The 144,179-nt window shown below is 43.0% G+C and overlaps 5 protein-coding genes and 1 pseudogene across 8 annotated transcripts; 1 reads left to right on the top strand and 5 right to left on the bottom strand.

Annotated features, from left to right (window-relative positions):
* Window positions 1-17,139: 17,139 nt before the first annotated feature.
* On the top strand, window positions 17,140-20,536 carry LOC147458584 (uncharacterized). Its single transcript, XM_086511868.1, has 9 exons — window positions 17,140-18,419; window positions 18,548-18,721; window positions 18,845-19,050; window positions 19,137-19,265; window positions 19,346-19,525; window positions 19,615-19,752; window positions 19,857-19,950; window positions 20,025-20,123; window positions 20,231-20,536. The coding sequence occupies exons 1-9, from the start codon at window positions 17,508-17,510 to the stop codon at window positions 20,318-20,320; spliced, it is 2,022 nt and encodes a 673-aa protein (XP_086367994.1). The 5' UTR covers window positions 17,140-17,507; the 3' UTR covers window positions 20,321-20,536.
* A 2,804-nt stretch (window positions 20,537-23,340) lies between these two features.
* LOC147458585 (uncharacterized) lies at window positions 23,341-24,096 on the bottom strand. Its single transcript, XM_086511869.1, has one exon. It carries the CDS (start codon window positions 24,094-24,096, stop codon window positions 23,341-23,343), a length of 756 nt encoding a protein of 251 aa, XP_086367995.1.
* Window positions 24,097-25,324: 1,228 nt separating this feature from the next.
* LOC147458586 (uncharacterized) lies at window positions 25,325-25,957 on the bottom strand. The gene has a single exon (XM_086511870.1). It carries the CDS (start codon window positions 25,955-25,957, stop codon window positions 25,325-25,327), a length of 633 nt encoding a protein of 210 aa, XP_086367996.1.
* A 2,184-nt stretch (window positions 25,958-28,141) lies between these two features.
* Window positions 28,142-29,538, bottom strand: LOC147458587 (putative pentatricopeptide repeat-containing protein At3g15130). Its single transcript, XM_086513441.1, has 5 exons — window positions 29,437-29,538; window positions 29,052-29,291; window positions 28,839-28,917; window positions 28,334-28,697; window positions 28,142-28,256 (listed from the first exon to the last, which is right to left on the bottom strand). Exons 1-5 carry the CDS (start codon window positions 29,536-29,538, stop codon window positions 28,142-28,144), a joined length of 900 nt encoding a protein of 299 aa, XP_086369567.1.
* Window positions 29,539-31,630: 2,092 nt separating this feature from the next.
* On the bottom strand, window positions 31,631-88,537 carry LOC147458588 (uncharacterized). Of its 3 annotated transcripts, XM_086513246.1 has the most exons (11): window positions 88,248-88,537; window positions 87,509-87,696; window positions 69,972-70,056; window positions 68,968-69,027; window positions 68,294-68,617; window positions 67,798-68,156; window positions 67,247-67,687; window positions 66,927-66,997; window positions 65,431-65,506; window positions 65,287-65,344; window positions 64,870-65,083 (listed from the first exon to the last, which is right to left on the bottom strand). In XM_086513246.1, exons 5-11 carry the CDS (start codon window positions 68,606-68,608, stop codon window positions 65,012-65,014), a joined length of 1,392 nt encoding a protein of 463 aa, XP_086369372.1. In that variant the 5' UTR covers window positions 68,609-68,617; window positions 68,968-69,027; window positions 69,972-70,056; window positions 87,509-87,696; window positions 88,248-88,537; the 3' UTR covers window positions 64,870-65,011. The 3 variants fall into 3 exon arrangements, with proteins under 3 accessions (XP_086369370.1, XP_086369371.1, XP_086369372.1); XM_086513244.1 differs by lacking the exons at window positions 64,870-65,083; window positions 65,287-65,344; window positions 65,431-65,506; ... (4 more) ...; window positions 87,509-87,696; window positions 88,248-88,537 and adding exons at window positions 31,631-31,876; window positions 31,978-32,079; window positions 32,173-33,143 and having other exon boundaries at window positions 66,955-66,997; window positions 67,247-67,384; XM_086513245.1 differs by lacking the exons at window positions 64,870-65,083; window positions 66,927-66,997; window positions 67,247-67,687; ... (4 more) ...; window positions 87,509-87,696; window positions 88,248-88,537 and adding exons at window positions 31,631-31,876; window positions 31,978-32,079; window positions 32,173-33,143 and having other exon boundaries at window positions 65,431-65,510.
* On the bottom strand, window positions 85,519-87,172 carry LOC147458589 (uncharacterized; annotated as a pseudogene). Its single transcript, XR_015188250.1, has 3 exons — window positions 86,348-87,172; window positions 86,060-86,102; window positions 85,519-85,968 (listed from the first exon to the last, which is right to left on the bottom strand). The product of XR_015188250.1 is annotated as an uncharacterized LOC147458589 (transcript).
* Window positions 88,538-144,179: the final 55,642 nt, after the last annotated feature.

The raw sequence follows: 144,179 nt of genomic DNA on the forward strand, positions 1-144,179 counted from the left end.
ACATAGGTTTGTAGATCATGTCAGAGAAGGTGGCTACAAAAATGTTCTTGGTGAACACCCTTGTTCTCTTCTTTTCATTGAATCTCGTAGAGACCCCTTTTGTTGGAAGTTTTAGAGCTCCTGCCACTATCCTCTTTTCGTGAAATTCGCCTTGGTGGCTTGTTGTGTGGATTTGGTGGGCGTAGTAATACCATCTTCTTGAATGGTGCTCAAGAATTTGTAGGATTTTTACAAGTCCACCATGCATGGGTCCATCTCATAGAATGGTACCAGGCCTAGCCTATGGTTTTCTTTTCTTGTATCAGATGCTTTGGCTACGTCATAGATTTCTTTAGGCATGAGCTATAGCTCTACTGTTTGATTTTCTACACTCTTAAATCTTCCATGGAAGATGGCCACATGGTTCTCTTCCAACTGGGCTTCTCCTACAGAAGTCTTCTTTGCCACTCTAATCGATTTCTCTTCTATCATATATGATTAAAATTGCTATAGGTTTTGCTTCATGGTCCTCTTATTTTTTGCATAATTTGGTGTGATTTCATTAAGTTTCCCAATTTGGTGTGATTTTAACTCTCAAAGGGGCCCTATAAGGAGGTTTGACATTGCCTCTCTTGTCCAAATTGGGAAACTCGGTGAAGGACATAAATGCTTTGTCAAATTAACCATTTCAACCAACATATCATTGGAGAGATCTTAGAAAGTAGGTTCTAAATCACCAAACTACAACAAGTTTGGAGTTGATTTGTAAAAGTTGAGGCCTTCCCACTGAAGCTACAATGTGCGAAGACATTCCATTTATAAGATGGAGTTGTCACATCATAAAAGTGGGATCTTCTAGAATATAAATAATTTGATGGCATGTTATACATCAATGAATATATCTCGATGTGTACATTCTAAATCCAAATGGTTTGATAAGTTTTGATTTCATTTGTAAAAGTTTTATCGTGTGCCCGTTTTGGACAAGAGGGAGAAAGTCAAATTGGTCTACATGATTATTATCTCTTACATTTACAAGCTTGTAGACCACGATGTAATGAAACTCTGAATGTGGTTTTGGTAAAGTTTAGAAACTCAAAGTGCCCCATAGATCATATTTTGGTATTTTGAAGCCTTCATCGTATGTTTTTTGGTAGAGAGACCAAGTAAAAATGGAAATTTGCACTTTTTCTTGATATATGGGGTCAATACAATATATACAAGCATGATGTGAAGGAGTTTGGCAAAATGATGCATTTTTGGGTAAAAATATAATAAGTGCGATTATTATCTAGGCTTGATTTTTTTTCAAAACTAAAATTCAAGGTTTCATGCATGCTAACTAGGTTAAGTACATAAACTTTAGCTCTTTTGAACTTGAATTTAAGGTTTCAGACATCCTAACGAGGTTTACATAAACTTTAGCCATTTGAGCTTGAAATTGATGACTTGAGGTGGATTCTCCCTCTTTTCTCTTTGATCTCTTGGTTTTGTCCCGAAATATTGATGGTGGTGACCATTTCACTTTGGAGTGCATGTGCTTGTTCCATAGCTCGTATAGGTTTGTGCAGTCAAATTTGGATAATTTTGGAGTCAGTATGTGACCTAGGTCAAATGAATACTTTCACACCTCCAAGACATTTTCTAATGCCATAGGCATCACTTGATGTTTTCCCAGGCTTCAAACAAGGTACATCGTCTATACACTCCATGTAGAAGCCCCTTGTGAAGTTAGAATCCAGCCTTCATATTTTACAAAAATTGAAATTATTATCTATAGACCCCCCTAGAATAAGATCAAATGGTCATATGAGCTTATAGGAGTGTCTGATAGGTCTATTATATGGTCACTTTCAAGTTTGGCTCACTTGGATGTACCAAAAGAGTTACTATGTTAATTTTTGCATCTTTCTATCCCAAGATACCCTTTTGACCTAGGGTTTTTTTGTACTACCCACTTAATGCACCCACAATAAAACAAGTCCACTAGTAGGCTAGAAACTTACCCCTCATGTTTTGTGTGAGATTGTCCATTGGAAGCTTGTACATGTGCATGGGAAAAGGTCTCCACCAAGAGTTCTATCCAAAGATGAAAATTGAAAATGAAGCTATTGTTGGTCTACCTAGTATATACATACGTGGACCTTCTGTCATAATAATCAATATCTAATTCTCCTAAATGATTTTCTCATATTAAACTGATCATTTAATGTGGGGAAGGCCAGGGGAGAAAAAGCTAGAATATTGGTTAAGCTAGCAGACCGGCCACAGTAGGGATCCAAAGGAGGGAAAATAGGGATCCAAAGGGGGGGCCATCTGCAAAAGAGCCACGTGCAACAATGGGCTAAAAAGACCCTAAGGTTCAGCCCATTAAGACTTCCAAAATGCTAAGGTTCCAAAATTCAAAGGTTGTGTCCAAAGGTCAACCCTAGGGAAAATTGGATGCTTTGTGTGTGCCCTAAAAGTCTTTGCACATCCCTACATGGGAGGGGGCGAGCCCTAAAGGTAGGGGATGAGAGAGAAAGCCACACACACACACACACACACATGCTCCCTTTACACAAAGGGAATGAGGGACACATGTCTGCTCCCTAGGCCAGATGCCCACAAGGTGTGCCCAATTTCTATTGGATGAACCTTGAAGTGTACCAATGAGAATTAAGCTAGAGTAAATCTAGTTTAATTAATTTAAAAACATTTAATAAAAGAAACCAATGAGAATTAAGTCTCCTAGAAGACTATTGGGCAGTCTCCCAAGGGGTCCAATGAGCATTCAGGAGCCCCATGGCTTGCCTGATTCCTATTGGCCAGAAGGCAAAGGGGTCCAATGAGATTTTAGTTTAATTATTTAATTACTTAAAGCTCTCACAAAAGGGGAAAGGGGGACACATGTCAGAAGGCTATCACTTATGCTGCTTAATTGTAATTGGCTTGACTTGGGGAGGGCCAATGAGACTTCAGCAAGAGCAATTAGCAAGAGGGCTCGCCCAAGAGAGAGAGAGAGGGGGCTGATTTTTGCAAGGCATTATCACACACACACACTCACACAAGCTCATGTGTGAAGAAAGAGAAGACTATCTCTTCCCAAGCTTTAATGGAGAACTCATCACCTACTCCAAGCTTGTGAGATAGAAGCCTACATCAACACTCTCTTGGCATGTGGATGCAAATCCAACCAAGATCCAAGCTTCAATGCATGATCATCTCCTCTACCAAGCTAATTACTAAGCTAAGCTATGCTACATATGAGTGATTATGTGAGGAGATGTACATCTTTCTCGTAAGATACTCCTTCTTCCTCTTAATCTACTCTCATACCCTGCTAGCTCTCACCATCTTCGAAGGTGTGTGAGGTCTTGGGTCTGAGAACGGGGATAATTCAAGTTGTGTTTGTTAAGTGTTTTGCTTAGTGCATCAAGTTTCCATCTTCATTGCACTAGCTAGTCTTGAAGGAACACAAAGAATTGTATTGTACAATGTCTCTCTTGATGGGAGAAACCATAATACAAAGCCTTTTGGAGGGGGGACCGGCTCCATGAAAATCCGGTCCTCAACTGTTGTCAATAGCTTAATTTCTCTCTCTTTTGAAAGTATTGTCGATGCTATCTAACTAGGTGTTATGCTTTTTGTTGCTCTCTCCACCCAAGCACTCTTGTAATTCTCATTAGGAATCTATTCTAATGAAATGCCCACTATGTCCATGCTAATTTCCGCTACACATAAGTTATTAGTCCATTAAATGTTACACCTTCTAACTCAATTTCTCTCATACCTCCTCCCAACTAGTCCTAGTAAGTGTGAATCATACTTTTCTGTTGAAAAAATCTTCACTTGAACTCCTTTTGCTCAATTTCTCAAAAAAAAAAAGCACAATGAGCTTAATTTGGGCTTTGCATCAACATCGTTAGAATTGACCAATATTTGGCATGCTTCTCTATCATCTCTTCTTGATCACCATCATACCTTTTGTTCCTCAATTTGAGCCAATTTTCTATTTGTTTATCACTTTTATATTTTTATAAGAAAAACTAGAAGAAAATTACAATCCAAACTAAAAAATGAAAATCCAAGCCAATAACTGAAAACACACTTAAATACCATGCTTGGCCATATTTCTAAAAATTCCTTCATTTTTGCTTCTTTTTTGCCAAAACACACAAAATAAACAAAAAATGTAGATCTTTTGACCTTTTCAATGATATTTATACTATATATACATGCCTAGGGGTTATTATATTACATGTTCCAAGGCCTCTATTTTTAAAAGGGAATTTTATGTGGGTTTTGTAACAAAGCACATGTTAATATGTAAACACTTGGATGAACCTTCAAACATTGCCCTTTTAATCAACCTCTACAAGATAATCACCACCTCAATGATCAAAAAATCTATCTATGTACAATCTCACCACTTTCATTTATCACGTGTTTTCAGACTAAATAGACTCGGATCGCCATGAAACATTAGGAGAAGCTATACTAGCTCTTAGGGGACAATCCTACACAATTCGAGAGAATTCTAACAATGCACAAAAACATGAATCAGGTCATAAAAAGTGAAACAAAGGGATTCATACAGATCATCCTAAGGTCTAGTATCACTCTCCTATCATCAAAACAACATAAAATGGAGTTTTAAATACTCAAAGCTGAAGATAGAGGCAAGAAACACTTCACAAGAAACTTCAACACAATTGACAATGTTTATAGTCAAATGAAAGTATAAGAGACAAGAAACACAATGCAAGTTTTGGAATCAAAATAGGATTACCCAACTTCTAGAAAAGTTTATTACAAGCTAGAGTTGCTTGGCCGCTTGAGTGCACATACACAAATTTCCTTTTGTTCTCCAAAAGTAAGCTTCCTTTTATACTAGGGTTATTATCGTTCATACCTAGGGCTTTTCAAATGGCCAGTGACCATGCTCACATGGTCCTTTACAAATATCATGAAAGAATTGCAGCTCATAGAATAGATCTGCTACTCTAGAATCAGCACTTACACATAGTATAGCTACACTAGCTCCAAAAAGAAATAGAATAAAGATATATAAATATCTGGTGTCTAGCTAGGTGGGTGCCCATATACTGAAATGGCCAAACACATGCCTATTTGATGAGGGTACATCTTATTGCAAGCACTGAGATGTGGATGCACATGCAATGTAGATGTGGTGTTTTGACATGAGTTTGTTGATTTAGAAGCTTGTAATTTAGCTTTTCACTCCTCTTTATTGTAGGAAAATAGTACTACACATGTGATGTAGATGTGGTGCTTTGACATGAGCTTGCCAATTTAGAAGCTCTTAGTTCAGTTTTCCACTCCTCTTTACTGCAGGCAAACAATACTTTTAGTTGTCTATCCATAAGAGAGAGTTCTAAGACCTTAGTGTCCCAATCATAAGCTTCTTTGTATGTGCTCATCTAAGGAACTCTTAATACTATATCTTCATACATACGTTGTCATGCCATGGCATGTTCATAATGTGAAATTAAAATATCTACCTCACTCTTAATGTTTATGATGTGTGGGACCAAATGCTATAATGTACATAGTGTGATATATGCAAAAATGAATGCCACGGTTGCAGCCGTGTACATACCTTGCCAGGCAGACATGGCACTATGGAATGTTTTTTCACATGAATATATGCCTAATTTGCTTTAGGAATGTACAAATTTCCATAGTAGATCCACTCATTTTCTAAAATCCTTTCATGAGGTTAAAGTTCAAGGCCTACTACACATGGAAAAAATAAGAAACTTGTAAAATTTCTCATCTTTTGGTCACACCAAGCCTCTAAAGTTGATGGACCAGTACATTTTCATCAAAACAGCCATTTCTTACGTTTTGTTGCATAAAAATAAGATTGTGGATTTTTCTAGGACTTGAGATAAATTCCCTAGTTAACTTCAATGGGTTGGTGATCAGAACATATGATTGCTTCTCACTCACTATTTTTTGTTTTGCCAAAAGAAATAGGTACAAAAAAGGTTGAATTTTTACCATTCTGCAAACCTATCATCAAAGTTTCTATAGCCACGCTCAATACAAATAATATATGCATGTTTTCTTAGTTTCCTATTGTCCTTTAGGTTCATAAGGAGCCATGGAGCATGTCAAAAGAATAATACATATCTTACCAAGGGCAATCTTGGGGACAAAGATGAAGTGCTAAATACAGCAAACATGAAAAAACTAGGTTCAACATTATGAGTTGTAGAATCCCATAGAAACTATTCAATATCTAGCCAAATTTGATCCTTATGACTAGATATGGTTACTACCTACAAAATGCATGTAGTTGTCACAACAAACTAACAATATTGAAAAAGCTATACTTGATATACTAGAATGTTTCGTTTTCTTCTATAATTGAAAAAATCAACCATCCTTGTCTACTATGCAAAATAGGGTATTAGGTGTCCCAAAACTCAAGGAATATTAGCTTTATGTTACAATATGCGACATAGAAAATCAAAACTGCATTTGGATATCATGAAAGCCACCAAAAAAATCATAGAAAAGCTAAAATTGGCTAAAAAACAGGATTTGACAATTTTTATAATTTGGTCATAACTTACAACTTTAACATTTATTTCTCCCTAGAAGCATCATGACATGTTGAGGACTACTAAAGATAGTTCTCTAGCATTATAGACCTCACAAACATGAATTCTACAATGGTATAGTTGCAAAAAGTTGAAAAAAGCCAAAAACAGGACCCGTTTTTTCACACAGTTTAGGTTGTGAAATGTTGTGCAAGGACAAGGTTAAAGATGAAATTGATATTCCAAAAAAAATTTGAGTTTTTTTCAGCTCATGAGACAACTTTCTAGACAGATAGCACCTCACAATCCATTTTGAAACTCTTGCCATAATTCAAGGAAAATGGTCACTTAACAGGACATAAAAGTGTCCCAGGACATAAAAGTGTCCCATTACCAACCTAGTGTTAACAAAGATGGATGAGACAGATTTTTGTATAGCCGAATATCCTCTTTTTCTTACACCGAGTGAATCAAGTGTGCCTTGTATCTCTTTTGCAGGCACTCAGTTCTCTGAAATAAAGCGGTCCACTACATTTCGTTGTAGGACCTTAAACTTCTTGTCATGTACTATATCTCCTACCAAGCTTCTACTTATAAGTGGCTTCAATCTCTTTTCTATATTGGCTTTGGGGTCAATGTTTTCCTTGTCACGATAGATTGAATCTCTACATGAAGACAATGAATAAGTAAATAACAGAAAATTTACCTCACTAACACTATTTAGGCACATGAAAACAATGCATAACAAGAAAAAAAATAAAATTTACTTAACTAAGACAATTTAGCCAACCAAGAAGCATCACCTTAATGCTCTGATTCTTTTCTTGAGACCTCCGGATGCAACCTACAATGTTTCAAGATTGCGCAATTTCTTCTTTTGGATACGCCCACCCAAGATGGTGTCCTTCATTTGACAACTTCGTACCTTTCCTTTCAGTTCCTGTATCTCTGTTTTGTGTTGGCAAATGGTAACCTGATCTGTAGAATGTAAATGTGAAAGACGAACAATCTCAAATCCCCAGCAAAGGTCAATAAGCTTGTAGGATTGACAAACGGTGGAGACGCATTAGTCATTGGATTCTTAGGATAGAGAGAGCCTCTCGTCCAGATATCTATGTGTTTAGCTCCCTGAGCTCTAAGCGTGTCTATGGATGCGGGAGGTATATGTGTGTTTGCTTTACTACGCTTAATCAATGGTTGGTACTCATTGTCCAAATCAATGTGAAGGTGATATTTGGCTCATTTCTGCGTAACATTTGTGCCATTTGAGGAGTGCGCCATTAGCCAAATGTACAGGTTTAATGGAAAGTGAATAGGCGGCTGCGCCTTCGTCCCTCCATGTTAGCCTCATTCCCTCCATGTTGACGAGGTTCATTCAATGCAACTGAAAAGAAGATTATCCCTCAATCATTACGAACGAATGTTCAGAAGAGTAAGGAATCTACTTAAAGTACACTTTTTGAACTTTTACCATAAAAGACCCACCTCTATTATTTGCCATATTTTCTAGAGAGAGAGTGCAAAAAATACATTTTCTTAGAAGGCCCTCCAAATGACCTCCGAAATTTCCTAATGCCTCTTCACACCCTTTTATCGGTAGATCGTCAATAAAAGGCATCGTGATCCGAGGAATAAAATCTCGTAGCACTTTATTCATGATGTTCATCGTATGAGCAACAGAATTAGCTGCACCCTGAGGTAAGGTACACATCCTTACCATCCTAGAGGGGTACACATAGTAGTGATATCCCTACTGTCCAATGCTAATTGAAATTGATCATAACCGGAATATAAGTCACCCATAGAATAAATAGCTTTCCCTACAAAAGCTTCAACAAATCATCAACAATGGGATCAATTCCAACATTTCATATGGCTACCTTGTTTACGGGTTGCATGTCGTGAATGAATCGCAAAGCTCCATTTTTCTTTGGCACTATAAACCACCTATTTGAATAAGGTGCACTCGATGGCTCTAAAATTCCCATGTGGATCTTTTCAGTAAGCAGCTCCATAAGCTTTGGAAGATGTGCCTTAGGAACTGGAATAGGCCGTAAATTCCAAGGCATATGTGGTACAATAAAAATAACCGTCGGTGCTACAATAGTAGGATCCACACATCCAATCTCACCGGGCTAGAAAGCAAAAGCCTTTCCATGTCTAGTCAACATCTCTTGAAAGCTTTGAATCTCCGCATGTGTAAGGAAGCCATCCTCTCCAATCTTCAGTTCATTGATTGTCTCTGTTGTAAACTTGTACCCAATATTCTTCGTATTTCTGAGTGTTGGCTCTTGCGACACTTTCTCACTTTCTTCATCACTTGATCACTCCCTTCAGGAAGAGGAGTAGCTACTAACTTCACTTTCTTCTCAATTGTCTTATACTTTGTGTTGATGTGAGCTTCAGCTACTTCATCCAAATCCTCTCTCGCATGTGCAAGAAAGTCGTACATATCAAGAGACTTTACCTTCACAAACTCCACTGAACTTTGGATCGTAGATTGCATGATGTCTTCAAGATCTTCCATTGTATCTACATAGGAAACTTCTTCAAAAACTTCGGAGATTGCTTCCTCAGGTTCAAGCACTTCACAACCCTGTAAATCACGTTGAACATTGCAAATATATTGTTTTTCCCACTTACGTAAGTCATCAAATTTCCTGTAAGAAATTGAACCTTCTGATATTAAGCCCAAAAACCCTGAAGAAAAAGTTGCTTGGCTAGAAAATCCTGACGACAACTTTTCCTTCCTTGTACCATCATAGTCCTGCTTTATAATGGCACCCTGAAAAAATATTGCATGTCTCTGTATTCATTGAATTCTTTAGTTGCCCTTGGAAGTGGACGGTTTGTGAAGTTGTCTCTATTTCTAAAGCAATCTACACACACAGTTAAGAATTGCACAGCTCTCTTACCATCTCTGCTTCGAATCCTTTCATAAGCAGATCGATCATCCAAAACTTTCGTCTCCATGTGCACAAAAGTGATATAGGGCTGCCTCAAAACAAGAGGATAGGAAGAATGTTCCTGCACAAAAAAGTGTTGATCATCACTTACATCGCCAATTGTGACTTTGACATTCAGGCATGCACCATATAAATTGCCTGGTAGAGCATTAGTCGCTTTGATTCCCCATCCATGATCAGTAGCAACGGTCCACTTTCCTTCTAGAAACAAGCTCTTTGACATGAGGTTGACTTCAGAGCCATGATCAACAAGTGCTAGGCAAGATTCTTCAAAGTCACCAACTTTCACGAGAGTTTCTGTCATAGCCCTTGCCCAATGTGCTCGAGAGAAATGACTACTTGGAATAATATCAGCATGCTATTCTTCGTTGCAGCACACATGCTTGACTTTGCGAGAAACTTGGTTGCAATCCATGATGCTCTTGGACTCTTCTTCTTCATCCTCCTCGTCATAGTCATCAAGAATAACCTTAATCTGCTTTTGGAGACTATGTACCATTTGGGATTTTGTAGGATCATCCTCTAGTCCACTAAGTACCTGGCGCTTTCGATTGATAATATCTATTATTTCTTCATGAAACTCTCTCTTTGCAATACCCAAAATCTCACCTAGAGTGAAGTCCACCTTGCTGTTGAGGATCCTTTGTTCCAACACTTGCTTCAAATCTATTGCTAGCTCAATGTCGGATTTCAATTTGTGACCAGGACCTCAAGGCTTTGCTTGTTTTCTATCCTTTGTGGTCTCCTCCATAACCTCTTCAGGCACTGTTCATTGATTTGTGACAGCATCATGCTTGTCACTCGATCTTGTAGCTCTCTTTGACGTGCTTGGATTGTCATTTTCTTGCTTGCGCTTCTCTTTTAGATTCACTTCATTGTTTTGCGATTTAGCAATGTATGCATAGATAGAAAGAGAATCAATAGGATCCTCCCATCTTCTGGTTTTCTTGATACACTTCCGCACTTGACAAAGGGTTTTTCATGAAACCTTACCTTTCTCTGTAGTTTGCATGGCAGATGACTAGAAAAATTTTCTATCTTGCCTGGCTTCAACTCCAAGCAAACACTCAACCTACAACCCATATGTCGTAGCTTCGCCATAAGAAGAACTAGGAAGCATCTCTTCCATCAGCTTCTTCATACCTCCCTTTCCGAAATTTGGTTTCAACGGAAAACCTAATTCTTTATAGTGGATCTTTGCATCTTTCCAAAAGATTAAATTCTTCCTCATGGCTTCATTAAAGTCATCACCATCCTTTTGGAAATGGTCGGTACTGTCACACCAGATGCAGTGGTTGACAAACCCTTCCCCATGGTTGAGGTCTTTAACCTGGACCAGGTGTCAAGTTTCTATCTTCATGATGCACAGCTTTAAGATTTAAGTTGATCTCTTGAATACCTTTGATCAATTCATCCAAAACTGGCTCCTCTAACTTCGCAATCTTGGTCAATGTCTCTTCACTAGTCTCTTTTTCACTCTAATCTCTAGTAACAGTTCCAATCACACTTAGCTTGTCCATGCATTTTTGTCTCTTCACAATCATGTTCACGGCTTCTGTAATTTCTTTCCATTTCGTCTTTAGACCGAGATCTCCCACTGGATCTTCAAGAAGATCTACCAAGCTCTTTTGTAATCTTTGATCATCAGCCTGCACAAAGAGCTCGACTTTCTCCAACTCCATCAACTATTGCTCCATGGTTGATAATTGTTCAATTTCTTATCAAATTCCCGCAACAGTCTGGTGCAGAAAGCCCTTTATTTCTTTCTGAATCCACTTCAACAAACTATGCTTGGTCAATCGCTCCTTGTCTTCCAGAAAATACTCTTCTTTAAGCGCTTGTTTGAAATCCTTCCATTAACCTCCATGCGCCATCCGGAGTTTTTTTACGAATTCTCGAAACTCTGATAGAGCAATAAACACAAAATTTTCCATTGTTTCCTGCTCACCAATCCCTTTATCCTCCATCTCTTGCTCATAAATTTTGCAAAATTTTGATACATGACGCCCTCCAAATCGGCCCAATTTATCCGTGACCATCTGTCTTGCTTTTTGAACCCGCGTTGCCAAATTTTGATTTTCTTGGTAGTCAAGCAATTGTTGTTGATGAAGGTGTTGCTTGGTGGTCAAGCAATTGTTGTTGATGATGATGTTTGTTGTTGCATGATCATCGCAAATTGTTCCAGCACTTGTTGCATGCCAACATCCGGGGCACCCTCCATCTGACCTCGCTTTCGACTCGTTACACGTCGGGTTCACCAAAGATTTCGGGAGTTAGTGCTTTGGAAGGTGAGTCGAATAAGCATCGGGCTCCTATCATGAGAGGGAGGAGGGTTGCCTTGAAGACGGTGAAGAAATTGTCTTAAAAGTGGACAATAATGCTCTTAACAGCTTGAGTCCATGTGTGCGCCCAGCTGCAACTCCACTCAGTATGCTAGTGGTGCGGCTCAAGAGATCAGAATCTCTCTCTCTCTCTCTCTCTCTCTCTCTCTCTCTCTCTCTCTCTCTCTCTCTCTCTCTCTCTCTCTCTCTCTCTCTCTCTCTCTCTCTCTCTCTCTCTCCTGAGCTTCGCGCTTGACACACCACAGGGCAAGCGAGGCGCTCTGGCCGCACTTTGAGACTAGAGGGCATGAGGGGAGGTCCGCAGGGAGGAGGAAGAGGAGGAGGAGCATATGGCGGGCTCTTCTGCAGGCTGCGATGCAGAGAGAGAGAGAGAGAGAGAGAGAGAGAGAGGGAGAGAGAGGGAGAGAAGTTTTCCTGGGGCAGTCACTTATCAAAAGATCCCTATACCATGTGCATTCAAGAGGTAATTAATAATACCCCAATATACATACTATACTTACATTGTAAGCCTATTTAAAAAACCCCCACCCCCCTCTAATGTATACATAAAGGTATACATTTTGGTCTTTTAATAATCCTCTCCGGTTAACTCACGTGATATCATACACATTCTTTAAAATGACCGCCCCGGGGAAGTTTTCTTTTAACAACATATGAAAAATCTTAAACGACAAACTTCACCTATTTGAGGAGTCATTGAGAGCCCCCCCCCCCCCCCCCCCCCCCCCCCCCCTCCCTTTCAAAACCCACCTTGGTTGCTAAAGGCAGCCTCACCGCTAGAGGCGGCGCCGTTTTCCTAGTATTACGTGAAGTTATGTTCAGTAAACCATAGCACATACAGTTTGTAGATTGGTTGGCAAGAACTATTGGACACAACATAGCATAAGATGTTATCTAGCACAATTACAAAATAGTTGAGATATGTTTGGGCCCTTTTGCTTAATGAAGATTAAACAAGGACAAATAGAAAGGGAGCAGTGTTCTACACCTAGCACCAAGGAAGAAGTAGAGTGGAAGAGTTGATCTCTCTGGTTTTTTTTGGGTCAAAATTGCTTATTGGTCTGGAGAGACCATAGAGGCTTCTCAAGTTTTGTAGTACAATTCCTCCACCATTGGATGAAACCTTTAGAGTTTATGCCAAATATAGGTTCATGCACACCATCATGCTACTTGACAAATTACTTTCGGACTCACTCTCTCTCTCTCTCTCTCTCTCTCTCTCTCTCTCTCTCTCTCGTTATCTAGCCACACCTAGTACGGAGGAAGTAGGTACTAGGGTGTAAGAGTTGATCTCCCCTTTTCCAATGGTTTTTGGGTCAAAACATCTTTTTTGAAACGCTTGCTGACTTTTGTCAAGTTTGGTGGTCAAGGTAGTGGAAAATGGATTGTTAAGGTAAATAGCATTGAAATTCAGTGGACCATGGACTATTAAGGAAATGACTACCAAACAAGCATTGAAATTTGAAGGCAACAAAGAGGGACGTGACGCGTGAGAGCAGTCTACGTAGTGCGAAATCAAAGTTGCTCACTGCTAATGACTATGAGCCATAGGCCCTACTGTGAGTCATGACTCATGACCCTTGATGGCGCTTTCCTACACCTAGCAACCCTTTGCTAGAGGCAGAACTATTGTGCCATGCTACGGTGTTATCAATCAGAAGAAAAATTTGTTTGTTGCCCCAACCTTCGTGACCCACCCACATGAAAGCCAGCATACAAATTACAATTATGCAGCAACTTTTGGTGCCTCTAGCCACACAATGGCGGCTGTTCACATGACGTTGAGGTTCTCAATATGTTACGAACTTTTTCGGTTTATGTGAAGTATTTTCGAAAAAAATAAAAACGAGTTCCCAATAAGTTGCTTTTGGGTTACTGGGGGGTGAGGAGCGCAAGAACGCAACCATGCATGAGACAAATGAGGCACGCATGCACTGAGCTTGCTAACCATAAAATTCACCCGAAAGCTCTTGGGGACCTCTAGGCTTCTATGCAAGCCATCATGAATGCTCGCTATGCGGATACGATTTGAACAGAACATCCCTGCATTAAAGTGATGGGTGAACTACAAACCGTGATGGAGATGCCAGCACTCATAAGTTGCACTAGAGACATTGTAACTTTGGTCACTTGTGGTAGAGCTGTGTCAAAAACCACTTGGTATATCGAGTTGTCGCACGGTCGTAGCACCAATGGCATACTCTCCTCAAATTTGTACAGGTGGCTAAGATCAACTTGTAAGATCCTGACAGACACACGCACACAAAGAGAGAGAGAGAGAGAGAGAGAGAGAGAGAGAGAGAGAGAGCACTTGCAAGTAGAATGAAAGTCTTTGCAAGCCTGCAAGGGGGGAAGCCAACGGGTCACACATTAGTGTCCATGGTAGCCAAGACAAAGTGAAGGGGGGAATGGGAGAAGAATAGTCAAGCCCACCAAATGAGTGGGGGAATTTTTGAAAATCTCCTCGGATCGATCTTGGAACGGGAAACTTAAGTGCCACTTTACAGCCAGGGACCTCATCCTGGGTTGTTTTCCGTAACACTTGGGTGCAGTGCGCACTATGGATGCATGGAGAGAGAGAGAGAGAGAGAGAGAGAGAGAGAGAGAGAGAGAGAGAGAGAGAGAGAGAGAGAGAGAGAGAGGATTGTTGTGCGTCGGTGTACAGGGGAGGGGGGGTGTGATGCCATTATCATAGGACCCTTATGCTGCCACGTGGGGGGAGAGGGTCGGAATCCCTTCTCCCATTCTATTATTAGTAAAGCCAGATCTCGCACACCACTTTCAAACTACTTTTGGAATGCACGTGAAGTGTATCTTCACTTTTTCTAAGAAATCGTAATATTCTTAAATTTCCTTAGTCCTCATGACTTTTTGTGAATTTTAAGCGCAATACTAGCCATACTTCCTAACTTGAGGGATGAGCTTGTCTTTAGGAGCAAGTTCCGAGCAACACCTTTTCTTTTTTAGGCGGTAAAATTCAAAAGTGTTTCCTACTTTTATGGATTTTGGAAAGCACATCACACTAATGCGGATAACATTTTCAGGTGGGACCAAAAAATCAACTAAAGATTCCTAGATTCTTTGACATATGGGTTTATTAACATTGACGACTGGTAGGAGGCTAACGAGAGTGAGTAGGATAAGTATAGTGGGTTTATTAAATAGGTTTACAACCTGTATAGTGGAGGTAATGATGTGTTGTCCGTTTGAATCAAACACGGCATCCATAAAGTATAGGGGGTTGTTCGCATGGTGTTGGGTTTGGCACCTCGTTTGCGACCATTTGCCAACCTTGGATGTTCAGTCGGAAGGTTTTGAGAAAAAATGGAATACTAGTTTGCAACAAATTGCATTCCAACCCCTCTCACCGAGTAGGAGCAAGAAACCAACCACTCAAATGACAAGATTATTGATGCATTCAGCCAATGGGGTGCTAGTAAGGTGGTGCAGGCCCGCCACTCCAAGAGGGCTCTTTTCCTTCATAGGAGAGATAGGAATGGAAGCTAGGAATTTGGCATTGAGGGAGAACCATGGAGTGCTCCTGCTTATAGCCCCACCCCCCACCCTTACATTGCAGACATCTGTCAATCTCAATTGTACCCTTTCTTGACAAGACCTGCATCGCAAACTACATCTCCCACCCCGGGGCTCTCTAACTCAAGTATAGGAGCTCCCCTCCCCCCCTCCCCATTTTTGTGTGTGCATGTGTGTGTGTGTGTGTGTGTGTGTGTGTGTGTGTGTAGATCGTGAGAATGAGATAGCTAACAAATCTTGAGAATTTGGGGCAATAGGAAAATCTTAGAGACGCAGTCAGAGGAGTAGTAGTACCAGGATGCTCATCAAAGAGAGTTCAAGACATGAATAGCAAATGAGCTTCACCACACACTCATGTTGGGGATGCGACCATGCATGGTCACACCGCCGAGGCCTAAAATGGTGCGCAAAAGATTTAGAGCTTGTCAAAATGGTCGGTCAATGGAGAGGAGAGAGACAAGCTTTCATCAAGACTAAGGCTTAACGCTTCATTTTTGGTCCAGAGAGACCATAGGGGCTTCTCAACTCCTTACGATGCAATTCCTCCACCGTTAGATGAAACCTTCAGATGTATATACCACATGTACATTCTTGCACACCATCATGGGCTAAAATGACTGAGTTTATAGAGACCGTCTTGAAGCTGATGAAGAAAGTAGGGGAAGAGCATGAAGCTGCAAAGCTAGACATCGTGGAGCAATTTTTTGGTTTGAGAAAGGGTTGGCGGAGACTGCTGCGGAGTCAGCAGCAGGGGGCAACGCTGGCCCTTTCTTCTTTAGGAATGACTGCCCCTGTTTGCCAGACATCGTGATGTCCTCTCTGGTAAGCTGGAAGGAGATGTATGAGAGCTTGGGCGCATTTACATTCCGGGGCCTTGAGCAGTGCCCACGCATGCATCGGTGGCTATCCACCATGGCGCAACTGCCCGCAGTCACACCCGCCGTCCCCGACAAAGCCCGCCTCTTGACTCATTGGATGCTCTTTCGAGAAGCTGTCATACGAGCGGCGGCGGCGGCGATGGCAAAGTCTTAAGGGTTTCGTGTCATGATTGTGTGTCGATTCTCATCTAGAATTTTTCTGTCATATATTTGTTGGTATAGTTTCTAGAATAACTTCACGGTTGATGTACCCTCACATTTCGTTATTGGTTTGTGATGAAGGTTTTGTAAATGTTTGGCACCCATAAATGATTGGGGGTTATGCTACAGGTGTTGGAAGTATTTTTCTTTCCGTCAAGGTCAGCGTCGCAAAGCAGAGGCTATGAACCGTCAAAGTACAGGGGAGGGGGGCAGCCAATCTGGGCCGTCCCTTTACTGTAAATTAAATCTCGTAATCAACGTTGGATCTTTGCCAGATCAGCGTGCGGAATAGAGTGCCATGCATCTAGTAGGAGCCTCGCACGTCAGTACACAGAAAACAATGAGCTGCCGACACCTCATCGCATGGAATTTTCCGCTCAGGTACCATTGCAGGCCCTCAGGACTATATAACACATAGCATTTAAAGAGGGGGGGTAAGGGGATCAATGGCAAGGAACTGGAATGGGGCTTATCGAGGGGATCTGGACCGTGCATACCTATAAAAACTAAACCTGGACAGCGGGGGGGGCTAAGCAGGCTGGCCAAATTCAAAACATGGTCCATGGGACGCGTGGCGACTGCTGATTGGTTGCATGGTGAGCCCGCGAGTGGGGGGATACGGGGGTTTGGCAGGGGGAGGGTCCTTACAGGATTTTGCGCTACTAGTGGATAATCCCGTCATCGCTATCCGGTCATCGCTCTAGCTCAGCATCGTTTGAGGGCCAAGCAGAGGAGCAGCAAGTGGGGTGAGGGCTCCTTTTCTCGCTGGCTGTGAAGGTTGGGATGCATGCGTTCTGTGTGGGCAGAGCATTGAAGGTGAGCACAATTTTTTTTCTCGCTGAAGGGTTGGATGCGTGGGTTCCATGCATGCTTTCTGCAAGCATCTCAGGGCTCGACCATGGGGTTATGCATGAGCTTGGCCATGTGAAGAAAGGGAGTGCGTTGTGTGGCTGACTATGTGTGTCTCTATGTGTGTGTGTGAGAGAGAGAGAGAAATAGAGGGAATTATTGTCATGCTTTTCATGAGCTAATTTGGCTTGAGGTTGTGGCTAGGGGATGGCTCGTTCACCTGCTAGAAAGGGGAAGAGAACATGGCAAAGGGGTGGTTGCTCTCGCTTCACAAGAGGAAAGGCCGATGTCTCACCAAAGGCAAAGAATGGGGAGGAGGTCCAACCTACGGAGAAGTCCGAGAAGGTGGACATAGCTAAAGAGCAAGAAGAGGGACCCTTCTGTCATGAGGAGAGCTTCACTACTCCTCCCACATCTCCTCATGTAGAAGGGGCTACTTCTCAACCAAGGAGAAGTCCACAGAAGCACACCTTGCATGAGATGGGCACACCCTCGAGACTAAACATCCGTCCGCGAAAGAAGTTGGTGGGCTCAAGGGAATGTGGAGTTGAGACAGAGGATGTAGCAAAGGGAGAAGCACAGGAGGTATTTGAGGATCTTCCAAAGCAAGAAGAGGCAGCCAGTATCCAAGAACCAAAAGTCTATTTAGAGATTGAGCTCCCTGATGGACGGCTAGCACGCCAATGCCGCGCAAGTGCTGATTGCCCAAAGCGATCGGTCTTCATCTTCAAAAGACTACGGATGATGTCTCACCTCAAGACTTTCCATGGAATCACTGTAGAGATTGAAAAGCGCCCTGGAGGTCGCCCCCTCCACAAAGAAGCTGATAGAAGAGCAAACCTCATGCCTAATCCGGAAGTGAAAGCTTGGCATAAAGCAGCTTTAAAGAGATTTGGCGACAAGGATAGGAAGTTTAGGCAAAATTGTAAAAGGTATCAGCGCATCACGCGCATATGGGCTCACCAAGTATGGAAGGACCTCGGAAATCAGTACAAGTACATGTCAGAGGCTGCTTTTATTGAGGAATTTGTGGCTGGGAAGATGCGAGACTACATGGCAGTCAAGGCTCTCTGGCTGGAAAAAATTCAAAAGCGCATTGATGAAGGTTACAACACACATGTAAGTTTCCGATTTGTCTAATTTGATTTTCTTTTGTCATCAATTTTCATAGTATGTTTGCACACCATGTTTGATTAGTTCATTCATTTCTACTAATTCTCTAACTACCATGCTATGGACATTCACAGAAGAGGATGCATGATATTCCTCCTTGGCTTGAGGCAGCCTTGGAGGACACTGACAATGAGGACCCTTTCCAGTATGCTCCCGAAGGAGAGGACGACAATGAGAATTATGAAGACAAGAGAGAAGAGGGCCCAAGACTTGCAGAGACATTAAGCAATCTTAAGCTCGATGAGGATGTATGTGTCTAGGATTTGTAACTTTTGCTTTTTTGTGCATAAATAATTTTGTTTAGGTGTTGAGAGCGGTGAAAAAAAATCCAGCATGCTGATGTGTTCTAATAGATGTGCATTCATTTCTAGCCTACATTGCTTGCAACTCCAACAAAGAAAAAGCTTCTGATTCAAAGAGGGAAGACACAAGATAAAGCTATTGAAATAGGCTCTCCTGATGATGCATCTTTGTCGGCTCTCCTATTTTATGTCGGTAATAACCAGCTGACAGTTGAAAAAATAGGCCATGAAATCAGCCCTGCCACTCCGACACGTAGTAATCGGGCCTTGTACAGGTGGCTTTTGTCAACCATCCCTATGTTCACAGTTTTCTAATTGTTTGATACTTACTATGTTCATGATTGTGGCATGTTGGATGTAGATTCTCTTCACATGTGCCTATGTCGCTCAACTCTCTTCGCTTTGGCCTACGAGTGGACATTGATGATCAGGCTCTACACTTCATCTTATCAAATAAAGCATCCACGCGCACGATGAATCTATTTGCAATGTAATCACCGCCATGTTTTTGTTATTGAGTGGTATGCATTATGGCGAGCAAACATGTGCTTAACATACTCACTTTTACAGGTGGATGGAGTACACACTAGGCTCAGATGTCCTCATGCAAGTGATGCTTGTGGACTCTATGTGGTATTCTATTGTGGATGCGACTTTGGGCAAGCAAGATTCCATGCGGGTCTTACATAACTTCTTCGGGGAGAGGGACTTTGGTGAATGCGTGCTTACATTTTTTCCAATCATTTACAGGTGGTTTGTAAGGAGAGGACAAAGTGCTGCTAGGTATGCTACATTGTGGCTTCTCATTGACATGCTGATGTTGTATCTCTTTGCAACAGGGAGCATTGGACATGTTGTGTTATGTATCTTGCCACACATGCAAAGATTGCTGGGCTACATAGGAGAAAAAACCACATTCTCTACTATGACCCACTTGGGTGGACGACCATGATGGATATTGTACCTGTTTTGCACAGGTACATGGGTTGACTTTGTTCATCATAGCTTGGGGAGGTCGGTATATGAAACAAGTTGATATGGCTATCAATGGTTTTTTATCTTGCTTGTTATGAATATGCAGTGCTATGGAGGCGATGGCCCAAGGAGTAAAAGCTCATGATGTCCAACATGCATTGCTTGAACCTGCCACCAAATTTGAGTTCAAAGTGTTGAAAGTATGTCTCCTTGTGCTCTCTCATGCTTGGAAAATTTAGGGCATGTTAGTCATGTTAATGGTTTGATGTTGTAGGGCCCAATTCAACCAAATGCGATTGACTGTGGGTTTTATGTCATGGCTGCCATTCGCTACATAATTCAGTCTTGCTTGCAGGAGAAGAGCAAAAGCTGGGTATGCTTAGAGTGTGTGTCGAGTGCTATCTTTCTACCATATGCATGTGGATATTAATCTCCTTTCTAATTTCCTTCAAACCTCTTGTGTTTGTCGATGTTGTGCAGGTGAAGAAGACATGGTTCATACACGATGATGTGTTGGCATTGAGGCAAAGCCTCCATAGTTGGTGCTTAGATATAGTAGGGGGGGAATGAGATTATTGCTGGTCACCATATGTGTTGCATTTTACGCTAGAGGAAGCCATGTCTATGGCCGTTTTGTAAAACAACCCATGACACTTTATGTATGATCGGGTTTAGGGCGAGGTTTTGTGTCAGTCTATGCACAATGGTTTTGTATCAGTCTACATGTAATGTCCAGGGTTTGTGTCGATAAAGTATGTATGGCGAGTTTTATGCTGCAATATTCGTTCAAAGAAAGCAAATCATTGGCTACTGACTATGTTTATGTGGGATTGTTTATGGCGGCTAGCCACATCCGAGATCCATATTTTGTCTATGTGCAGGTTCAGGACTATGTTTGATGTATGTGGGAAGTGGCCATGTTTATGTATACAAGCAGGTTTGTTACGGTTGGGTTTATTTATGTTTGCAGGTTTTTGGCTACGTCCGGGTTTAGTTCCATGTGGGGCTAGTGGCCATGTTTGTTTATGTTTGCATGTTTATTTCCACGTCTGGGTTTAGGTGTGGCCAGTGTTTATGGTGTAAGCGGGCTGTATCAGAGTTTTATGCTTGAGCTCGATTGAACCCTGATTCCTCATCCATTTGTGCTGACTCTACGTTTATGGCATTATGGCGAGTTTCGATGGTGTATGGTTGTTGGGCCATATTTATTTTTGTATGCAGGTTTATGGCTTCGTCCAGGTTTAGTGATCAGATGTGGTTGTTGGGCCATGTTTATTTCTGTATGCAGGTTTATGGTTTCGTCTGGGTTTAGTGATCGGATGTATGTTCAACGGCCATGCTTATTTCTGTATGCAGGTTTAGGCTTCGTCCGGGTTTAGTTATTATATGTACTCTCTGATAAGCCAATGTTTATGTGTATATTAGTGATCATGTAATACAAATGGCTCGGTCAATTTGATGTTATGGTGACTCAAGGTTTATGGAATTATGGCGAGGTTCGATTGGTGTTTCTGCCGAGCGACTCTAGGTTTATGGCATTATGGCAAGGTCCGATTGGTGTTTGTGCCGTTGCAATCCATTTCGAGTCTCCTATAACTGATCATGTAACCCTAAATCGGCTCGGTCAATTTGATGTTATGGTTTGTGCTGACTCTACATTTATGGCATTATGGCGAGATTTGTTTTTGTGTGTCTCATGTCTCATAGTATGGTGAGGTTCGAATGGTGTTTGTGCCGACCCTACATTTATGGCATTATGGCGAGGTTTGTTTTTAGTGTCATGCTGGGTGTGTGTGAGCTTTTTGCCAATCAATTTATGGTCATGTCCGAGATTATGGCGAGGTACGATTGGTGGTGTTTGTGCCGACCCTACGTTTAGGGCATTATGGCGAGGTTTTTTTTTAGTGTCATGCTGAATGTGTGTGTGTTTATGGTGAAGTCATGCTCGGTGTGTGAGCTTTTGGCAATCAGTTTATGGTCATGTCTGAGATTATGGCAAGGTCCCATTGTGTATGGATGGAAACTATAAGGACCTTCTTCTAAGGCTGATCTGGAAGATGCAAGACCTAGCAAGAGCAAGAGCAAAAATCAGAATCCCAGAATTGGTAAAAGCATATGTACATGGCTGATGTGCACGCATCCTAAACCTAGCAAAATCGCCATCAAGATCAGTTGAAGCATGACCCTTTTGGGCTCAACCTATAGCCCTATATAGAGATGCAAGACCTGGGAAAAGCCAGAGAAAACTCGGGCCATGAGCTTGTTGTCAACCACCTGGCAAAAGGCTTGTGTTGATGCATTATGGTTTCATTTTGCTGGTGATATCAAAGAGACAACACTTCATTGTTGCGACCACTTACGAGTGATAAAGAACAAACAACCAGATTAAGACAACCCAAATGAACTTTAGGATATATACAAACTAGTCTAGCTTCTTGGGGACCACATCATATCAATCTAATTGTTACAAAAACAAATATATTGCAATTGTCCAAGTCATGTTCACAAAACATACATAGCTTGCAAAGTTCCAATGAGGCATGACATATGAGGATGACCCTAAACCGCACGCAAGTCATATAAAAGTAATTCGTGTCCGCGAGGCATAGATCTTCTGATATATCCTTCCATCATCAAGCTTCACAGTGAGATGTCGTTCACAATCAATATGCGATACCTCGTGGTCACATGCTATGATAGAACCATTGGCCGGGTTCTCACCATCCCATAACTGTACAAGGTGGTTCATGAAATGGGAAGTTGAATTTGCAGACATGTGCTTCTGAGATAGAGGGAGCAAAGCATGGCATGTATGGAAACATACTATATTTGAGCCATCAACAAGAAGGGTTTTGCTACAACAATGCCGGCAATTAACACGTCGCCATTTCTCAAAACGCACTCGATTTCGCCCTCGCTGGTGCTTATATTTCAAGGAACCTGTGTTTCTGGTTTTTTTTGCTGGTTCTGGACAACCTTCAACTGCCTCACCTATGCCATCAATGATACACGATAGCCTGCCATGCCCAAGCCGTGTTTGTGTGACATTTGCCTGGATTTGTTTGATGCTACTCTTTCTTGGCAAGCTGATCTCCTCCGGCTCATGGAGATTCTCCAAGTTCTCCATAGAGATCTTTAATTTCTTTAGAGCAACCTCCTTTTGCTGCAATGTCTACTGTGGTAATACATCAGCCAATTGTCACAAGAACTCCCTAGATTTGTCGATACAATTGACTATCTCCATGTCAACCTGTTGCAAGTATGGTCTAATGCCATTCATATCAGTATCCAATGCTTTGTCATCACATCCATTCCCTGTTTCAAAGACTTGGGCACATTGTTGCATTCCATCGCTGGTTGCAAGGTCAGCCATTGCATGCACGCTATCCACAATAGGTAAAATTGCATCAAGCATTGAAAAATAGCTTTGAAGTATTAACCGAAGCCCATATAGATGCTTGCATTGGGAGGACCAGTCTGGGCAATCACAGTACGAGGATTGCATGCTCACATGGTACCAAGAGTCTGATGTCATGCTTTGAATCTTGAAGAGTAATGTAGATTCGTTCACCACTTGAAGAGTTTCAGGATTAGTCTTGTATCGTTGACATAGCTTCTCCCCAGCAACTAGTGCCTTTGTTGCACTCTTGCTTGAACCATACACAGCAAATCGTCCAGAATCCGCTGTCAATGAACATGCCATGAACTTTACTAAGAGGTAGATCGAAGAGAAAGTCCAAGGAGTGGGACAATAGCTCACCTAGCTCTTGCTTTTGCTTGAAAAACTCCAAGAGAGTTCCTCCCATCCAACTTCCACTCCTCGCATTGCCAACAAGTGCATGTAGTAGATCCAAGGCTGGCCTATTTATCCTCGCATCCAAGAGAGTATACTTGACATATTTCCATAGTCTTTCCACCAAATTCTTTGTGTCCACATTGCCATGGGGAAAAAGACATCCAAACTTCGGCCAGCGTTCACGCCATACGCATGACTTCGAGCACCATCCATTGGAGACATAACGCTGAATATTTTCATGATTGGAGTAGTCCAGCAAGAGGCGCTGAAAGCGAGCTTCAAAGTCGTCCTCGGAGCTGGAGTGCATCAAGTTACACATTGAAGAATAAACATGGTCTTGCATGTGTCTTGGCACTTGCGGCAAAAGGTTCTCCACCCAAGCCTTTTTGACATGAAACCAACAAACCAGGACATGACATGCTACTTGGACTCGTTGTCCTTCACTGTGTTCAGCCCAACAAGCAGGATCATCTTTGACGGCACTCAAGATGGCATTCAATTCTTGGGGACATTTGTCTATCACAATTGCATTCGGTCGTATGCTACCCATTCTCGAGAATATTATCCGGATGGTCAATTCAAGGGCAACGCTCTCCTGAATGTCCCAGGGTCACTTGTGCACATCATCAACCACAAAGTAATCCCTGTACCATTTTGATTTGGCAAAACAGCTGCATACAATGGCAACCCATAAACGTTTGTCTTGAATGTGTTGTCCACGGCCCATGCATTATGTTGTGAGAATCGAATACACATCTGAAGCATCCAATCATCTTGAATGATGACGACAAATGGCTTGTTGACGTCTTGCAAAGAATTTGGGTTGTATGGTTGCACATATGCGACCTTTCAAAAGCAATAAGCAACTAAATAAGGACATAAGAAAAAGGAAAACATAAAAATGAAGATAGGGCACTCCAAAGTACCTTCCCTGCGGCTTGTAACTTTAGACCCTCCATGTACATTGCAGACCAATCATTCCCAGATGCACGACCTAGAGAAAACAAAATGGTTAAATAATTAAAGGGGTGACAGGAAAAGAAAATTATCTTGCTACCTTCATGCCATAGGCTATATGCCAACTGTTGGACCTCCTTTGAGATCATGAAGAATCGAAAAGTTGTGCGATCTAACAAGGATGCTCGTTGCTTGTGGAAGTTTTCTTTTGAAACTGACATTTTGGCAACATGGCGACATGTTCCAACATCAAAATAATCCTCCATGCAACATTGAAGCACACTTGGATGAACAGGTAGATGATATAAGTCAGCCCGAGAGCCAAGAACATGGCCCTCATGCGTAGCAGGAAGCAAAATAGTGACCTCATGAACTCCCTCACTGAATTGAACCTGTGCCTTGAAAGGACAACCGCACTTCTTCGTTTTCCTCTCTCTACGCTTGTTTTCTCCATGATGCCTTCTTGAACCACCACGATGACAGACATAGTAGTCCTCTACCTTTCCTTCGCCTACCTTGGCTGATCTTATCTTAACAAGCCTGACTTTATGGTTTATCATAATACTCTCCAGCACATCACACACATGAAATCTATCTGTAATAATTTTTTCACTTGGAGTTTTCTCACTGGCATTGCCCTTCCCTCCAACCTTCTGAAACATAAGCGATTCAGATTGGAGGATAGGATCCTTCTTACATACCTGAAAATTTCTGACCGCATCTCTAATGAATGAAGTAGGTATGCCATGCCTTTTGATATCTGTGCACCATGCAGTTTTCATCTGATTCATAGTTTCCAACATGCTCAAATGAGACCCTTGCTAGTCGACATGATATTGTTCTGTAATGGTTGTCCACTCCTCCTTTGGTGCAATGGCTCTGGGAGGGAGACCCTTCAAGAAGATCCTAACTGATCCATGCCGAGGGGATCCTCGGATCACAAGATTGTCCTTCATCTTGTTCCACCGTTTTACATCATGCATGCCGACATTGTGCAGCATACCCAATGTTGGCTTACAAATCCCTTGAAGATCTAATAGCATAAGGTCATAGCTCTCCTGAGAAAAGCTAAAGAAATGGTGAGAAGCATGCAACTCTGGGTCAAAAGATTGGGTCATGGGTTTCCTCCTATGGATTGAATCTGCAAGGAAGGTTGAAGGGAATTTGGTAAACTCCTTTACTTGGTCACCACCACTAGAATGGGATCCTGATTCCATGGAAGCACTACTTGAGCTTGTTGATGACGAGTTGCCTTCCTCCAACTCCTCATTCAAATCAAATATACGATATTGCTTTTGTTTCTCCCCATCCTTGAAAGCATCCAATCGTGCCTCCATCCTGTCCGGCATCCCTCGATCTCCCTCTGCCTTCCAGGTTACGTTTAAGTCAATGGACTGCATAACTTGTTTTGCCTCCCAAGGTACATTGAGGTCCAGCATTTGTCTGCTCTCCATACCTGTTGTGGCTTCTTCCCTCTACCCTCCTGCCTCTCAGAGATAATGCGTGGCCTCTCTGCCCAAACCCCAACAGCGTGGCCTCCCCGCCTGTCGACCCCCCTGAAAAGCGTCCCAAATTCAAATTTCCACCCTGATGACATGGCACTTCCCTCAGCCTTATCCCGCTTGAATTTGGCCAGCCTGCCCAGCCCCCCCCCCCCCCCCCCCCCCCCCCCCGTTGTCCAGGTTTAGTTTTTACAGGTATGCACGGTCCAGATCCCCTCGATAAGCCCCATTCCAGTTCCCTGCCATTGATCCCCTTACTCCCCCTCTTTAAATGCTATGTGTTATATAGTCCTGAGGATTGCCGGCCCCCCTTCGCCCTGGACTGTCATGCACTGAATAACCCGACTGTCATGCGCTCAGGACTCAATGCTGACCCCGCTTTCCCTGTACTTTGACGGCCGGGAATGGTCCCCTACTGACCATTCCCTCTTTTCAGGGCTCCCCCATGGCTCCTAGCTCCCCTTCCATCACCAAAAGGGGTCGCCCAGAAAAGAGGGAATGGTCAGCACCATAAATCTACTCAACATTCCACATCAAAATCTTGCCCTGCAGAGCAATCGTTGGATCTACGCCACCCGAATAGGCAGAATGAAACGGTACGAGCTGATGTGTGACGACCAATCACATGCTGCCACCTTACTGCGTGTGCACTCTGATCGCACCTGTCAACACTATAGAATCTGGCACCAAGGTGATTACTGGCTGCAGGGGGTTGCCCGCCCCTCCCCCTGACCTTGACGGCCTATCCTTTCCCCACAATACCCCGGCTGCCGTCGGTCACCATGCGGTCAAGGTATTATGGGGAAAGGACACTATGTGTCCTTTCCGTACCCCTTGAAAGGCTGCCCTGCTCACGGCTGAGAGCCATTTTCCAAGCAAAGCATAGGACACCGTTGGATGGGTGGGGGCGGGAGGTGGGTGGTTGTTGTTTACTTAGGTTTGCAATTTTTCCTAGGGAGATCACGGTGTACAAATTGTACAATGGGAGTGGGTTGGTGGAAATCAGTGTGGGTTCAAATGGGTAGCAATTTTTTTCCAATGTTAAATGCTCTCGAGATGCCCACCACGCACTCCTCATCAAGCGCACTACCCTGCGACAATCTCGGCCACGTGCCCTATAGCGCCCCCCCCCCCCCCCCCCCCCCCCCCCCCCCCCCCCCCCCCCCCCCTCAAGTTTGGGTTTTAACTTTAACAGGTATGATCCAGGAATAGGTTGTCACCGGGTATATATGATTATAGAGGAAGTTAATGGTATAGAGCCATACCTAGGAGAGTTTTAATGCTTAATGTCACTTCGTTCAACAATGGGTCCTCGATAGTAGTATGTGTCCCTAGTTTTGGTTTATTCCTTGAAGAGAAGGAATCTCAGACAGATGCGGCGATGCCTCTTTGCCTTTCTCTCAGTGACACTTGTATTTGGGGACACAAAATTTTATAGCTGGGAAGGCGTCACACAAGCCCATCTGTCAATTGTCATGAGTGCTCTTGGAAACAAAGCTCTACCAATTTCTACATAAGCCCTTCTTTCATCCAACTCTTTTTGAGTCCCCTCTCTTTTTTCTATTGAAACGGTAATCTACTAGATTCTCTATCTCTCGTCTCCTACTTTGGGAGGATTTATCATAGACTCTTAGAGAGAGAACCTCTTTTTACCTTTCATAATGTGCCATTTACATACATGTACGTATGCTCAACGGAGGTACAAGAGTCATGTGGGCGACTTGGAACTACATAAGGAGTTGATTTACCACCATAAAATTGATTGTTGAGCATGATATGCGTGCATGTGCACGCATGAGAGAGAGAGAGAGAGAGAAGAAGAAGAAGAAGAGAGTTTTAACATTGTAGGAAACTATCCAGAGAGAGAGAGAGAGAGAGAGAGAGCTCCATGCATTGGATTCTTGGTCCTCGGTTTTGATAGATATGTAAGAACATTGCTATGCTATAATGCCCGAGTATTTAAACTATTGAAGTCTTTCACAAGTTGACAAGAGTGAAATTTTCTTTCATTTAATTAGATTTAGTGTGTGTAAATTGATTTTGGAATGTTCTTTTTTTTTTGTCAATATACTTGTCCTCATCATTTTTAGGGTTTTTGGAGGGAAGCAAGCCCACCAATAACTTTGTCCCGGAATCTTATGTGCATGATTTCTCCATCGCACTCAATCTTGTTGGAATCTTTGAGCATGCCTGCAGCTGAATAAATATTCTTGCATAATACATTTCACCTAATTCAACAAAACCAGAATGACTATATGCATTAAGCACACATGAAAAAGTGACTGAATTTGGGGATGGCCTACACACCTTTGCATCCGCTCAAAATACCTCAATGTTTCCTCACCCCATCCTTGCTGAGCATATCGTGCAATTAGTGCATTCCAAGAGAAAAAATCTTGAATAGGAAGCTTGTCTAGTGCTTCTTCTGCTTTTGCAAGTTCCCCACATTTTACATACATATCCACTAAAGCAGTACTAAGCACACGTGTATTGCCAAGCAGCCCCTGATTGATAATCTCATCATGGATTTGTTTGGCCTTGTCAATTGCTCCTGTGCTGGCACACGCCTTCGACACACAAGAAAAGTGAGTGTCAAGGATGAATCCCTCACGCTGCATCATCTCAAAATGCCTAAGAGCTTCCTCACCCTGCCCCTGTTTTGCATATCTTACAATCATTGCTGACCAAGAAACTACATCCCGACAAGGAATATTATCAAGCCTTTCCTTTACTAGAGTATCACATTTTGCATACATGTAGACCAAAGAATTTCCAAGAACGAAATCCTTCTGTAGCTAACCCAAACTCATGATCTTTCCATGAATTTGCTTACCCCTGTCAAGGTCTCCTATGCTGCCACAAGCCTTCAAAATGCATGTGTACGAACCGGCACTTGGAGAGAGCACCTCGTGCTGCATTTGGTCAAAGCATTTCAGAGCTTCTTTGCCCTACCTCTCTTGGGCTTATCCTGCCATCAGTGCACTCCAAGATACGACATTGCAATGGGGAAGCTCAATCAGCACTTTGTGCGTTTTCACAATCTCACCACACTTAACATACACGTCCACCAAAGCACTGTGACATACATGTCCACCAAAGCACTGCCAAGCACAATGTCTTTCTTTAGCAATCCTAACCTCGCAAGTGCATCATGAATCTCCTTGTCTTTGTCTACTGCTTTGATGCTTTCACAAGCCTTCAAGAGGGAAATAAAGGTAACAGCATTTGGATAGAAACCCTCGCGTTTGATAGTGTCAAACAAGGTCAGAGACTCATCACCTTGGCCCTGTAGTGCTTACCTAGCAATTAATGCAGACCAAGCCATTGCATCCCTATCTGTACTTTTTTTTTTTGAGTGCTCCGCACTTGGTATACATGTCCATGAGGGCAATCCCGGGTACACTATCTTTTCCCCAAAAACCTTGTCGTACACTCTCATCATGAATCCGCTCACCCTTTTGAAGGGCTTTCAAGATACCACATGCTTTCAATATGCAAATATAGGTGATTGCATCTAGAGAGATGTCCCTCATATTGCATCTCTTCAAAAAAACTCCTTGGATTGACCACTATGAGCGTATCTTGTAATCAATGCGAACCAGGACACTAACATTTTGGACAAGAAGCTTGTCAGCCACTTCTTGTGCTTTTCAATTGCACCACATTTGGCATACATACTCACTAAGCTGCTTGTAACATAAGGGTTTGTTTCGAGCCAGCCTGTTTCCAAAATATCATAATGCATAGTACAACAAGCTTGTGACGGGCATCGCGGGTGTGATGAGCCTGGCTCTGAAGCAGGATGGATTTACGTCTGCTGCCAACGCGAGTGGCGAGTACGCATTGGCACAATGCATGGGCTACTTGAACGAGTCGAAGTGCTCGGACTGCTTGACCAACACATCCCAGCAAGCTTTTTGCAATGGGGCGCTGAGCAAGCAGGTGCATCTCGACCGCTACTATTATGACTACGAGCTTTACAGATTCTTCGAGGCGCCGCCCTCCCCTGATCCTCCCGCACTAGCTTCGCTCACCCTTCCGCCGCCCACCAAATCTTCTGATTTTACTTTGCTGCTTAGTTCGCTGGCTTTTGGTTGCACCACTGCTGTAGTTTTTTGTTTATGGCACCAATGAGCGCTTGCCAAGTGGCACCCTTGAGAGTTCAAGAAACTTTTTGGGCCTATTGAGCAACTAGAGTGCTCCATTAGCTGTTTTCGCATCGAATTGAGATCGAGAAAAGTATTGAAAAAACTATATATACTATTTCAACACTTCTCAAGTGAAAAAAAATCGACAAGTTCTATTATTTGATGCTATTTATTATGTATAAGATATTTATTAACTAGGAGGGAAGACATTAAAATGAAGCACACATACGTGTAGAGAGAGAGTTTTCATCAAAGCGTGTTATATTTTTTACCTGAGAGTGTGTTTGGATACCGATCCTAGTGTTTCATAAGTGTACCTCGTAAAAAACCACAAGGAGGGTTAGAGTTTTGTCAAGCTCAATGTTGGTAATCATACAAGATGTCAATGTTTGTAATCATACAAGATGTCAATGTTATTAATTGTTTGTTATTTATTTTGTTATGTTTCAAAAAAAGAAAAACATGCAAGTCTCCTTGCATGGGGGAGTTTGCACAGTCCTCCCCAATTCTTATAATACGAGGGAATGTGTCATTCCCACGGCAGCGTGCAAACTTCAATGTGTTCCTTTCATTGCATTCTCGGCTGTCAAGGGTAGAATGTGGTAGTTATTACTCACCTCTCACTCAAATATCTCGTGTTTGTAAATGTGTACGAGTTGTATCCAGGCTTCTTTATACATTGACTACAATGAAACATAATAACATTATAAAGGTATAAAAATTAAGTAGAGCACATGAAACATTTTTCTAACTGTGAACATTTGACAATTAGAATAAAAATTAGAACAATTTGCGAGTATTTGCACCAATCTAAGTACAATGCTATTTCATTACAAAGGTTTGTCGTCTTTCATAATGACAGGAATGAACGTATGCAGTTATCAATCTTATCATGATTTCTCGCTGTCTGACTTTGAGTCCAGCACTAGTAATTTGCAGCAGTTGTGGGATATTGAGTGGCCATTTGGGATGTATGAGGTTCATCCTTCTCAACTATGCAAACCACTTGTTTAGTAAAATGAAAAAATGAGCCAATGATGTGTCAAGCTAGAGAGCTCTTGTTTAAGCAAAGTATCACTACAAGAGGTTGTGTGCTCTTGTGACGCTGTTAGCGACGGAAATACACTGGGTTTTTATAACCCCCGACGTCGCTAAAACCGTCGCTACGAGCGTCGCTACGAGAGCGTCGCTATAGGCGTCGCTATATAGAGACGTTCATAGCGACGGTTATAGCGACGTTTACATAGAAGACTATAGCGACGCTATAGAGCCATAAATAGCGACGGTTATAGCGACGCCCGAGAGAATTTTTTTTTCGGTGACAGGGCATTGAATGCCCTGCCACCCATCAACCATATTGTACTTGATTCACTTTTTGAAAAAGTGCAAGGGTAGATAATAGACCCAAAATAGTCACCCACAAGACGCATTGTTTGCAAAATTGACAAGCGTAAAATTGACAATTGTACACATCATAGGCAAAATGAATTGATTGGCAAATGTAATAATGACAATTGTACAACATCATAGGCATAAAGAATTAATTGGCAAAAGGAACTGCGGTGACAAATGTAATAATATACATGGTTCAAAAAGACGTATAAAATCCGTCTCATGATACATAAGCTATGAGAAACCCTAAACTAATGCTATCTAGCTACGGCTAAACTAACGTCGTCTAGTCGGACGTCTCATCGCGTCCAAGCGGCGTATCTGTCGGATTCTGCAAAAAAAGACAATAAGACAGCTTTCAGTAAGTATAAACATATAACGACATTTATAAAACAATACAAAAAATAGAAAAGAGTAAACCCTAATACTAACCATGCCTCTGTGAGAACTGAGAATGTCCATCAGCGCGTTTAAGCCCTTCCTGCCTGCGTACTCGCGCTCGTACGGTGTGGGATCACGTCCTGTCATCCACCACTGTCAAAACATACAAAGATTTCATTATGTTAGAATTAAAAAACTCATAAACCCTAAACTATCGAACATAAAGAGCAATGCGAAAACACTTACAAAATCGGCCTCAAATGATGCCCATCCACCGCTCCCCAAGTGGTGCGAGCTCCCTGCCTCTACTCGTGCTCTGGCTGCATCCTTTTGTTGCTTCCACTTGTCGGGATTCTCGCGCGCTGCTTTCTTCGCATTCTTCCAATCTTCTTTGGCCAGCCAATCTGGCCTGTTCCACCCATTCTTGATTGCTTTTTGCACTTCGGAACGCTTGTGTTTGCAGTATTCGCGCATTCGAATCTTCATAAGGTCTTCATTGAAGCGCTGATCCCGTGTTGGAACGGGAAACTCATCATGAAGTATGCTAATGACTCTGTTTTTTAAATCACTTGGTACTTCACTCCATTTGTTTAGTATGTAGTGTCTAAACAGCTGAGAGCAAAGACCACGCATGCGCGAGATCACCTTCTTGCCATCATCATCCATGATGATGCCGCCGCTGAAGTCGACGGAGTAAGGCAAGCCCTCTGGCCAGTGACGCGTGAACCTGGGTGTCCCGGCAGGGGTCTCTAGCGGCGTGTCAATGGGGGTACGGACGTCAGGTGTCTCCACCGGCGTCTGGGCCCCGAAGCGAGGAGTGTCGAGTGGGGTGGCTCCTGGCGGAGTAGGTAGATGTGTGTAGCTGCTAGGAACAGTCAGCCGCGCAAAACCTGGCGTAGATGGCGATGCTGTGGCTGGTGTGGGGGCGGGCAAAGAAGGGGAGGGTAAAGAGCCTCGTCGAACATGAGGCGGTGTGGAGGCATCGGCGGCGGAATCCCCACAACAACCGCCACCGCCACCACTAGAGCGCCGGTGTCTAGACGAGTGTGAAGATCGTCTCGTCGACGCTGAAGCTTCGGAGCGCGCCGAATGCTCCGAAAGAGAGGGAGATGCGGATGGAGTAGGAACGCGCGATGATGCGCCAGAGCGATGACGCTCCACGTACCACTGTCTCTGCTGCGGTGACAAAGAAGAAAGAAACTCCTTATCATCCATACCTGCATTAAACACACGAATATTTAAACTTAATATTGAATGAATAGAGTAGACAATGACGCAAAGACCATTAAATACAATGACGTAATGACGCATATAAATACAATGACGCAATGAATTGAGTGATAGAAGAGACAAGTCTAAAACTTAGAATTTTCAATCAAAAGATGTGAGCGCGAGTAGAAAAGAGCGTTATACACCATGGAAGGTACTTAGAGAGCCAGAGCTTTTACAACACGGAGCAAAATTATTCAAATACAATATTTGTGGCTTTAAGAGATCTCTCTCTCATCCTCGCATAACTCAGCATAACTTCCTATATCTATATAGAGCTCTCCGTTTAAACACATATCCTCTGTTTCATTTTGTAGCTCCTCTGCATGCACCCCATATAGAGTAGTAGCATCTTGATGCTCGTCTGGCACCACCGCAGCGGCTTCTGATTGAGCATCTTCTCTGATCTCCTCCATTGATGCCGTTGTGATTGGCACATGGTAGCCTTCATACGTCCTTGCACTACGAGGGGCTACCTCTATGACGTACCACCAGTTTGATGTAGACTTTGTAGGATGAAATATTACCTGCCAGAGCCACATAACTTACATGAGAGCTTTCAAGCACATAACTTGTAAAAGGGGGATGTTAACTATTTACATACTTACTTGTTCACAATGCTCTGGTAGTACGAAAGTGTCTCTTAGCTCAGTCCATTTCTTAGTAGAATCCACCTCAAGAAAACCAGACCCTCCTCTACGCACAGTAGCGTTGCGACCCTCCATGATTATCTTGAACCATTGCACGTCGAACAAGTCGACAAAAAATCCTCTGTAATCGATCCTCAAAATCTCTTGCAGCGTGCGGAAGTAAGTGAGTTCCACCACCACAGGATCTGCATCAGAGGAACGTCGTCGACTAAACTGTTCAAATTTTGCCATGATTCCACAATCTTGAGTAAAACGCTTTTTGTCGATCCGTTCCACCCTAAAATGTCGACCTTTATACCATGCTGCTGTGTATGACTTATACTACAACGAACAAAGATTATGAGTGGCCGTTCAAACGTTTAGAAATAAAGTCACTAGCATGTCGTACATTGCAAACTTACCTTGGTCGCGCAACCCCGAGAGTACTCCCACTCTTCCTCAGTCACTTCGTCACCGCATTGTTGTGCTCTTTTCAATTGGTTGTGCAACCATCTTAAGCTCATGAAGGTTGGTAGGCTCTCCAGACCCGTCGGATAGTGCATCGGTGGTCGTCTTCCCCGTCTCCGCTCGATTCGTGCCCTTTGTCGCTCTTGATTTGCATCCTCATATTGTGAAATCCACTTTTGCATCACTGGATTGTGAAGCATGCAAAATCGGTTGATTTTAGCCTCTAGATCTTCCGTCATCTTCTTCTCAACACCGAGATTGCACATGACAATCCCAGATATGCGCTCATCATCTATGGTTCGCCATAGCGTGTCCCGGGCTTTATCAAATCCGTCTAGCCACTCTCCAATGTACACTAGGGACTCTGATACCAACCAACCTTCTGCCATGCTACCCTCCGGACGTGCCTTTTGACGCACATATCCCTTAAGCGTTTTCATGAAACGTTCTAAGAAGAACATCCATCTGGAATGAACTGTGCCAGCTATTTTCACCTCATCAACTATGTGAACTCTCTAGCTGTAGCACTTCACAGCATCTTAACATCTTTTCACAGTAGATCTTTTCACTGTTCGTCTAACTCTAAACCCTAAACCGTAAGTAATTCTTGCATGGACTCGATCTAACGTAAATAAGCGTAAATCTAAATAAACGTAAATCTAACTAAAAATAAACCTAAATCTAATTTAACGTAAGTCTACATCTAACCTAATCTTTAACGTCTTTTGGGATAGTTTCCTATGACGTTAAAACTCTCTTCTTCTTGTGTGTGTGTGTGGGTAAACCTATATAAACCTAAGTCTAATCTAATATAACATAAATCTAAATCTAACGTAAATTATGTTATATTAAAAACAGAGAACTAAACTAACAAGGATTATAAGAACCTTAAAACTGATTTAACACATAATTTTTCACATAACTCGGCAAGAGTTGGCATTCTCATCACTAAAGATGTGAGAGTTAACTTCCGGCGGTGACGCTGCCTCATCTCCATCCACATCTGACGACAGCAATTGGCCCTTTAGACCATTCTTGCTCTTGTTACTAACTTTGAAGTTGCTGTTGAATGACTAGAGGTTGTCTAGATGGTCATTGTGTCGGGGATGTAGTGACTCTTGCCGCCGTGAAGATCCACCTTCTTCCCTATCTTCTGAAGACATTTCACCAGTACTTTTGGATCGACGGAGCCCACCATGAGTGAAGGCAGCAATACCCTATATTCCATTGAGGGCTTTCTTCACCCGCTTCATGCAGGCATCGCAGTCTATGGAAACCTAAATCTAATCTAATATAACGTAAATCTAAATCTAGCATAAATAAACGTAAATCTAATTAAAAATAAACCTAAATCTAATCTAATTTAACGTAAGTCTACATCTAACCTAATCTTTAACGTCTTTTAGGATAGTTTCCTACGACGTTATGACTCTCTTCTTCTTGTGTGTGTGCACGTGTGTGGATGTGTGTGCCAATAAAAAGAGATAAATGGTATAACCTTTCTATCACCCATGCCAAGTATGATAGATTGGTTATGCCATTTCCCTCTTGAATAATAGGTCTTGAGTTCAACTCCTCGTCAGCTAGATCTTTAGGTCTTTTAATTTTAATTAGTTTCCTACGACGTTAAATTAGTTTCTCTCTCTTTCTCTCTCAATGTGTGTGCGTTTTTTTGGATCGTATGCATGTTTTCTCTCTCTTTTCCTCTCTCAATGTGTGCGTTTTTTGTTTATGCATGTTCTCTCTCTCTTTTCCTCTCTCAATGCGTGCGTTTTTTGTTTATGCATGCTCTCTCTCTCTTTTTCCATCTCAATGTGTGTGTGCATTCTTTGTTTATGTATGTGTGTGTGCGTTTTTGTTTATGTTTGTACTCTCTCTCTCTCTCTCTCTCAAAAACACTATGTGAGTGTGTGTGTATGTGTGTGTGTGAGAGAGAGAGAGAGAGGGAGAGAGAAAGAGGGGAAGGGAACATGAGAGTGAGGAGAGGGAAGGAGCATACCTGGCTCTCCTTCCTCTCCTCGTGTGTGTGTGTGTTTGTGTGTGTGTGTGTGTGTGGAGAAGAAAGAGAGAGAGAGAGAGAGAGAGAGAGAGAGAGAGAGAGAGGGAGGGAGAGCGTTACCTGCTCCTTGCTTGAGGGCGCCGAAAAACTCAGATCTGAGATCTGAGTTTTTGGGCGCGCTCTGTTATTTTTTTAGCCCAGTCGGCGTTGCTATGAGCGTTGCAAATTTCCAAAGAAATTTGCAACGCTCATAGCGACGCCGGGATTTTTTTTTTGAGCGTCGCTGTGTGAGCGTCGCTAATATGAATAGCCTCTTGTAGTGTATCACATGCCTTCGAGATGCAAGCATAGGTAATTACATCTAGTGAGAAATGCCATTGCTTAGCATTTGCTGGAAACAACCCAGAGCTTTTTTTGTGGAGTGTTTCAAGAGATGATAGTCCGAACGAAAAGCTACTCAAGCACCTTTTGAGCTTTCTCAATAACACTTCTTCTCGCATATGTGATCGTTGCTCCTACGTATTGCCATACGTTTTCAAGATGCAAGCATAGGTGATTACATTAGGAGAAATATGCTTGTTTTGCATGTTGGAAATAGCCAAGTAGAGCTTCTTTGCTCTGCCACTGTTGGGCATATCCCGCAATCAATGCACTTGCAGAGATATGTGCTCACTTTGCTTTAGCTGAAAATATTCTAGAGCTTGCTTGATCGCCTGATGTCCGTCTCATATCCCGCAATCGGTGCATTCCAAGAGGCAACATTCCAGACACGAAGCTCCTCCAGCGCTTTTTGTGCTTTCTCAATCGCACCACATTTGGCATACATATCGATGAAGACAATGTCAAGCACGAAATCTTTTTTCAACAGTCTCTGACTAGCAATATGACTGCAAATTTTTGTACCCATATCAACATCTTGTGTAGAGCCACGTGCCTTCAAGATGTATGTGTAAGTGATTGCATCTGGAGAGAGGCCCTCGCTACTACTAAAAATAGACTAGAGCTTTCTCCTTTGGGGAAAATCATGCAATCAGTGAATTCCAAGAGTCCACACCTAGAAAGGAAGTTGGAAATACCCTAGAGCTCTCTGGCCCTACTCATGTGGTGCATATTCCGCGACTAGTGTATTCCAAGAGTCTACACTCCAAACAGGTAGCTCCTCAAGCACTTGCATAGAGCCACATGCCTTGAAGTTGTAAGCATAGCATTCACAATGAAAGGATGGGTGACTAAATTTGAAGAGATACACTCGCTCTTGTTGCACACATCCCACAATCAGTGCATTCCAACAGGCGTCATTCCGGACAGAAAGTTGCTCAAGCACTTTTTGTTCTTTCTCAAGGGCGTCACATTTGGCATACATATCGACCAAAATAGTGTCCAACTAGTGGAGAGACAGCCTCACTTTGCATCTATTCAAAACATACCAGCCTCTTTGCCCATCTCTGCATCTTCCAAATTGCGACATGCCTTCAAGATGCAAGCATAGGTAATTGCATCTAGAGAGATGCACTTGTTTCATATAGAGAGATATGCTTGCTTTGCATTTGCTAAAAATTTTATAGAGCTTTCTTGCTTCCTTGATGTTTGGCACATCCCGCAACCAGTGCATGCAAGAGTGACCACTCCTCATAGGATGCTGAAAACAACTTAAATATTTTTGGCCTTGCTTTCGCGGTGCGTATCCGGCGAGCAGTGCATTTCAAGAGATGCCATTCCCATCATTCAATGCATCTGACAAGCAACATTTCGGACAAAATGATCATGAAGAACATACCCAGATCATATCACATCTAAGAAAAACATCTCAAAGCTTACTCACCTACCCTTACTTGGCATATCCAAATATAAAGCACTTTGAGAGACTTAGTCTGGTTAAAATAGCTTAGAGCTGCCTTGCCACAACCATGTCTCTCCTATCAAGTAATCAATGTCTCACTTTTCATGTGGCTAAAATAGCTTAGAGATGCCTTGCCACAACCATGTCTCTCCTATCAAGTAATCAATGTTCTCTAAGAGGAGACAATTGGTAGAAAAAGCTCATCCAAAAGTTTTTGCAGTTCCGTGAGGGCACCACATTCGGCATACATATTGATCAAAACACCCGATAAGCATGACATTTTCCTCCAACGGCCCGTGACTAGAAATTTCATCATCATGAATTCTCAAACCCATGTGAAGGTCTTGCAGAAGGCGGCCAACTTTCAAGGTGCAAGGATGGGTGAATCCATTTGGAAAAAGGACTTCCCTTTGCATCTAGTTAAAATAGCCTAGAGCTCTCTGGCCCTGCTCTTGTTGGAGACATGCCGCAATCAATGCATTCCAAGATGCAGCATTCCAGACAGGAAGCTCATCATCCATTATTTGGACTGCAATCCCTAGACAATTATAATTGGTCTTGCCAAAATGGCCAAGTAGATTGAGGGTGATAGCTACTGGCCGAATGGGATTTGAGTGAGCAATTTCCAATGTTATCAGAGTGTTTTTGAGAAGCTGCCTGCTCAAAACACAGGTTTCTCTTGAAACCCGGTTATGTACCTTGGCCGCTTGAAAGCTTGCTGCAGCATTGAAGCCATGGATAGGGGTAAACAACTCCATGCTTATACTATTGAGAAAAGATTTGAAGTTGATTGTTCAATCAACAATGCTTTGATGGTGCTATATTCTAGTTGTGGCCAATTAACTGACGCCCAACATGCCTTGGATGAGATATCAAGAAGGGATGTTGTAGGATGGATAAGCTACCTTCTAGACCGCTTACCAGAAATATGGGCAAGTATAGGCTTCTAGAGAAGCTTTCAAGATCGTTTTGAATTTGAAGAATCCTGATGCTTCAACTTTTACCTTGATGTCTAACATTTATGCGATCAGTGGTCATGAAAACTATAACTCTAGGTGAAGAGAGGTTTTCCAATAATTTGACCTACACAGGGACAAGTATTGCTTTCCAATGAATTGGCTCTTATATGATGCTTCATGATATAGAGATATTGATCTCTTAAATCCACATGAAAATCCTGAGTCAGCCTGCTTAGATAGATATGGATCAATCCAAAGAAGAAGAAACAACATTGATGATGACTCTCACTTTATGCGACTAATTACTTCAGGTGTCTGCATAGTGTTACAAGGATTCAAGAGAGAGTAGATAGTCAAGTCTGCCATCATACTTCTCTAAGGTGCAATCAAGACCCATCTAAATAGATACTGTATATGTATAATGGTTATTTTACCAAACAGAAAAGAGAGAGAGAGAGAGAGAGAGAGAGAGAGAGAGACGGAGGTTACGAACCTTGTTGCTGATTGCGACAATCTGTGTGGAGAAGGTTTGGCAATCCCCACCATGCTGGAGATGCTGAAGAAGACTACTCGTAGAGATAGCTGATGGGAGATTTGTTATGTAAAGCAAGATGCGGAGATTCACTTCATAAAGTTGTTGCGCAAACTAAAAATGTTGTTGCATGCGTAGAGCCACATGCCTTCAAGATGCTTGTGTAGGTAATTGGATTTGGAGGGTTCTGGCCTTGCTCTTGTTGCACGATCCCGCAAGTAGTCATTCCATGGAAGAGGTGACATTCCACATAGGAAGCTCCTGCTGCACTTTTTGTGCTTTCTGAAGCACACCACATTTGGCATACATATCAGCCGAGACAAAGCCAATCAAGGCATATTTTTTCAACATCCTCTGACTAACAATATAATCCCGCAATCAATGCATTCCAAGAGGAAACATTCCGGACAACAAGCTCCTCAAACACTTTTGGTGCTTTCTCAAGCGCACCACATTTGGCATGTATATCTAGCAAGACAGTGCCAAGCACAATAGCCTTTCTCAAAAGTCTCTAGTTAACTATTAAGTTTTGTGCCCATATCACCATCTTGCATAGAGCCACATGCCTTCAAGATTCATGCGTAGATAATTGCATCTGGAGAGAGGCCCTCACTTCGCATCTTCTAAAAATAGCCTAGAGCTTTCTAGCCCTGCTTTCGTTGCACACATCCCGCAATCAATGCCAACATTCTAGACGGGAAGCTCCTCAGACAATTTTTGTGCTTTCTAAAGCGCATATCAGCATCTTGTGCCCCTATCAGCATCTTGCATAGAGCCGCATGCCTTCAAGATGCATGCGTAGGTGGTTGCATCAAGAGAGAGGCCCTCGCTTCACATTTGTTGTTGAAAACAGCCTAGAGCTTTCTAGCCCTGCTCTCATTGCGCACTTCCCACAGTCAGTGCCGACATTCCAGATAAGAAGCTCCTGTCTTTGTGCTTTCTCAAGCGCACCACATTTGACATACATATCGATCAGGACACTGCCAAGCACGACATCTTTTTCAACAATGTAATTTTTGTTCCCATATCATCATCTTGCATAGAGCCACACATGCCTTCAAGATGCCTGTGTAGGTGATTGCATCTAGAGAGTTCTGGCCTTGCTCTTGTTGTGCAGTCCAACAATCATTTCTTCCTTGCCACACGATCTTCATCAACCACTAAAACTGATGTGAAGTTTTGTGCTTTCTCAAGCACACCATATTTGGCATGCATATCAAGCAAGATAATGCCAAGCACGACAACTTTTTTCAACAATCTTTGACTAAGTATGAAGTTTTGTGTGCATATCACCATCTTACATAGAGCCACATGTCTTCAAGATGCATGCATAGGTGATTGCTTCTGGAGAGAGACCCTCCCTTGGCATCTGTTGAAAATAGTCTAGAGCTTTCTAGCCCTACTCTCATTGCACACATCCCGCAATCCATGCTGACATTCCAGACGGGAAACTCCTCAGGAAATCTTTGTGCTTCTCAAGCGCATATTAGCCTCTTGTGCCTATATCAGCATCTTGCATAGAGCCACATGCCTTCAAGATGCATGCGTAGGTGGATGCATCCAGAGAGAGGCCCTCACTTCACATCCACTGAAAACAGCCTAGAGCTTTCTAGCCCTACTCTTGTTGCGCAATTCCCACAATCAGTGCTGACATTCCAGAGAAGCAATTTTTGTACTTTCTCAAGCGCACCACATTTGACATACATATCAACCAAGACACTACCAAGCACGACATCTTTTTCAACAGTCTTTGACTGACTGTGAAGTTTTGTGCCCATATTAGCATCTTGCGTAGAGCCACATGCCTTCAAGATGCATGCATAGGTTATTGCATTTGGAGAGAGGCCCCTTCTCTGCATCTACTAAAAACAGCCTAGAGCTTTCTAGCCTTGCTCTCATTGCACACATATCGCAATCAGTGCCAACATTGCAGACGAGAAGCTTCTGAGGCAATTTTTGTGCTTTCTCAAGCGCATATTAGCATCTTGTGCCCATATCAGCATCTTGCATAGAGCCACATGCCTTCAAGATGCATCCAAAGAGAGGCCCTTGTTTCACATCTGCTCAAAACAGCCTAGAGCTTTCTAGCCCTGCTCTCGTTGTGCACTTCCCACAATCAATGCCGACATTCCAAACAGGAAATTCCTGAAGCAACTTTTGTGCTTTCTCAAGCGCATCACATCTGGTATACATATCAACCAAGACACTGTCAAGCACGACATCTTTTTTTTCAACAATGTAATTTTTGTGCCCATATTAGCATCTTGCGTAGAGCCACATGCCTTCAAGATGTTTGTGTAGGTGATATCATGATTTCATTTGGAGAGTTTTGGCCTTGCTCTTGTTGCGCAATCCGCAATCAGTGATGTGAAGCGAGCAAGCAAAAGCTGAGCGTGCAGAGCTGATAAACGATAAAGATAGGCGAGCTCGGAGTGCCTTCAAGATGCCTGTGTAGGTGATTGCATTTGGAGAGTTCTGGCCTTGCTCTTGTTGCGCAATCCAACAATCAGTGATTCCTTGCCACACGATCTTCCACGAAACTTGATGTGAAGCGAGCAAGCAAAAGCTAAGCGCTTAGAGCTGATAAACGGCAAAGATGCGAGCTTGGCGAAAATAAAACGTTTGAAAAGTCATGCCATGTGGGTTAACGAGAGGGCAGCATTGGGATTTTTCCTTCTACGCTAATGAAGTAATCAAGGTAAAAACAAAGCATGGAGACAATACATACTGGAGCTAAGTGCATGGATTTGATTGATTGTGTTTGAATGAGTGTGTCAAAACTTAAGATTATGCTTGTGATGCATTTAGTTTGAGGTGTTTACGTTCCAAGACGGGCCCACTACATCAAACTGCATGTTGGTAGCTCTCTATGAGTCTATTGTGCAAGTTGCATCTTACCCTCCATGAGCCAAAACAGTGTGCAAGTGCTTCAATGCTTGTAGAATCCATTCTTCACATTAAGCAAATTGGAATACCGGTGGACATGTGTCGCAAGCTCTATCATCTGACCAGTTTTCCACTCTAACATGAGAGAGAGAGAGAGAGAGAGAGAGAGAGAGAGAGAGAGAGAGAGAGAGAGAGACAATGCAGGCTACAACACCATTGATCACTAAACACTGGTCTTGCTGCATAACTACAACTCGCCTGGGTCCTGCCGGTTCCTTATAACTTCTTCTTTCCTCTAGCTATATCTCGAGATAATTACACAATGAGCAATATCGTTCATATATTGCAAATATGGCCACAACAAAGCATTGAGGCAAGCTGCTCATGCAACACCCACGACACTAAGTGGACATGCTCTCTCTCTCTCTCTCTCTCTCTCTCTCTCTCTCTCTCTCTCTCTCTCTCTCTCTCTCTCTCTCCCCCCCCCCCCCCACACACACACACACACACTTATCAAATGCCAAATGAAATGAATCGATATTAAGTTTTTGATATATATATATATATATATATATATATATATAGAGAGAGAGAGAGAGAGAGAGAGTACAATGGAATGTGACATTTTTGGTAATTCTAGAAGTGATAAACATGTTGGGCTCCTGTCGAAGGGGGGAGAGAGAGAGAGAGAGAGAGAGAGAGAGAGAGAGAGAAGGAGAGAATATATCTTCTCTTACATCTTCTCTTCGCGTCCGAAGGATGGGTTACATACTAGTAATAGTAAAGGGCATTCAATTTCATCATTTGCTTTATTATTTTTCAAGAATTTTCTCCCACATTTTTCCTATCTTCCTTTACCTTTATTTTGTATAAAAGTGGCCATTTTTTCACCATCTTCCTTTCTCTCCTTGTTCTTCATATTTTTATGCAAATATATAATAAACACACGTCTACCTTTCCATTAGACCCCCTTTCCACACATCCACAAATATCCCACTTTGCTATGTCCAACGACACCATCTTATTGAGGTGTATGAGCGGTGGTAAGTTGTTCCCTAATCGCATGCTCCATGCACTAGTTGTTGATTCCAATGATAAAAATTCACCTCCTCAAGTGGTGCAAAATCACGTCACTTTGTTTCCAATCTTATTTCCTACGAACTAATGCCACATTTTCAAATTTTCAAAAGCTTTAACCTGCTCCCAAAGGAAATGCAACCATGTGGCAACACTATCAACATATGGAGCAATGTAGCATGGAAGGATGATACAATTGGTAAGGGGGAGGTCATTTATATACCCCCACACATAGGGGGGTCAGCCCAAATCGTCCAAATTATCTTTGTTGAGAAGTTGTGGCAGCTCTTAGAGGAAGCTACAGAGTCACTTGGAATGTCAAGGGCCACCTAGCACCCACTTGATGAGTGAAACAGACACTTCTGTCTCATTGTTAAAAAAAGGCACAAGATTGCCCACATACACATGTGGAGAGCAATGAGATTCTCTACCTTCAATACCTTCTTTGGAGCTCTCAAAGGACACATGTGAGAAATTATGTGATGTAGATCAAGCCATGGACACCTCAACATTTGCAACTACTAAGTACATCGTTGAAATTTACCTCCATCATTGGATACTTCAACATGAACGACAGAAACCAATAATCCCTAAAACAATATGACATGTAGATAGCTCAACTATCATAGTCCCACCATATTGAACTAGATAGCTTTCATGTCAAATTTGTATTTAAGAGCATAAGATAAAAGAATAACTTCTTTCTCATCTTGTTGAATGTGCACATAGGTCATCCATGTATACTTTGATGAAATCCCAATGATACTCCTAAAGGCATGATTCATCAGCCTTTTAAACGTGGTTGGTGCATTTGTTAAGCTAAAAGGCATTACCATGTAAGCATAGATCCCAAATTCTATAGCAAAAGCAATTTTATGTTAATCATTCGGATGGATTGACGCTTGGTTGTAACCCAAAAATCCATCTAAGAAACTATAACCTATAGAATTTGGGATCGTTCCAATACATAGTCATTTATAGGCAAGCTTTCCCTTTTTCTTGGGCATCACTATGATAGGATGAATTTGACTTCTTTCAACCTATCAATTTTTGCTTTGATCTGCTTAGCAAATGTATCATTGTACGTGTAAGGGTGCAATTTTGCTTGGCTTTACATCATCTGTTCATAGTGATTGTGTGTTGGAAAATCTGCGAATCCACTCCCTTCAGATCATGTAATGACCACACAAAAATATTGTGGTATCATTTGAGTGTTTTTACCAATAGTTCTCTTCTTCTGGTGTTAGGTCATTAGCGATGAAGATTGGTTTTGGTTCTTCTCTAGGGTCAGCCAAATCCATGGACTTGGAATGTTTTGGGAGGTCATATGATGTTCGCTCCTTAGGCTTCACTTGCAGGTGGTTATTGTACTACGATTTTTATTAAAGTCTACATGATTAATTAAGGGTATGGTGTCCCCTTTCTTCTGAGTACGAATAATAGCATTTTTACCTTTATGAGAGAAAGTGATAAGTCTTTCAGGGTAGATAAGCCTAGCAGATTTCCTATGAAACCATGGAGCACCTAGAATAACATCTTGATTCAAGAGGAGCGACATAAAATTCCTCTAGCTCTACATAACTTTGTATATGAACTCGGAGTTTACCAATCAATGGTGTGACTGACACTTTTTGTTCTTTGAATGCACCTTTAGCTTCTTCAAGAGGTCCCATCTCTCCTGTCTTTATTCCCAGCTTCAGTGCTAACTCCTTTGAAATTATGTTGTGTCTTGATCCTGGATCCATTAAAATCAAAGAATTTTGATCACGGATCTTATCCTACACATAACATAATTGATAGGCATCTCGAGGATCATCATGAGGAGTAGTTATAACATTGCTTACCTTGAGAGGCTCGCGCTTTGCATTGCATTGTGAACATTTGCGATAGGATTGATCCGTCCCTCCACATCTAAAGCAGCGATTCTCTTTTCGATAATGCGCCATCTCTTCAGGTGAGAGATGGCTATTCCCTTGATAGGTCTTCGGGGTAGCTTGCTTCTTTGCAATTGGCTTTGCATTCGAGCTACCGTTACCTTTGTCTCCCTTTGGAGGAGTCTTCGACTTGAAAATCTTGTGAGCCACTCTTGTATAGTGGATCACTATAGCAATAGTCTTAGGCCAGAGTGCTTGCACATACGTGCACATATCCTCCGGTAAACTGGCACAAAATTGTTGCTTCTTCTCAGTAAAATTGATGTTTCTATAGACTGTAGCTTTGAGATATGTGTCCCAAAACTTCTCTATGTAGCTCTGGAGGGACTCACCTTCATGAAATGTAAGGCTACACCAAGCCGTGAGTACATTATCCTCCGCATCATCATCAAGAAATTGTTTCATGATGGCGCTTCTACATGCCTTCCAAGTCTTTGAAGCTTCTCTCTGGGCATGCAGTGTAGACCACCAATGTCGAGATGACTTTGTGAGATGCATCGCGATGTTACGTAGCTTGGAAGCTTTCGTAAAGTCTTCACTCCAAAAGCCGCATCGAATTGTTGTATGAAAGTGAGAACTTTGTCTATGTTCCCATATGTACCATCATAGGTTTGGAAAGTGATGCTCTTGCCACCTTCCTTGAACTTGCGAAGCTTCTTCGATCTCTTCCAGGTATGTTTCTTTCGCCTTGGGTGCCTGTCTTTGCGAGATGAAGTAGCATCACTTGAAGAGCGTTTATCGTCCATCGATGTTGAAGACGGACTAGAAGAGGGAGAGGATGATTTTCTCCCCTTCTTAGGAAACCGACCATGAGAACTATGACCACTTGTGGAAGACGAAGACTCCTAACTAGAGCCTCTTCTTCGCCTCCTCATGCGTCGCTCTTTGGTACAATCTTTCTTTCTACCTTGAGAGGGAGGTGGTTCATCAACCTTTGGTATTTCGCCCTCCTCGAGATCTTTGTCTTTACGGTTCTTATGAACTTGTGGATGTCGTTGCTAGCACCATCATCAGGCATTGGTCTGTGCTCCATCAGAATTCCTTCCACTGCTTCTCTGTGTAGAGGTTCCACATGGGAAGGAGGTCTTCAAGCACTTGTCAACACTAAGTCCTCCATAATCAATAGGTTGCTGATAGACGATTTAAGATGAGGATTAGCTTGTGCTTCTTGTAACTTTGCAAGCAACAGCCTTATTGCTTGCATGCCTTGTGCGCTTCCCTCATCATCATGGAAATTGAAGGTTTGCCAAGATGATGATGGCTCTCCCATGTTTCTTATCCCACCAACACACTTGTGGCCTTGCCTTGTGTGGTAGACGCCCTCTTCTTCAGAAAGAAGAGAGAACCTTGAGCTCTGATACCAATGAAACTAAATTGGAGATAAACTCGGCAATTATGTGGAATTTAATTGCCAAGCTAGCAACATAAATAACAGATGGATAGAATAAGCATGGACAGAGACAATCGACACAGTGTTGAGGGCAGGATATATGATTCGGATCCCCCCCTTTAAAGGAACTTGTATTGATAATCAAGATTACAAACCCTCTTCGCAAGGCTTTGGAAGATTTTTCCACTTAGAATTAGCACATAGATTGCTTGGTTGCATGAGAAAAAGAGGAGAGAAGAAGACTAGTTCGCCTCCCAAGCCCTGTTGTTACACATAGGTGATAGAGATACTGCGGGGAGAGTCGAGAGACCTAGAGAGAGAAGAGCGGCTACGTCAAGCCCTTAGGGATATCTTGAGAGCCCTATAGAATGCCTAGGTGCAACCCTGAGAGTCCTTGTGCACTCTCACTTCATGGCTCATAAGGGAGGCGGGCATGGATCTCGGCAACAAACTGGGTACTTGCAACAACTGCACATACTGAGAGTGGGGCCTGGCATGTGTTTATATAGGCTCTGGGAGCAGGGAGGGCGCCTTGGGGATCACACCAGCAAGAATAGGGGGAGAGAGAGAGAGCTTGATTTCCCTTCAGGAGGCCAAGAATAGGTCCATAGGGCAAGCCTTGGCTCTATTCCTACTTGGGAGTGTGGATGAGAGAGGGGGGAACCCTATATTTAGAGAGATAAAGGGGGGCTTGGGCTCCAAGTTACCCCTAGCCCCTCTGCCCATGCTCCAAGAGCCTTGCTCCCCAAGTCATGCCATGTCCCCACCTTCCCAGGCCATGTTCCCTTGTTCCGAACCACCGCCCAAGAGCTTTTGAGTGCTTTTGGGTGCTTTTTGACCTTTGTCAAGCCATTACGGGCACTTATGAACTCCGACCGAGATTCCGTAAATTATCCCTTAGTCCCGGAGTTATTTCCTAGGCTCTTGTAGAGTCATGGCTTCCATCATGGCAGAACAACACTTTGAAACCGTGAATCAAGCCTCATTGAATCTTCCATCATAATAGCTTTCTGGTAGACAAATATTACTAGAGTGATCAATTCCAAGAATATTTGTCCGTGGTAAAGCTAAGTATTTCATCAAAATACAATTTTGATGACATCATTGGTGCATACATCTAGCATAGCTAGGATGTGACTTTATTCTAAAGGTTCAAATTCGTCTTCTCGAAAAGGTTCAAGCGTATAAGCATCATCACTAGGATTGCGCCCTAACTTACAGTCCTCCTTTTCTAAACTACCATGTTCCGAAGCTCCACAAATCCAAAGATGTGCTTTAGCTTGTTCCCATGTAGGTAGGTAAGAGTTTCTTGTAATCAAGGAATCGTACTCTTTGACAGGAGTTTTAGCTACATCCTTGAAAGAGTGATTTGTCATGTTGATGCATGTAATGGTCTCATCATGCCTCAAACAAATGTGGTTGCAACCCCATTCTTGGATCATTTTTAGTTATCTCATGAATGATCATCCTAAGATCACATCATAAGTGGGTTTCTTCCCAATATCCACAACTGCAAAGGTGCACAAATTTTATTCAACGAGATGATACAGTGACTTGCTCGAGCAATCCTAGGGGCTTCTCAAGGTGTCCATCTGCAATTATAACGTCATTTGAGTTTTTCTAATGGCAAATTTCCTCCAATGCTTCCAATATACTCTTTGTGGCTATGGCTATACCTGCACTGCTATAGATTATAGGCAACGTTTTCATGTTGTTATACTCTACGAGTAAGGTGATATTTCCATTCTCTCCTTTACAATAGTCTCCACCTTTGTTTATAGGTACTGGTTGAACCATTCTAGGCTATTGGGTTCCCTTTTTTATCCCTTTCAATTGGGTTTTGTTTAATCCTTTGATCCCCATCTTTACTAGCGTGCAAAGAAATGTTCTCCCCGGGGTCTAATGGAGTGCCAATAGGTCTATATTGTTCCATTCTCTGTCTGTCCAAGATGTCCTTGGCATAGTTTCGGTGAGAGAAGAAGATGTCGTGTGGGGTCTAGTATATCTCATGTGTGTGTGTGCGTGTGTGTGTGTGTGTGTGTGTGTGTGTGTGTGTGTGTGTGTGTGTGTGTGTGTGTGTGTGTGTGTGTGTGTGTGTGTGTGTGTGTGTGTGTGTGTGTGTGTGCGCGTGTGTGTAGGACAATGAATTTTTTATAAGGTTCTAATTTAGAGCTTTTCGTGAGATATTTTGGGCTTTTTGTGGGGTTATGCCATTCATTTTAAATTTGAGCCACTATGACTAACTTCCTATCTTCTGAATCTTCACCTATTTTGCCTCCAAGTTCTAGTAGTCTTTGTGAAGATTTGTTTTCTCGTTGCTTTGTTTCATCTTGCATTTTACCTTCTTTTTGTTTGACTCTCATTGGTTGATTTAGGTCATCTTCAAGTTCTAATTGATTTGTTTTTTCTTGTTGTTTCATTAGAGCTTGTGTGACTTCAATTAATTTTTGGCAAATGTCAAATCTTCCTTCTCTAGGATTGGATTAGTGTATTCTTCCCATTGTTTCTCAAGAGTTTGCCCTAATTTTTATTTGGGATTCATAAGCCTGTAAGATTGAATCTAATGGCTCAAAAAAAGTACACATCCACCCTCATCGGGAGATGTGCTTGAATTTCATATTTCTTGAGTCTACTTCTTGATCCCATTCTTTTTTGCTTCTTCCTTTTGTTTCTTTACCGAAACTTTGGCTTTTCTTTCTCTCCAAGATTTTTGTTTATGTTTCTCGGTTCTTCAGGTTCTACTCTTGTGACAGCATGCCAATTTCTATTTTTCCCTCATGCTTATGAGTGTTGCATGGGGTTTTTGAGGGAGGATTTAAGTGTTTTCCTTACAATATTTTATATTAATGAACATGATCAAATTCTAGCTCTCTTAAGTAAAATAAGTTTAGTGTCAAGTTTGTGTACCTAAACTTACCAAAATTGGGTCCAAAAGGTTTGGTTTTAGCTTGATTGTGAAACCTCCTAATTTTCCAAAGAGTATCTCTAGGGCCTTGTTAAAGATAGAAAGCAACCCACATGTGATATAACCAACTATAACCACAACCTTTTGTTAAGTGTTCTTCTTACGTCATCCATTTTTGGATTTGTGATCGTTACAAGCTCAGATAGTTTCCATGTATTAGCCATATCACTTCCCCAGTGTTAACATGTTAAGATGATTTGTTGCAATAAGATAAGGTAACTAGCCAAAATTTGGGAGGGTACTATAAGAAAGCAATTAATTTCTTCATTTATTTTCTTCTGGCCCTCCTCCTAAATTTGGTTCATGAGAGAGAGAGAGAGAGAGAGAGAGAGAGAGAGAGAGATTTTTTGTTGTCTCCTCCTCATTGTGCACCCTCTACAACTCCAAGCATCCATAAGCGGCTCTCATGTGGCGTTCCTTGCCATAAGCTCTATCTAGTTGTAATCTCCATTGCGGGTGTTTTGAAGAAGCTTCTTCATCGTCTTTCTTCTCTTCTTCGGCTGCTTCACCACCACAAGCGCCTTTTCTAGAGCTTTTGTTCTCTTGTTAAGCCTTTGGTCAGTGATTTACTTGCTTGAAATTTGTATTTATGATAGCCAACGAAATTCTTGCTTGACATGCACATACAATCCTCTTTGTCTCACCTTCCCTACACACGTCTACATAGTCAATGCACATGTAGCCTACAAAGAATGCATGTGCACAAACATAGATACATGCATGGATGGAGTTACTTTATAATTTGTGAATAATATCACTTAATTCTCTTGTAAGCTAATAAAAAGGATTAAAACGAGTGAGCTGGTTTGTCATTTTTTAAGGCTCTTTTGGGCTAGGTGTGGCACAATTTTAGATTTGTAACCAATCTATAAATAATTAATATCCCAAGTTTGTCACAAGGACACCTAAAATAGCATTCGAGTCTAAGCTTTTGCATCTCACATGTGTAGGCTAATTCTGCACCGTTTAGGAGTTATCTAAATATTACAAATCCTATACTACCTTCCCGATCGCACTTGATAGATATTGGACCTTATGAAAACTACCCACAATGCTCATTCAACCATCTATTCTAGATTGCAAATTATGGTTTTGGGTTTATGTGCCCATTTAATTTATTTATTATTTATTTTTTCCAAAAACTAATTTTTTTCAAGGGCACAGACCCTAAGGTTAAACTACATCAGAGTAATACAAAGAATAAACCATAAATGGTACCACCAAAGATAAAAAATCCTAGGGCAATCTAGTATACAAGATTCCCTCAAATCAAGGCTAAGAATGAAGATTAAGTCTAGAAGACCTCCTAGGCTTAGAAGTCTTTAGAGACTTCTCCTCACCAGACTTCTTAGCAATTTCTACCAAAGAAAGAAAATGCCGCTCATAAGATGAATTTATGCCTTTGGAACTGTTGCTGATACCCAAATCAGTGCCCTAAGAATCAGGTGGCCGATCATGAAGCGGTGGCAAAGAAGTATCCAAAGATGGACGAGAAGTAGGAACTCTGTGGCTATATACAAGCTTTAGAGCCTCTGTCCCTCGAGCTCGTCATCTTCTTTTCTTCACTTCCTTTCTCCTAGCTATCTCTACGTCGCGTCTTTTCCTTAACACTACCATCTTCCAATCTCCCATTTGCATGAAGTGCCTCTTGTTCTGATTCATGTTGCCTCTGATTAGGAGATATCTTGTGATGGGTACAAGATACAACAACATGGCCTTTCTTGCCACAAACAAAGCAGTGACCAAGAACACCAATGAAGAAAACTCTTTGCAAAATTTCTCCCCTGGGGATGGTCGGGAGAAATGAATTGCGAGGGTTCTTTACCAAGGATGGGTAGAGCACCATCCTAATAGAGATTGTGTGATGCTCATCTTTGGGAATCACAACATCTCCAACCACAAAGGCCATACATCTCCCACTTTCAATAACGTGTAGAGCATATTTTGGAAGAAGTCCTGGGAATCTAGTTGTCATTGTAGTTCCACCCTCAAGTCCATTGAAATGCATTCCCTGTGTCCATCTGGTGAGAAAACCTATAGCAAAATAATAGTCCACAAGGCTTTGTGCTAAGACTCCATGGCTTAATCTGTAGACTCAAATTGCACCTTGAAGAAGCCTCTCCTAAGAGGGGAGACATTCACAATCTTGAAACTGAAATGTCGGAGAAAATCTTGAAAATAATCCTTCAATAACCTAGTTGAACATGTAGTTCCCACCACTTTACAAGCCACTTTAGGCTCACAATAGATTCGTGAATGGCACATAAGGTGTATGAATGGAGTGTATGAATGATACATGCTTATCCAATGCATGTGTGTGTCATACGTAAGTATGATAGACTAGGGTAAAGCATGTATAAGTGAGTGAATTTTCCATGGTATGTGTGTGTATGAAGAAGGATGACATGAAGATAAGGAATGACTTATGGGAGCAAGTGTAAATTGTATGTGATGTTTATTCAAATGTGGGGGTCTATGCCAATTTCTAGTGTATCATGCATGATAGGTGAATGACTAGTACCATAGAACACTATGAGCCAAATTGAAAATACAGTTTTTATGGTTGATCTACTGCTTAGGTACGACCTTTATATTGCCAATGTTTTTAGGTTCTATATTTGCATCTATAAAGCCATTATGCAGTCAAATGTACTATAGAATATTATGTCTATGTGTGCCATACCACTCTTATGATGAGAAGATTAGGCATTAAAGAGGGATCTTGTATCATCTCTAGGTGTGTACATTCATAGGCATGATATGGCTCAAGTGATTATGACTAAAGGGGATTAAGTAAGTGATTGTATAGATTATTGTGGGAGAAGGCTTAGAAAGGGCTAAGATGGGAAGATAGATACTGCACCATGACTAATGACCAATGCTTATTATTTGAAAAAGAATGTTTACCATTGTCTTGAGATGCATTGAATAGTTGAGGTGTTATGTTTCCCTGGTAAATGATCAACGACACTCCTACATCACTAAGTGTATGTAGGGGATGGACTATGACATAAGTTTATCTAGACTAATCTTGCCCTCACTCACTTAGTATGGGGAGGTCTAGTGCAAGGTAATGTGACAATCCTTACCCACATGCCCGTGTTATGACCAATCCGTTGGTTAGGCGTAATTCATACCATTGGCAATAGGGTGAATCCGTTTTTGGCTTGGAACCATGGAGGTAATCAAAGTGATTGGTTGAGCATTGCGTCAGCCAAGGGTGTCTAGCTCGCTTCCTTAAATGTGGGTCTCTTAGTCTGTAGTGTGGGTGGGTGTGATCAGTTCATTTTACGCCTGGGTACGGTCATTATACTACTAACGTTTTGCCATGATATGGGCCATGATTAGACCAATGAAACTATGGTTTTTTATTTCATATGTAAAGCCATTATGCAGTCAAATTGTTGTAGAATGTTATGTGTATGTGTGCCATACCGCACTTATGATGATAATAGTATGCATTGAAGAGGGATAGTATAGATGTTTTATGTGTGTTCATTCATATGCATGATGATTGACTAAGATTAAGTAAGTGATTTTATACATGACTGTAGGTCAAGGCTTATGAAGACTCAAGATGGGAGGATAGAGATGTCACCATGACCAAATGACCAAGGCTTTCTATCTGGAAAAGAATGTTTACCATTGTCTTGAGATGCCCTGAAAAGTTTTTATGTTATGTCTTCTTGCAGCTTCAATTTGGCTAGAGGTGAATGATCAACCTACAATACTTAATGGATGTTTGGGGCCATGGGCCAATGTTGCCGATTGTACATAGGGGATGGACCATTGAACAAGTTTGAGCTAGACCGATCCCAAATTTACTCACTTGGTATGGCAAGGTCTAGTACAAGAAGTTGTCGCAATCATTCATACCCACAAGTGTTGCACATCAAAGGAAGCATTGCACCCAAATTTGTTGGTTGAGAGTGATTTATATCATTGGTAGATAGCTTGGGAGCATGGATGAAGGCAAAGCAATTGGTTGAGCATTCCACAGACCAAGGATGTCTAGCTCACTTCCTTAGAAGTTGGATTTTGTTTTTCCATAGTGTGAGTTAGCGGTTGGGTGGACCAGTCAATCTCGCATGCACAATTTACATAAGTAGAATCTAGTTTTATTTTGCAGTGATATTAAGTTGTGTTAGAGATGTTAGCTTTATTTGTCATTGAAAGAACTTTTCATAGATAGAAAATCCTCATTTCTTATATGATATAAAAGAGGAGTCAAGGGGTGTGAGTGTGCGCTTATTGATGTTCTATATCAATTTATCACAACCATTTGGGAGTAACAATTTACACTAGGCATTCTTGAAGGCAGCCGGATCATGGCCTCAACACTAGCCATGCTATGTTGGGGGCGCAAGGATCACCTCCCTTTAGTTGTGTGCACTCTTGTTTGTTCATCAAACGTTATTATTGTCAAATGTTGTATTTATAAAATAGAACCCAGGGAGAGGGATCTCTTAGCTAGTAGGAGAGTGAGATTCCATGGAAGACCTTATGCTTAGAAATGCATTATTGCATGCATCAACGCATGCTAGTTTTGAAAGAACGTATTTTTGTTTGATTAAGAGAGTTAAAAGAGGAGAATTGTCCTCATATGAGAACTTGTATTGCAAGCCTTATCTGAAAGCTTGGGGTGGTCACCTATAGAGATTGTGCCAATCACACGAGTTCAACTGAAGGACTTTAAAATTCCCTAAAATATATAGAAAAGATTTATAGAAGATTTCTTTTTTCCAAATCTTAATAAAAATATAAATTTGATCACAAAGGGTTCATATTCAAAAATTCATAGATAAGGGTTTTTTAAAAATGTCACAAATAGACCCGATATAGTAGTTTTACAAACCCCCCCCCCCCCCCCAAGATTGAAAGAATGCATGTAGTTTTAGGCCCTTAGAGTAGCGTCTATGGTTTTTAACAATAGATTTTAACCTTAGACATGAAGCACTAGATGTGGTTCACACCACAAATGCGAAGACTTTTATGAGAAGATATGTGAAACGGTCTTTCTTGATGACTTGCAATCTCAACGTTGAATAGTGAAAGGAGCCTTCACATTGAAGAAGGAAGGCACTTATCAAACGTGACATTCACATCAAAATAGTCAAGCAAGTTGGTCTTAAAAACTACCACTTATGAAGTTGTGCTAAGCTTCAATCTATAATAACCATAATAAGAAAGGACCAATTAAATTATTTGGCTTATCCACTCGTAGGAGGCCTAAAACAATGAGAGGTTTTCTTAAGAGAAGAGCCTTACTCTTGGGTATTATAACCAGCCAAATGGAGGCAATGGGAGTACAATAAGAGAATAAAAAACCTAGAATTATGATGGGGAATATGGGAGCTTGATGTTATAAGACGTCCTATCTAAAAGTAGTGAAGTTGTAAATAGATTATTTTATATATTTGCATTTTTATGGATTGATTTCAAGTTACAATGGTTTATGTATTTCTTTTTTTTTTGAGGTTGTGCTCACCCTAACTTGTAATTTTCACTGATGTTTATGTCTAAATTTTGTTGTGCCCCCATTCATAGAACATAGGCATACCTTTTTCAAGCACTCAGCCTTGTCATGCTTTTTTGCTTCTCAAATCTCCTCTTTCTATCCCTAGATGGGAGTAGAGACGCCTCCCGTTATTTCTCTTTATATTGTCTTTTTATTAAAAAACCCTTTAGTGAGACCTCCAAGGTTAATCCATGGGCGTAGACAATCGGCTCCATAGAGCTAGCTTCTCTTACGGTTCTCTTCAGGTGTCTGACTCCTCCGCACATACTATGCTAGCAGTGCTCTTATCAAGGAAAAGTAAGTAATATGACTTTTGGCCAACTCTTGAAAATTTAACCTCAAAGTGTCCTTGAGCTTATCGACTGGTTCATACAACTTTTAAGGTTACTCTCCAAACATGAAACTATCAGGGCAGAAACGTGCCTAACATGAAACTTTGGTTGAAGCAACCAAAGTTTTTGAAGGGAGTGAGTATTAGAATTATAACAAAGATCCTTGAAGTGGCCACAAGAGATGATAGCTACAAGGTGATACATGGTCTACATCAACTCTACAAGTTTATTTTAAAACCCCTTGAGTTGAAAATGTGAGACAAACAAAAGCTCTCATGCTAAATCAGCAGTTTGGATTTTGCCCATTAGTCAAAGATAGACAAAGACTAGAGTCTAGATGACTTTATTAGCATAGAACAAAAACAATTCTTAAGACATTTGGTTATATCGCAAAACACAATGTTCCAGGTAATGAGGTTACCTACGACGCTTTTCAAAAACCAAGATAGTGTGCAAACACTATGGAGTCCTAGATTGCTGCATACCGAAGCATCTCCATATACAAGGAGCAAGAAGTCATGAGGTACCAATACTAAGATACCTACAATTACATGAATCTTGATGCCTCATGGGACATCATATGACAAAGAGGTTCTTGTGCTTCTGTCCTCTTGATATTGCATGCCTCAAAGGGGGGAAGCCGATCAAGGGATGCAAGGAGTACCAAAAACATCTAGCAAACATTTTAGTTCCAAATAGGGAATTTTTCATAAGTACACCCAACTCAAACTAGAAGAGTAGGTAGAATAAACTTGACACAAACTTTTTGGGTTTTATACATTAGGAAATGTAGAATTGAACTTTCAACAATATGTCCATCTCTCCTCCTTATGTAAAGTTGTAACATCTCTCCATATGTGAAGTTGTTGTGATGCATTAGGGAAAATTTGGACTCACAAAGGGGCCTTATAAGGAGTTTGACTTCCTCTCTCATGTCCAAAACGAGCGTGCAGTAAATTTTTTGCAAATCAACTCTAAACTTGACGGAGATTTTACAGTTAGAATGTACTCTTCAAGCTCTTTCTATTGATATATAGCACACCACGAGATTCCTCATATTTTGAAAGATTCTATTTTTTATTCTCTTGTGATGTGACAACTCCGTTTAGAATCTAGAGAATAAAAAATAGAATCTTTCAATATGAGCAATCTCGTGGCGTGCTATATATCAATAAAAAGAGCTTGAAGGGTAGATTCTAACTGCCAAATCTCTGCCAATTTTAGAGTTGATTTGCAAAAATTTTACTGCACGCCCGTTTTGGACATGAGAGAGGAAGTCAAACTCCTTATAAGGCCCCTTTGTGAGTCCAAATTTTGCCTAATGCAAATCCGCTCTCCCCAATTGCACTATGATATATTATGTTGCTCCAAAATTGTACAAACCTTGGTAAGATTTTGCATTGACAACCAAAAATCAAGAGGAGGTATGGCTTAGATGACGAGGCTAACCGCATACAGAATTAGATAAAAGAAGAGAATGCACATCCACTTTGTGTACACAACCACTCTACTAAGGAACCAACCCATCCACGGAGACAATTCTTGGCTCTATCAAAGAAAGTTCTTAAGCTAAAATCAACCAATGTTCTATGGCTTTTGCAAGATTGTAGTCTTTTTAAGTTTTCACAAGTACCACGATAAATTTGGGGCGTTTTACTACTTCAATACTAATGCATTTTTTCATCAAGTTGGGTGGATTGTACACCACAATTCAATCACAATAATTACTTTAAATGAGTATAACAAGCCCACAAGGCCAATTGATTTCTCTTGCATGTATCAAGCTACATCAAGGACACAAAGAGTACTTCTCTTCAGTCACCATTTAGAGACTTGAGCAAACGTCAACTTTAGGATAGATAAAGAGGATGACATCATTGACAGAGAATTCTATGAAGAATATGATTTTTTAGGCACAAGTCCAGTGAAAAGATGTTGACCTACTCAAAGGCCTATTGTCGGTTATAAGAATTACAAGATGAGGATGATCAACATCTTTGTGCTGCTACATGTAGTGGCTATAAAATATGCCCAAACCTCAACTTCTTAGTCACTAGGGGCCTTTAGCAAAACGGCAAGTTGGCTTATGAAGGCAACATTATCAGTAAAAAGTCGCTATTATGACCTTACTAGAGTCAAAGCCACGCTTTACAAGAAGCAAGATTAATGTCGTGGGAAGGAGCTCGCTGCTGCTGTTGCGCTACCCACTCGCCATTGCAACCTCCCCCTGCCCTTGCGCGCCACCGCTGGCCATTCCCCCCCTGCCCTCGCCGCCCGCACCTGCTGCGCGTATGCCAGCGCGCTACCCAGCCTGCCCGCAGTCCTATGCCCGCCCTGCCCACCTGCTCGCCAGCTTTCCCCCACTCCCACCTGCCGCCCCGTTTTCTGCCTCAGCCCCCCAGCCCCGCCTCCCAATCCTTCCTCACGACGGCCATCCTGCTCGTCGGGCCTCGCCAGTACCAGTGACGGGTTCGGTCCTGCAAAAGCTTCGTTTTTCGACTACGTTTCTCCGCCCCTCCCCTACAGCAGCAGACACAAATGGAGGCTCCAGCTTTGCCACAGAGGGACTCTGATGAAGCCCCCTCGCTCGACCCCGTTGAGCCCACCATTCGACTTGCTCTCTCACCTACAGAGCAAGCGAGCCTTGCCGCAGAGGTAGAGAGATTGCAGGCGACTTCGGTCATCTGCAAGGTTCTCGGCACTCGACCTAGCAGAGGAGGGCTGCGAGACCTTCTCCAGGCCCGCCTTCTCTCAGAGGTGGGCAAGATCTTGGATGTCCAGATTCTCGGACGGGGGTACTACCAGATTGAGTTCGAGACTTCCGAGATGGCTTCCAAGGTCATTGCTATGAGTCCACTGGCCATCCGAGCATCACGCGCCCACTTTCGACAGTGGCGACATGGTTTTGACCCGACTTCGGATGTGCTAGTAGAGGAGGCAGACATCCCCATCTCAGTCTGCTTTCCGGGTTTACGGAGGGAGTACCTTCCACTTCTCTCCAGGATTGGCTCCGCCATCGGGACAGTCCTGGAGACACCTCGTACGGCAGCATCAGTAGCTGCCAAGGCGGCTGGCATCCCTTCAGTTCGAGTTTTGGTCAGAGATACCCACACGCTCCCGAAGGTCATCCTTTTGCCTCGGGTGAGTGGGGGTTGGTTTCGACAGAGTGTGGTACTCGGGTCTCCCGAACCAGTGCTTCATTTGCAGACAGATGGGCCACCTGGCGAAGGCCTGTCCACGGAGGAGACCACGACCCGCACCCCAGCCTCAGCCCCAACCTGCCAAGGCTGGGCCGCAGCCACAGCCAGCGACACAGAGCACAGATTCAGCGCCACCCTCCGAGCCTGGGGCTCCAGCGGAGGAGGGGTGGCAACAGGCCCGTGGCCGTCGACGCCAGGGGCCACAGCGTCAGCCTGGCACTCAGAGTGGCCCCCAGGTGCCTACTTTGGGCCTCTTGAGCAGGAGGATCCTCCTTCGCCAGCCTCCACCTCCGCTTCACCCTCGCTAGCCGCTCCGCCTTCCGATCTCCCCTCCTCCTCCTCATGCCCTCCCCCACCCTCTGCTACCGCTCACCCCCCACCTCGCCCCCCCCCATGTCTCTGCCGCCCCACCCCGCTTCTCCTCTCCCCCGCCCCCCCCCCCAGCCCCTTCTCCCCCTCCTCCTGCTTCAGTACCTTAGTCGGCTCAGGAGACTGGACCCTCGCCGGCGGCTAGGAGATCTCTTGGCAGCGCCTTTGCCACAAGTCGCCTAGCGAGAGAGGGTCAACCCTTCATGCGGCCCCCTCTGCAGATTCAGACATCTTCTCTTGCAGCTATCCCGCGTGGTTTGACGAGCATTGACCTCCGACGCCGCTGAGATTTCTTCGATTACGGGTTTACTCGTTTTCTTGGCGACTCCGCAGCAGTCCACGAGGCAGCCTGCTTCAGAGTCCACGCTTTGTTCCTCGCCGCTAGGGGGACAGAGGCCTTGGACTCAGCACTTGGTTTCTCCTTCCCCCTCTGTGGCACGACTGAGACAGAGTGGTCCCTCGACTCAGTGGTGGGATGGTTGCATACACAGGTTCTCGAGTTCTCTCACCACATGGGAGAACTTGGCGTTACAGATTTGCTGCAGACGTTGTGGCCACTGGCCAAGTTTGCGGTGACACCCCCAGACTCAGCAGGATGTAGACACATTGTGGTGTACTTTTTTGCTGATACGCAGTGTTTGCCTTGCTATGTATTCATTCATGAGGACTCCTGGACAGAGGAGGTTGCTTTACGCACGGCTCGCTCTGCTTGGGCTTGGACCAGGCACTCACTGCAGTCTCGCCTATCTAGAGGACGCTCGGATGCGGATTACTCCCCATCCAAGCCTGCTTCGAAGATAGCTCGTCTTGCTGCTACGGCAGCATCTGTTCTCTCTCGCTCCCCATGAGGATCGTCTCGTGGAACGTGCAGGGACTAGGTGGGCCCCAGTTTCAGCGACAGCGGGGCCGATTGCGTCAGGAGCTTCAGCGTTGCCTTGTGGGAGGAGAGATTGATCTCCTTATGCTTCAGGAGCACCATTTGTCTGAGAGCCGCATTCGGCGATGTGGTCAGATTTTGCGTGGACGCTATGATACCTTTTGGTCAGCTGCTTTTGGACCTGGAGGCATCCAGGGTGGGGTATGTATGACTATTGCGGACTCACTTCAGCAGGCCATTGTGGGCAGAGAGATTATTGTACCAGGCAGGGCTCAGTGGATTACTATGCAGGTTCAGGGTAGCCTTGTGGGTTTCCTGAACATCTATGCGCCCAATGTGGCGAGTGCTCGTGCAGAGTTTTGGTCACAGATTGTTGAGTCTTTGCCACAAGTTGACCAGTGGTGTGTAGGAGGGGACTTCAACATGTTGGAGGACCCTTCTGACAGGATCGGAGGCAGCCATGCTACTGTGCATGGAGTCGAGTTAGCAGCTTGGGAGAGGTTTTGTATGACGCTAAGGGTCTCGGATACATGGCAGCATTCTGGCTTTGTGAGGCCTCCAGAGAGTCTTGCCTTCTCTAGATCGGACCGCAGAGTGGGAGGAGTGAATCTATCGCGCATAGATCGCTTCTACACTAGTGACCACTTCAGTGACTTGGGGGGATCAGTGGGCATCCTGGCAGGGACATCCTTCTCGGACCATGCACCAGTGATTCTCACAGTGGCAGATAGGCAGAGGAGTGGGAGCACGATGCTTCGCATCCCAGAGCGGGTCTTGTTGGACTCAGCACTCAGAGAGAGGGTCGAGGCTCTATGGACAGAGGGCATGGACAGCCAGGCTCCACCTGCAGACAAAGTGGCCTCAGGCCTAGCTCAGCTTAGCCACTTCTTTCTCCAGGAGTCTCTGGCTCGACAGGCTGCAGCGAGAGAGGAGGTGCAGCGTCTCAGACGAGGCATTGCTTCACTACAGAGGATGCAGGAGCAGCATCCAGACAGTCCATGGTTGGAGGAGCAGTTACAGCAGGCTCGACAGGAGCTTGCTTGCACAGAGGAGAGGCGCCATGAGTTTGCCTTTCATCGACAGGCATCTCAATGGACTCAGGTGGGTGACAGGGTGACAGGTGGTTTTTTTGAGACAGTGGGACCTCGGCACTCGCATGCCAAGGTCAATCAGTTGAGGAGACCCGATGGGTCAGTTGTTTGTGAGCCTGAGGATATGCGTGCAGTCGCTACTGACTTTTACCGTGAGCTACTGTCGGCTGAGCCCGAGTCAGAGAGACAGGATGTATGCAGGGAGCAGGTTTGGGCACAGATGCCTTGTCTTGTGACTCAGGAGATGCGGCAGAGGCTTGAGTTACCTCTTCAGCTTGAGGAGCTGCACACGGCTCTTAGGGCCCTCCCTCGTGGTAGCTGTCCAGGTGAGGATGGGCTGACTCCCAGCTTCTTCTTGGAGTACTGGGACCTGCTTGGCCCAGATCTTTGTAGTGCCTTTCAGTACATTCTGCACACAGGAGTGATGCCAGATAGCATGAGTGAGGGCCTGATTTACCTCATTCCTAAGGAGGGTGGCTCCTTGGATGAGATTCGACAGTGACGCCCCATCACCATTCTCAACTCAGCCTACAAAATTCTTGCCAAGGCTCTGAGTTTGAGGATTCAGCCACTTTTGGAGAGCCTTATACATGGGACTCAAACAGGTTTTGTCAAGGAACGCAGTATCCTTGACAACATCTTCACTTTTTGGGAGGCTTCTGCCCTTGCACGGCTCCGTGGGGAGGACCTTGTGATTCTTCTTCTCGATTTTGAGAAGGCATACGACAGAGTCGACTGGGACTTTCTAGAGGGCACGCTACGCAGGATGGGCTTCTCAGAGGCTTGGATCAGAGGGGTGTCAGCTTTGTACAGACAAGCTCACAGTCGGGTGCTTTTGGCAGGAGGTAGAGGTGAGCGCTTCATGCTCACACGATCGGTCAGACAGGGTTGTCCTCTTGCCCCCTTTCTCTTTCTGTTCTATGCGGAGGCGATGAGCAGATTTTTGGTGTCACAGCAGGTTGGTTTGAGGGGCTTAGCACTCCCTCTACGGGGAGATGAGCTTCTGGACGCTGAGTTTGCCGACGACTCAGCCTTGTACTTAGAGGTCCAGGAGGCCAATTTACACAGATGTGGGCAGGCTTTGAAGACCTTCTGCTGTGCATCGGGCGCACTGATCAACTCGAGAAAGACAGTGGCTTTCTCGGTTGGTAGTGCTCCTGTGCCTGATTGGATGCCAGGAGAGGGTTTCAGGTGGATTCCTCCAGGGACTGCAGTTCGGTACTTGGGTTGTCAGGTTGGTTTGGATTTGTCCCCCGAGCAGCAGATTGCTCCTCTTCTCCTGTCCATCAGGAGAAAGCTGTTACATTGGAGCTCAGCCCGACTTTCGCTGGCTGGTAGAGTAGTAGTTGCGAACCAGGTGTTGTTGGCGACTATGTGGTACATCACTTCTTGCTAGATCTTCTCGAGTTCTTGCATCAGCCAGGTACAGAGGCTGATCAGGAACTTCCTTTGGTCAGGTCGCAACACTCAGATTGCCCGAGCCAAGGTGGCTTGGTCGGTCATCACACTTCCTTGTTCTCAGGGAGGGCTTGGGATCATTGATCCAGCACAGCAGAGCAGAGCCCTTCTTGGGAAGTTCGTCGTCAGAGGACTTCTTCCAGAGGCTTCGTGCCAGGGTGCCTCAGTCAGGAGGCCCTTGGCAACCTTCGACCAGATGGATCTTTACAGAGTTGCGTCGAGTTGGTTTGAGCAGGAGACTGGAGGACCGATTCGCTGTGAGTCTGCTTCGTTCTTGGGAGCTATTACGGCGTGGCCTAGAGCAGAGACAGCCGACGTGCACGGAGGAGCGCCTACGGCAGCCCCTCGTCTGGAACCCCATGGTTAGCACTCAGCGAGGCCACTTGGTTGGAAGTAGGCCTCATGTTTCTTGGGGTCCCATGGCAGCAGGTCCAGCGCGCTCTCTAGGTGACTGGCTAGAGTTCACAGGTTTGTCAGAGGAGGTGCAGGTTTTCCAGCTACAGGGCATGAGAGGGGTTCAGAGCATGTGTCAGGACATCTCAGAGTCAGTTCCAGTTGACTGGCTCACGCCTCTCGAGCCAGTGGCACCCCGATGGATGGGAGCCTTCACACGACTGGAGATTGCTCAGAGACTGGAGATTCTCATTTCAGTCAGGGCTTGCTCAGAGACTGTCCCAGCCCTGTTCTTCGAGCTTCAGGGTGGGGGACGACTACAGAGAGTTGCAGTAGAGGCCCCGCAGGTAGCAGAGTGTTGTTTCCAGAGGATCCGAGTTGTGGGCATCTGTGGGAGGACATGCGTCATAGACCCTGACCCAGCAGCTCTTGAGACAGGACACTGGAGGCTATGGGCTTGGGAGTGCTGTCCACTGGCACGAGTACAGTGGGATCCTGGTGAGTGGCTTTGGAGGGACCCATTCTCTTCTGCAGACCGCCCAGGAGTCCCTTTCTTTCAGTACACTGTTCGGCTTGGACGTCATATACTTGCAGCACAGAGTGAGGCCCGCCCCGCTGCAGCACGTCATTGGCAGGAGGAGGGTCTCACAGTTGAGTTCTTGGCAGCTTTTTGGCAGAGGCTGTGGGACTCCAGACAGCCGAGGCACGTCACCTTGTTCCAGTGGTTGGTTGCACACAGAGCCACAGCAGTAGGGAGCTGGCTTGTACATAGTGGTCTCTCGGCCGCATGTACAGCCTGTGACCAGTTGGTGGAGAGTCAGCGTCACTGTCTTTGGGACTGTCCCTCGGCCCAGCAGGTGTGGCTACGAGTTCTTCCGCTGATGCCTGCCCTCTCCACGGCTCGACAGTACACTTGGGGGGCAGCGGCTTGGTCCACCCTCACGGGCCCGGCACTTCAGTTTGAGCTATCTTCCACCAGCAGGATGATAGTGATACAGGGGGGTCGACCTACACTCCAGCCTGCTACAGACCTTACTCCACAGGAGTGGAGCAGTGAGAGAGCGGAGTGTTGGGAGCTCATCAGCGGCCTAGCTCTCTGGTTCATCTGGCGGGCCCGTTGTTTCCGCATCTTTGAGGCTCGCCTTGTACCACCAGCAAAGACTGTTCGTGACTTTTGGCTAGAGCTGATCCATACTCTCAGAGGACAGCTTGAGGGACTACAGGGCAGCTCCGACCGCATGCGGGAGTGCCGCGAGGCTTTCCTTCGACTCTGGCGCCCTGGGCCGTTCTACTCCATGGTCCAGGGGGTGCTCAGATGGCACTACTGTCCACCTGTGTGGCTTTTCCCTCCTCCCATCTCTTGATTTAGCCCCATTGTACATATGCTGTTTTTTCATTGGGAGAGTCTCCCCACCATGCTTGTTGTAGCCCTCTCTTGCAGAGGTGGATGTAGCCCTATGGGCAGTTTTCATTAACTAATAGAAGGATCTTTTTCTAAAATTAAAAAAAGATTAATGTCGTGAGGGGACTTCTCCCAACGGAAAGAATCTTTCCCATATTGCACCGCATATACATCGACCCACAAGACAAACCATACTACCCATCACCTTTCTGAGAATGTACAGCAGAGTACAAACCAGAAGAACTACAACCCACAGCATAGCCTCACAAAAACGAGCAACCAAAATGCACTTGAATGGCGCACTGTCCCACTTATGCGCTTCAGCCATTCTTTGATAATAGCAGGAAACACCAACTACTTAAGGAGGAGTTGCGAGCACGCTCACACGTAGACAATATGTTGACTCCGCAAAAATTGGCATCTACATGAACAGTACACAAGGGCCCAACGCATGTAGTCACGACAGGTCCCCCAGAGGCCAACAAGTGGAAGCCTGGTCAAGGAGCTATCACCCAGGACACCAGCAAGGCCTCATGAGGATATGGTAAAGTAAAGCATGCCTCTTTCGACTGCCTTCAAGGAGAAGCAAGACATCTTGCAGATGGGAACCCAATAGGGAGAGCTCCTACATGATGGAAACCATATGAGAGAGAGAGAGAGAGAGAGAGAGAGAGAGAGAGAGAGAGAGAGAGAGAGAGAGAGAGAGAATAGTGTCCTATGGCACATGGGTTGGTACAACACCATGCTTTCAAGTCAAACCCCACCAATTTACCTGAATAGTGCAACTCAGAATAGCTACCACCTGTGATTTCTCCAGCAGCATCAAGTTTCTGGCTCACACGAATGAAGCAAAAATCGTCCACATTCAGATTTCAAAAACTCAAAACAGTTCAGTTGCATCTCAAAAGAAAAGCACCTTGCTGGTGCTGTTTTTCTTCGATGCTCGCTACCTCTTGCAGCTCCTGCTCGTTTTGTATATGCTTTGATTCCACCTTTGAAACCAAAAGAAATAAAGCCTCCTCTCTCTCTCTCCCTCTCTCAAGTGTATGTGTGTGTGTGTCACACACACAGACACACATACACATGATGTTTGTACAAAGATGATAAATGAATGCACATGCATACGATATTCATAGACGCATGCACACATCGTGCATGCCTATAGAGATAAAACACGCATGCATCCATACATGCTTGTCTGTCTCTTTTGCATTGCTTTCAAAGAAAGCAGTACATCGCCATGATATCAAAGCCATGCAGCTAAAAGAGAGTAGATGAAACTATACACTGCAGTAAGGAATACGAGCTGAGAAAACACAAGTAATCAAACCTTTTGAGGGGGATCGTTCTTAGGAGCAGCCCGAACGTCAGTATCCAATGCTCCTTTTAAATCTTCACCTTTTTCAGGAAGCTCTCTAATATTCCCATGAACATAGGTGGAACCACTCAAAAGAATCATGGAGTGGAAGACGAAATAAAGGTTTTCCAGGCCTAATTTCTTGGGCAGCACCAGTCTAGAGCCACCTGAGGGCCAGAGTGTGCTCAGGAGTCAAGATTCAGTGCTGCAAAATCTGTAGATTGTACGTAATACGGAGTCATGACTCATTATTGCATAAAACACTGCACAGAGTTGCAAGTGCTGCAAATGGGCTAGCTACTGAACATTGCATACTGGACATTGGTCACTCACAAGTCACTATGCAAAGTCACAAGGTAGTAGCCTGTAGGTACAACTTGCGAGGAGTTAGGACTGAGAAGTCAGACTTTAGTCTACTAACTCTACAAAGTCTGAAACATACGCAACCGTGACTCTAGTCTCTAGATCAACCTGATGTGTGCATCGGGTTCGCCCAAAGTGTGAAGGATGCCCGCCGTCCCCAAAAATAGAATTCATTAGCGCATTTTTCAATTAAAAATGACGAGTATGAAAAGGAATTAGTATGACGAGAAAGTCTATCATTATTGTTGTTCCATCGGTTATCTTAATTTGATCCTTGCAACAAGGAGAATGAGAACACCCCATGGAGATGGAATTGGTCCTAAAAGTTCTCAACTAGGAGCTTTGTTGAATTCGGACCGATCGAGTCCCATGAGCTCTAGCGGCTTTTTGCACGTCGTGAGTCATATGACACCAGGCAAGAAGTGGCTTTGGCATAAATGTTAGTGCTCCGAGTTGACTTCTTACAAAGAAGTCGTAGTCTACGTGTGTGATCACACAAGTTGTCGTTAAAAAAGTGAAGGGTTGTGCGAAATCCTAAACTATTCTTCTCAACTGTGAGACAACAAAGAAACAACCCTTCACTTTTTAAACCAGAAACATAGAAACAAGTTGTAAACTGTTCTTCTCAACTGTTTTTGAAGAAGGGTGGATGTGTTAATGTTGCATGCATAACAAAGGACTAGGCGGCAAACAATCAATGGGAATAAAAATGTCGCTCACCTTTTCGTGCTTTTCCTTCCTGCATGCGAGAGATGACCCAAGGCTGTAACAACAGACACACAAATTTAGAATAAATTGCTCAAATTTCTCAAGCAAGAAAAACCTCTCATACTCCATGAATATCTCAATACAAGCTCTTTAGAGCACTACTACATAGGATAAAAGCTCACACAGCCATATTAGATAACTAACATTCATCTAGTTCCGCAAAAAAGTTTCAAAGCAATAATTATGATCCGCAATTACAACCCGTAATCATCGCTAAGTTCACAAGAAGAGGTGGAGAATTTACCTTTGTTTTCTAGCACACCACTCCTCCTCCGCCTCTTGCATCTCTCTCAGCATCTCTATGATTATCTCCTTGCTCCACTTGAGGACTTTGTCCCCCACGAATATGCGGCGCAACCCCTCCAGTAGCTTGATAGTCCCACTGGAGAGCGGATCCTTGCTAGAAAGCTTATACATGCTGCCATGCCATGTGTGCTCCTCGTGGTCAATGTAGTAGAAACCAACTACATAGTCCCCATCTGGGATGCCGCTAAAGTAATACCTTTTACAAATCTCATGTGCTTTAGCTAGTAGTTTCTGCAACCCTTGTCGAGTTAGCGGAGCCTTCTTGTTGACTGCTTCCGGCGCCCCCTTTTTCCTAAACCAATCAAATATGTTCTTTTGTTGGGATTCGAACCTCTTCAAGCTATCATCTGTTATGGCGTTGTCTTTGAGGGTGATGACCCTAAAGGGACCCACCATCCCCCCTCTCCATTACCTGTCAGCGACACAGAGCCGTAAAAGGGCCTCACAAAGCCCTTGTAAATATTGTCTCTCATTACTTGTACAACATACATCCCTATTTGGACGGCAAATTTTTCCAGCCACATCTTTGCCAATGTGCCATCCTTTCCATCGATGAGACAAAGAATTTTCCAGTTGAGGCTATCATGTTGTGCTATCTCCACATCATCCTCAAAGTCCACCTTTGTGCCCCATGCTTCCATCTCTTCTCGTCTCCTGATTATGTTCTTGCATGGAACCGGCTGCACAAGAAAGTCAATACTTTGATTTCCCTCTAGCACATCCCCGTACTCATGAATGGTGCGGTAAGGATATGGGGATTGAATTCTCCCTCCACTTGTGCCCGCTTCTTCATCACAACCTTCAGATTCCTCGTACTCTTCTCCCACATCCACAACTTGAGTAGCCTTCTAGAAAGCATCCAAAAGGCCTGGAACAACTGACACAAAGCAGCCCTGTATCTAAGCTCTTGGCCCATAGTGTTTGTAAACAGCTCAAGGGTTCACTTGATGGCCCTTCCAGGGCCCCATTAAAAAAAAGCCTTCACTGCCTTGACATCCATGTGGCCTCCGGAAAACTTGTCCATCGGATTCTCCTTCCTGGGGTCCTTTACAACAATTTCTATGAATGGGTTGCACAGCTGAAAGTCTTCCATCGTCGCAGTAGAAGGAGGAATCTTGCACCTCTTCTGGGGGGATTCTTGTCCCGACGAAGGGCTAGAAGCCCCTCGCTTGGGAGAGAGCGGGAAACCACTTGAACCTCCTCTTCCCAGTGAAAGTGGGGAACCACTTTGGATAGAGCCCCTCCCGACCATTTCGAGAGGGGAAGCACCTAGGCTATGGCCTCTTCCTGCTCCTGCCATTGTAGAAGACTGTAACACAAAATAACGTGAGCATGAAAAACGAAAAGAGTGCACATAAAACCATTATCTGTGTTTTGAATACTTTGATTTGTAGAGGGAGTGCCTATCTGTAGGAAAGAATTGGCGACTCGCGAGCACCACATGCTCTTTCTATCTTTAGCTCTATGTGTGTGTGTGTGTGTGTGTGTGTGTGTGTGTGTGTACAGAAAACAGAAAACAGTGCACAGAAAACCATTATATTGTTGAATGTGCATTAAGGCATGCCATGGCATGACAGCATGAGAAATGAAAACAGTGCACAGAAAACCATTATCTGTGTTTTGAATACTTTACTGTGTAGAGGGAGATAGAGAGAGTACCTGTTTGGCAGGAGAGAATTGGCAACTCGCGAGCACCAAGCGCTCTTTCTCTCTTTAGCTCTGGAGTTCACAACCAAACATCTAAAATATAAGCTACGCAGAATCAAGACAATAGAGATGAACCAACTAATGTGCCTTGATTAGATCACTTAAGTTTTTGTTTGCTGATGGATGTGGTAGAGCATGCGAGAGTTATTAGATTGTAAATAGTGATTGCATTCGCATGTGGATTAACCGGAGGCTCGTGGATGAGTCAATGCTAGGCTGGGAGTACAAAACATAAACTCAAATTAAGCAGCGGGAATAAGAAACCCTAACATGAGGCTTCTTAAAGGGGTCCGGATGCATGTAATGTTATAATTAGGCTTAAATTGTGTGACTAGTTTGTTGGCGGCCATGAATGGGTATCTATCTTGATCACGTGGGAAGAGAAGAGATGGTGCTCCTCCATCTCCTCCTCATCCACCTTTGATACTCCTCCAACATTTACAATCTTTTGCCCAAGTCCAGACTTTCCTCAACCCACTCTATGCTTGCAATCTAACCATTGCTTTACTAAACACACCCATTTGGTGTTGTTCCAATAGGTAGTTGTTAACCCCACCCAGTCCCTCAGTTTAAGCAGTCAAAGATTTGCAACACAAAAAACCAACGAGAATTTTTTTGCCAACACTACCATGTCCTATGCATGTAGCCAAATTACTACAGCTGCTTCAGAATCCAATATTGGACGTGCTTCCACTTTTACTTTACCACTCAGTAACAATGCCGACACAGTGCTTGGCTCTACTTAAAGCCACCTGATAGTAGTGTCTTGATCAGCTCTTCCATTGATGCTATAATAAGAAGGCCACAATAACCACACCTAGAGGAAAGCCTTGCACAACTTCATCATCACACAAACGAGAACATCAGCCATTGACCAAAAACAAAAGATTCACATAGCGGATCTAAAGTGTTTTAAGTTCTAAGAAGCAAATCAAAAAAGTGGAGTCTTAGTGTACCTTGAATATCATGTTGTGGCTAGTGCTCGAGTATGAGTAACATATTTCCTTGAAGTTTCTTCAAAGCCTCGATGACCTCGCCACACTATCAAAAGTAGGAGTTAGATTCTGTTTTAATGAAAAGTAATTACAAATTGTATTTGTAGATGCATAGAGATGCATTGGGTGCATGGGAAAAAAATCATGCTTGCGTATGGCGGGGAGGTGGCACCATCCTCACCCAGGTTCCATAAACCGTAGGGAGCATGCCCTTCCCCTGTATACTCGGTTAGCATGATTGGTATTGTCCTCACCCAAGTTCCATAAACCATAGGGAACGTGCCCTTCCCCCGTATACTTGGTTTACTCCTCTAGTGTTTTGGGGGGGGGGGGGGGGGGGGGGGGGGACTTATGCTTCTCGTCTAGTGTTGGAGGGACACTTTTTTGGCCTGCCCCAAAGGAGCTGAGGCCCTAGTAATGCCTTACCTTTTTGTTAATGAAAAATCGACTTTGTGGACAAGAAATTGGTTTTTGTTTTTGGAAAAAAATGTCAAAGGAGAAATTATACCATTGGTTGTGGAGATAGTGGACAGCTATGAAACATCTAGATGATGATGACATAGCACTCATGAAAGGGAGTCCTATAGTCGATGACGATCAACGCACAGTGAGGTCTACACCCATCACTTCAAAAGTAGCCTATGTTGTGGCAGAAACCCTCACAAACACACACAAACCTAAAATACAGCTTATATGCTTGGAAGCTAGAGCTGCTAGTACTGGGCAGAGCTCCTAGTACTGGGTTTACACCAGCACGCTACGGTGGCCACAAAATGTTGGGGGTTGCATAGCGAAAGCTTGAAGCTTGGGAGGGAGAGCTTCAGGATCGCATTGCCGCTTTAGCAGACGCACCTAGCACAAGGCTTGCCATCATCCTCAACGCCCTGAGGGAGGTGCCAAAGGGGGATCAATTATCTCCAAGCCAGCATTGGAGACTGTGTTTTCTTGCGCAATTCTGGAGATGGACATGGATGCTATCTCTGTGCTCAATAATGAGATCGAGCACGTGAAGGCCATCAATCGTCAGTCACGCTTGTGGTGTCAATGTGGATCTCTCGTAGAAGCCCTTACAAGGTCTGATCTGTGCTGGAGAGCCGAATCTATACTCCATGCAGCACTTTCAAGGCAGGACCCTGATAACCTTGGCACGGAAGGCAGGTATCCTTGCCTCAATGGCCGCCTCATCACCATCCAACGCTTTCAAACAAGAGACTCGGTTCTTTGCAGACCTTTTGACACATCAAGATGCCTTCACCGGGTACGATGATATCGCCTTCACGATCACGGAGCTCATGTATGGCTGAGCTTCAAGCAAACCCCTCCAAGGCAAAGTTCGAGGCGTATCTCTACTAGCAGCTCGATTACAATCACACGTACACCCTTGGTGGAGTCCTCGTCTTTCCATCAATTGTACATGCAATCCACAGTGGAGACATTTATGATAGTTTGTTGCCTCTTTCTAATGGTGGAAATTTAAATGTAAATTCGAATGAGGCACATGTACAGCCTATGGGGGTTTCTGAAAATGTTACATATCAGCCTATTACTGATGCAGATGTGCATGATGCACTTGATGAAGAAAGGGCTAAGAATTGAGAGACTAGAGGTATTCCAAAATGGATGGTGCATATTTTGAGTGATGGTAAATTGGATGCATCTGTTGAGATGTCGAGCTCTACACCTTGAGCTGGCATCCACTACGGGTCTTGGCCGCTTACGGCATTTACTCACTGGCGCGTTAGGTGACCGACACGGAGGATCTCTGCCAGTGATTCTACAACTGGACTACACTTATAGTGCCAGCCTAGTACGCTTCTATCGAGTTCACACTTAGTGACCGCATGTACATATGTGCTACTTTTCAGCTTTAGCACTTAGTCATTTTGTACTCTCTTTTCTGTGAAGAAGACGAAGAAGCTTTCCATCTCTGTGTGCTTTGTGCTTGTCTTGTGTAGCTCTCTTGCATCCTCATTCTTTACATGGTATGAGAGCCTGGTGCAGGCAAGAGAGGCTAAGAGAGCAAGAGCATCACAATCCCTTCGTTCGCAATCCACGACCAGATGCAAGTTTTTCGCACAAGTTTCTGAATAGGTCTCCAAAGTGCAGTATACAGAGATTTACTGTACAAGTACAGTGGTTGTATGTACGCTTGATTGTGGACACTCGTTGAGTGTAGAAAGCGTTATAGGTACCACGATAGCAGGTTCAGCAGATTTGCAGGTTTTTACAGATTGCAGCTATTTTGTCTTAGTGCTTCAAGATGTCTGACGGTTTCAGTCAGATTGTTACTGAGAAGCTTGAGAAAAATAACTACCCTGCATGGAAGTTTAGAATAACAAATTTCCTAAAAGGAAAAAGTTATTGGGACTATGTAGAAGGAGACAATGAAAAGGAACCCGAGATTCTCGAGGCAAATGCTACAGCAGAACAAAGGAAAGCTTTGAGGGACTGGCAACAAGGCTAGAGCAAAGTGATGTATTGGCTTTCTATGAGCATCACAGATGGCATGATGGGCTATCTACAGGATGCTGAAACCCCCGCCATTGCATGGAGAAACTTAGGCAGAGTGTTCGAGGTGAACACCAAGGCCAGGAAGCTTCAACTAAAATCGGAGCTAAATCAGGTTAAGAGGAACAACCTCTCAATCAATGATTATGCCTTGAAGATCAAAAGTATCATTGAGGCTCTTGGATCTATTAAAGTCTCACTGGAAGACGATGACATTGTCCGTGCATGCTTGGATGGTCTAGGAGATGAGTATGTACATTTTAGGTCTTCCATGAATACAAGAGACGACATCCCCATGTTCCAAGATTTGATTTCTATGCTTATTCTTGAGGAGAAGAACCTTGACACATCTTCTTCTCATGGCAGAAATAATTCTGAACAGGCCTTCTATTCTAACTCCAACAGAGGTAGAGGTAGAGGTCGTGGTCGAGGCCCAAGGGGCTGCAGGGGCCAATTTCTGGAAGGTCAATCAAATCAAAACAATACAGGTGGCAGGGGAAACCAGTCTCAAGGCAAGGGGAGTCAAAGAGGTCGTGGTGCAGGATCAAGCAGGCAGCAACATACTCCAGATAGCAGAGAATGTTGGACTTGTGGTGAAAGAGGTCACATGTCACGTGACTGTCCAAAGGGAAAAGCAAGTGGAAAGAGAGAACAGGGCAACTATGCATCTACTAGCAAAGATGCAGATGACAACAAAAACGAGCGCATGTTTGTTATGCAACATGTAATGAATACAATGACTGCAGAGAATTCCACCCAAGATGATGTTTGGTATGTGGATTCAGGTGCCTCTAATCACATGACGTCTCGTGGAGAGTGGTTTAGAGATATGCACAAACCAGATGTGTCAGGCTATGTGCAGACAGGAGATGACACAGCTCACCCCATTGCTCATGTAGGGGACATACCTCTAAATACGAAGAGTGGGAAATCAAAGTACTTAGCAGATGTACTTCATGTCCCAAACATTACAAAGAATTTTGTTTCTGTTGGACAAATGGTTGAGCAGGGTTTGCAGGTTCGCTTCAATCCAAATGGTTGTTATGTAGAAGATTTCCAGAATGGCTGTAAGCTGATCACAGAGGGCAAATGTGTGGGCAGAATGTTTACGCTGAATGTAGACATGCCTAAGGTAAAAGCTTCATTATTTGCACAGGGCACAGGTGTTGTGGCTGATGTTGACATTTGGCACAAACGCATTGGCCATGTCAATGAGCAGAGATTGCACAGCATGCAATCAAAACAGATTGTAAAAGGTTTGCCCAAATTCAAGGTGGATGGTATGCATAAAGTGTGTGCAGCATGCCAGTTTGGAAAACGGTCAAAGGGCTCATTTCCACATGAGCGCAATGTATGTAAAAATCCACTTGAGGTGGTACACACAGATGTTTGGGGTCCAACCAATACTGCAAGTATACATGGTTGCAGGTATTATGTCTCTTTCATTGATGACCATACAAGGAAAGTATGGGTCTACTTCATGCGTAACAAAAGTGAAGTGTTTGGTCACTTTCAAGACTTCAAAGTCATGATTGAGAAGGAGACAGATATGCAAATCAAGACATTGAGGTCAGATGGAGGGGGAGAGTACTTCTCCAATGATTTTTTAGATTTTTTGCGAATGCATAGTATGCGTAGGCAGTTTACATGCAGATATACTCCACAACAGAATGGGGTCGCAGAAAGGAAAAACAGGCACATTGCAGAGGTTGCACGTGCATTGATGAATGAGAAGAACATGCCTCATCAGTTCTGGGCTGAAGCCGTAAATACAGCTGCGTACATTATGAACAGGACACCTACAGCTGCGGTGCATGATGTAACACCTGAGGAAAAGTTTACAGGTACAAAGCCTGATTTGGCACACTTGAAAGTGTTTGGCTGCATAGCTTACGTGCATGTACCAGATGAGTTGCGTAGGAAATTGGATCCTAAAGCAGAGAAATGAATTCTTGTGGGATATTCCCTTGAACAAAAGGGGTACAGGTGCTACAATCCTACTACACGAGAATTATGAGTAAGCAGAGATGTAGTCTTTGATGAGATGAGCAGCTGGTACAGTAATGCACATGGCACTATTGGGGCTGATGTAAAAGATGATGTGGTTGTACAAAATGTGAGGCCATAGTCACAGGTTTTGAGTGGACCACAAGAGTCCTCTTCTCGTGGCTCTGTTGAGAAACCATGGAATGGTAGACTACGTACGCAGGTTACTCCACCAACAGGTACAGAGAATGTATCACGAAAAGGAAAGGAAAAGGTTGATGAACCTCCCTTTATGGCTGATGCATCATCAGGTTTTTCACATGTAGACATGGATTCAGATGGTTCTGAACAAAGTCTTGATGAGGAATTTGGAATTCCGGCTGTCAGGACACCTGGTGTAAGGAAAGTACAAGAAGATGCTAGAGGGCAAAGGAGTGACCCAGGACCGCGCAGATCTAATAGAGTCAGAAATCCAGTTGAGAAATTGACTTATGATGGGTATCTAGCGTATCACCAAGCCTACATGGCTAAGGTGATACAGGATGTGGAGCCCACATGTTTTGAGGATGCAGTTGGAAATGTGCATTGGGATGATGCAATGAATGAAGAGATGGCTGCATTGGAAGCAAACGACACATGGGAGTTGGTGCCATTGCCAAGTGGCAAGAAAGCTATTGGTTGTAAATGGGTGTATAAAACCAAGCATAAGGCTGATGGTAACATTGAGCGTCACAAGGCAAGGCTGGTCGCAAAGGGTTATGCACAGACGTATGGCATAGACTATGAGGAGACCTTTGCTCCAGTGGCAAAGATGACGACTGTGAGAGCTGTCATAGCAGTGGCTGCATCTAGAGGATGGATTATGCATCAAATGGATGTAAAGAATGCCTTCTTGAATGGTGAGTTGCAAGAGGAAGTGTATATGGATCAGCCACCTGGTTATGTCGATCCAGGTTACCCAGATTATGTATGCAGACTTCTCAAAGCTTTGTATGGTTTGAAGCAGGGCTCTAGAGCATGGTATGACAGGATTGCCAAGTATCTTGTCAGTATTGGTTTTAGGAGATCTCATGTTGATCATTCACTCTATGTACGTGAGAGTGATGTGGGGATTGTGGTCATTACCATATATGTAGATGACCTTATTATTGTTGGTGACAATGCTATGGAGATTGACCATGTGAAGGGTTCTCAAACAGGAGTTTGAAATGAAAGATTTAGGCGAGTTGCGCTACTTTCTTGGCATTGAGGTGATCAGGACTCCAGAGGGTGTATGGCTATCGCAGAGACAGTATGCTTTGGACATGTTGTCAAAGTATGGTATGGCTGATTGTAAGCCAATTTCTATTCCCTTGGATGTGAATGCAAAGCTGAGTGCAGAGAAGGGTGATGTTGTTGAGGATGTCAACATGTACAGGAAGATTGTGGGTAGTCTAATCTACTTGACTATCACGAGGCCAGACTTGAGCTACACAATAGGCTTGGAGAGTCAGTTCATGCAGCTTCCGAGGAAGCCACATTTGGATGGAGTACGACGCACACTTAGGTATGTGCAAGGTACTCTTGACTACGCATTGTTCTATGCATCAGATGCACCATTAGCATTGTATGGGTATACAGATGCAGATTGGGCAGGTAGCATTGTTGATAGGAGATCTACGAGTGGCTTCATGTTCTCTTTTGGGAGTGTTGCTGTTACTTGGAGCAGCAAAAAGCAGCCTACAGTTGCTTTATCGAGCATAGAGGCCGAGTACAGAGGTGCAGCAGTTGCGGCGTGCGAGGTAGCTTGGCTACGCACATTACTTGAGGACTTGGGAGTGCAGGTGGACCAGCAGATTTTCATCCATTGTGACAACCTCAGCAGCATGCAATTGGCTACGAGCCCAGTGTTCCATGCCAGGACCAAACACATAGAGGTCCATTATCACTACGTTCGAGAGCAAGTGTTGGCGGGCGACATCGACTTGGTCTACGTCAGCACACAGGAGCAGATAGCGGATATCTTTACCAAGGCCCTCGAAGCTGAGAAGCTTTGACGTTTCCGGACTATGCTTGGACTCTGCGACATGCAGAGCTCGAGGGGGAGTGTTGAGATGTCGAGCTCTACACGTTGAGCTGGCATCCACTACGGGTCTTGGCCGCTTACGGAATTTACTCACTGGCGCGTTAGGTGACCGACACGGAGGATCTCTGCCAGTGATTCTACACCTGGACTACACTTATAGTGCCAGCCTAGTACGCTTCTAGCGAGTTCACACTTGGTGACCACATGTACATATGTGCTACTTTTCAGCTTTAGCACTTAGTCATTTTGTACTCTCTTTTCTGTGAAGAAGAAGAAGAAGCTTTCCATCTCTGTGTGCTTTGTGCTTGTCTTGTGTAGCTCTCTTGCATCCTCATTCTTTACAGCATCTTCTCTAACCATACTCGTTTGGGTTCTCGCCATGCATCTTATGCGTCAGATTGCTATGCTTTGACTGTTTCTAGTCTATGTGATGTGGAGGAACCTCTATCTTTTGATGAAGCACAAAATTCAAAAAATTGTATGGCTGCCATGCAATTAGAATATGATGCACTTATTGAAAATGACACATGGACTTTATGTGATTTTCCTCCTGGCAAAAAGGCCATTGGTACAAAGTGGGTTTTTAAGTAACGTAAGTTGGATGGTGAGATTGATCATTATAAGGCTCGACTTGTTGCAAAAGGTTGTGCACAGCAAAAACGCATAGATTATTAAAAGACTTTTTCTCCCACTTGTCGTATGACTACTGTGCATTGGCAGCTCATTTTGGATGGGATGTACATCAATCAGACATTTTTACAGCTTTCTTGATTGGCAATATATTTGAGGAAGTGTATGTGGGTGAAAGCATGTTTAGGTGGTACCACTTTTTGCACCTTTTGGTGGTTCCACCAATAGCACTTAGAAGGAGGTAAATTCAACGCTTTTCAAATTTGGGAAAAGAGGGATAGGAAAATTATAAATTTTCATGCAATATAATTTATGTACCTAGAATCTAGATGCATGCGGGTCATTATGGGCTAGAGTGGGTCTCCTTTTTTTGAACTTACAGTCATCATGGCCTACACTCCCTGTCCTTTTTGTCCTCTCCTCTCACGCAACAAGCTTGTCACTCAGACACCCGCCTGTACGTGTATGCTCGCTCTGCTCCCATAGCTTGTGCTTCCCCCATTGCTCATGCTCCCCCCATTGCATGTTGTAACCGTCGCGCTCTAGCCCCCATTGCACCCATCGAGCTCTGGCCCCCATTGCATCTTCATCGCACGAAAGCATAAAGGCTGCATCAACACCATCTGCAGAGATGACTCTCAAGAAGAACACTCCCTCCAGGAAGTGCAAGAACCCGTTTCAGAGCATGGAGGTCACATAGCAGGCGGCCCCTGCAACAAACACCACAGCATAGCAGACCCCCGTAACAACCACCACACAGCAGACCCCCACAACACATACGACACAGCAGGCGTCTTCATCAACCACGACATAACAGGCCCTTGCAACCAACACGATGCTGCAGACCCTGCAACAGACACGACCATCAAAACTTCCCTCTCCGAATGCGGGTTGTCAGCTGAAAAATATGCTCAGAAAGGTGAGTTCTACATTGTGTTTTGGTCGTGTCTATGAACCTCATGGCAATGCATAGCAACAAATCCTATTTTTCAGCATTGGCTGCAAATCATTTTTCTCCATGGCTTTGCTTGAAGCATCGGTGGAGTATCCGGTACTTTCCACCACTAGGTGCATGACCACCTTTACGATGCATGCAAGCTTCTGTATCAGAAGGTCTATCAGGCTGCCCCCTCCAACGGCGAGTTAATGACAAGGTTTGCGAGGGGCTTTGCATATGAATACTGCAATGTTGCCAAAGCAGACCCCGACAGTCACAATATTGCATTTGCTTTGTTTGGGGATCAAGTATTAGAGAATGTGAAGAGCCAGAAAGGGGGTCTCAATCAAAAAATACAGAAGTTCATGTCCGAATACGGCGTGAAGGAAGCCCCCACATTTGGAGGACTGACAGAGTATGTCGTGGACGGTCCTATGACATCTAGCCTCCGTCTACAACACATGTGGACAACCTCTTAGCCCCTCTACATAGCATGGGTGGATAATCTTGCCGATGACCTTGAGAAGCAGGCAGTGAAGGCAGGAGATAATGTGAACTCTGCAAAGATAGTCTTGGCTGAAAAGCGGGACTTATGGTTGCGCAACGAGGTACCTCCTTAGCTTGTGCACCCATCCTTGTAGAGGTGGAGAGCCTCAGAGTGGAGGTGGAGAGACTGAAAGCCTCTCCAACAGAAAACGCAGCTGCGATTGCCAAAAAGGAGGCTGAAATCGGAGCCCTTACAAGGGTACTCTCCATGTCCTTTGGATTCAATGATGCTGCAAGGATGAAGGAGGAGGTGTCAGCCATGAAGGTACTCTAGCCTTTTGTCTTTAAAGTGTATAAAGTGCTAAAAAAACCCTAAAAGTGGTGGAAAGTGCTTGACCTTACAAGCACTTTCAGCCACCTATAGGCTCTTTTAAGCACATGCAAGCACTTTCAAACACACGGAAATGCCTGCAAGTGTTTGCAGGTGCTTAAAAGTGGATAAAAGTGCTTGCAAGTGCTAAAAACTTCTTGACTATTTAGCACTTACAAACACTTTTAACCACCTACAAGCAATTTCAAGCACTTTTAAACACCTACAAATGCATGCAAGTGCTAAAAAGTGCCTAACTTTTATGCACTTGCAAGCACTTTGCACTTTGAAGCACTTTCAAGCACTTGCAAACTCCTGCAAGTGCTTGAAGGTGCTTCAAAATGGTTAAAATTGTTTTAAAATGCTTTGGCTTATGTGCCAACACAAGAAAACCTTGCAAATCTTTTCACAAAGGCATTGACTCGTAAGAAGTTCAAAGCTTTCCGCAAAGCTTTGGGCTTACTCTTCTTTGTGGATTGATGTTGTCCTTAGGACATGGAACCTTCCTATAACTAAGTGCTCGTTCTCATTCACTGCATCACTCCAAGGGGGGATTTGTTTCCATGTATATCTTTTGTCTCTTCAAAAGAAGTATCATGCGATGAGATGGTGAAGCAGGAGCTACTGCAAAATAATCTAGTTACAAATGTGAATAGTGAAGGAGCATTGGCATTAATGGAGTTAGAGGCTGACTCATATAAAGAAAACGTTCACATAGAAGCTAAATTAACTCAAGAAAAACCTCTACAAGAACCAAAAGAGCAATGTGAACTGATGGCCACGGTGCACATTGCATCCCAAGAAGAGATTAGTTACTTTACTGCATCAACCATAGAAGAGCCAAAAGCAAAAGAGACACAGTTTCAAATTGAGACCCCAGCAACTGTCCCAATTGACCAAAGGATTCAACCTGAGCTTACAATAGATTCAAAGATCAATTGAAAGGAGCTAGCAAAGCCAAGTGAGGATCAGATTTTTGTTAAGTGCCAAGGATGGAATTAAGTTAAATGTCATGGCAGAGATTGATGACAATGCCATGACTAATGGCATGCCGTATGGCATGTGGTTACTTCTAAGTAAGCCAAATATTTATAAAATTCAGACAAATATTTGCCTCTCATCTAGAATAGAAGTCGTAAGTATGGGGATTGTGGTAGCCACTCTCCAACTACATTCAAAAGAGATTCAAGACAAATTCTTGGTGGTGTATTCTTGAAAAGGAACATCTACATGCATTGAGCGCCAAAATGTCCTCGTGTCAAGGCTAGACTATCTCTCTCATTCATCTGCTGCACAAAATTCAATAGAAATTAGTTCTTGCAATTAACATCCCATAACATGGTCAGCAAGAGAAGCAAAAAATTGGGCACTGGAGCAAATATCCGAGCGAGAAAGAGAAGAGAAAAATAAAAAAATTGACATTTTTTGAAATTGGGAACACTAAGCAGGGCAGGTTCACCAACGAATTCAACCTACAGCCAATAGGACCTGCAGTCGCAAGAAAGGAGAAATTTCTGTGTGGGTTACACACACACACACACACACACACACACACAATTCAGAAAATTGTAGGATGTGAGCAGTAGAGGGGGCCCAATTTTGCAGGCATAGCACCCTTTTTAGAATGACCGAGAGAGAGAGAGAGAGAGAGAGAGAGAGAGAGAGAAGATCTAGCGCTAATGAGACAGAGGGGTTCCATAGCTTCTTAACAGGCCCTCCCCTGTATGTATCGATACACACACACACAGCAGAAACGAAACATCGTTGTAGGTTGATTTTTTTTTTTTACTTTTTGGAGAAAACTAATACCCCTTGTATTATTTTCTAAAGCCTCAAGGGCTTACTCCCATAGTCGAGAGATCGCGCTCATCAAGTTTCTCCAAAAATGAGGGCAAAGACCCACAAAACGGATTCATCAAAGCGTCAAGTGCCTCGCAAGTGGACCATTGCCCACCATGTGTGGCATATCCTGTAGAAAGACACATCCGGAGCTCAGAAGGACCGGAGCGCACGTGTGCATAGTGACTCAAGGTGATTTTTTTTTTGGCAAGCCCAAAAGGCGACTCGGCAAGTGATCGGTTGGGAAAGCGGTGAAAGCGATCATTTGTCGGCCACGCACTAGACGAGCAGCTAGTGGTGCACGAGTGAGCCCAAATTTTTTCCTAGCATCATCCGCCTAGTCCTCATTGATCGCTATGAGAAAACCCTAATTTCTACTCGAAACCCTAATTTCTGCAAATCCTAATTGCTAGAAACCCTAATTTTTGCAAATCACGGAGGTGAAAACAAATTTAAAAATTTGTTCTGGTTTTTTTGAGCAACGCAAATCTTAGCTTTCTCTACGCAATGAGAAAGAGAGAGAGAATTTGCTTTTGCTTTTAGAAGCTCTCTGTGAGAGAGGGAAAAGAGCTTTTGCTTTCAAGCTTTTGGGGCTCTGCTTTTGGGCATCCCTTGTAACCTTTAAATTAGTGGTGAGGGCCTCACTTCTCAGAGCTTCTGGACGCAGAGTCTGAGAGTGAAACCCGAGCCACTCTCTTGTACTTTGAACTGATTAATACAAAAAGAAATATCGAAAGGGGCGCGAGTCTTTGGGGCCAATATCTCTAGGCACGAAACTTCGTAGGGCCAGTGAATCTATTGTGATATGTGAATTGTTTTGAAGTGGTTATTTGGTGCTGTCGCGATTGATTCTTGACTTGGAGTGTCCAAGTTTGCTACAGTGGTATCAGAGCACAGCTGATTTCTCTTCTATGGGAAATCCGATCCCCAATTTTTTTTCCGCGGCACCTATGGCTTCACGCAAGGATCAATCGACTCCCTCTGCATCTAGAGATGAGGACAGGGATCACAACAAAGATTCTAGAGTATGGCCCTCAGCCTATTCAAGCAGAGCAAAGAGAGATGAAGCATCGCCAATTGATCGGCGATGCAACAAAGATGATGCTCAATTTGGCGAAGGATCCAAAATTGGCAAAATATATGAGTGAGACTTCTTTTCATGAAATGCATGCACAGTGGCAAAAAACCACTACAACACCATGAAACCCGCTCTCAAGAAACCTTCTGATCACAAACAGTATTCAGAGAAGAGGTGGTTGATGCACGGATTGCTCAGCTTTTCGACGCGCAAAAGAAAGCCAAAAAGCATGGCAAAAAGCAGAAGAAAAGCACTGACTTCCCAGGATATTTGGGTCGTAAGTCGACTTTTGACAAGGCAAAGAAACAAAAGAAGCGTGTTCGATTTGAAGGAGTACCCAGTTCTTCTTCTTTGTCTTCTTCTTCTGACAGTTCTTCTAGCTCTTCAGATTCGAGCGAAGAAGACAGAAAAGGTAAAAAGTGAAGCAAGAAACAAAGCTTCGGAAAGGGCAAGAAAAAGGCAAAGAAGACTAAATCTTGCCCAGAGACTGATAGTTCTACTTAGGACTCGTGTACAGACAGCTCAAATTTTGATGAAGGAAACTTCTATGCGAACAAGAAGAATTTTTACGAACCCAACCAGTATGACTTTCTCAATGATAAAAGAAAGAAATTCTGAGAGTTTAAGGAAGGTGGCCACTCGATCAAGTTTGATACTTTTTCAGGATATTCAGATGCTTTGTCGTTTATACAGCAGTTTGATATTGCTTTCGTGGGAGGACACTATTCAGAGCACTCCAAGATTCGGAGAGCTACCTCTTACCTTAAGGGGAATGCTCGTACTTGGTGGTCCACGCTTCTTTTAAACAAGACTGCTCCAGTTAAATGGCTTAAATTTAAAAAGCTTTTATTTCTTCTTGGTTGATGCAAGAATATGAACCAGATATACGAGATGCTTGGAACCATCTTCAAATGACCAAGAAAGATACAATCAATGCTTATTGAGAAAGATTTTGAAGCTCTTTTCTACCCGCCTCTTCATTCAAGAAGATCTCATTCAGAGAACAGATTGAGAGGTTCATCTTGGGTCTACCTACAGAGATCCGAGATCACTTCTTGGAACAGAAGTCAGCTTCTATTCAGGAGTTGATGAGTCATGCAAAGCGGGGCTTTTCCATTCACTCTGGCAGTCTGACCTACCCCACAGATGAGGCCATGACACAACGAGCCGAACAGACTTCTGGGAATGAAAGTAGAAAGAAAAAGAGCAACCCAGAGAAAAAGTATGCATGACCTAAGCTTATCCTAAGAAGAGAGCTCGCTTATCAGAGAGGGAAGTCCTAAAAAGGCACAGAAAGAATAGAATGATAAAGACGATGACAGGCCTGAGAGTTCAAGAGCAGCTGAGGAACGTGGCAGAAAAGGCAGATAGAAAAGCAGAATTGGTACCACATGGCGTGGGACCTGCACCGAATCTAATGAATGAAAGTACAAACTTTGCCGATTTTGGGGCAAAGTGGAGGATCAGGAAGCTCTTTTGATGGAACCAAGGCCAACTTCTTTTCACTTGGAATTGGCGGCTCGATTTGGAAATTACGCCCGACAAACTGACGCCACAAGCGGAGATAGTTCGACTGGCACCCGGATGGGATGTTGCCATTACACAGAGCATTGGCAAACTTCATTTGCACTGACAGGGGTGTTTAGGGCACGCAAGTGACGTTCAACTCAGGATCCCTTTGTACCACAAGAACTACGCCATGGTTGACTACCGGGCCGAGAAAGCGACTTTGATAAATGAAGGGCTTAGACATTGTAGTTGATGAACTTCAGTTTCTTACTCATTCTTTTGGGAGAGAACTGAACGATGGATAAAAATTGAATATGTTTTGACCTGATCAAAAGAACGCCAAGATTTTTCTCCACACTCATGCCGATTGCTTTTTAGAGGGCCTGAAGATCAAACCATTGATCTGATACCTTGAAGCACACCACCGAACCAGCCACCTTACCGTGTGAGTCGAGCACAGAATGAAAAGATTATGAACCCAGTGAAAGACCTCTTGGAAAAGGGTCTTGTCCAGCATAGTACTTCACCGTATTTCTCTCCACTGTTGTTGGATTTGAAGAAAGACGGATCGTGGAGAATGTGCATTGATTATAGCACTCTCAACAAAATCACCATCAAGAACAAATTTCCGATTCCTAGGATCGATGATATACTCATCAGGTTACAAGGATCCTCGTGCTTTAGCAGGATTGACTTGAAGAGTGGATATCATCAGATCCGAATCGCGTCGGGAGACGTCTACAAGACAGCCTTTTGGACGACTTTTGGGTTATTTGAGTTTTTGGTGATGTCTTTTGGCTTAACCAATGCTCTTGCGACATTTAATCGGATGATGGACATGATTTTTCAAGAGTACAGGCTATTTGTTGGCACTTTCTTTGATGATATCATTGTTTTCTCCAAGAATGAAGCAGAACACAGAGATCGTATGCTTTAGAGATACATTTTTTTTGGGACACTTTGTCCCAGCAAACAACAGGAGTGAAACTGGATCCGGCCAAGATAGACACTATCCGTGATTGGCCCGATTTGAAGAATGTTCATGAAGTTGAAAGCTTCTTAGGACTGTGTTCGTACTACAGACAGTTCATTCTAAAGTTTGCAGAGGTTGATTCCCCTTTGGATATCTTGATACAGAAAGGAGTCCCTTTCTCATGGGGATCCACAGAGGTGACTGCCTTTCAGACATTGAAGAGAAATTGACTACAGGACCAGATTTGACTTTGCCGGACTTGCAGAAGTCATTAAGAGTATTTTGTGATGCTTATGGTCGTATTCTGGGTGCGGTCTTCACGCAAGAAGGCCATTTCATTGCTTACGAGAGCCAATTTTTCTCTAGGCCGGAGATGACAGCACATATATATGGGAAAGAGATTTTGATGGTTATCCATGCTCTTACTCAGTGGCGGAATTACCTACTTGGAGCGGATTTTACTGTCTTTACTGACCATCAGAGTTTGCACTACTTCTTGCTATAGAATCAGCTTTCGGAAAAGCAGATGCGGTGGGCGAACATCTTGTCATAGTTTCACTTCCAGATTGTCCATGTGCAGGGACAGAAGAATGTGGTGGCAGATGCTTTGTCTCGGAAGCTGTTGGTTTTGGCTATTTCCGCGATACATCATAGGAGCTTCGAGGATATGGTCGATCAGTATGCCACAGATACAGATTTTGTAGATATTTTCACACGGATACGGGATGGGGAGACAGTAGCTGGATACTCCCTTCGGGAAGGCTACTTGATGAGAAAGACTATGTTGTGCGTTACACAGCCGTTACGGGAAAAGGTTATGACTGAATGCCACTGTCCACCTTTCACGGGTCACCGCGGCATTGCTACCACCATGAAGGGGTAGAGAGATATTTCTTTTGGCTGAGACTCAAAAAGGATGTGGAAGAGTTTGTGTGCAGTATGTCAGAAGGTCAAGTTTGATAGGCATAAGGCACAGGAAGTGTTACAGCCTTTACCCATACCCACCCGCCCCTGGGAAAATATTGAAATGGATTTCATTTTTTATCTCCCAAGAACACAGAATGATCAAGATGATCTTCCAATCACATGGCACGTCTAAGATGATTGTCTCCGACAGAGACCCCAATTTATGAGTTTGTTTTGGAAGGAAATTTGGGAGAACATTGGCACGCGGTTGCATTTCTTGTCATCGTTCCACTTGCAAACTGGCGGGCAATCTGAGATTGCCAATTCAGTGGTTTTAGATTTATTGAAGTTTTGTATCTCGAATGAAGACTCAAAGGGAAAAGAACTTACCTTTGGTGGAATTTGCTTACAATAACAAGATACACTCTGCGACGGGGAAGACGCCATTTGAGATTGTTGATTGTGTTGCGAAGGTTCCATCCTTCCTGAGCACGAAAGATTAGATATCTGAAGCGGATGAATATTCGCAAGATTTGGATACGGATTTTGCCAAGGTTCGCGAGACTTTGCAGAAGTCTCAAGAACGACAGAAAAAGGCAGCAGATCGCCATCATCGCCAGTTGAAACTGAAGGAGGATGATTGGGTGATCTTACATTTTGAGAAGGCATGCCTACGAAAGAAAAAGGGAAAGGAGAGGCTTTTTTCAAAGCTTAGTATGCGATACTACGGACCTTTCCAAATCACTGAAAAGATATACAGACCTTTTCGTGCTTTTCCTTCCTGCATGCGAGAGATGACCCAAGGCTGTAACAACAGACACACAAATTAAGAATAAATTGCTCAAATTTCTCAAGCAAGAAAACCCTCTCATACTCCATGAATATCTGAATACAAGCTCTAAGACCACTACTACATAGGATAAAAGCTCACACAGCCATATTAAATAACTAATATTCTAGTTCGGCGAAAAAGTTTCAAAGCAATAATTATGATCCCCACTTACGACCCGTAATCATCGCGAAGTTCAGAAGAAGAGGTGGAGAATTTACCTTTGTTTTCTAGCACACCACTCCTCCTCCGCCTCTTGCATCTCTCAGCATCTCCATGATTATCTCCTTGCTCCACTTGAGGACTTTGTCCCCCACGAATATGCGGAGCAACCCCTCCAGTAGCTTGATAGTCCCACTAGAGAGCGGATCCTTGCTAGAAAGCTTATACATGCTGCCATCCCATGTGTGCTCCTCGTGGTCAATGTAGTAGAAACCAACTACATAGTCCCCATCCGGGACGCCGCTCAAGTAATACCTTTCATGAGCTCTAGCTAGTACTTTTTGCAACCGTTGTCGAGTTAGCGGAGCCTTCTTGTTGACTGCTTCCGGTGCCCCCTTTTTCCTAAACCAATCAAATCTATTCTTTTGTTGGGCTTCAAAACTCTTCAAGCTATCATCTGTTATGGCATTGTCTTTGAGGGTGATGACCCCAAAGGGATCCACCATCCCCCCTCTCCTTTCCCTGTCAGTGACACAAAGGCCGTAAAAGGGCCTGACAAAGCCCTTGTAAATATTGTCTCTCACTACTTGTACATCATACATCCCTATTTGGAAGGAAAATTTTTCCAACCACATCTTCGCCAATGTGCCATCCTTTCCGTCGATGAGACAAAGACTTTTCCAGTTGAGGCTATCATGCCGTGCTATCTCCACAGCATCCTCAAAGTCCACCTTTGTGCCCCACGCTTCCATTTCTTCTCGTCTCTCGATTACGTTCTTGCATGGAACCGATTGCACAAGAAAGTCAATGCTTTAATTCCCCTCTAGCACATCCCCGTACTCATGAATGTGCGGTGAAGATACGGGGATTGACTTCTCCCTCCACTTGCATCACAACCTTCAGATTCCTGGTACTCTTCTCCCACATCAACAACCTGAGTAGCCTTCTTGGAAAGCATCCAAAAGGCGGGGAACAAGTGACACAAACCAGCCCTGTACGTAAGCTCTTGGCCCATAGTGTTTTTAAATGCCTCGAGGGTTTGCTTGATGGCCCTTCCAGGGGCCCAACAAAAAAAAGCCTTCACTGCCTCAACATCCATGCGGCCTTCGGCAAACTTGTCCACCGGATTCTCCTTCCTGGGGTCCTTTACAGCAATTTCTATGAATAGGTTGCATAGCTAAAAGTCTTCCATCATCACAGCAAAAGGAGAAATCATGCACCTCTTTTGGGGGGATTGTTGTCCCGACGAAGGGCTAGAAGCCCCTTGCTTGGGAGAGAGCGGGGAACCACTTGACCCTCCTCTTCCCACTGAAAGTGGGGAACCACTTTGGCTTGAGCCCCTCCCTACCATTGCGAGAGGGGAAGCACCTAGGCTATGGCCTCTTCCTGCTCCTGCCATTGTATAAGACTGTAACACAAAATAACGTGAGCTTTTTTTTTCTGCAGAAAACAGTGCAAGGAAAACCATTATATTGTTGAATGTGCATTAAGGCATGGCATGGCAGCATGAGAAACGAAAACAGTGCACAGAGAACCACTATCTGTGTTTTGAATACTTTGCTGTGTAGAGAGAGACAGAGAGAGTATCTGTCTGCATGAAAGAATTGGCGACCCGCAAGCACCACATGCTCTTTCTATCTTTAGCTCTGTGTGTGTGTACAAAAAATAGAAAACAGTGCACAGAAAACCATTATATTGTTGAATGTGCATTAAGGCATGGCATGGCATGGCATGGCATGGCAGCATGAGAAACAAAAATAGTGCACAGAAATCCATTATCTGTGTTTTGAATACTTTGCTGTGTAGAGAGACACATAAAGAGTAGCTGTTTGCAGGAGAGAATTGGCGACTCCTGAGCACCAAGCGCTCTTTCTCCCTTTAGCTCAGGAGTTCACAACTAAACATCTAAAATATAAGCTACGCAGAATCAAGACAATAGAGATGAACCAACTAATGTACCTTGATTAGATTGCAGGAGAGAATTGGTGACTCGCCAGCACCAAGCGCTCTTTCTCCCTTCAGCCCTGGAGTTCACAACTAAACATCTAAAATATAAGCTACGCAGAATCAAGACAATAGAGATGAACCAACTAATGTGCCTTGATTAGATTGCAGGAGAGAATTGGCGACTCGCGAGCACCAAGCGCTCTTTCTCCCTTTAGCTCTGGAGTTCACAACTAAACATCTAAAATATAAGCTACGCAGAATCAAGACAATAGAGATGAACCAACTAATGTGCCTTGATTAGATCACTTAACTTTTTGTTTGTTGATGGATGTGGTAGAACGTGCGAGGGTTATTAGGTTGTAAATAGTGATTGCATTCGCATGTGGATTAACTGGAGGCTCGTGGAGGAGCCAATGCTAGGCTGGGAGTACAAAATATATAAACTCATATTAAGAAATGGGAATTAAGAAACCCTAACATGAGGCTTCTTAAAGGGGGGATGTAATGTTATAATTAGGCTTAAATTGTGCGACTAGTTCGTTGGCGGTCACGAATGGGTATCTATCTTGATCACGTGGGAAGAGAAGAGATGGTGCTCCTCCATCTCCTCCTCATCCACCTTTGATACTACTCTAGCATTTACAATCTTTTGCCCAATTCCAGACATTACTCGACCCACTCTATGCTTGCAATCTAACAATTGCTTTACTAAACAAGCCCATTTGTTGTTGTTCCGATTGGTAGTTGTTAACCCCACCCAGTCCCTCAGTTTAAGCAGTCAAAGCTTTGCATCACAAAAAACCAACGAGAATTTTTTTGCCAACACTACCATGTCCTATGCATGTAGCCAGATTACTATAGCTGCTTCAGAATCCAATATTGGATGTGCTTCCACTTTTACTTTATCACTCAGTAACAATGCCAACACAGTGCTTGGCTCTACTTAAAGCCACCTCATAGCAGTGTCTTAATCAGCGCTTCCATTGATGCTATAATAAGAAGGCCACAATAACCACACCTAGCACTGAAGCCTTGCACAACTTCATCATCACACAAACAAGAGCATCGGCCATTGACCAAAAACAAATGATTCACATAGCGGATCTAAAGGGTTTTAACATCTAAGAAGCAAATTGAAAAAGAGGAGTCTTCGTGTACCTTGAATATCATGTTGTGGCTAGTGCTCGAGTATGAGTAACATATTTCCTTGAAGTTTCTTCAAAGCCTCGATGACCTTGCCACACTATTGAAAGTAGGAGTTAAAGTATGTTTTAATCAAAAGTAATTACAAATAGTATGTGTAGATGCATAGAGATGCATTGGGTGCATGGGAAAAAATCATTCTTGCGTATGGCGGGGAGGTGGCACCATCCTCACCCAAGTTTCATAAACCGTAGGGAGCGCGCCCTTCCCCTGTATACTCGGTTAGCATGATTGGTATTGTCCTCACCCAAGTTCCATAAACCGTAGGGAACGTGCCCTTCCCCCATATAGTTGCTTTTCTCCTCTAGTGTTTGGGCGGGGGGGGGGGACTTATGCTTCTTGTCTAGTGTTGGGGGGACACTTTTTCGGCCTGGCCCCAAGGAGCTGAGGCCCTAGTAATGCCTTACCTTTCTGTTAATGAAAAATCGACTTTGTGGACAAAAATTCGGTTTTTGTTTTTGGAAAAAAACATCAAAGGAGAAACTATACCACTGGTTGTGGAGATAGTGGACAGTTAAGAAACGTCTAGATGATGATGGTGACATAGCACTCATGAAACGGAATCCTATAGTCGATGACGATCAACACACAATGAGGTCTACACCCATCACTTCAAAAGTAGCCTATGTTGTGGAAGAAACCCTCACAAACACACACAAACCTAAATTAGCTTATACGCATGGAAGCTAGAGCTGCTAGTACTGGGCAGAGCTCCTAGTACTGGGTTTACACCAGCATGCTACGGTGGTTTCAACTTTCACTATTATACTTGGGTGCCACAAAATGTTGGGGTTTGCATAGCAAAAGCTTGAATCTTGGGAGGGAGAGCTTCAGGATGGCATTGCTGCTTTAGCAGACGCACCTAGAACAAGGCTCGCCATCATCCTCAACGCCCTGAGGGAGGTGCCAAAGGGGGATCAATTATCTCCCAACCAATGTTGGAGATTGTGTTCTCTTGCGCAATTTTGGAGATGGACATGGATGCTACCTGTGCGCTCAGCAATGAGAGCAAGCACATGAAGGCCATCAGCCATCAGTCACGCTTGTGGTGTCAATGTGGAGCTCTCGCAGAAGCCCTGACAAGGTCTAATCTGTGCTAGAGAGCCGAATCTATACCCCATGCAACACTTTCAAGGCAAGCAAGGACCCTGATAACCTTGGCACAGAAGGCGGGATCCTTGTCTCAATGGCCGCCTCATCACCATCCCACGCTTTCGAACAAGAGACTGTGTTCTCTGCAGACCTTCTGACACATCAAGATGCCTTCACCGGGTACGATGATATCGCCTTCAAGATCACGGAACTCATGTATGGCCTGCTAAAGTGCCTAATGTGTAGCTCTACTCAATGTGAACGCGTGGATATGCTGAAATGCGAAAACGGATAACGTATGCTCACCGAATCACGAGATGAAGCTCGTAGGTCGAGCTCGCAGAACCGGACCGGACGCCCGCAATGTAAGTATTGATGCATAGCTCTCGTCGGGGGCAACACGCTGCACTTATCGGTGCGCACGTAGCGTCAAGATGAAACTCTCTCTCTCTCTCTCTCTCTCTCTCTCTCTCTCTCTCTCTCTCTCTCTCTCTCTCTCTCTCACACACACACACACACACACACACACACACACACACACACACTACGCTCACTCACAGACTTAACTTTTTTTAAATGGCAAAGGTTTTCCCATTAAGGTCAAAAAGTGGTATAAATACCTTAAAATCTCAAACCCTAATGTTCCAATTTTATCCATCTACTCAATCTAAATGTCAAAAATGGGATACAATCTGGAAACTTCTGTAAGCCCCAATATTTACAAAGGTGAAATGTCAAGTTTTCTCAATAAATGAATAATTACAAAAAATAATATTCCACCGAGCAGTTATTTTTCGTAGGGTGTGTCCAGCCGCTAACACTCCCCCCCTCCTTGTTCATGTCGTCCCCGACATGGCTGTTGAGCTGCTTCTTCAGTGTAGGCTTTGTCTCATCTTGAGAAGTGACTCATATCTTGCATGTTGAGCCAGTAGTGTTGGGCCGAATATATCTGTGTTGATTGTGAAGAAGCCGGTGTAGAAGGCTTCTTCAAAGGCCTGGAGGTGATAAGATGGCAAAAACATAATCCTTTCATACAATGCATGTATCACCTCATGAGAAGGCTGACCAGACAGATTGTATGCACATCTGTATGTATCTTGAGAGAAGAAGATACCGTCTATCGCCTGGCCTGGTTTGAATGTTTTGAAGAATGCCAAAAGGGTTTTACAAATCTTTCTCATCATTATGCAAGATAGGTTAGGGTTTTCACCATGTATTGCTCACTTATTCTCTCGCCTGCCTTCGAGCCTGGAAACTTCGGGTAATTTAGCCAAGTGGGTTGGATTCTCTGCAACAACTCATGGGCTTTCCATGTCCTCATCGTTGGTAGAGGGCAGAAACTGAGGTTATCTCTGATCACTTTAGGTGCCTCTACCAGATGGATTAGATACTGAGGATACTTTGTTAGCCATGCCTTTCTCCACCTGGGTTGAGAGTCTACTATCAGCTTGACTCCTTCAGGCTTGGAGATGTCTTCTTTGTACAATGGCACTATTGGCTCCTCTCTGATCCGCTTGTTGGTCGTGGAAGCTTCATATTTTAGCAAAGGATATGGGAGAGAGGGCTATAGCCATTCACGTCGAAGGTTGCTAGCATCTATCTTCTGAATAGTCATTGATTTAAAGACCCTCTGCTCCCATTCCAAGGCTTCTTTTGCTGTGTCTTTGATTGCCGCTTCTATGGCCTTTTGCAACTTCTCTCGATACTTCTTGTGTCAGATCTTGTGGCTCTTGAGAGGGTCCCACAAGGATTTCCTCTTGCATGGTTGTGTCCACTGGATCTGCCACATTCTCAATGTCTATTCCCTCCATGGTTGCTGGTCCAGTGCTAAACTACTGCTCTTCTGTTTGTTGTGGCATCTCAGCTCTTCTATCTGTTTCTGTAGTGTTTTCTTTTCTTTTTCCGCTTGCTCTCCCATGTTTACAAGGAGGTCGTTCAGATCGGCATTTATATTTTTCACCTCCTCAAGCTTTCTCTTTATGGCTTCTAGCTTATTCTTAATGGCCTAATTTTCTTCTTCTAGGCGGTTTTGCATGACCAATGACCCCTTGGCCAACATCATCCTTTGCCACTTCTCCAATGTTCTTCTTTTGGAGCTCTTTCATTTGTTCTTCATAAAAATCAATCTCTGAAGTAGTGTGAGTTGAGCTAGTAGCTCTGACTCTGGCAGGAGATGCCCTCAACCTTCAGATGGTTTGATCTTTGACTTTAATCTGATCTTTAAGCTCTATTACCTCATCCTGGCTCGCCTCCTTCTCTCTCTCTACCTTCTCTTTGGCATTCCTCAGGGCTTCCACCTCCTTGGATTCTTGAGCAAGTTGTAGGGTTAGGTTGTCCCTTTTCCTCTCTGCATCTGTCAATGACTTGCTGATTTTCTTGTATTCTTCTTCAGCTCTTTGAAGTCTTTGATCTGCTGCTTGATTTTCTTGTTCCATCTCCTGGCATCTTTGTAATGTCGTGGCCAGACTAGCTTGTAGCTCTGATTTTTTCTCTATATGCTCTTGGCTTTGTTTTTGTAGTGTGTCGACTTCAGATTTGATAAGAACTTCATTGGCTTTGAGATTATCAATCTCACTTTCCGTGGCAACTGATCTTGCCCTGAGCCCGGTTAGCTTGTGCATCACCACATCCCAGTCATTGGTAGGTGGATGTAGGTCCACTGTATCAGTGGCCATATCTTTCAGTTCCACTAACCACAGGCTTTGCATTTGTTCTTTGGTCCTTCTGCTTGCCAGCTCAAATGCCACAATGGCTACCTCTTTTCATGAATACCCCGCAGCTAGTAGATCAAGGAATGTGCTAAACTTTCTTTCCTCTAGCTCTGGCTGCTCATCTTTGGGCTTAACTTCTTCTTTTCGCTCTTGCTCTTGGCTCTTCTCTTGCTTTGAGTCTTCTTGATCATCAGATTTGTCTAGCTCCTACTTTTGTTGGGTTTGTGGAGGGCTAAGGGGAGGTGGTGATGGCGGTGGGTTGGACTCCCTGCTTGACGGTGGAGTTGTTGGTTTTCTTTTGACCATGTCCACCTTTGTCTTTCTCTCTCTCTCTCTCTCTCTCTCTCTCTCTCTCTCTCTCTCTCTCTTTCTTGGCCTTCCTGCTCTTCTAGCAGCGGCCGTCGTACTTCATCCACTTCTTCTTCTGTAAAAGGAACATTCGAAATATTTTCTGTTGTAGCATCTAAGATCTCGAAGTTTTTGATGTTATCTTCAAACCTATCTCTGTGCACCATTTGGGATGATCCCAACATGGCTGCTAGTGAGGGCTTCCACAGCTCGCTCAAATCTCCTTTCAGTGCTCTTTCGGCTCTAAAGCTTTCCATCAATCTTTCGAGCCGTGCCGCTTTCTATGACATGGTCTCTTTGATCGGCACTTGTAAACTTTCTTTCTTTCCCTTCTTCGGCTCTGGTGGCTCTTCTAGCATGGTCTCTAGCCGGCGCTTCAAATGTGTGGCTACTCTTGGTGCCTTGGACGGTTCTTCTTCTTTATCTTCTTCCAGCCTTAGCCAATCAATCAATGAAGGAGGTTCTAGCCAGTTTCCCTTGGCATGCAGTGCTCCATAAACCACTTTTGTTATTAGCTCACCTGGCACAATGTAGGTGGGATTTTTGTTTCCCATCTTCACCAGGTTGTCATGGATATAAGCAGCATAATTAATCACCTTTGGATTGCTCTTTTGCATTGCCCAGGTGAAGGTGGTAGCAATGGCTCCAGGCGGCATTCTGTACATCTGTGGCTGCTTTGTACACATGTGGAAGTACTGGTTGTAGAGTTGGCTCATGACAGCCACTTTAGGGTTTGCAATGTCTTCAAAAGTGTAGTTGCTCTTCTTTTCAGAGTACACCTTGACCATCTCTCCTTTTGGTCACACTATCTCCCTTGTTGGAGATGTCTAGTGCTTCTGCCACCACTCTCTCTGTGATTACAATCATAGTATCTGCTTGCCTTGCAGATCAGTGACTCTGGCCACTCCATCTTCCTTGATAGTAGTTACAAACTCCCACACTCTTTTGATGTCAATTCCTGCTGGCACAGCTTCAAAGTAGTTATGGAGATCTATCTTCTCTAGGTAGTCTCCCATCTTGCTTCTAACAAACTCATTGAGCTCCCGAGGTAGCATGGATAGCTCTATTGCATTTCCTTCAGTATCTTTGAACACGCCTTGGTAGATCTTCAACCATTGGACTCTAGAAAATTCTCCTGAATCCACGTGTTGTTGGCTTCAGAGTTCCATCTGGGATGACAAACTTCTCCACTTCTTCTAAATAGTCTTTTATTGTCATCCTGTTCTTCTTTGCCGGTAACTTTGCGGCTGCCATGGATTCTGTTGTAGGGTGAAAGCATGTATAGGTGACCTGGAAAGTAATGTCAAGGACATTGCTTTTTTGCGCTTAAAAGTGGGTGTTTTAAAAGTGCTTCAAATCTCAAAAAGAATATCACTCTCCTAAGGTACGTCAATTAAGTCTCCTAACGTACCACAATTATTGAGACTAAATGTAATTTACTGCTGAACGTTGGGTTATTGTCCGCCGCTTCTTTCCCACTACAACCTGTCTGAGCTTTCTTTGTCTCTAAGATCTCTCTTGGAGCTCTATCTAGCTCCTCTCTGTCTCTCTCTCACAGAGCTCTTGCCAAGCTTTCTGTATCGATCAGCCCCCCCTCTCTCTCTCTTTCTCTCTCTAAGCATGGCTCCTCTTGTGTCTGAGCTCGCGCTCATCTCTCTCTCTCTCTCTCAGCACTCTTTCTCTCTCTCTCACAAACTCTATCTCTATACGTTCCTCTTCTACTTGATGATTCTTGAGGTATGTAAACACTTATTATGCTTTGTTAGTATCTTGCTAATTAGTGCAAGAAGTGCCATGTATTAATTAAAAGTATAGTGTGTAGTTATGATTTGTATTGTATTTCTTGTAGAGAAATCCTTTGAAAGTATTACAACAATGGAGCACATTGAAGAACTGTCTATCATCTCATCGTCATTGAGTAGAGAAGCTCAACTTTAGCGCAGAAAATTAATGAGGGAATATTGGGCTACTCAGAAACGAAAGCAACGTAAGGCAACGGTCAACTTTGTGACGGAAATCAATACAGGGGAGATGGATGAAAGAAAGAAACGAAGGATATGTCAATCTATGGTACAACACTTTGATACATTAACCGTGGGAATGGATGCAAGTGGTAGGAAGGAAATGTTTGATGAACTTCTTCAACATCCTTGCTTCCTTACTATGCAGAGTAAATCCAAAGAGTTGGAAGCAATTATGCTGAGAAACATCCACAACACTTTGAATCATGTGAAGGTCCAAGATCTTCAGACGAGTTTTTTGTGAAGAAATCAGCAATGATGATGTTGGTGAATGGTGGAAGCAAGGAGCAAAACACAAAAGAAACTTATATTCAGCCATACATCACTTAATAGTGTCAAGTGAATCCGATGGTTTGTTCCCTACATGTGCGTGTCATAGAGATGATGCACGGAGAACTCACATCACTCAAACTGTTAAAGACATAGTCTTTCAATTTTGGACGGATGAGACGAGGGTGTCCCCCAACAAGAAAGATGTTTGCAGTAAGAGAATAGCTAGATGTTCATATGTAAAGCTGGAATCCAATCCACCTTCTTGAGGAGCCTCAGGTAATTGATTTATTTTTTTAGCACTTTTTATTGGTGCTACAACTCATATTCCTGCTACAACATTATGTTTCTATACCACTTTTTATTGGTGCTACAACTCATTACCGCCACAACATTATGTTTCTATACTTCTTTTTATTAGTGCTACAGCTTGTTTTGGTGTTTTGCACCACTTTCTAGTGGTGCTGCAACATTAAAAAGTGGTGAAACATTACTATACTGGTCTCTAATTGTATCTAAACCACTTCTAAAATTTGATCAATAGTTCTAAATGTTTTTGAAGCACTTTTACTTGTGTTTCCACACCACTTTTTAGTGTGTTTGAACCAGTTTTTAATGTTTTGTAGCAGGTTTTAATGTTTAAGAAACGATTTTTACTAGAAATCCACCAACGCTTCATCGTAAACCCTACAAAGTGGTGTTCACCCACTAAAAAGTCTTGTTTATCCAATGCTAACAGACGTGTTTTACAAACTCGTAGGGGTGTTACAGGTGCAAACGTTTTTGGTGGTGCAGCTCACTTTTTCCAAGTGATGTAGCAGCTTTTAGTCATGGTGCAACAGTTATAGTACTGCCATACACTTTTTACTGCTGATGCACGAATGGTTCCCACCACCTTATGATGGTAACCAAAACCATATTAGTGGAGTTTGAACACATTTTGTTAGTAAACACATATTAGTGGAGTTTGAACACATTTTGTTAGTAAACACTTACAAGTGCTGTCACACCACAATGAAGCGGTGCACACAACACTTACACGTATAAAAACCGCTTTCACGTTGTGTCTAACCGCATTCAAGTGGTGAGAAGCCACTTTCATGTGCTAAGTCACTACGTCAGTCCATCACTCCATGCAAGTGGTGAGGCACCACTCCCAAGTGGTGTGACACCACTCTCAAGTAGTAACTAAAACCTTAACACTGCAATCAAGCAGAAAGTTCCCACTTTCAAGTGGCCAGACACCACATTCAAGTGACAAGAAAACGCGTTAAAGTGGTGACTGCCCACTTTGAACTAGTTTCTCACCACTCTCAAGTGGTCATCAAGTGGTGAGACACCACTTTCATGTGCAAAGTACTACGTTAGTCATCACTCCATGCAAGTGGTGAGACACCACTTTTAAGTGGCCGAACACCGCATTCCAATGACTTGAATCCGCGTTCAAGTGGTGACTGCCCACTTTGAACTAGTTGCTCACCATTCTCAAGTGGTCATCAAGTGGTGAGATACCACTTTCAAGTGATCGATTAAACCTGGTCACTGCAATCAAGCGGAAAGCTCCCGCTTTCAAGTGGCCAGACACCGCATTCAAGTGACCAGAATCAGTGTTCAAGTGGTGACTGCCCACTTTGAAGTAGTTGCTCACTAATTTCAAGTGGTCATCAAGTGGTGAGACACCACTTTCATGTGCTAAGTCACTATATCAGTCATCACTCCATGCAAGTGATGAGGCACCACTCCCAAGTTGTAAGACACCACTTTCAAGTGGTAGCTAAAACCTTGTCACTGCAATCAAGCGGCAAGTTCCCGCTTTCAAGCGGCTAGAAACCGCATTCAAGTGACCAGAATCCGCGTTCAAGTGGTGACTGCCCACTTTGAAGTAGTTGCTCACCACTCTCAAGTGGTCATGAAGCACTTTTCACAAGAGCTCCTCCACTTCCAAGTTGTGTTGGACCACTATCTAGTTCTGATGCTGGTCTGTTGCCTAGTATTTTGTCCCTCCCAGCTACTTTTTAAGTGCTAGATTTTAATTGGTGACTGGCCACTTTGAACACTCTAAAGTGGTCATCAAACACTTTTCACAAGAGCTCCTCCACTTTCAAGTTGTGTTGGACTACTATCTAGCGCTAATGTTGGTCTGTCGCCTAGTATTTTGTCCCTCCCAGCTACTTTTTAAGTGCTAGTTCTGAACTTCCCCAGAACTTTTATGTCCTTACCCACCACTTTTTAATCGTTGCCCACCATATTCAAGCAGTGCACACCATTTTTTATTGGCGGTTCATCACCGTCAAGTGGTTTGAATTCACTTTTAAGTCGTGCCAAAGCACTTTTACGCTGAATACGGTTTCTCACCACTATTAAGTTGTCCTCACACAACCTCTTAATATTCTATCTTTTTGTATGGTTACTAGTTTCTACACTAATTAGTATTTGTGGTGCATTATTTTCATATGTAAAACAATACTACTGAATGTATCATTACTAGTTTTTAGTGGTGCACACTAGTTTTTAGTGATATAGAATCACTTTTTAATGTTTTGAAACAATTTAACCAGTTTTGAATGCTAAGTTTATTTTTAACATTTGTATACATGTATATTGCAGGTGGAGCTTTATTTAAGATTCAAGACAAAGTATGCAGATATTCAAATTTTGCAACGTTGCTTCGAGTCTATGAAACCGTTCGTTGTCCGAAAATTGAGGGATCGCTACACCTGCTGTTGCATTGTGCATGTACAAATGATTTTCCTTAAAGAGGCAGTAAACACATGCGGACTCGAAGTTTTGATCTTCATGGTTCTTGCTGCATGTGCAGCTGCCCTACATGCCTTCATCATGATGAATTTGTCAACCATGGATGTCTTGCATACAAAAATGCAAGTATGAGTACCACTTCACTGTTGGAGTCTATACTCTTCCCTATACTTGCAGAACATAGTTTCCATAGCTAACAATGCTTAATGAGAACATGCAATGCATGCGGTGTAGGTAATATTCAGATCTGTCCAAGAGAAGAAGTTGAGCAGAGTAAGCAAGTATCTGTGACATTTTTTGAAAATATAGTGGGTGCTACTGGATTAAACAATGAAGCTATAAAGAGCACTATGAAAGACATTGTCCACAAGAAAATGTTGCCTAGAGAACTTTTGCGAGTGTACCAAGAACACTTGAATAAGTATGTCACTCAAATTTTTATATTTAGGTGGCAAGCACAACAGTTCAAGGACTGCATTTCTTTGTTTCCAGATGATGTGGTTGTCTCCGCCATTGACTTTGCAGAGAACTACTCCTTCAAGGAGCAAAATGAGATCCAGTCAATGCATTGGTACACTAAGCATGTCACTATCTTTGTCCTGATTACTTATTTTTGCATCGCATCAGGTGCAATAAAGAAGACCATGCACTTTTTTGTCTCACATGATAAACAACATGACACCTTATTTGTGCAGCATGCTTTTCTCTTACATGCTCAATGGTTGAGAGATCAAGGGCTAAGCTTTAAAAAACATTGGGTTTGGTCAGATGGCGCAGCTTCACAATTTAAAGCAAAGCGACCGTTTTACTTTGTTGCTAGATATTGGAGCCTTACTGGCATGGAAATGAATTGGAATTTTTTTTGCTCAGGACATGGAAAGGGGGAACATGATGGGGCTGCGGCTGTCATTAAAAGGGCTCTAACTCATGAGCAATTGAAGCAAAATAGCATACGATTGACTTGTGCAGTTGAAGTTGTCTCTTTTTTTAGAATGCATCTCAATACTGGAGCAACTGCTATGTATGACAAGCAAAAGAGGGAGGTCAGTAGGGTGTTCTGGGAGGTCAAGCTAGGCGATGTTCAGCGATCCCATCAATGGGACTGCAAACCATTGAAGGGCTCAAGAGCAATGCACTGTGTGAATGGGTATTCTGAGAACAACACTTGTGCACTGCGATCAAAACGGTTGTCATGCTTTTGTTTTCCTTATAGGCTTGGCTATTGGAGAAAGTGTATGAACAGATCACATGTGGAGACGTGGCAATGTCACACTTTGGAGCCACTTGCTAATGATTCCGAGTCATACCGAGACTCAGACGATGAGGAGTTCCATGGTGCCACTTATGCAGGTCATTATGACTCCTTAAGCGATGCTCTCACACCTGGAGACAATTTTTTTGTCACTTCTGAAGAGAATAATGAGGAGGCTATTGACTTCTACATTTTGAAGTGTGTAGTAGCTAAGGGCCTAACAACTAACGAGCAAATTGATGCATGGGGCAACAAGATAGAGAAGCATACTTATATGGTCACGGGCCATTGGTATAAATCCCTACAAGCTAACTTGTATGAGCTGTGGGATAACAAGACAGTAGTTTTCATATATTCCCACTTGATAAGGGCAATAAAGTTCCCTATGGAGCCTGTAGTGCTCGATGGCATAGGAGAAGTGTTCGAACTTTCCAATGAAAACCATGAGGCAATATACAATAGCATGCCCTTTGAATTGTAAATCAAATCTGATTTTATATCATCTAGTGAAAGATTGAACAAGATGGAATTGGTGTAAACGTACAATGGAATTGACATGTTGGTTTTTGAGAATGCTTCACCACTCCCCCCTCCCCCCCCAAACATCACCACTAAAAAGTGTTGCAGTTTCAGAAAAACTCAATAAAAATTTACCACTTTTTAGTGGTACTAAAGTGGTTTAGCACCACTAAAAAGTGGTTTACCCCCACTAAAAAGTGGTTAAGAATGCTTCACCACTCCCCCCAAACATCACCATTAAATGGTGTTGAAGTTCCAAAAAAACTATTGCAATAACATAATAAAAATTTAACCACGTTTTAGGGGTTTAGCACCACTAAAAAGTGGTTCTGAGACATTCAGAAGTGCAGAGACATGTATAGTGAAGAGACAGTAAAGTGCCAGAACTTCTTTATATTACAAAAAGTATATTGCAACAATTATCCAGACTTTGTCTACATATCCACCAAGAATGTACAATATATAACGTTTCTGGCACTTCCAGATGTACAATCTCATTCATCTCCATTTATAACAAAGTGCTCAAAGACTAGACTCGAAAGTTCATCTTTGGGATTGTTGATGGGGTTTGCCTTTGTATACTCCAGGGTATTGGGGGTTAGTGCCCATGTGCATGGCCATGGCAACAGTGTGCGTGTGAGGTAATCAGGGTCTTGTTCTTCATCAAGAGGATCAAAGGTGGGTGGACATATACAGTTGTCCCATACATTGCCCAGATTTTTATATCTGGAATCATCTACCAGCAATGTCCGAGAGGAGTCATATTCTGGAAACTTGTTCCAGACATGGTAACAGTGTGCGCGTGAGGTAATCAGGGTCTTGTTCTTCATCAAGAGGATCAAAGGTGGGTGGACATATACAGTTGTCCCAGACATTGCCCAGATTTTTGTATCTGGAGTCATCTACCAGCAATTTTCGAGAGGAGTCATATTCTGGAAACTTGTTCCAGACATGGCAAAGGGGCTTGAAAGACACAAGTTCACCTGCAAGGTCTCTTGGAGCTCTAGCAATCTCTTCAAAATATGACCACTTTTTACATTGCCAGTTTGAGAAGAGATCCCTAAAGTAATAAGTCCTATGTTCCCATATGTCTGGCCAACGTGTACTGAGGATATGCCCAATGTTAGCAGCACTACAAGTGCTCCAAATCATTGCATCTGCTATTTGCCTCAAATCCCAAACAAATTGCTCAACATCTCTACGGTAGTAGATCCACAACTTCTCGTCCACTCTTTTTAGTTTAACTCTGTCGGAAGCTGGACGTGGAGGGTGTTTAAGTTGTCCAATCTTTGGATCATGTTTGGTTACAACTCGTTTCACGAATAGTCCATCAAGATCAAGGATGATGAGCTTTTTGATCTTGCAGAAATTCAAAACAAGATATCCCCATCCAGGGCAGTTTGACGAAATCTCCTCAATCTCGGGGCAAACTGCTGGTTCCTAGTCTTCCTCTACTTTATCTGGTGTTACATTTGCATCCTGCTCTGCATCTTGCTTAGCTGCTATGTCTTCAACCTTCTCATCTGGTTCTTGAACATCTCCAATCCAGCTAAGTTCAGCCATAGACAAGTACCATGCCTTAAAAACCTCAATCAGACTGACATATTAACCTTTTCAAAATACACTTGAAAATTATACCTTCCAGGCTATTGATTTCGATTTCATTAATTTCCTGAACTTCTATGGCAACAGTCCACTTGGCAAGAGATACTGGAGAAAAAATAAGCTCTACTTGAAGATGCTCATGATGATGTTGGAAAGAACAATACAAGTACAATAAATAGACAGTCAATGAACAATATGAGTACAATAAATATACAATCAATGAGGAATAAACAACTAGTGAATGAAAAATAAAGCCATCGTTTCATTATCATCAAAATGAGGGTACAAAGACAAAATTACAAAGAGGCTACAAAGCACAAAAGGTTAATAGGGGCTACAAAAGTTTCTTGTGGGACTTTGGTTTGGGAGGTTTAAGGTTGGGTGCTTGGAGGTTAGTCTTTTCCCGAGCAAATGAAGGCTCCTTGGATTTTTTACCTCCTGGAGTAGGCTCTAGAGGCTCGGATGCAACCTTAGCTTTTTTCTTTGGTGTGGCGCGCTCTTCAGTGTTGCTCCTCTTTTTCCTACGCCCCAACATCTCTGCACAAACATCTGAAATAAGAAGTTCCGAGTCCTCATCAGACAAGTTCACTGTTGTATCCTTTTCAATTGGCTTCTCAGATGATTTTTCAGCGTCCTTGTTCATTGCAGGTTCTGGCTTTAGAGGCACTTAGGCTAACTCTTTGGATGCGTCACCTTGAGCTCCCACTACATTTGCTCTTTTTTTAGCCCTTTTTTCTGCCTTTTGTTGGTCCGGAGTGTCTTCACCTGCTTGTTTCTAGGATGCATTCTTATACCCGCACCCACCACACGTGCTATCAATATTGAGCTTGCATGATGACCCAGCTTGGGAGTGTGCTACATAAAAGACAATGTAATAATACTCAATATTAAGTTATGTGAACATTCAAAGAGAAGAATGTTCCACAGAATATTACCAATTCCATCAATAGGATATCCAAAGATGCCTTCCATTGGATCTTTCTCTGTAATTACATGGAAAAAAGAAACAAAATGGTCAAGAAATGAATCTACAATCAGCTTCATATCATAAGGTATAAAAACATCGATTACCTATACCAACATGCTCATCCATGTTTGCCTCTCCAGGTGCTAGCAGCTTCGAAGCATCTTTTAAAGGTTCCTCACATCCATGAAATAGACACTGGCCGGCAGACTTACAGGCAGTTACAAAACAAAGTGGGTGATACGGATGTTGACACCGGAGCATGTAGACACCGGTAACAATAGTCTGCATGATAGACATCCCACAAGAAACACAATCACCTAACTGCACACAACTATTGTCCGATCCCAAATGAACAGGCGGCCTGACAAGAAGGATAGGCATTCTTGACTTGAACAAATTAATAATTGTTTCCACAAATCAAAGATGCCCTGTCGCCACTTCTACTTCCCATAACAAAGTGTCATGTTGACCCTGTAAAAAAAATAGCACTGCGTACTTTATAAAATAGTATAAGTGTTTGTGCATTACTTTCAAGAGTCTTCATCACTTTATGTGGTACCACTTAAGAGTGTTATATAAACACATTTAAGTGGTCTTTTACCATATAAAATGGTCTCTAACCATTTTTTTCTAATTAGAGTTTAACCACTTTTAAGTAATATCAACTACTACTAGGTGAATCAATCAAGCTTACATACCTGTAATAACTGTGCTGCCTCTTCACCTAGGTTATCGAGATTGTGCACTTCAATATCAAGTCCCATGTCTTTGAGAGCCTCCTTTCTGATTTGAATCAAGGTCTCAAGCTTTGTCATTGCTTCCTCGTTTGGTACAAGCCCAGCCTTATGCAACTTGAGTTCCTCCATATCCTTGTTCAGTCTCTCTACGATCTTGGCGGCGCCTCGCATCAAACCAACCTGCTCATCTCTCTTTGTCTTTGATTGATCTAAAGCAATTTTTATTGCTTCGAGACATTGCTGCTTCTCTTTTAACTTTTCAGCAGCATTAGCCTTCATGTTAGAAATAGCTGCTACATCAGCCGTTGATGCAGAAAATGTAGTCAAGGAAACATTTGACATTCCAAATGTTCCCATCGAGCCAAAGGCCTACTTCTTTAGAAATTCCTCCTTAGCCTGCCCTGAAAATTGATATCCACCTGAGTATGTTTGCTAGTCAAAGCCTGTGCCAGTACTGTCAGTGTAATTAGGCATATTTTCTGCATTAAATTTCCACTCGCTTCCAAGACATGGACCGTTTGTGGACCTCCATTTCTCTAATTTTCTATTTAAAGTTTTCTGTTTTGGCGTAACATTTTGATAAGACCTTCAGCATACACAACCCATGCAACTAAACCTTCAGAATCCTCAGCGGCCTTGCACTTCTTCCAAGTAAATCCATGTGCAAAATGCACGCCTACCTCGTTGTTTGGGGGAGCTCCCTGATATACTTTGTGGTATAGCAGGAGACATTCTTCATACATTTCAGGCCTCAGCCCCTTTAAATGCATCTTCTCCTTTTGGTGGCGCTTGTAAAGCCATACACTAAGCCACTCCTCATCTGAGAAATCATCATCGCATAGGAGCTTCGGATCCTGGCCAACCAAGCATAGCCCATATTTGGTATGAAAATCTTCCTTGGTGAAGCAAAATTTTGTTTGAGTGGGTAAGGCCACTCGTGGTACTGTCCACCTCCCTGTAAAAAAAAAAAAAAGAATGCATGTTAGTGTGTAATGAGCCATAATTAAACTTGTTTTATCAACAATAAGAAGTGGTTGAAATGATTTCTGCACCATTCTCAGTGGTACTGCAAAAGTTTTAAGTTGTGGTGTACCACTAAATGGTTCTCAACCACTTAAAACTGGTTAGGTAACACTAAAAAGTCCCGCGACGCCACTATTTTCTAGTGATACATCCCCTTTTGGTGTTTCTTCACCACTTTATAGTGGTGCTCTAGCACATAAAAGTGGGTTGAACCACTCTTCAGTTGTGCTACACCGATGTGAATTGTTGTACACAACTTAAAACTGGTGCTACACTCCTAAAAAGTGGTGCTACACCAATAGAATGTGGTATCTCCTTGTAAAGCTTCATCACTTAAAAGCACTTAACCACCACTTTTAGCAAAGATGCAGAACTAACGATTATTGCACTTTTGGAAAGCATCATTAAAAAGTGGTTCTACAGAACTGAAAGTGGTTGACCATCACGCACCACCACTTAAATGTGATTTGAACCACAAAAAGTGGTGACCACCACTTTATTGGTGTTTACCACTTTATACCAAATAACGTTCAAGTTAATAAGCACCACTTTTCAGTGATGTTCACTTTAAGGTACCGAATAACGTTCTAGTTAAGAAGCACCACTTTATAGTGATGTTCACCACTTTATAGTGGTCTTCACCACTATAAACACCACTTAAATGTGATTTGAACCACAAAAAGTGGTGAGCACCACTTTATTGGTGTTTACCACTTTAAACCAAATAACATTCAAGTTAAAAAGCACCACTTTTCAGTGGTTTTACACACTTTTAAGGTACCAAATAACGTTCTAGTTAAGAAGCACCACTTTATAGTTGTGTTCACCACTTTATAGTGATGTTGACCACGTTCTAGTGGTGAATACCACTAGAAAGTGGTGCTTCTTAACTAGAACGTTATTCTGTACCTTAAAAGTGTGTAGAACCACTGAAAAGTGGTGCACCATCGTGATGCTTCGCTTAAAAGTGATGCTTCACCACAAAATAGTTAGGGTTTTCCACTTGAAAGTGATGCACCCATTGTATCGCCAGTTTTTACTAGAACCTTACCTCTTTTTAGTGATGCCCAGCACTTTAAAGTGGTCCAGTATCACTTTTAAGAGATGGTGCACCATATCATCATAACTATGTAGTGATGCAACCATGGTTTCTGCTCAACTTTAAAGGGTGCTGCAGGTGCACCACTTCAACACAGCCTATCAGTGGTGTTGTACCCATAAAAAGTGGGGTTCACCCACTTGATATTTACTAGTGGTGTGCACACTACTTTTTCTTAATAAAGCAACACTTTAATTGAATCCATGGGGAAAATACCTGCATCTAACCTGCTGAACATTTTGCTTCTTAGGTGTACCCTTGGGGGACTCAGAAGTTATTTTTGTAGCATGCATGTGCAAAAAAATCAGAAATTTTACAAGACATAAAACCAATTTTAGAAATGCATGCATGATGCATCTAACCTGTTTTGATAGGCGACTCCTGCGTAGAGCTCTTTCCCTTCCTAGGTGTACCCTTGTCAGAGTCTGAAGGTCCTTTTGTAGCCTGGTTCTTCATCCTGAAAAAATCACAAATGCCAATAGATACAAGATCAATAGTTAAATGCATTCATGCTTGAACCTGCATGATGCATTCGTATAAGCATGCACACACAGTTGATAAAATCTGCATTCATGCTTCAAGCTGCATGATGCATTTTTATAAATCATTCACAAGGGTGATCAATTAGATGTGCACAATGCATATACATTCCAGAAATAAATTCTAAACTTACACATGCATCATTAATAGTTACGATCCATGATTATCTTGCCACACATTTTTATTTTTTTTTGCAATACCCTCCCCAACAGAGGGCAGACCATATCGCCAGGGGTTGAACCTGGGTCCTTACGCACCCACACATTCACTTTAACCACTAGGCCAAGCCCCCTTTGGTCATCTTGCCACACATTCAGAGACAAGCATACAGCGCTTCTACATCTGCATGAAGCATGTTAAAACATGGATCAATGCTACCTGGAAATGCTACCTAGGAAAACCAGCCACATTCAAATTCAACCAACATTCGAGATAGAATGATTCAAGCTACATGATGACACATACTTGTTGCTGCTGCAGGGGATTTTTACTGAAGTTGATGACCTGCCCAGCAAAAAGTACTCCTCGTGAATTTGCTTGTGATGCTATTGTTGTGATGTTGTTGCTTGTTGCTTCGGCTAGCAAAGAAACGCAAAGGAGGGAGGAAAGAGGGAATCAGAAACTTGAATGGCGCTGGCGAGACAGAGAGAGGGGGGAGGAACAAGCGAGACAGAGTGGGAAGGACGAGACTCGAGAGAATATTTGCATTAAGTGCTTGAACGTACCTTGAGGTGATCATTAATGAGTAAGCGCTTTCACTTAGTACACGTCAAATTTTAACCCTTTTTTCCATAAATTTTGAATTTAATCCCACTGTTTCAAACGCCTAAGCCATCCATTTTCTCAACCCCAAAAACCATATACTATATAGTGGCAAAAGCGGTCCACCTATACATGCTTTCACCCTGCACTCAGTATTCCGAAGTTAGCGTTTTTTCCATATCAGCTGAGAAAGTGAGTTTAACTATCCAAATGACTTGAAAATTGAAAATAAAACTTAAAAGGAACTTGGGAAACCCTGCATGTGCTCACAGTGGCTTTTTGGCTAAAATTTATCATTTAGACATCCTACGCGCAGGATGTCTATTTCATCAGTTTTTGGTGAAACTTGGCATGTTGGTGGTCCTTGGCCTGTGCAACATGGCTATGTGATTGGAATTGGGTTTGGGCATCAAAAAGTGCATTTCTGGACAGATTCAGGCTTTAGGCTCACATATTGGGTAGGATGTCCACAACAGGTGGCAAATGATATTCAAATGGGTTGAAATTTGATATATGAGCTTCTTGCACCATGGTAAAGGCTCCCATGAGGTCATTTCTTGCACAGAAAGTCAAAATGACACTTGAAACATCCTACCCGTAGGATGTCTATTTCATCAAAATGGCTTGAAATTGGTTCTTGGGGTAGCTCTTGGCATGTGGAACATGGCCCTGCTCTTGGATTTTGATTTGGACAAGAATTGGTGTTGGTAAGAGCATGTGTAGTGTTTTTGGGCTCAAAAATTGCATCTTGAAGGTGTTGGGGGCCAAAAGTGATGGGAATGGCTTGAAACTTAATATATGAGCTCATGAAAGTGTCATAAAGAGATCTGGAGTTGAAAAATACCATTTGGGGGCCAAGAATGTCATTTAGACATCCTACGCGTAGGATGTCTATTTCATCATTTTTTACATCTGACCACACAGATAGCTTGGCAATGTGCTCATGAGTGTATTGTGCAAGTTTCATGTGATTTGGACAAGTTTTGGTAGGTGTAGGACCCATTATTTCCGCTATGCTCTGACTTTGCGTTTTTTGGTGCATATGAGGTCAATTTTTGTCCAAATGTGATGAAACTTGGTGGCTAGCTTGTACAGGCTATCCAGAAGCTGTGTGTGATGAGAAATGTTAGGTTTGGTGCCCAAATTTGGCCTTGAGACATCCTACACGTAGGATGTCTCATGATGAAATTTTTATGGTGAGTGCTACTGCTGCCTGCCCTGAGCCCCCCTGAGTCACTTTTAAGCATTATTTCAACAAAAAAGTCAAATTGATAGAAGACAACTCCCTGTGTGGATTTCAGAGCCTCCAAGCCATTTTTTGACTTTTGAAGTGCTTTTCGGCGATGAAATTTCTTGATGTTGGTCTCCATAGCTTCCCGATCCCTTAGGGATCCTTGCTATATGGTTCTTGTCGACTTTGGCTTCACCGGAGCTCCGTTTGGAAATTTGTCACTCTGGAAGCACCCATGGTTGTGTTTTCATGTCTTCGATGACTTGTGGTAGTCTACCACCATAGGACTTGGTTGTTGATGGTCTAGGAAAGCCGCTCGTGAAGTTTGGTGGCAGACAGACATGCGGTTTGGCCGCGAGAGCTATTTGACGCTTTGTGTGTCTGATGCCGTTTCTGAAGTTTAGTGCCGCTTCGGGTCACCGTATGGTCATGTGGGCTATATAGACTTGTCGAGCATGTCGAGATGCTCCTACCCATGAGTTTTGGTAGCATTTGGGTGTCTTTCCGCCGATTTCCCATTTGGTGGCCTCTTGCGGGGCTCTAGAAATTAGGGTTTCTCCCGATGGTTTTCTACTGCCTTTGGGCATCCAAAAGTGGTCTTCTATGCTAGGGTAAGCCACCAATGAAGCCTCATTTCTTTTGGGTTAGCCGTTAGGTGGTCTCTTCTACCTGCAGGTCTCTACTGCTCGCTTTCTGTGTGAACCCTACGCTAGTTTTCGCGACAAAACAACAAACATGCGCGAAAAGCTCAAGGTGGTGAGCCTACCTCTCATGTCTGGAGCCTGTCGGGTGGTCGTATGCGTCCTAGAAGCTGTTGGAAGTCCCTTTCGCTCTAGGTGGCAGAAGCTCTCTCTCAAAAGTCAATAGTGAAAATAAGCTTAAAATGAAGTGAAAATTTCTTATAATGGGGTCCCCAAACCACTTTCCATGAAATTTGACATGTGCTCCCAACTTCTTGCGAGATGGGGTTTAGGCTCAAAAATTTCCTAATTTGGACTCCACCCGGATTTTTTCGTTTTATCAATATTTTTCCCAAAAAATGGCTATTTTTACCTATATACACACACCTAGGGGCTTGATTTAGCGTTTGGCCCCATATACTTGTCTATTCATGCTGTATAAGGGCATATGTACTTGGGTTAGTCCAGAAAATTTCGCAATCAAATGACAACCCTGAAAAATAGTCGAAAAACATGCCCTTTTTTGCTCTTTCTGCCATTGGGTCCGCATTTGAGAATGCCTCCCCCCCTCCTAGCCGGAGTCCTCCCGGACGACAAGGTATCGCCTCAAAGTATGTGCCGTGTATGGGTGAAAACTCGTGCTAATGTGCGGCCGTGTAATGTGGCCCTATATAATGCATACTCGGTCAATGCATGGAAAAAATTTTATTTTGTGCAAGAGGAGGGTATAAGCAATATGCTTATTGGCATTCACTGTCAAGGTTTCCTGTTTGTTGTTGATTTGGTCGACAGATTTTCTTTGCAAGAAAAGTTGTAACTCTACCGCTCTTTGTTTGATCATCTTTCGTGCAAAAGTCGCTTGGTTTGCCGATATTGTTGATATGGCCGTAGCCGTCTCCTTGGAAAGAATTTTTGTGGCGGAATTGGCCATAGACTTTGTCTCTTTTGCTTTCCATTTGTAGTTTTGCTTTGCCGGTTTTTGTAGGTTTATTGCTACTTCCTTGGTTGTCATTGTTTTGCTGCTGATTGGCACCCACATAGATCATTTGCCGGTTTTATATATAGTTGTCTGCCTTCCGATGTTGCTTGTACCTTTTGATTTGGTTTCAAGATCCAAATGCGAGTCGTATTTAAGTTGTTGCTGAGCATTTTCTTTGGGATCCATGTCTGTTTTATTCCCTTGGGTTTTTGTTGAACTGTCTGCTTCTGTTGACTTCTTTTGTTGTATTGTGGTTTTTTTGCCATGTCATCTCTATCCTTCCGCACCCATACTTGTTTTTATCGTGTTGCTAATCTTGATCTTTGCACTTTGGTAGGTGTTGTTTTATGTTTGTAGTGAACATGGTTGGCAGTTCTCTGTTTGGTCGTCGTGGGTATCTTGTTGTTCTTTAGTGGCACCCATCCTTTTGGTTCCTTATCCAGTGATTGTGTTGCTGCTATCTGGTTCTTCCGTGGTTGCCGAGCAAAGGCTATCACCTGGTGTTCTTGTGCATGCTGAATTTTGACAGCATGCGCATTCCAATCTATCTGCACATTATACTCTTTTTGCCAAGGTTGTCCCAACAACATGGGGTGTTGTGTGCTTTCATCCTTGACCACATAAAACTTGTGTGGGTAACTATATTGATGTACTTGTAAATGCAATATAGTCCAGCCCAATGTTTTCAGCGAATGTGATGTACTACTTTCTAGCACTTGTGGAGTAGGATGTAGTTAATTTTTGGGCTTGAGCTGTTTTTATAATCTGTAAGGGATTAGATTTGCTTGAGCTCCAGAATCAAGCAATGCTGTCGATTCAGCTTGATTGCTACCCAATTTGACTGGCATTTATTCGCAACGGTGATCCACATTGTTGTTGTTTTCGTAGAAGCCGTCTTTTTGTAATGCGTTCTTTTGCTTCTACTTGGGCTTCTTCCCGTACCCTCTGTTTCTCCTTCATCCGTTGTTTTTCTTGATGGATTTATTGAAGCATATCCTGTGTTAGTGGTAAATGATATTTCTTTAATCGACACCCACTAATACAATTTGGCATTTCTTCACATGTTAATGTAGCAAGCTTGACAACTCCACTTTGTGATAGGTCACTAATCACAAAGGGTCCCATCCCTCGCTTTTTAACTTTCTTTGCATGTTGCTTCAAGGTAGAAACAAGTACATAATCACCTGTTTTGAATTCTTTAGTGCGCACATGCTTGTCAACAAATTCTTTTTGTCTTCTCTTTTTAACATAGATCGAAGCTACAACTCTCAAGCGAAGTTCATCTAGATTTTCAAGATCATCTATTCTTGAAGAGAGCTCATGCCCTGTCCATTCTAAGCGTTTTGCTACTCTTAGAGTTGGAATCAAAAACTCTATGGGTAATATAACATTTAGACCAAACACCATGTTGTACGGTGTCGTTCCTATTGATGTTTTGTAAGCTACCTTGTATGCCCCTAGTGTTGAGTGTAGCTGCTGATCCCAGTATGTCCTTGACTCTGATACAATTTTAGTCAAAACCGTGCATAGTGTTTTGTTTGTGGCCTCAGCTTGTCCATTTGCCTGTGGATGATATGGAGCAGATTTTCTATGTATGACCATGAATTCCTCTAGCAGATATTCAATGACTTCATTAAGAAAATGTGTTCCTCGATCACTGACAATTTCTATAGGTAACCCGTATCATACAAAGACATTCTCATACAAAAATTGTGCAGTGGTTCGTGCATCTGCTTTTTGTGTTGCCTTAGCTTCCGCCCCTTTTGTGAGATAGTCCCTAGCCACAAGGATATATTGGGTACGGGTGCGATATGCAGGGGGTGAAATAGGCCCTACAAAATCAATGCCCCATTTTGCAAATGCCCTTGCTCCCATCATTGGCCGTAGTGGCATCTCATCTCTCTTTATCGGCACTTTGGTGCGCTGACATGCGTCACAATGCTTTACAAACTCCTCAACATCCATATGCAATGTAGGCCACCATATTCTTGCGGTTAAGACAATTTTTGCCGTCTTATCGCATGAAAAATGGCCTCCACTTATGCCTCCATGTGCGTGTTCTAGAATCATCAGGTATTCACTTTCACTTGCACAGATTCTAAGTTGATTGTCCTTTCCTCTCTTATAGAGTTGGTTCCCAATTAAATTATAGTCACGAGCCTCCAGCTTTATAGCCCTTTTTCGTGCTCTTGTTATGTTTTCAGGAAACGTCCTTGTGGTTAAGAAATCAATGATATATTGACTCCATGCAGGTGCAATGTTTACCTGAAACAATGTCGCGTGATCCACTGGTCGTTTGGCACTACATATAGTACAATCATTAACATAAGCATGTGTGTCAGCATACATAGTTGGCCAATAAATCCCTAATTGTTTCAGTCTCTGGTGTGTTTTCATTGTTGAACAATGAAACGCACAATCCTGGACGTTTGCTTCTTCAAGATAACACTCGAATTCCTCCGGATTTATACATAATTGTAGAATCTGGCCCGATCCTAGATGATACAATCGTCCTGCAATCAACTGGAAGTTTTTTGTTTGTCGAATTGTTTGTTGTTTGGATATATCTTCCTTGTTATTAAACCTACCTCCAAAGGAAAGAATGTTAACAATTTCCTGAGACCATTTGGGTATCATTTCAATATTGAAAAGATACGCATCAGGCATGTCATCATCTACTCCTTTAGGAGCTTCCCCGTTTTGTAGCCTTGAAAGATGATCCGCCCGTAGATGTGTTTTACCCTTTTTGACCACCACTGTGAAATCAAACTCTAGAAATATAATAAATCAGTGTACAATTCTCCCAGTATTACATGGTTTATTTACCAGATACAAAAGAGCTTGTGGATCTGTGAAGAACACAAATTTGTTTGCGAGCAAATAATGCCGAAATTTCTTTACATCATAAATCATTCCTAACCCCTCTCTTTCAGTGGTCGTGTAGTTCTTTTCTACACTGTTTAATTGTCGGCTTGCATAACAAACTGGGAAATCCATTGTTCCGTCTCCAGGTTGACCCAGAATATTCTCGATTGCATATGCAGATGCATCAATGTGAATGTATGGAATATCTTTTCCCAATCGGGTGCTGTAAGTACCGGTGTTGATACAAGGTTTTCCTTAAGCTTTTGGAATGAAGTTTTACACTCCTCAGTCCAGTCAAAACTGACTAGCAAATGATACAGAGGTTGTGCAATGACTACATACATATATATGAATCTTCGATAATATCCGCAGTGTCCCATGAAGGATTGTACTTGTTTTGTGTTAGTAGGCCTGAGCAGGTCTACTATGACTTTGATTTTATCTAGGTCAATGGTTATGCCATTTCTTGAGACAATGTGTCCTAAGATGCGGCCTTGCCTAACCATAAAAATGCACTTTTCCGGGTTAATACATATTCGATATGTTCTGCATTTCTCAAATACCTTTTCTAAATGGTCAATATGTTCCTCTCGTAGAAGAGAGTGCACACAAAGATTATCCATATATATTTCTAAGAATATTCTCAAGTATTCTTTGAAGGCATGTGTCATTGACCTTTGAAAGGTAGCTGGTGCATTGGTTAAGCCAAATGGCATAAATCTATACGCATATATTCTCCATTCTGTGGCAAACACTGCTTTGTGTTGATCCTCTATTGCAATTGCCAGTTGGTTATACCTTGAAACCCCATCTAGAAAGGAATAAGCCCATTTCCCGGCCACCCTCTCAAGTACATGTTCTGTGATCGGCAAGGGATAATTATCCCTTATGGTGGCCACATTTACCTTTTTGAGGTTCACACATACTCGTAGTTTTTCGTTCTTTTTGGGGACTACCACAATGGTGACACCCAATCTGTATGTTCAATTTCATAGATGAATTTGGCATCCATCAGCTTGTCAATCTCTTCTTTGATTCGTTTAGCAAATGTGTCATTATATGTATAAGGACGTTGTTTGCTAGGTTTGGCATCTGATTTCAAAGGAATTGTATGTTGGCATATCCATGGATTAACTCCTTTGAGGTCTTTGTAGGACCATGCAAACACATCTTTATACTTCTTGAGAAGCTGTGTTAGTCGTTCTTCTTCTTCAAGCTCTAAATTAGTTGCGATATAGACTGGCTGAGGCTTTTCACCTGGTTCAGCGAGGTCTATCCATTTTGCATTTTCCGGCCCATCGTAAGATTCCTGGTTTATTCTTTCCCTGACTGGTGGTGTCATTATGATTTTTCTGTCCTGAATGGTGAATTTCCGATAGTGTGATGGTACATTCATGTTTCCTTTTTCTCACTCCTCCTTACCATCACTTTCTCCCTAAGTAGTCCATATCTCTCGTAAGGACCGTTTTAGTTCTTGGTATTTCTTTCTACGCTCCAATTTGGTCCACTCTGGGTCTTTTGTTGTTTCTTGTTTTGATTTTTGAGATTTTTTTAATTTTGTTTCTGTTTTATCTTTCCGTACTTGTTTTATTTCCTCTTGCGTCCGTTCCCTTCGCACTCTCGAGAATCTTCCTGATGATCTCGTAATTTTTCTTTTTGTCAAAATCGACTATTGCAAATGTATGCTCATACTTGATTCCGCACGAGGTGACAATTACTTTTTCTAAGAGTCCTAAAGGCTTTTCCATAAACCCGTCTGCCAATTGCAATTTCATTCTGGTAGCTCTCAAATCCGATTTTCCCCATGTTTTCCAGATTTCCTTGGTGGCAATAGCGACTCCTGCTCCGCTGTCAAGAATAGCTTTGGAAACTACTCCTTGGAATTCTACTGGTAGCGTGGTGTTTTTATCTTCTCCCTCGCAATACTCTCCAACCTTGTTTGAAGGTGCAGGCCTAGTGTTTAGTTGAGGCTTGTCCAATTATCTGATCCCTTCCTGAAGCTTCAAGGTGGGGTCTTTCACTCCAAATTTTTCTAAGCATTTGCCTATTGTGGTCCACATGTTTGGTCGTAACCTCAGGAGTTCGGCTAATGTGATTGTGCATGCCACAGGGGTGGACAATAACTCAATCAACCCTTGTAAATTCATCACTCTGTTAGAAGAAAGTCTTTGAGATGGGATTGCTCTCACCTCACACTTGGCTTCATACTCTCTTAGGTAAGAGGGTAGAGTTTTTAGTGAGTCTGGTTGGTTGTGCCTTGAACTAATTGATCCATGGTCTCCCCCTTGTGAATGCATATCAAAGTTCATTTGTGGTTTTGCCTCAAATTCTTCAATAGGAGGTAAGATCTCATTTTTCTATTTTCTCGTGCTGCTCATGTGGTAACTCACCCTGTTAGCTTCATTGGCGTCACGGATTTGCTTCCATAGGTCATCTAGACCGTTACAATCCCTACCCATTTCTACCAATGTTTTAAGTTGGAACCCATCACTTGTCTCATCTGTTGTATTTGACACTATGATAGGCTCTCCCCTAGACTCAGAGGCATTTGTGAGTCTTTCCTTTGTTTCTACTTGTTTCTCTAAAGTTGGTTTGATAGGGGTTGAAGCTGGTACTTTATGCCAACTTGCAGGATTTTCAAGCGGATTTTCTATCAATGATTGAGCTGTTTCAATCATCTTTCGACACATTTCCAACCTCTATGTTTCTATTTCAACATATGGATCCATCTTTGCTCTTGGGTTTGGTTGTTTTTGAGTCTTGCTTCGTAAGCTTTCAAAAGTGCATCTAACTGCTCATTTAATTTTTTTGCTAACATTGATCCTCGTAATCCTGCACTTTTAGGTTCTACTATTTCTTTGGGTGTTATGGTTGCCGCAGTGTGTGAGCTTAGGCTAGCTAGATCCTCTAACCGCTCTAATCTATCCTTTGTGTGTTTTAACTCCTCGGATAGAGTCGTTTGCTCTCGTTCTCTCCTGGCTTTCATACGCGCTTTTCTAGCTTTCCAAGTGCTCCTCTGATTTTTCCTTTCTGAACTTGGGGCATCGGTTTTTAGCTCTTCAATTATGGGTTCGTTCGTCATTCTTTGAGCTTGGGCTCGTGTCACTGCCTGAATAGGTATTATTGTCTCGTTTTCTGACGCTCCACTGGAAGGCACTGCTTCCAGCATGTTCAAGGTAGTTTTTGCTCCTTTGTTCGGGTTCTTAGGGCAATCAGGAATCAAATAAGTAACTCCACACTCGGTGCAATATGTGTTGACTCTAATGATTTCATCATGAGGACGGTCTCTTAGCCAATGGTCTCCACTACACTTGTAGCAGGGTCCCTTAGGTTGTTGAGGTGCTCCTTGAGCTCCTCTTTGTTGGTATGCATGTCTCTGCCCTCCCATGCCTCCGTTGGCTATGAACGATAATGTTCGTTCATCCAAGCTATATCTTCCTTCTCCTGCTGCCTGTGCAGCTGTTGGTGGTCCTGCACCTCCTATCATGCTCCATGGTTCTGACGTTGAGGGTTCTTCCGGTGGATAATAGACAGGATTTGTAGCATATCCATTGGGATCTTCGTAATATGCATGCATAGGCACCAAAGCCTTCTTTTCTGGTTCGATTACTGTTGGTGTGTATCTTATGCCAACTGGTTTTAATCCTGGTAGGGGTGGTTGTTGCCCCAACACTGGTTGTGGTCTTTCTACACCTACAGGTCCTGGTAGGTTGCCTGCTTGATACCTAGGCATCGGTGGAAGTTGAGGAGATGCTACCTGAGCTTGGGGAGCATAAGGTCTCTCTCTCACATATCCCTTGTTATAATAACATTCCTCCGTCCCATGGTTTGTCCTTTTTTGTTCAATAGCACACCACTTGGGCTGTTTAGCCTAATGTAGCCTTAGGTTTGGTGTACAGGTTAATATTTTTTAGCACTTCCTCTACAAGCTGCTCTTGACTTATAGCTACTTCTCCTTTCGGTGCCGTCTTAGCGGACTTGCTTCCACTTTGTTGTGAGGATGAATCATCGTCAAGATCCTTGAATTCACCCTCTTTGTAGACCGCACAATTGTCTACAAGGTAAAGAGCCTCCTTAGTTAACTCATTTAATGTCGTGCTCCTCTTCATATGTAAGTCCTTCTGGAGATCTGCATTCCTTAGTCCTTGAATAAATATAAGCATAAGTCTGGACTGAGTTGGTAGTTCTTCCACAAGACAAAACTTAACATATCTTTTTAGTCATAGGGCTGCCTTTCGCACATATTCCCCGTCTTTCTGTTTGAATTTATGGATTTGTGAGACAGTATTATGAGCTATCCCCATTTGTGAGAATTCCTCAATAAACTCGTCAAACACCTCCTCCATAGACTCAAAGTCTCTACGCTCCACAAAGTCAAACCAAGTAGCAGCATCATCCTCTAGGGTTAGTCCAACCCTTGCAAATTGGGTAGGGAAGTCTAACACCTCTTCAGCTCTAATTACACGCACAAAGGCTGCTACATGATCTCTAGGATCTCTGTTTCCCGTGTATTTCTTGTTTACCCATTTTTGTACTTGAGAAGGTCTAATTCTACGATGGTCTGCAAAGCTCATCATTGGATCTCCTCGTCCCAATCTATATTCCTCCTCTGGCCTTCTGTAGTGGGCGGGTTCCTCTCCCAGTGGTGCTCCTAAGCCATAATTTCTAACAGTTCTTGCAAGAGATGGTTCATCTCTTCGAACTCGCTCTATGGGTGGTCTTCCAAGCTCTGTTGACCCTTGAGTTTTTGGCTTACTCTCACCTTGATACCGTGAATAGAGTGGTGGTTCTTGTAAATCCCTTAGCCCTCGTGCGGCTTGATAACCATCTCGATTTCGGTCTTGTTCTAATGTTGCACTCTATCAAATCCATGCCTGCAATGATGGTTGAGTTGCTGGTTGGTTCTGGTTGTTGAACATCTGCGGTCGAGTAGAATGTGAGGTCGCGTCATATTCTTCTGAAAATGGATTTGTCGACTTGCTAGGGGTGTAGGTGGCTCTTGGCACTTCTTCTGGGGCATATGTTGCTGCTTCCGGAACTGTTGCCTTTTCTACCTCCTCTAAGAGAATACGTTTGTATTCTCGCCCGTACCTATCAACAAAAAGGATATCCTTTCCCATAGCAATTTCATAAGAGAATAAGTAAAGAACCTTGTCTTTGCTTAATTCGTTTGGATAGGGTTCTTTGCATCAAAATTAAGAGACTATTCCCTCGCTCTCATGCTTGTAAATTCCCACATTCTCTTTATAGGTTGGGACCCTGGTTGTTTTCTTATCATACATAAAAAGCGCTCCAGGTCGATCAATGTTTGGAGGCGGTTCTTGAGTTTTTGAAACCATTTTTCCTTTCGCCACGTTATCGCCATATCTATTGTAATCCTCAGGGTTACTAACTATCAGATAGTGGTTCCCCTTTTCGTCTCGGAATCTATCTCCATCATCATAGATTAGAACTATCTCCAGTCTCTGAGCCGGCCTTTCTTCAATACAAATACATTTGCATCCTCGACAGTCAGAATAAACTAGGTCTCCCTTCGAGTTTGTTCCTTCTAAGAAGTTACAGTGAACTTAGAATCATTCAAAGGATTTAGGGAGGTGCTTCCTCCTGGCATTGGTCCTTCATAGGTAAAACCTCCTGGATGCTGACTACCCATCATGAAGAAGGATTTGTCTGATGAAGTTTCAGTATCACTACCCTCCTCAATAATCGGTGCTAGTGGATCTAGCCTTGCCTGAGTTACACTTTCTTCGGTGGACACTAAGCTACCCTAATCACCTACCACCTTTTGGTCTCTAAAAATGTGTCTTCCTGATCTTAAATTCATCAAACTTAGCAATGCACTTAACACAAATCCAACCACTCACTTGGCAAAGGATCAGTTTCCACACAACTTCTTGCTTTGCCGATGAATATACCTGTACACAAGCGTTTAATTTCGGCAATTGAATCAAAGCATTTTACCGCTAGAGGTGGTTTTAGTAATCCTTAAGTCACATGGAACATCACTGTATAACCTCAGTCAAATTTTCTCTTCACTAAGCCCCAGTAGACATCCTACGCGTAGGATGTCTTCTGCTCTGTTTTGCCTAGATTTTTGCAATATAGACTCCCCTTGATGTGCTGAGTCCACAATGTTTTTACTTTTTTGATTTGGGCATCTACAAGCTGGTCAATTGATCATAAATCTGTTCCAGCAGCCTGATGTTGGTCTGACCAGTCAAATCAACTCCAATTTGGACCAAAATTGACTGGGAGGCCTGACTTAGGCTATACAACACCCTGCTATGCCTATAGTCAGTTTTTGGCTTCTAAGTTATGCATTAGACATTCTATGCGTAGCATGTCTAATTGCTCAAAATGGCTTCAAATGCAAAGCACAGACTCCTCTTCAGGTGCTGATCACTTTGGTATGCTCAAATCTGAGTTTAAAGTGTTGATTCACACAAAACACATCCTACGCGTAGGATGTCTATTTGGCCTGTTTGACCCAAGACTTGAACCTCAGCTTCCCCTTGATGTCAGCAACCCAGTGCTATGCTTAGATTTTTGTTTGGATTTCAAAAGAACCCAATTTTAGTTGTTCTAGCTCTTTTTAGTCAAAGATGCTAAAGTCTGCTCAGAACTCAATTTTTCTCACCCAATTGAGATGAAACCCTTCTCAGGCACTCAATAAATCATGCAAATCATGCTCATGCAGCCACCCTATGGTTTTGGTCTTAACACTAGGTTGGTGATGGGACACTTTTATGTCATGGGACACTTTTATGTTCTGTTAAGTAACCAATTTCCTTGAATTATGTCAAGAGTTTCAAAATGGATTTTGAGGTGCTATCTGTCTAGAAATTTGTCTCATGAGCTGAAAAAAACTCGAAATTTTTTTGGAATATCAATTCCATCTTTAACATTGTCCTTGCACAACATTTCACAACCTAAACTGTGTGAAAAAACGGGTACTGTTTTTGGCTTTTTTCAACTTTTTGCAACTATACCACTCTAGAATTCATGTTTGTGAGGTCTATAATGCTAGAGAACTATCTTTAGTAGTCCTCCACATGTCCTGATGCTTCTAGGGAGAAATAAATATTAAAGTTGTAAGTTATGACCAAATTACAAAAATTGTCAAATCCTGTTTTTTAGCCAATTTTAGCTCTTCTATGATTTTTTTGGTGGATTTCATGATATCCAAATGCATTTTTTATTTTCTATGTCTCATGTTGTAACATAAAACTAACATTCCTTAAGTTTTGGGGCACCTAATACCCTATTTTGCATAGTACACAACGATGGTTGATTTTTTCAATTATAGAAGAAAACAAAACATTGTAGTAAATCAAGTATAACTTTTTCAATATTGTTAGTTTCTTGTGACAACTACATGCATTTTGTAGGTAGTAACCATATCTAGTCATAAGGATCAAATTTGGTTAGATATTGAATAGTTTTTATGGGATTCTACAACTCATAATATTGAACCTAGTTTTTTCATGTTTGTTGTATTTAACACTTCATCTTTGTCCCTAAGATTCCCCTTGGTAAGAGATGTATTATTCTTTTGACATGCTCCATGGCTCCTTATGAACATAAAAGACAATAGGGAACTAAGAAAACATGCATATATTATTTGTATTGAGGGTGGCTATAGAAACTTTGATGATAGGTTTGCAGAATGATAAAAATTCAACTTTTTTGTACCTATTTATTTTGGCAAAACATAAAATAATGAGTGAGAAGCAATCATATGTTCTGATCACCAACCCATTGAAGTTAACTAGGGAATTTATCTCAAGTCTTACAAAAATCCCTAATTTTATTTTTATGACAAAATGTAAGAAATGACTGTTTTGATGAAAATTCACTGGTCCATCAACTTTGGAGGCTTGGTGTGACAAAAAGATGAGAAATTTTACTAGCTTCTTATTTTTTCCATGTTTAGTAGGCCTTGAACTATAACCTCATGAAAGGATTTTACAAAATGAGTGGATCTACTATGGTTTTGGAGGTTTTTTTCAAAACCCTGAAAGGACACTTTTATGTCCTGTTAGGCTACCAACCTAGTGTTAAAATAATGCCTTGGCACTATTTGGGTAGGATGTTCGGCAATTTTTGTCTATCTGGACTTATCCTGTCAAGATATGGTCAATTTTTCACTTTCCAAGTGAAAATAGGGTAAAACCTACCTTCTGAACACATTGGTCAACTCAAAATTTCAAAATTTCCACCATATCAACCTGTAGACATCCTACGCGTAGGATGTCTCCTGGCTTAAAATTTATTTATTTTTTGACAGAAATGCTCCCGATGCTCTGCAGCTCTCTCAGAAACACTCACAGCAACTTTTGAACTTCACTTCAGCTTTCAAACACTCTTTTGCGTCTTTTAAAACCTTGAGATGAACCTAACAACCAGTATAACATGCATGAAGTGCTCTAGATCATGAATCATGATGTTCTACTTACCCTACTCCTACTCATCATGTGAAATGGTGATAATGGTGTTTTGGTTGCTTCCTGGCCCCTTTGGACTCTCAAGCTCTCCTTTCACCGCTTCTACCACTCCAACTCCTACTCATCAACTCAACTAAGACCTAAAACTACCTAAGTCTACCTAAGTCGAAGGATCTAGGTCAGACACACGCTCCCTAGACTCCCTCTAAGACCTAGAGAGTCCTCCACCCTCTGATCCTATCTAAACGTAAAATGAGACTCTGGCAAGCCAGAGAATCCCTATCCTGAAGGACTAGTCTCGGTCACCTACCTAGGGTTTTCATCCCCGACAGCGGCACCAATGTTGGCGGATACGCCGCGATGGACGTCATCACAGCGAGAACTCACGTAACAAGACTTGTCAGCTAAGGACAAAGCTCGACCCACAGGCGCGTGTAAGCAAGCATAGGGTGTAAATCTACACTCGATCGACTCTCGACTAATTCGTACAAAGGTCTCTACCCAATATCTAAGCTATAGCCTTCAGGAGTGCTTAAGAGGAGGTGTCCTATAACTCTTCCAAGAGCCGAATACCCATCAAACGATCTCGAAATGCCACAGAACTTGAAGGAGACCCTACTAACACCATAGGTCGCTCTCCCTAAGGTCTATGAACCAAAATACCAACCCAAAACACCTGGTGAAAAATCACGTAGGATGTATGCGTCAGATTGCTATGCTTTGGCTGTTTCTAGTCTTTGTGATGTGGAGGAACCTCTATCTTTTGATGAAGCACAAAATTCAAAAAATTGGATGGCTACCATGCAATCAGAATATGATGCACTTATTGAAAATGACACATGGACTTTATGTGAGTTTCCTCCTAGCAAAAAGGCCATTGGTACAAAGTGGGCTTTTAAGTAACGTAAGTTGGATGGTGAGATTGATCATTATAAGGCTCGACTTGTTGCAAAAGGTTGTGCACAGCAAAAAGGAACAGATTATTAAAAGACTTTTGCTCCCACTTGTTGTATGACTACTGTGCATTTTCTATGTGCATTGGCAGCTCATTTTGGATGGGATGTACATCAATCAGACATTGTTGCAGCTTTCTTGATTGGCGATATATTTGAGGAAGTGTATGTGGGTGAAAGCATGTTTAGGTGGTACCACTTTTTGCACCTTTTGGTGGTACCACCAATAGCACTTAGAAGGCGGGAAACTCAAAGGTTTTCCAATTTAGGAAAAGATGGATAGGAAAATTCCAAATTTGCATGCAATATAATTTATGTACCTAGAATCTAGATGCATGCAGGTCATTATGGGCTAGAGTGGGTCTCCTTTTTTTGAACATACAGTCATCATGGCCTAAACTCCCTGTCCTCTTTCTCCTCTCCTCTCATGCAACTAGATTGTCACTCAGACGCCCTCTTGTACCTGTATGTTCGCTCTGCTCCCATAGCTTCTGCTTCCCCCATTGCTCATGCTCCCCCCATTGCATGTTGTAGCCGTTGCGCTCTGGCCCCCATTGCACCCGTCGCGCTTTGCCATAGCCCTGGTGAAGCTCTGCTCCCACTGCCCCCGACACGGAAGCATAAAGGCTGCATCAACACCTTCTGTGGAGATGACTCTCAAGAAGAACACTCCTTCGAGGAAGTGCAAGAACCCGATCCAGAGCATGGAGGTGACATAGCAGGCGGCCCCTACAACAAACACCATAGCATAGCAGACCCCCATAACAACCACCACACAACAGACCCCCGCAACAACATACGAAACAGTAGACTTCTTCATCAACCACGATATAAATGCCCTTGCAACCAACACGATGCTGCAAACCCCTGCAACAAACATGACGACTGAAACTTCCCTCTCCAAATGCGGGTTGTTGGCTGAAAAATCTGCTCGGAAAGGTGAGTTCTACATTGTGTTTTGGTCGTGTCTATGCACCTCATGGCAATGCATGGCAACAAATCCTATTTTTCAGCATTTGCTGCAAATCATTTTTCTCCATGGCTTTGCTTGCAGCATCGGTGGAGTATCCTGTACTTTCCACCACTAGGTGCATGACCACCTTTACAATGCATGCAAGCTTTTGTATCAAAAGGTCTATCAGGCTGCCCCCTCCAACGGCGAGTTAATGACAAGGTTTGTGAGGGGCTTTGTATATGAATAGTGCAATGCTACCAAAGCAGACCCCGACAGCCACAAGATTGCATGGGCCTCGGGGGGTTCACCATTTAGTATCCCCCTATATAACGTGTGTTCATGGGGTATTAAAAAAACCCTTCTTTTAACATGTCTCAATGAATAAAATGACCCCTTATTTTAGGAGATTTTACCAAAATTGAATATAAAAACCCCTTATTTTAATGTATCTCTGTTAAATTGCGTAAAATTTTGGCCATATTAAAACCCCTCCTTTTGAACTCTCGTTATACATTAACATGACTACATGGTGCACCCCCCGAGGCATGGACTTTGTTTGGGGATCAAGTATTAGAGAATGTGTGTGAAGAGACAGAAAGGGGGGCTCAATCAAAAAATACAAAAGTTCATGTCCGAATATGGCATGAAGGAAGTCCCCCACATTAGGAGGACTGACAGAGTATGTTGTGGACGGTCCTACGACATCTAGCCTCCCTCTACAACACATGTGGACAACCTCTTAGCCCCTCTACACAGCATGGGTGGATATTCTTGCCGATGACCTTGAGAAGCATGTAGTGAAGGAAGAAGAGAAGGTGAACTCTGCAAAAATAGTCTTGGCTGAAAAGCGGGACTTATGGTTGCGCAAAGAAGGTACCTCCTTAGCTTGTGCACCCATCCTTGCAGAGGTGGAGAGCCTCAGAGTGGAGGTGGAGATACTGAAAGCCTCTCCAACAGAAAACGTAGCTGCGATTGCCAAAAAGGAGGCTGAAATCGGATCCCTTACAAGGGTACTCTCCAAATCCTTTGGATTCAATGATGCTGCAAGCATGAAGGAGGAGGCGTCAGCCATGAAGGTACTCTAGCCTTTTGTCTTTAAAGTGTATAAAGTGCTAAAAGTGGTTGAAAGTGCTTATCCTTACAAGCACTTTTAGCCACCTCTACAGGCTCTTTTAAGCACATGCAAGCACTTTCAAACACATGGAAATGCCTGCAAGTGTTTGCAGGTGCTTAAAAGTGGATAAAAGTGCTTACAAGTGCTAAAAACTTCTTGACTATTTAGCACTTGCAAACACTTTTTACCACCTGCAAGCAATATCAAGCACTTTTAAACACCTAAAAATGCATGCAAGTGCTAAAAAGTGCCTAACTTTTATGCATTTGCAAGCACTTTGAACGACACCTGCAGGTACTTTAAAGCACTTTCAACCACTTGCAAACTCCTGCAAGTTCTTGAAGGTGGTTCAAAATGGTTAAAATTGCTTTAAAATGCTTTGGCTTATGTGCCAACACAAGAAAACCTTGCAAATATTTTCACGAAGGCATTGACAAGTGAGAAGTTCAAAGCTTTCCGCAAAGATTTGGGCTTACTCTTCTTTGTGGATTGATCATGTCCTTACAACATGGCACTTTCCTATAACTAAGTGCCCGTTCTCATTCACTGCATCACTCCCAGGGGGGATTTGTTAGCATATATATCTTTTTGTTGGGTTCAAGCCCTTGTCAGTCAGCCCGTGAGAACAAGTCTCAAGGCATGCAGCTATAGACCATCAGTTAGTGGAGTTTGCATGAAGCAAAAGGTGTGGTTGACATCACCTTTCAAAACTATGTAAAGACTTCTTTTCTTAATAGAATTATGAGTAGCGTGTTATTTTTGCTTTTGGCTTGTGTCGACTTATTCTCTCTCTCTCTCTCTCTCTCTCTCTCTCTCTCTCTCTCTCTCTCTCTCTCTCTCTCTCTCTCTCTCTCTCTCTCTCTCTCTCTCGTCCTTCTCTGCACGCTCTGCACCACCATGGCTCCCTAGCCTCCTTCACAACAACTGGTATCAGAGCTCGTCCGACCTCGGCTCGACTCGAAGAAGCCCTGTGGGAACCCTAGCTTGCAGAAGAGTTGCAGCCTTCAACGACCTGTGTCAAACCCCGGGGTTTTGGGCTCATCTGAAGCGCCCTGGGATCATATGTCTTTTTCGTTTCTTCATCAAGCTCCAAATCCGCTCGTGCAGGCTGCTATGTGCGCATCACAGTAGCGCAGGAAGATCAAGCGTTGTTTTTGGTTTTCCATTGAATCTTGTTTTCACCCACTTTTTTAAAGTGGCCGCCTTCTTTGGTAATAGACTTGTAATCAAGAGGTCATTCACACCCTGCAGCCGCAGTCCGGCATATCGATCAAAAGAGAGTGGTCATTGGCATTCACTTCTTCAAAATTTGTGATTGCAGACAGTAGCAGTCTATAAACGAAGCTCAATGAACTCATGATATAAAGAGAGATCTTTTAGAAGAGGCCTTTTGGGTACATCAGACTCAATTGGAGAGACCATATGGTGATTGATTCGAAGTATTTTTGACCAACACATCATAAAGCTATTCTTTGCATATTGAATATGTCATCAAAAGTTGACAAGTTCAATGGATCATGCTTCCATACTTGGTAGATCAAAGTTAAAGGCTATTTGATGCGGAAAAACTTATGGAACGTGGTCAAGCCTCTTGCAGCCCGACGAATCTGGAACATCCACTGCAGTTACAAGGGCATTATCTGCTGAGCTACAAAGGAAAGACGAACAAGCTTTTGGTATCATCCTAACCTTCTTAGAAGACGATTTATTCATTATTTGGACGATGTTGATTCTTCAAGTGCTGCCTGGATAGAGTTAGAGAAGCTTTTCGGTGCCAAAGCTAAGTATTCAAAAATGAGTTTAAAAATGGAATTATATTCCATCCGCATGCGTGAATATGAAAACATTGCAGCTTTAGCCAATAGACTGAAGAGTATTAAAACTCAACTTGTTTATGTTGAAGCTTTAGTACCAAAAGAAGATCTCATAGCCATTTTGTTAAAAAGTTTGACTGCTGACAAATTTCATCATATTTTTACTATTTTAAAAGAGAAAGATCCGCTGCCCTCCTTGGATGGTATCATCAATTCATTGTAGGAAGAAGAACGTAGGGTACCTAGTACCAATTTTACTATTTTTGCCAGTGCATATACAGTCTCGAATGCCGTATCTCCCACCAGTTCTTCTGATACTTCCAGTGCACATGCAATCACTAAATGTGCTGCTACAGCAGCTTCATCTCGACCATTCAATGGAACAAGATCTTGTGCCATTTGTGGGCACAACAATCATCAGACGAAAGACTGTTTCAAGAAGAATCCTTGTGTTCACTATGGTAAAACAAATCATCCGTCAAATAGGTGCTTTCAAAAGGGTAAAACTCAAATTCATGTGGTTGAGGGAGACACTTAATCTCCAATATATTCTCTTGACGAGGAATTTTTTTAGATCAACTATTTTCATGTTGTTTAGTCAAAATAAATGTACGGGCTATAGACACTGCCAGCCATGAGTGGTAAGACCTCCCAATTTATCAGCTTTTGTTCTCAAGTCTTATTTTTGTCCTACTTCTCATGAGGTTACTGGGTACACATTAAACCCAAGGTTTGGCAGTGAACCAAAAACTCCATATTTGGTAGCTAACTTTTTTCTTGACCTACACCCTATCTGTTCAAGGGTGGGTTACTGATCTAGCACCAGGTTATGGATACACCAAAAATCTTTGGTTGTAAGAAAACCTAAAACTCACGGTTGACGAGTACACCAAAAACTTGAGGTATCATGAGAGGGCGTGTCTAATTCGGGCTTGAGGGGGGGATGGTTGGGTTCAAGCCCTTGTCGATCAGCCCGTGAGAACAAGTCTCAAGGCATGCAACTATAGACCATCAATTAGTGGAGTTTGCATGAAGCAAAAGGTGTGGTTGATATCACCTTTCAAAACTATGTCAAGACTTCTTTTCTTAATGGAATTATGAGTAGCGTGTTATTTTTGCTTTTGGCTTGTGTCGACTTCTTCTCTCTCTCTCTCTCTCTCTCGTCCTTCTCTGCACGCTCTGCACCACCATGGCTCCCTAGCCTCCTTCACAACACTTTTGTCTCTTCAAAGAAGTATCATGGGATGGGATGGTGAAGCAGGAGCTACTGCAAAAATATTTCATTACAAATGTGAGCAGTGAAGGAGCATTGGCATCAATGGAGTTAGAGGCTGACTCATATAAAGAAAATGTTCACACATACGCTAAATTAATTCAAGAAAAACCTCTACAAGAACCAAAAGAGCAATGTGAAAATATGGCCACGGTGCACATTGCATCCCAAGAAGAGATTAATTACTTTACTACATCAACCATAGAAGAGCCAAAAGCAAAAGAGACACAGTTTCAAATTGAGACCCCAGCAGCTGTCCCAATTGACCAAAGGATTCAACCTCAACTTACAATATATTCAAAGATCAATTGAAAGGATCTATCAAAGCCAAGTGAGGATCCATCCACTTTAAGTCAACCATCAAGCCAGCTTGAAGCTCCCAAAAACATTAGCAACTAGGAGACATTCAAAGATGTAGTGCTTGCACAAAGGTCAACAACACAATTGAAAAACCATAGGGAACAAACAATGTCAGAAGCCAAGGAGACAAAATCTTCACCCATTCACTCGACAAAGCCATAAATTGCTCAAGAAGCTGACAAGGAGACAAGATCAAAGACTAACCCAGTAAGTCAAGAGGACACTGGCAATCTAATACCAAAGAAGATCATATTTTTGTTAAGTGCAAGCATGTAATTAAGTTAAATGTCATGGCAGAGATTGATGACAATGGCATGTCGTATGGCATGTGGTTACTTCTAAGTAAGCCAAAGAGTTATGAAATTCAGACAAAAATTTGCCTCTCATCTAGAATAGAAGTCATAAGTATGGGGATTGCGGTTGAAGACAAATTCTTGGTGGTGTATTCTTGAAAAGTAACATCTACATGCGTTGAGCACCAAAATGTCCTCATGTCAATATCGCTCTCATTCATCTGCTGCACAAAAATCAATAGACATTAGTTCTTGCAATAAACATCCCATAACAAGGTCAGCAAGAGAAGCAAAAAATTGGGCACTGGAGCACATATCCGAGCGAGAAAGAGAAGAGCAAAACAAAAAATTGGACATTTTTAGAAATTGGGAACATTGAGTAGGGCAGGTTCACCAACGAATTCAACCTACAGCCAATCGGACCTGCAGTCGCAAGAAAGGAGAGATTTCTATGTGGGTTACACACACACACACACACACACACACACACACACAATTTGAAAAATTGTAGGACGTGAGCAGTAGAGGGGGCCCAATTTTGCAGGCATAGCACCCTTTTTAGAATGACCGAGAGAGAGAGAGAGAGAGAGAGAGAGAGAGAGAGAGAGAGAGAGAGAGAGAGAGAGAGAGAGAGAGAGAGAGAGAGAGAGAGAGAGAGAGAGAGAGAGAGAGAGAGAGAGAGAGAGAGAGAAGATCTAGCGCTAATGAGACAAAGGGGTTCCATAGCTTCTTAACAGGCCCTCCCCTGTGTGTATCGAATACACACACACACACAACAGAAACAAAAGGTCTTTGTAGGTTGATTATTGTTTTTTGTAAATTTTAAAGAAAACTAATACTACCCTTGTATTATTTTCTAAAGCCTCAAGGGCTTACTCCCATAGTCGAGAGATCGCGCTCATCAAGTTTCTCCAAAAGTGAGGGCAAAGACCCACAAAAGGGATTCATCAAAGCACCAAGTGCCTCGCAAAAGGACCATCGCCCGCCATGTTTGGCATATCCTATAGCAGAAAGACACATCCAGAGCTTGGAAAGGACCGGAGCGCACGAGTGCATAGCGACTCAAGGTGATTTTTTTTGGCAAGCGCAAAAGGCGACTCGGCAAGCGATCGGTTGCGAAAGCGGCAAAAGAGATCACTTGTCGGCCACGCACTAGACGAGCAGCTAGTGGTGCACGAGTGAGCCCAGATTTTCTCCCAGCATCATCTGCCCAGTCCTCATTGACCGCTACGACCCCTCCCTAGCACGCCAGCGGCACGATTTTCCCGACGTCACCCGCTTCCTGATTTTTTTGACCTCGACTTCGACACCGGCGACTTCCCTGCCATTTCAGTGATTCCTACAGATAGGCTTTCCCATGGACGACCACGATAGAGCATGCACGGGTGAGGTATCTCTATCAGAGGAGTGACACGTGGGCATTGACCACACCAACGACGACCTTCCGACATTTGAGACTCTCACTCATGTGCCTGACAGTGCACACACTTATCTACACATTCCATTTCACACCTACCACCGACCCCAGCATGCTCTAGTGGGAGCAAACATCAAAGAGAGCAGTCACATGCTCTCTCGCAGTCTCTTAAGAGATGCATTTTCCGAGCACTCTGCTCGGAGGTGCAGTAGTCAGCAACGACTTCACAGGTGGTGTATGCATTTTAGATCCAACCGACATTCATTTTCCAGCTAAGGCGTACATTTTGGCCATACCCATATAGGATGCATCTTCGCAGCTTTGACAGATTTTTTGCACACAGATAGTGCATACAAGATATTTTTATGTTGTTTGGTATCTTGAGAGCTTGATCCCAGTAGGGATTTTTTCACTAGCAGACTTCATGTACATTATCTTGCGGATACTGCTCTTGTACAACTTTTGTGGAGCCATTTTTGGCTAGTCTTGGCAGCTTTCCCGGCCGTTTCCGAGACTCGGTTCTGGAAGAGCCCTTTTTGAGATTGTGGGTAGTGTCTTGAGTCTACGCAGCCTTTTGGAGGGACCAGTGTGAGGTTTTCTTTGAGCTGGGGTGTGCTCAAGTTTCAGACACCTTCGGTGATACAAGTTGTTGGAGTACCCCTATCGTGTTCTTGCCATAGGCCATGTATCTTTTGGGATTTTATTATCGATGCCGTGTATAGAAGTACATTGATAGTGAAAGCATCGGATTTACATGACCAGTGGGTGCATTGAAACATTTATGCTTGTTTTGAGTTGAGTTTTGACTCCTCATACAAAGGAGACTTTGTCGGATTTATCTCGCGAGTCATACTTTACATTGTTGGCACTTTTGAGCCCTATTTCGGTTGAGATTTTGCTTCTGATACAAATGAGACTCTACCTAAATTTTTGTAGCTTCTTGCCATAGTTTGGCGCCTCTGAAACCCTCTTGTAAATGATGGCTTCTTCTTCAGAGAAAGAGGAATATTTGATCCGCAAGTTCGATGGTACCAATTTTACCATGTGGAAGGAGCGGATGAAGGGTGTTTTAACAAACAAAGGTCTATCAGAACCGCTGAAAGAGCGTGCAGAGGGTGATGGTTATACACAGGCTCAATGGGAGCTTTTGGATGCGAAAGACATGGCTACGATACGCTTACAGCTAGCCGACTCTGTGTTCTTCACTATCATAGGGAAGACCATAGCAAAGGAATTATGGGACAATTTATGCTCAGCCTCGGAGAGTAAAAGTGCCTCCAACAAAGTGTTTCTTATGAAGAAGCTTATGAAGTTCAACATGAAAAAAGGTAGCACAATTTTTGGACACTTGAATGAGTTTAACTCCTTGTTCAGTCAGTTGACATCTCAGGGTTTTAGTGAGTTTGATGACAAACTCAAGTCTATATTTCTGTTTTGCTCTCTACGTAGTTATTGGTATATCTTTTGCACAGCCATTAGCAATTCAGTTCTGAATGGCAAGTTAGTGTTCAATGATGTCACAAATGCATTGCTTACTGAAGAGATTCAACGCAAATCTCTTGATAGTGCTAGTCATGAGGATGCATATATGGCTGGTAGTTCACAGAAAAAAGAGGCCGTGACAAGTACAATAATAGAAGCAAGAGTAGCGACATCCTTGAAGTCAAAGCAGGGATAGAAAACCTAGTAGAGAGCAAAATTCGAGATATGTTGAGTGCTACCATTGCCATAAGAAGGACCATTATAAAAAGGATTTCTGTAATTTCCTAAGGGAGAAGCAAAGCATGCAAAAGGATAAGTCTAAAAAATGCAAGAGTACTTTAAATATTGAGGAGATCAACGTGGTTGAGTCTCCCAAGCCAACATTGATTCATGCAGAGGTGACTGCAGATCCCTCGGATGTTCTTATCTTCACATCTTCATATTGATGACAACCCTGTGGATGCTCTCACGAAGAGCTTAACCTCGACGCAGCTTTTACACTGCATAGAGCTAATGGGTGTAGGATGAAGCCTAGGTGATGCTTCATCAGTTTTGTATAGACTAACTATATTGACGCCACTACTGGCCACCCTGACCTTCAAGTGGGGGGTTGTTGGGGTGTTGTCTAGGTGGCCATGGGAGCCACCCCTAACCCCTGTAAAATTTTCCTTACCTAATATATAGGGAGAGAAAGTGAGAGTTGAAACTCTCTCACTTTCTGCTCCACTAACCTAAATTCTTTGTGCATCTCCTTCTGTTGGACGGCTACGCCGCGACGGACGTCAGCACAGCGAGAACTCACCTAACAAGTAATGTCAGCTAAGGAAGAAGCTCGACCCGCAGGCGCGTGGAAGCAAGCATAAGGTGTCAACCTACACTCGACCGACTCCTAACTAATTCCTACAGAGGTCCCTACCAATTGTCTAAGTTACAGTCTTCAAAAGTGCAAAAGAGGATTCTTCCTACAACGCTTGCTAGAGCCGAACACCCATCAAACACTTTTGAAACACCATAGAACTTGAAGGAGACCCTACTAATACCTATAGGCCTCTCTCCCTAAGGTCTATGAACCAAAATCACGACCCAAAACACCCAGTGCAGAAACACGTAGGATGTCTGGCCGAAATCTGCAGGTCTTCGTTTCCAAAATCTGAAGTGCCTAATGTGTAGCTCTACTCAATGTGAACGCGTGGATATGCTGCAATGCGAAATCAGGTAACATATGCTCACCCAAAAAACCGATAAAGCTCGTAGAAGGAGCAACCAAAGCCGGACCATACGCGCACAATGTTGGTATCGGCTTGTAGCTCTAGTCGGGGGCAACACGTTGCACTTCTCCGCACTCGATTCCGACCACCATAGCACACGTAGCATCAAGACGAAGCTCACACTCTCTCTCACGTACACAGCACGCTCACTCACAGACTTAAACTTGTTTAAAATGACAAAAGGTTTTCCATTAAGGTCAAAAAGTGGTATATATACCTTACAACTTCTCAAACCCTAAAGTTCCAAAATCATCCATCTACTCCATCTAACTATCAAAACTGGGATACAAGCTGGAAACTTCTGTAAGTTCCAATATTTACAAGGTGAAAAATCGGGTTTTCTTTAACGAATGAATAATTACAAAAAATAATAGTCCGCCAAGTAGTTGGATGCCGTGGGGTGTGTCCAGCTTCTAACATCCCCCCCCCCCCCCCCCCCTCCTTGTTCATGTCGTCCCCGACATGGCCTTGATCCTTTGCTTCATCTTATGGTCTTCCGCATCTTTAGCAGTGATTCGTACCATGCATGTAGATTTAGCATTGTTGGGCCGAAGATATCTGTATGCATGGTGAAGAACCCCGTGTAGAATGCTTCTTCAAATGCCTGGAGGTGATAGGATGGGAGAAACATAATTCTTTGATACAACGCATGTATCACCTCCTTGGAAGGCTGACCTGACATATCATAAGCACATCTGTATGTGTCATGCAAGAAGAATATGCTGTCAGTCACCTGTCCTGGCTTGAAGGTCTCAAACACTGCTAGGATGGTTCTGCAGATCTTTCTCATCATAATGCATGTAAGGTCAGGTGAGCCAGTGAACAACTTTATGGCGCCCGTTAGGGTTTTCACCATGTATTGTACACTTATTCTCACTTGCCTTCACGCCTGGCAGCTTTGGGTAGTTCAGCCAAGTGGGTTGGCTTCTTTGTAAGATTTCTTGTGATTTCCATGTCCTAACCCTTGGTAGAGGACAGAAGCTGAGGTTATCTCTGATGTGTTTAGGTGCCTCTACCAAGTGTATTAGGTATTGCGGGTACTTGGTAAGCCAAGCCTTCCTCCACTTTGGCTGAGAATCCACTATTAGCTTTACTCCTTCTGGCCTCGAGGTGTCTGCGTTGTAGAGAGGGACCGTTGGCTCTTCACTGATTTGCATGTTTATTGTTGCTGCCTCATACTTCAGCAATGGATATGGGAGAGAGGGTTGAAGCCATTCACGCCTGAGATTGCTGGCGTCGATTTTCTGAATTGTCATAGATTTGAAAACCCTCTGTTCCCATTCCAAGGCTTCCTTTGTGCTTTCTCTGAGCTCTGCCTCTATTGCTTTACGCAATTTTTCCTCCTCTTCTTGTGTTAGATCCTGGGGCTCTTGAGAGGACCCTGCTATGATTTCCTTTGGCATGGGTGTGTCCACAGGATCTGCCACATTGTCGAGGTCGATGCCCTCATTGGCAGCTGGCCCTGAGCTCTCTGCTTCTACTTGTTGCCGGCCTTTCAACTCCTCTATTTGCTTGAGGAGTGTCTGCTTTTCCGCTTCAGCTTCTCCGCCCATAGTCACGAGGAGGTCATTGAGTTCAGCATTTACCTTTTCAGCCTCCTTGAGCTTTATCTTTATGCTCTCCAATTCTTCTTGTAGGGCTTTTTGGCTGTCCTCCATTCTGGTTTGCATTGCGATAGAACCTTCAGCCATCATCAACCTCTCCTTCTTCTCGAGAGTCAACTTTTTCTGGAGTTCTTGCATCTGCTCCTCATATATTTGACTCTCGGAAATGATTTGAGTCGAGCTTGTAGCTCTAACTCTCGCAGATGATGCTCACAGCCTCTAGATGGTTTGATCTTTGACTTTTAACTGGTCCTTGAGCTCAAGGATTTCATCCAGGCTTGCTTCTTGTTCTATCTCTGCCTTTTCCTTGGCATTCCTCATGGCCTCTACTTCTTTAGTTTCCTCTGCTAGCTGGAGTGTCAGATTATCCCATTCTTTTTCGGCATCTCGCAATGACTTGCTGAGTTGCAGACACTCTTCTTCAGCTGCTTGCAATCTTTTTGCCGCTGCCTCAGTTGCTTCTTCCTTTGCTTGGCAGTTTTGTAGAGCCGTGGCCAAGCCGGCCTGGAGGTCAGCTTCTCTTTCTTTTTGTTCTTGGCTTTGTGCCTGCAGAATATCCCTTTCCATCTTGGTCTTTACTTCAGTGGCCTTTAGAGTTATCAATTCTTCGTCTGATGCCACAGATTGTGCTCTTATTCCAGCTAGCATTGTCATCACCACGTCCCAATCATTCGAGGGCGGGTGCAGGTCTACCGTGTCGGTAGCAATTTCCTTTAGCTCAACTAGCCGGATACCTGGCATCTGTTCTTTATGCTGTGTCCTCGCCAAGTTGAATGCGACTGTGGCGGCTTCTTCCCTTGTATAGCCTACAGCTAGCAGGTCCAAAAATGCATAATATGCCTCCTCTAGTTCTTTCTGCTCAGACGCAGCCTTGGCCTCTTCTTTGGGCTCAGGTTCTTGCCTTTGCTCTTGCTCCTCAGCTTGGTATTCTTCTTGATTGTCCCCAGCCTCCTTATCTTCTGGTGGAGGGCTGCTAGGAGGTGGTGATGGTGGTGGGCTAGGTTTAGGGCTATCTGGTAAAGCTATAGGTTTGCCCTTAAAGTCTCTATCTGCTTTCGTTTTTCTTTCCCTTTCTTGGTTCTCTTGTTCATCTAGCAATGTCTACCGTATCTGCTCCACTTCTTCCTCGGTGAAAGGGACATGGGGAATGTTTTCCACTGCAGCATCAAGAATCTCGAAATTCTTGATATAGTCTTCAAAGCGGTCCCTCTGCACTCTTCTAGATGATCCGGTCATAGACTAGAGAGATGGCTTCCATAATTCATTTAAATCACCCTTGAGGGCTCTTTCTGCTCGAAAACTCTCCATCAGCCTCTCGAGTCTAGCCTCTTTTTGTGATCGCGTCTCTTTGGTCGGCACTTGAGCAGATTCCCTTTTTCCTTTCTTCTGCTCAGGTTGCTCCTCTGCCACTGGCTCTAGTCGTCTCTTCAACCTTGTAGCCACCCTTGGTGCTCGTTGTGGCTCGTCTTCTTTGTCTTCCTTTACCCTTAGCCAGTCATTCTGAGATGGGGGGGTCATGCCACCTTCCCTTGGCGTGTAGTGTTGCATAAATTACCTTGGTTATCATTTCTCCTGGCATTATGTAGGTTGGCTTTTTGTTCCCCATTTTTACCAAGCTGTCATGTATGTATGCCGCATAGTTGATTATCTTTGGGGGGCCTTTTGTCATTGCCCAAGTAAACGTTGTGGCAATTGTACCTGGTGGCATCCTGTACTTCTGTGGCCTCTTTGTCCACATGTGGAAGTACTGGTTGTACAATTGGCTCATGATTGCCACCTTTGGGTTGGCGATGCCCTCAAAGGTGTAATTGGCCTTTTTCTCTTTGTACACCTTGACTTCATCCCTTCTCTTTGTCACACTGTCTCCCTGATTGGAGAGATCTAGTGCATGGGCTACAACCCGCTCCGTGATAATGATCTCTGTATCGGTTCTGCCGTGCAAATCTGTCACTTTGGCCACTCCATCCTCTTTGATGCTTGTTCCAAACTCCCATACTCTTTTGACGTACACTCCTACTGGTATTGCTTCGAAATAGTTATGGAGGTCAATTTTCTCCAAGTAGCCGGCCATTTTGCTTCGGACAAATTTGTTGAGCTCTCTTGGCAGCATTGGCAGCTCTATTACATTGCCGTCATCGTCTTTGAACACCCCTTGGTAGATCTTTAGGTCGTTTGACTCTAACAGATCTTCCTGTATCCAGGTGCTGGTGGGCTTTAGTGTTCCCTCTGGAATGACAAAAGGTTCCACCTCGTCCAGATAATCTTTGATTTTCATTCTCTTCTTCCTTGCTGGTGACTTCGAGGCTGCCATCGATCCTTTTGCACTCAGCAATACAAAGTTAGCGTTTTTTCCATATCATCTGCTAAACTGAGTTTTACTTATCCAAATGACTTGAAAATTGAAATTATAGCTTAAAAGGAACTTGTGAAGCTGTGTATGTGCTCACAGTGCAAATCTGGCCAAAAAACCCCATCTAGACATCCTACGCGTAGGATGTCTTTTTCTTTAGAATTGGTTCATACTTGACATGTAAGTAGTGTAAGGCTCATGGAACATGGTTATAAGCTTGGATTCGAATTTGGATGTCAAAAAGTGGATTTTTGGGCTGATTCAGGCTTTAGGTCACAATTTGGGTAGATTGTCCATCATGGGTAGCAATTGATGTCCAAATGGGTTGAAACTTGGTATATGGGCTCAATGCATCATGGTATTGGCTCCTATGATGTCATTTCTTGCACAGAAGGCTAAATTCAAGCTTAAGACATCCTACGCGTAGGATGTCTATTTTATCAAAATTGCATGAAACTTGTTCTATGGGTTGTCCTTGGCCTATGGAACATGGCCATGTTCTTGGATTTGCATTTGGATAAGATTTGATGCCTGTAGGGCTCTGTGAGGTGTTTTTGGGCTCAAAAAGTGTTTCTTGAAGGTGTTGGGGTCAAAAGTGATTAGAATGGCTTCAAACTTGACATATGGGCTCTTGCTGATGAGGTAATCAAATCTGGAATGACAAAACTTTTCTTCCATGCCAAAAAGGTCCATTAGACATCCTACGCGTAGGATGTCTAATTCATCATTTTTACTTCCTGACCACACAGATGGTTTGCTGATGTGTATGTGAATGTGTTGTGCAAGTTTCATGAGATTTGGACAAGATTTTGTAGGTCAATGGACCATTATTGCCTCTATGCCCTAACTTTGCGTTTTTCCATGCATATGAGGTCAAATTTGATCCAAATGTGATGAAACTTGGTGTAGGGCTTGTAAATGTCATTCAGAACATGTGCATGACAAGAATTGTTGGGTTTTGTGCCAAAAAATGCCCTTGAGACATCCTACGCGTAGGATGTCTCCTGATGATTTTTCCAATGTTAGTGCTCCCAGTGCTTGCCCTTTGCCCCCCTAAGTCCCTTTTGAGCCTAATTTCAACAAAAAAGTCAAATGGATAGAGTATAACTCCCTGTGTGGACTTCAGAGCCTCCGAGCTGTTTTCTAACTTTTGGAGTGCTTTTTGGCGATGAAATTCCTCGATGTTGGTCTCCATAGCTTCCCAATCCCTTGGGAATCCTTGCCGTATGGTTTTTGTCGACTTTGGGTTCACCGGAGCTCCAATTGGTAATTTTTCGCTCTAAAAGCGCCCGTGGTTGCGTTTACATACCTTTGATGATTTGTGGTGGTCTACCACCATAGGAATTGGTTGTTGATGGTTTAGGAAAGCCACTCATGAAGGTTGGTGGCAAACGGACTTGCGGTTTGGCCACAAGTGCATTTTGACGCTTTGTGTGTCTGATGCCGTTTCTGAGGTTTAGTGCCGCTTCGGGTCACTTTTTGGTCATGCGGGTCATATGGACTTGTCGAGCATGTCGAGATGCCCCTACCCATAAATTTTGGTAGCATTTGGTCATCGTTTCGCCGATTTCCCATTTGGTGGCCTCTTGCGGGTTTCTGGGAATTAGGGTTTTTCTCGATGGTTTCCCACTGCCTTTGGCTATCCAGGACTGGTCTCCTAGACTAGGGTAAGCTGCCGATGAAGTCTTGTTGCTTTCGGGTTAGCTGTTAGGCCGCCGTTTCTACTTGCGTGGTCTCCTAGACTAGGGTAAGCTGCCGATGAAGTCTTGTTGCTTTCGGGTTAGCCATTAGGCCGCCGTTTCTACTTGCAGGTCTCTACAGCTCGCTTTGTATGTGACCTCTACGCTAGTTTTCGCGACAGAATGACAAACATGCGCGAAAAGCTCAAGGTGGTGAGCCTACCTCTCATGTCTGGAGCTGGTCGGGTAGACGTGCGCGTCGTAGAAGCTGCTGGAAGGTCGATCCGCTCTAGGTGGCAGAAGCTCTCTCCACAAGGTCAATAGTGAGAATGAGCTAAAAATGGGGTGAAAATTTCTTATAATGGAAGTCCCCGAACCATTTTTCATGAAATTTGACATGTGCTCCTATCTTTCTGCAAGATGCAGTTTAGGCTCAAAAATTTCTTGATTTGGACAACATTTGCTCTGTTTACCAAAAATTTGTCTTTTCGGTCAAAACCTGGCCAAAACACGCTTTTCGCTCCAATCTCATAATTGCACCCCCACTGTACCATAGGTTGTTCTTTGGTCACTAGTCATCCCCATATTTTTTTGTTTTTCATTACGACTGTTTTTCACTTGTTTTTTGTATTTTTGAAGTTTTTCTGCCGAAAATTAGCAAAATTAAAAGGAAAATAGCAAATCAAACCCATAAAATTCCCAAAATTTATAATAGATCACAAACATCACCGCAACACATTATATACACTCACATGCAATTTTTATGACCGGATTTCTCCGTTTTACCAATATTTTGCCTTTAAAAATGGCTATTTCTACTTATATACACACACCTAGGGGCTTGATTTGGCGTTTGGCCCCATATACCTGTAGCTTCATGCTTTATAAGGGCATATATACTTGGGTTACTCCAAAAAATTTTGCAATCAAACGTCAACCCTTAAAATAGTCGAAAATCATGCCCTTTTTTGTTGTTTCTGTTATTGGTTCCGCATTGAGAATGCTTCCCCCCCTCCTAGTCAGAGTCCTCCCGGACGACAAGGTTTTGCCTCGGAGTATGTGCCGTGTATAGGTTGAAAAATTCGTGCTAATGCCTGGCCAATTAATGTGGACCTATTTTATGCATACTCGATCAATGCATGGAAAAATTAATGTTGTGCAAGAGAAGGGAATAAGCAAGATGCTTATTGGCATTCGCAGTCGAGGCTTCCTGCTTTCTTTGCAAGTAGCAGCTGTAATTCTATTGCTCTCTGTTTAATTGTCTTTTTGGCAAGAGGCAAGTGCTTTGCCGACACTTTTGATGGAGTCGTAGCTGTTTCTGAGGATAGAATTGGCTGGGACGTGATAGCTATGGGCCTTATGGCCTTGGTTTTCCATTGGTAGTTTGTTGCTGCCGACTTTTGTAAATGGTTTGGCACTTTCTTGTTTGCCACTGGTTTGTCTGTCATAGGTCTCCACATATATCTGTTCTCCTTGTTGACCTGCAGATGTCTGCTTTCCATTGGTGCTTGTACCGTAGGGATTTCCTTTGGCTTTTGCTTTGGTATCCAAATGTGAGTGACATTTGGGTTATGGCTAATCATTTTCTTTGGGATCCATATCTGTTTTATGACCTTGGTTTTGGGTTGCACCGTCTGCTTTGTTGGAATCCGGTTGTTATATTGTTTCTTTCCCACCATGGCATTTCTATCCTTTCGCATCCATACTTGTTTACCTTGTTTTGGTAGCCTAGATTTTTGCAGTGTAGCCGGTGACTTCAACTGTCTGTGATTAGCATGGTTGGCCTTTACCTAATTGTTGGTCTCAGGTTTCATGTTGTTCTTTGATGGTATTTGTTCTTTTTTCTTTGTTGCCAGTGATTGCATGGCTTGCAGTTGATCATGATGGTACTTCTGAGCAAAAGCTATTACCTGTTGTTCATGTTCGTGCTGAATTTTGACCGCCTCTGCTTTCTTGTCTATCTGGACATTGTATGCTTTTTGCCAAGGTTGCCCTAGCATCATTGGTTGTTGTGTGCTTTCATCTGTCACCACATAGAATTTGTGTGGGTAAATATATTGATGTAGCTGTACATGCAATATAGTCCATCCTAATGTTTTCAATGGATGTGATGTGCTACTTTCCAGCACTTGGGGAGTAGGATGAAGTTGATCTGTGACTTGGAGTTGTTGGTATAATCCATAAGAGATCAAATTTGCTTGAGCACCCGAATCGAGCAAGGCTGTTGATTCAACTTGATTGTTGCCCACTTTGACTGTAATTATTGGCTCGACTGTTTCCTCCTCCAAGTTCATCAGTCGAATGGCATTGATTTTCAATGGTGATTTACTCTGTTGTTTTTGTCGCAGAAGCCGTCTTTTTGCAATGCGTTCTTGTGCTTCGGTTTGCGCTTCCTCTCGTACTCTCCGTTTTTCCTTCATTCTTTGCTTCCCTTGGTGAATTTGTTGGAGCATCTCCTGTGTGAGTGGTAGATGATATCTCCTCAGTCGACACCCACTAATCCAGTTTGGCATTTCTTCACCTGCTAATGTAGCAAGCTTGACGGCTCCACTTTGTGATAGATCATGAATCACAAATGGTCCCATCCCTTGCTTTTTAAGTTTCTTTGCATGTTGTTTCAAGGTATAAACAAGTACGTAATCACCTATTTTAAACTCTTTGGTACGCACATGTTTGTCAAAAAATTCCTTTTGTCTTCTCTTTTTAGCATAGATCGAAGCGACAGCTCGTAAGCGGAGTTCATCTAGCTTTTCAAGATCATTAATTCTTGAAGAGAGTTCATGCCCTGTTCGTTCCAAGCTTGTTGCTACTCGTAGAGTTGGGATTAAAAACTCTATGGGTAGTATAGGATTTAGCCCAAACACCATGTTATATGGTGTTGTTTCTATTGAGGTTTTGTAAGCTACCCTGTATGCCCATAGTGTTGAGTGTAGCTGCTGATCCCAATCGGTTCTTGATTCTGACACTATTTTAGTGAGAACCGTGTATAGTGTTTTATTCGTGGCCTCCGCTCGCCCATTGGCCTGTGGATGGTATGGTGTTGATTTCCTATGTATGACCATGAATTCCTCTAGTAGATATTCAATGACTTCATTGAGGAAGTGTGTTCCACGGTCACTGACAATTTCTATTGGTAACCCGTAACGTACAAAAACATTCTCATACAAAAATTGAGTTGTGGTGCGTGCATCAGCTTTTTGTGTTGCTTTGGCCTCGACCCATTTTGTGAGATAGTCCGTAGCCACAATGATATATTGGGTATGTGTGCGATATGCAGGGGGTGATATAGGTCCCACAAAATCAATGCCCCATTTTGCAAATGCCCTTGCCCCCATCATTGGCCTTAATGGCATCTCATCTCTTTTGATTGGTATCTTGGTGTGTTGACATGCATCACAACGCTTTACAAACTCATCGGCATCCATGTGCAATGTAGGCCACCAAATTCCTGTGGTCAAGACAATTTTTGCCGTCTTATCGCCCGAAAAGTGGCCTCCACTTACTCCGCTATGTGCATGTTCTAGAATCAGCAGGTATTCGCTTTCACTTGCACAGATTCTAAGTTGATTGTCCTTTCCCCGCTTATAGAGTTGATTTCCAATTAACTGAAAGTCACGAGCTTCCAGCTCTATAGCTTTCTTTCGTGCTCTTGTAATGTTCTCAGGGAACGTTCTAGTGGTTAGGAAGTCAATGATATATTGACTCCATGCAGGTGCTATGTTCACCCGAAACAAAGTTGCGCGATCCACTGGTCGTTTGGCATTACATATTACACAATTGGTAACATAAGAATGTGTATCCGCATACATAGTTGGCCAATAAACCCCTAACTGTTTTAGTCTCTGGTGTGTTTTCACTGTTGAACAATGAAATGCACAACTCTGGACATGTGCCTCTTCAAGGTAGCACTCGAATTCTTCCGGATTTATACATAATCGTAGGATTAGGTCAGATTCATGATGATACAGCCGTCCTGCTATCAACTAGAAGTTTTTTGTTTGTCGAATTGTTTGTTGTTTGGATTTACATCCTGTATTATCAAACTCACTTCCAAAGGAGAGAATGCTAACTATTTCCTGAGACCATTTGGGTACCATTTCAATGTTGAAAAGATAAGCATCTGGTATGTCATCATCTGCCCCTTGAGGAGCTTCCCCGTTGTGTATTCTTGAAAGATGATCAGCTCGCAGATGGGTTTTACCCTTTTTGACCACCACTGTGAAGTCAAATTCTAGCAATATAATAAACCAGCGTACGATTCTCCCTGTATTGCAAGGTTTATTTACTAGGTATAAAAGAGCTTGATGATCTGTGAAGAACACAAATTTGTTTGCAAGCAAATAATGCCGAAATTTCTTTACAGCATAAATCATTCCTAACCCTTCCCTCTCGGTGGTTGTGTAGTTCTTTTCTGCACTGTTTAGCTGTCGGCTTGCATAGCAGACCGGAAAATCCATTGTTCTGTCTCCCGGTTGAGCTAGAATACTTCCAATGGCATATGTTGAAGCATCTATGTGCACATGGAATATCTTTTCCCAATCTGGTGCCTTTAATACAGGTGCGGATATAAGGTTTTCTTTCAGCCTTTGGAATGAAGTTTCACACTCATTGGTCCATTCGAAATTGACTAGCAAACGATACAGAGGTTGTGCGATAACCGCATACATGTATATGAATCTTCGATAATATCCGCAGTGCCCCATGAAGGATTGCACTTGTTTCGCATTAGTAGGCATGGGCAGGTCTACTATGACTTTGACTTTGTCTAGGTCTGTGGTTATGCCGTTTCTTGAGACAATGTGTCCTAAGATTCGTCCTTGCTTAACCATAAATACACACTTTTCCGGGTTGAGACAGATTCGATATGTTTTGTACTTTTCAAAGACCTTTTGCAGATGGTCAATATGTTCCTCTCGCAGAAGAGAGTGTACACATAGGTCATCCATGTAAATTTCTAAGAATATCCTTAGGTATTCCTTGAAAGCGTGAGTCATTAACCTCTGGAAAGTGGCCGGTGCATTTGTTAAGCCAAATGGCATAACTCGATATGCATAAGTCCCCCATTCTGTGGCAAAAGCTGTTTTGTGTTGATCCTCCCTTGCTATTGCCAGTTGGTTGTATCCTGAAAACCCATCCAGAAAGGAATAAGCCTGTTTCTCGGCCACTCGCTCAAGGACATGTTCTATAATTGGCAAGGGATAATTATCCCTTATGGTTGCTGCATTCACCTTTTTAAGGTTTACACACACCCGCAGTTTTCCGTTCTTCTTGGGAACTACCATAATGGGTGAAACCCAATCTGTATGTTCAATTTCATAGATGAACTCTGCTTCCATCAGTTTATCAATCTCTTCTTTGATTCGCTTGGCAAATGTGTCATTATATGTATAAGGACGTTGTTTGCTAGGTTTTGCATCCGATTTTAAAGGAATTGTATGTTGGCATATCAATGGATCAACTCCTTTGAGGTCTTTATAGGACCAGGCGAACACATCCTTATACTTCGTGAGAAGTTGTGTTAATTGCACTTCCTCCTCAGGCTCTAAATCGTTAGCTATATAGACCGGCTGAGGCTTTTCACCTGGTTCTGCGAGATCTATTCTTTTTGCATTTTCAGGCCCATCGTAAGATTCTTGGTTGGTTCTCTCCCTGATTGGTGGTGTCATGATGATTTTTCTATCTTGGATAGTAAATTTCCGATAGTGTGCCGGTACGTTCATGTTGCCCTTTTCTGACTCCCCTTTACCATCACTTTCTTCTTCAGTAGTCCATATCTCTCTCAAAGACCGTTTCAGTTCTTGGTATTTCTGTTTACGCTCCATTTTGGTCCACTCTTGGTCTTTTGTTGGTTCTTTTTTTGTTTTTTTAGATTTTTGTGATTTTGTTTCGGTTCTAGCTTTTCTTTCCTATTTTATTTCTTCTCGCGTTCGTTCTTTTCGATTTTTTGATAATTTCCCTGATATTTGATCTTTCACACAATCCTCTGCTTTTACAAGCATCAAATAGTGAGTTTTACCTTTTATCCTGGGCATCAGGTTCTCTCTCGCTTGCCTTTCGGCTCTTTTCCTCCTATAGCGTTCTTGGCGTCTAGGGTGTTGATTAGCAAAATCATAAAACTTGATATTTTCGGCTTCATTCCCACGCTCACTAGAGGTGTCTAAACACTCATTATGTGCCTCATCATTTACTTCCAATTGTTCAGAGGAGTTGTAAAACTCTTCTTGTGCCGGGGTTTCTACCGTCTCTTTTTCTGGCACAACGCTTACCATGTAATAGG

This window comes from Adiantum capillus-veneris, chromosome 5 (genome assembly GCF_014529385.1).
Source record: "Adiantum capillus-veneris isolate H3 chromosome 5, ASM1452938v2, whole genome shotgun sequence".
NCBI lineage: Eukaryota > Viridiplantae > Streptophyta > Polypodiopsida > Polypodiales > Pteridaceae > Adiantum > Adiantum capillus-veneris.

Bases quoted from the DNA above. Each gene is read 5' to 3' on its own strand.
- LOC147458585 (XM_086511869.1), bottom strand. From the start codon at position 24,096: ATGGGTAGCATACGACCGAATGCAATTGTGATAGACAAATGTCCCCAA.
- LOC147458584 (XM_086511868.1), top strand. From the start codon at position 17,508: ATGGCTCGTTCACCTGCTAGAAAGGGGAAGAGAACATGGCAAAGGGGT. The intron at 19,051-19,136 runs GTGGCTTTTGTC...TGTTGGATGTAG, and splicing joins AGTAATCGGGCCTTGTACAG to ATTCTCTTCACATGTGCCTA. The intron at 19,526-19,614 runs GTGGTTTGTAAG...TCTTTGCAACAG, and splicing joins TTTTTTCCAATCATTTACAG to GGAGCATTGGACATGTTGTG.
- LOC147458588 (XM_086513246.1), bottom strand. From the start codon at position 68,608: ATGGCAGGAGCAGGAAGAGGCCATAGCCTAGGTGCTTCCCCTCTCGAA. The intron at 67,688-67,797 runs GTATGTTGTACA...GGGTCCCTTTAG, and splicing joins TTTGCCGTCCAAATAGGGAT to GGTCATCACCCTCAAAGACA. The intron at 65,345-65,430 runs GTGCTTTTCTTT...CGTGTGAGCCAG, and splicing joins AGAAAAACAGCACCAGCAAG to AAACTTGATGCTGCTGGAGA.
- LOC147458587 (XM_086513441.1), bottom strand. From the start codon at position 29,538: ATGAGGGACATCTCTCTAGATGCAATCACCTATATTTGCATATTGAAA. The intron at 29,292-29,436 runs GTACGACAAGGT...TAAGCACTACAG, and splicing joins AGCGGATTCATGATGAGAGT to GGCCAAGGTGATGAGTCTCT. The intron at 28,257-28,333 runs GTATTTTGAGCG...TAATGCATATAG, and splicing joins TGGGGTGAGGAAACATTGAG to TCATTCTGGTTTTGTTGAAT.
- LOC147458586 (XM_086511870.1), bottom strand. From the start codon at position 25,957: ATGGAGAGCAGACAAATGCTGGACCTCAATGTACCTTGGGAGGCAAAA.